Source organism: Chanos chanos, chromosome 15 (genome assembly GCF_902362185.1).
Source record: "Chanos chanos chromosome 15, fChaCha1.1, whole genome shotgun sequence".
NCBI classification, from domain to species: Eukaryota; Metazoa; Chordata; class Actinopteri; order Gonorynchiformes; family Chanidae; genus Chanos; species Chanos chanos.
In genome coordinates this window covers 6,021,652-6,134,946 of record NC_044509.1, presented here as the reverse complement: position 1 = coordinate 6,134,946, position 113,295 = coordinate 6,021,652, and the positions used below count along the sequence as shown (strand labels likewise).

Below are 113,295 nucleotides of genomic sequence, written 5' to 3'. Positions count from 1 at the left end.
TTTACTCAGACTGATAGTTTTAGCCACTGAACTGACTCAGTGCTGGGATTTCTACTGTTGGTATACAACAGACTTGAGGAACTTGGCCAAATTTTGAATGTCAAACATCAAATTGAAATTTGTGAAAGTCATAAGGGATCATTTGAGGTTGGTTTTGAGTAGAGTCCTATATTCAAGTTGTATAGAAGTAAACCATTTGTTTTTCCTCTTGTTTTTTTATTTTTTGAGATGTCTGTTATTTTCCAATATCTAGTTGTTGTTTTTTTTTCTTCTGTTCAGTCAGATATACTCTGAGTCTGACTCTTATTTCCATTGGCTATGTGTGTGTGTGAGTGTGATGCATATATGTATACAAATACATATATATATATATATATATCATACACACAAAGTGAAGAACTATCGAGTTTGCTATCTGCCTTTGCTGTGGTAGGGTACTTCCATGCCTCTGATGTCTGTGCACCCCCTGTTGGCTGCTCTGCACTACGCGCTCTCTGCCCGACGGAGGTGGAATGGCCACTGGCCCACGCACACACCCAATTAGCCTTCATTTGCACAGCCATGGCATGCGTGTCAGGCCAGCTCCTCTAATTTGTACTGCTCACTTTCACAGATAATGGCTTTTTGTTCACGCAGTCTCCTGACACCTTTATTTAAATAGAGCCCGTTCCTTCTCTCTCCTTTTAAACTTAGATCTAAAGAAGCTCTGTGCCTCTGGTTTCTGGATCTTTTCTTTTGACTGTCACAGAAAGTCATGACTCTTTTTGGTTATGAGCTCTCTCTGTCTCCTTCTCTCATATCCTTCCTCCCTCTCTCTCTCTCTCTCTCTCTCTCTCTCTCTCTCCCTCTTTAACTTTTAAAAGACCTTGCATATGAGACACAATAAAGCTAATGTAGCCTTTGACGCGCTGTTGTTTATTTGTTTGTTTGTTTTTCAGTTGTGAATCTGTCTCTCTCGGCTTGTAACCTAAGGCTGCTTTCAGTTCATGGCCCCTCAGATGAATGATATTAAAATCAAAACCTTTCCTCTCGGAGCTCTCAACCCTAAACAACAGGTATCCTACAATTTACAAGACTTTCAGTTGAAGAGAACAGCGCGTTAGCATGTTGCTGTTAGCCGCTTCGTCCCCTTAAGGCAGGGGAAATGGGTTTTTTTGTTCTGCCAACATGATTTATAAGATTGCTCAGCATTGCTTTCTCATTAATCACCTCGTAATGGGCACGCTCGTATGCGGACGTGTGCTCTCCCCGGTCACTCATTTGTTTTCTCACCGAGTTTCATTTTTTTCCCGCCTCACTAGCGTTAGCCCCGGCTGTTTTTCATTCGCGTGTCCCTTGTTTCCGATGTGCTATCCATAACGAGTCCTTGCTAGCCGGGCATATATCAGGGCAGTGTCTTGTTTAAAAAAAAAAAAAACAAACAAAAAAACAACTTTTAATTCAGCTCAGAGTAGCGTTGTTTTTCTTTTTTGGTATTATTGTCTTTTGTGACGCGTTTCTCCTCTAAAATCAACAGTCTGGCTTCAGTTAGATACACAATTTTCTTTGGATGTTGCACCCTCAAAGGTGAGAAATGAGACATAACAAGTAAATATAATTTATTCTTATTCTTTTTCCAGATCTCATTATATTACAACCCTGGCAGATTTTGGGGAGAGGTATCAGTGAAATTACCATCTCTGCCTTCTCCAGCAAAGCCGTTATATTCACACATATCTCTGATAAAGGAGAAAGTTTGGCCAGAGATTTCTTTATATCTCCTTATGAGTCGCCATCAGACTTTTCTTTCCTTCTCCTTTTTTTTCCATTCGACTGTAATACGTTCACGGCTTCCGTGCAGTTCCGTTCCTCCTGCATATTTGTGTGTTTATTTGTTTTTCCCTACGTATCCTCTCTGCGTGTCACTGTATAATCATTCAGACCTGCGCCGGAGAACAGGCCCGAGAAGAAGGGAGGGAGAGACTAACGGGAGAGGCACTTTCTGTAACGACACTCGGTGCTCTGCTGATTTCCCTGATAGCTGGAGGCAAAATTACAGCCACGGGTCTGAGTAAAATAACACTCTCGCTCTCTTTACGCCTTCATTCTCATACCCTGAGCTTTTCTTCCCCCCCCCCCCCCTTCTCCTCTCCCTCCCTCACTTCATTTATTTAATCCACCTTGACATTTCAAAAAGTTTGTCTCTTTTCACTTTTTTTTTTCTTTTGGCACCCCCCCCCCCCCCTTCACTCCCTCCAGCTTTGCTTATGCGATGCTAGTTCATCACGCTCGGCTCTATTGAGAGCCGCTGTTTTTTCTGCGCTTCCTCTATTGGCGCGCAGTAAAACGCGTTGCGTTGTCGACAGCGTCTTTAAGCGTGATGAATGAGCTGGGAGACTTGTGCTGAATGGGATGCGTTTTTTTCTCTCCCTCTCACGGTCAAACGCCACAGATCTTCCTCTTTATTTTTCTTTTTTTTTTTTGTGAAATGACTACAGAGCGCAGATGAATCTATTTCATTTCATATTTAGACTGGCCGAGTGGGTGTTTCAGTTTAGAACACGTTTTTGAATTCACTAACTTTGTGTGTGTGTGTGTGTGTGTGTGTACTCGCGTGTGCGCGCACATTTTGTCCCTTTCATTGCAACATTTAGTCCCAAAAGAAAGAATCAAAGGCAGAATAAGTTTCAGTCTTTTTTTTTTTAATCCCTCAGACATGCTGCCTGAGTACAGCTCGATCTCCATGCTGTTTTTTTTTTTTTTTCTCTCTCTCTTTCTCTTTTTCCTCGCTCAGCTAAGCGCTAAGCTACCTATATGTCTTCTGTACCCTCCTACGTTCTCTCATATCGTTCTCTGGTACATGTCTGGTCCCCCCACGTAAATTACGAGTCGTAGACACGACCAACGTGGTGTCATGTTCTGTAGAACACATGAAGTTCTCTCCGTGCCCCCCCCCACCAACCCACCAACCCCCACCCCCATCTCTCCACTGTCATTAGTATTTCAGTAGCAGTAAATGAACTGAAACTATCTTTACAAGTGTTAATTCTGCTCCCCCCCCCCCCCCCCCCCCGCATTTAATTACACTTAATTATTCAACGACCACTCAGGAAATCAGTGACATCAATAAAATCAAATGAGGGATCTTTATGCAAAGCCTACTTACAAAGAAGATTCTCCTCCTGACCAGTTTTCCCCCTCTCAGCTTGAGATTGCAACGTGTGATCTACTTTTAAATGCTAGTGTCTCTGTTTATGAACATTTATGAGTGGTTTTCGACCATAAAAACAGCCCAAACGCGATACGCTTGGGGTATTAAAGTACAGAACTAAAGAGCAGAAGTCTCCATATTATTAACATGATGCTTTATAGGTTTGTCTTTAATCTACAGGTTTGTCTTTAATCCACAGTGCATATAAAAATCTCACCCAGTATATTCTAGTCACCATCCTAAGCACAAGAGCCTTTGTCTTTTTTATAGTAAGACGGCCGAGACCCCGCGTACTGCGTTTATGAATATTGAGCAGTAGTCGTGGTAACTTCAGCACCGCGGTCAGATTCGGAGCAGCCCAGCGCGGCACACTGTGACTCGCGGCCGCAGACTCAGTTTGCTTAAACTGGACGGAAATTAAGAAGCGGCATCCAGTGTGGTCCACGCAGTGTCGTCAGGATCCGATAGTGACTCTGATCCGTCTGCAGGTACCGCGGTCAGCGCACGAAGAGACCGCACCCTGACCGGAATACAGAAGCGTCACAGAAAGCTAGAGGGAGAGAAGCCCTGTGTGTGTTTTGATGAGTTTACAGCTGCTGCTCTCTAATAAGGAGCCTGGCAGGAAAAGGGAGGAGTGTGTGTGTATGTTTGTGTGTGTGTGTGTGTGTGTGGAGGGGGGAAGGGGGTGGGGTTGTCATTTTGCAGCCATAATTAATAACACTTCAGTCTCATCTGATTAGCTGTAGACAAGGATTGCATACGGGATTAACGGAAGCTCTGGCATTTCCGGGGACCACTTCCCTCTCGCTGGGAAACTCACTGATAAACACATGAGCCCCGATGGATCTGTAAACAGGCTAAACTTAAGTTTAGCTCAATAATAATATGTGTAGCTTATATATATTAGCACGGCATGTAATGAGGCCCAGGTAGAGAAGCCAGGGATAAGTTTGTTGGGGCTCCAGTGCTGATTTAAAAAGAGATTAGCCAGGTTGTTTGATTATCTTGTAGGAGGTGTCCATGCGACGTGTCTTTTTTAGCCTATCCCAAGTGCGTCACTGTTAGTCACAGTTTGTACCTCTTTTCTTCATTACATGTCTTTGAAATAAGTCATTGCTGTACTCGAACACCTGAACGTTATGAAACGACTGATATTTGTTTTCATGCTCAGCAATGACCTTGTCCTTTTCTTCTTCTTTTCTTTTTTTTTTCGTCACCAGGACACACATATAAGGGAAATATTCTGAAGTTCATTCATTGCCGGCTGATTTAAACTCAAAGCTAGCTTCAGATTCACTGTATTTAACCGAGTGTGGTAAACAGCATTTACCTCCTGATGTAACACAGGGGAAATGCGATTGATTCAGCTCTGTTCTCCTAACGGGGGATGCATGACTATGGGAGAGAACGGTAAATAATTTGGTGTGTAGTCATGACGCCAAGCCTCCTTAACGATCAGGGTGGATTAAAACGCTAACGAGAAACCGTGTTCTTAACCCTTGACCCTCAGTTTTTCATGTATCACTCTCCAGTGATGTGCGCACAGATGAAGGAGCCTTTAACACAAACACACACACACACAGAGAGAGAGAGCTTATTATACAGCAGAGAGAGCTGAAGCTTTGTAGTCCTGTCATTTAAAAGCATTGGTATGCAAAGTGAGAGAGGAGAGGGACGATCCCATTCGTTTATTCATCTCTCTCTTTTTACGAGACGATAGGTTTATTTTCATTCGGTGTCAGCTCTCTTTGTTCAAATCCGTGTGAAATGGCAAGCCCAATCAGTGAGAAATTAAGAGAGGAGTGTCTCACCAGCACCCCCCCCCCCCCCCATCCCACCCCCCCCTTTTTTTATTTTATTTTTGGGAGAAAGGCTGCTAAACAGCATAAAGTACCACTACTGCTAAATCATCAAACCAGAAAATGTTACAATGACAGCTTCAGAACGGAGCCCTTTTTAAATCATGTAAATGACTGATCTCAGAGGGAGCGAAACGGAAGAAGGTTGATGAAGCTTTGACTGACACTAGCAAAAAAAAAAAGAGTTTTTTTTCCTTCGGTTTGCGTTCCGCGGAGACCTCTTTACCGCTATAAATCAATGCCATTCAACTTTTCACATACATTCCCCTTCCCTGTCCAGTTTTGCAATGTTTAATTTACTTCAGGGGCAGAGGTCAGTACAGGTACGCGTCACTTAACGACGGAGATGCGTTCTGAGAGACGCGTCGCTAGACGATTTTGTCGTTGCACGAACATCATAGAGTGTGCTTACACAAACCTAGATGGTAAACTTTTTTCTTTCACGAGTAGAAAGAGTAGACTCTAAAATAACGATAAAATGTACAGTATAGTAAATACGGAAACCAGTAACATAGTTCTTTTTTTATGTACATTTTCAGCTCCATTGTAACCTTGTGGGACCACCATCGCATATGCGGTCCGTCATTGACCGAAACGCCGCTATGCAACGCGCACCTGTACTACCATCGTGCATGAACAGCTCAATCGGTATTTCAATAATTTAGGCGTAAAATTTTTTAAAAAAAGAGCAGAAATTCTGAATGAGCAATTACACTTTGGAAAAAAAAGCTACTTTTTCTCGGTACTCTTTGAACTAAAACACCATTTTAATGAAAAGAACAAAAGAAAAAAAAAACACTGAAAATAGTATTGTTATGATTTTGGATACATCGTTGGCATGTATTTGTTTCATATTGACATCAATCGTTGTGTTAGTCTGTGCGCTGCTTCCGTAATTTGTTTTCGTTATGGCGGGAGATCCTGAATCTCACTCGTTTGAGGACGCGTTTCTTCGTTTACCACACAGGCCTTGTCTCAAACCCTCCGCTTTCTGCTGTGAGGCTTGTGAATCTTTTAGGATCGGATCAATCTGGTTCATGTGTAGTTTTGTTCTGTAGACTGTGAGTTCTCTTTCAGTTACGATGCCGCTCTGAGGGGGGAAAAAATATCTACATCGTCTGCAGGAGCGTTTGAATTCATCTGCACTGCACGTACAGGAAAAGGATGTGTTTGTATCTGACAGAATAGCAGGACTTTTGTGTGTTTCTTTTTCTTTCTTTTCTTCCTTTCTTTCTTTCTTCTTTATTTTTTTTTTTTAATTTTTGAAAAGCTTCTTCCAAAGTTGCTTCACCAGTCTAATGGCAATGCTTTCCTGTGTCAAAAATTGTCCTTGTTTTCTCAAATCATTAATGATCCTACAGCAGCAGGGGGAACTTTGCTCTCTGTCTACCAAAGTTATCAAGACATTTTCTCCGTTTCTAGAACAATCTTACTGTCTGTTTCTGTTATAAAGACGCAGGGACATGATCCAACATGACAATAGTGACAATGCATTTCTCTACTCCCCATGCAAATTCAATCTGTTTTCCCTTTCTTCATAAAATATTTTCATAAAAATTTCCTTTCATGAAAAACTATCGCATAAAATTTTTATCATCACTGAATACAAAGCCATATTTGACAGATCATGTGGCGTTGCTTTTATTGAGGATTGTTCAGATTACTCAGCGAATAAGACATTTTCACTATTTACATTTCTGCAGCGACTCCTCTGTTGCCGTCTTTGGGGCCTTCGGTCCTGTGTTTTTTTTTCCTCTTTTTTGTCAAACACCATTTTATTGACGTTGTGCGAGTCTACGTTTTTTTTCGGTTCTGCCGGGGGGTTTTTTCGGGGCAGTTGAGGTGACCGTCGATGATGCGGCGGAGGGACCTGGGGTCGATTTTGGTCGTGGCTGTGTTCAGATGTGGTATGTTTGACAGAGGTAGTGACTAAACACTCCCTAGTGTGACCGATGAGTTGGGGCTGTCGGCTGGTTGGTATATTGACATATTAAAGGAACCCGTCGTACTGGACCGTGACAAGGGTGATGAATGCTCCATATGGAGCTCCCATCACCAGAACTGTCCAAAGTCAAGACGTATCGGATTGACATTTGTGTGTGTGTGTGTGTGTGTGTGTGTGTGTGTGTGTGCGTGTGTCATAGATGATGGAACTTTCCCCTTCTGAGGTTCCATTAATGGGATATCACCGTTCTGTTTGATGTCAGTTTTGTGGTCACTTTTGAGGGGAAACAGCGATTGCTGATAGGTAGAGAGTCACTGATGCTTAAGTGACCCATCACTGTGTGCTGTGCATTAAAGAAACACACTGTTCATATTATCTGGAACTTACCTATTGAACCTTAACAACAAAACACTGATGTGGCTTCACATTCAATCCGTTTCTTTTATTCATGAAGTAACTTCACTGCAAAGGCATTCTCTTCTCCTGTTTTTCACGGTTTCAGTTATTTGACTCTGGCCTCCACTAAACGACAGAATGATAACCTATTAGAGTGGAGCACCAGGCCTCGTGTATGAGTAACAAGAGGGAACAGTGCTTTCTCGTGCTAATAGCTCTCTGCATCTCATAATTGATGACTGCCTGGGCAAACCTGGCTCCTTTCAAATGAAGACATCTCGGAGCAAATCTAATACAGTCAGAGACAGATCCCTGTTCACTGCTCATGTTGACCTGGGCGTTTCCATTAATAGTTTTTCAATTTGGAAGGAGGATGTTGCATTTGCTCAGATAAAGTGTTTCATTTGCAGCTCTCGCATAGTTCTGTCTCCTCCGCTGCCTCCTGCCTCATTCTTGGTCTGGGAGTCATTATGTTTTGACAGTGAAAAGCTAGGCATGGCCTTGAGTAATGTTCTTTGAGATGACTTCTGATCATGTTTGGTAAGGCTTTGAGCTGTTTGGAGGGGGTAGGGTCTGGTTGCCTGGAGACCTACAATGAAGGTTTACCTCAGAGTGTGTGTGTGTGTGTGTGTGTGTGTATTTGTGTGTGTGTCTGTCTGTCTGTCTGCGTGTGTGCGTTATGGCCCAAACAACAGTGTTAATCTCATTATTTGTATTTCTTTATTTATTTAATCCATCCTGCTAAGCCAGAGACTGAAATTGTATTATATCATTTATGACCTCATGAGAAAAAACAGACTGTCAAATGACTGTAGAGACAAGTCTACAGCACACACTGTGATTGGATATGAACATAAGCGCAATGAATCTGAAGAAACAACTCAGATTATTATGAATGAGGTAAAGCAAACAAACAAACAAACCAAAAAAATGAATGTCAAAATAAATATGACAAAATGGGACGAGGAAAATGTTGAAATAATGTTAAACATTTTTTTAAAGCAATATTTTATGCTCTGTAGACTGTATTATTGAAATTGTGACTGAAATTGAAAGGGAAATATGCAGTTTGTGAAGCAATCTTCATGGCGTATTAGTGAGATTCTCTGATGTTAGCAGCTCAAAGGTTCCCTCGTGTCTTAAAAACGATGGCGGTAGAATGTGTCGTTTAGTGTCCTTATTCCTCATGAAGGATTTAGTGACAAAGCACAGAATCTGTTTACTTACATCTGTTTTCTTTTAGAGAGGTTTGTTACATCAGATCTGAGTCCGATTTTAGCCGGTCCTATTCAGTGTTTTTCCATGAAAATTCCCTTGTATTTTTGGGTAGACGAGTCACAATAACCAACATAAAACAGCATTATCTCAACATGAAATTCTATAAATTATCACAATCGTTTGCATAACAATAACACATCTGAGATCAGACCACTGACATCAAAATTTCTGATAAGAATTTGAAAATAAAAAGAAAACATTGCACCAACAGATTAAATAATGACACATAAAATTCGTTATACAAATGACACATTTTCAGTCTACCCCTTTCCTTAGCACGCCTCTTAGTTTCCCGTTTACTCATAAACCATCCATCCAACCCCCCCACCCCCCTCCCCCACCCTACCCCACCTCTCGCCACCCTCCTCCTGAGAATGAGGTCCAGAACACGATGGTTATTGGTGTTCTATCTGATGAGTCACTCTCTAATTATGTGCTGTGGAGAGGGCGGCTGGTCCTGGAGTGTGTGTGTGTGTGTGTGTGTGTGTGTGTGTGTGTGTGTGTGTGTGTGTGTGTGTGTGCGCACATGTGTTTGTGTGTGTGTGTTCGTATTTCTGTCTGTCTGTGTGTGTGTGTGTGTGTGTGTGTGTATGTGTGTGTTCGTATTTCTGTCTGTCTGTGTGTGTGTGTGTGTGTGTGTGTGCACAAGTGTGTGTGTACGTATGTGTCTATGAGTGTGTGTCTGTGTGTGTCTCTGTATATGTCTGTGTCTGTGTGTGTGTCTGTGTGCGTGCACCTCTCTGATCCCCGTGGTGTGAGCCTGTAGCTAGCCTCCTGCGTTACTCTGATTAGATGTGAAGACTACCGGCAGACCCGTGGCCCCCCCACCCCCCGCCGCTGACTCACCCAGCAGAACCCTCCCCCCGCCCAGCCGAGCTGCCGTGACCTCTGGCTCCAGCAGGGACGGCCGCGCACGGGGCCGCGCAAGCCGGGTTCGGGCCACCGCTAAGATCCACAAGTCTAGCCCCGAAGAAACCAGAATCCCGGCGTGAGGGAGATGAGCGGAGGTCAGATATTTTATGGATTAGTTCAGCGTGGTACATCGCATGCCGCATGCCGCATTCATGACTTATTCCATATCGCCCGCCCCATCCCGACATTGTTCATTCAGGTATTCATCCGTCTCTCCGCAGTCCGTTCCTACAAAATGAAAAGCCCTAACAGAGAAATGCAGCAGAGGCCTCACAAAAGGGACGCCCGTTCGCAAGAAAAGGAAAAAGGAACACGTTGCGTAACCCTGTGGAACAGGATATTGAATTTGTTTGGACCTGAAGAATACATTTTCTGTTGCTCTTAGCGCTTCAGCACTCTGATTTCCATCTGCTGAGTTTCCTTTCAAACAGGGTTATGTATTACGTTCTGTCTTTTTGGTTCTTCATTTAACAGTGTGGCTACATTTATACTTGCAAAACCAGTGGTGTTGTCAAGAGACGTGCCGCGGATGGTTAGCTTTAAAAATGGCTGTGTCTTCAGATATCCAATGAGGTCTGAGATGCTCGTGATCAGTCGATTCCAGTGAAAGGTGCTTTAGTGCCCCCCTCCACCCCCCACCCCCCACCCCTCACCCCCAGGCAGCACAGGTCAGCATCAAACAATATCTCGGGACTGCTACAGGGGGTTCCCAGGAGACAGGAAACCTTTAGTAGAGATTAAAGCCTTCTGCTTGTCACTGAAGCCTCAAGAAAACTTGCAGATTACACCACCTGTTGTTTGATGAGTCCATCTGTTTGTCTCCTCTTTCATCCGGGCAGAGAAGGAATCCACACACACTCAACCTTTTGCTATTCTTCAGTCTTCATCCCCCACTTTCCCTCATTTAACTCTTTCTTTCTTTCTTTCTTTCTTTCTTTCTTTCTTTCTTTCTTTCTTTCTTTCTTTCAGCAAAGCACTGCTGTTAAGCATGTTTATCCCCAATACTTCTGTTACAGTGTGTTAGCTTTAGGGTCTGTGTTTTTGAACCTGTTATTGATGCATATTTGGAAAGAAAGTGTCTCTTTGTATTGGAGGATTCTGCTCAATATCAAGAACAAGAGCTTCATTCTAGAAGCTTCTACAGTCTCCATTAACTTACCCTACGGTCTTGTCACTGTGGTACTGTCTTGGAAAAAAAAAAACAGTTATGAAACAAGAGATCATTAATCAAATGGTTTGAAAGAGCACCCCTTTGAAAAGAAATTAAACCAGGTTAAGTTGTCTTTCATTAACACCACAGTGGTACTTTCATTCTCGTGCATTTCATGAGACAAAACCTCCTCTTGTCAGGCTCCAGGTTGTTGTTTTGAAAATGGAGTAAAAAAGTGCAGATATGTGTAATGCTCTGGTTCCCTAAAGCTCCATTCTGCTGAGGTGCATTTGCTACACAGATACACAGATACAGTAGATACACAGATATATGTGTACATACGAGTGTGTGTGTGTGTCTGTCTGTCTGTCTGTCTGTGACAGTGTGTGTGTGTGTGTGTGTGTGTCCATGCACATAAATATTTCCGTTTGTTTTATTTTATTCAGTATGAGGTGAACACAGTCCAGTGACGTGGACAGACTGAAGATACTCTTTTTCTTTGCCTATTTTTAAATTTTTAATCGTTGTTCTCTGTTCCTTTAACTTTGACAATGCTCAGCAGGAATTTTTGACTTCACTGCCCCACTCTGTCTGTCACTATGTAGCGGAAATAAACACAGCAATTTCCATTGATGGAGTATTTTAAGCATCAATAGTCCTTATTGCAGAAACGCTGGACATTTATTCTTTCCCCGCTTCCACTGAAATGTTTCTGAGTGACATGATGAATGCGGGGATGGTTAACTCTCTGAGAATTACATCAAATGAAAGATTGTTACTAAAAATGAAATGTAAATATCTGTTTTAAGATCATTTTGAGGCAAAGTGTCTGTGGTAATATTTTCAACCAATCATTTGGGATATGGGTGTGTCCTGGTTGTGTTCTGTAATAGAAAGCGTGATCTGCCTGAGAGGTAGTTTGCGAAATCAGATTTTAAAGAGAGGTTTTGTGTGACGACGGATAAATAAACATTTGTGCGTTTTTTCGCCCACGTCGAGTGCAATTACTTCAAGTTTAATTACTTTTAAGACAGTCTCTTACAAAGACAGGAGCCACACAGAGGAGGTCAAAAGAAGCAGAAGTTCCAGTTCATTAAAGTATAAACAAAAGTGGGACATACAAGACTTGGCCAATTAATGACTACTGGCTGATCTGAGGTAATTAATTTTTTTTTTTTTTCATTCAAGTAAATAGTGACCTTCTGCCTACTCATATACATGAATAAAGTGCATTTGATTAGTCAAATAACTTGGGGACAAAAAAAAAACAAAAACATGTATTTCCATAACTGGTCAGCAAATAGAAAGTGAATGTTGTCAGTATGGGGGAGAATTTCATTTTGGCCTTGAGTCACTGCTGTGAGGTGATTGGTTGTTTATGTGAAAGCCACGCGGTTATAATGCGTTTCATCTCTACGGTATGAGAAATATGACTCTTGAACTGGTAGTCTCTCTGTGCTTCAGGGGATTGTCATTTAAAATCTCTGTTGACCAAAACATATACGTGTACATGGCCGTTAATGCGTCGTCACTTTCCCAGAAGTCTAATGTTAATCTGTATGGTGGAGATGCACGGCCTCTGTGTTGTTTTTCTCATCTATTCAGACACACTGGTAAGAGATGAACATTCTGATTGGAGGAGACAGGGGTCAGAGCGGCTGCCATCCTCAGCAGTCTGCTGAAGGTACTATGTTAATGCGCGCGAGCACACACACACACACACACACACACACACACGAGGGAAAAAATAGACAATGAAGTAGATAATGGCCCATTTTTGATTTCATTAAAAGACAAGTACTTTTCCAGAGCCCTTTTTGCGCTGTCAGTCTTCCAGTTTTATAAAACTGGCCCTGTGTCGAAAAACCTCGAAGGTCTGTTTAGATGATCACCGCGCTTCAAATGTGTGCCGTCACTACGGTAACGAGCCTCTTCAGTTTGCTGGCCTTGACACCGTGTGGCCTCCGTCACCCAATCAGGTTGAAAAGGCTGTTCAGGGTAAGGGTGTGTGTCTCACTGATTGGCCTTTGTGTGTGTGTGTGTGTGTGTGTGTGTGTGTGTGTGTGTGTGTGAACAATCAGGTCAGCCATGCTTTCCCCTGAGTGGCCCACTTAAGACTGGCCAACAGCCCTGACCCCAAAACGCAATTTGAATCAAAACATTGACTCAGCAGTGACAAGTCACAAAATGAACCCTGTTTACGTGTTTAGCGCTGGACATTTTCCAATTTTATGTATTTATTTACTTATCATATTGAAGATGGTTGAAAAGACACCTGGCACCATGTGTTGTTTCTTTTGATTTATTCCTTTTCTTTAAATAACAGTTTTTTAACTTGCATTGTTTACTTTTCCTTTATTTATTTATTTTCAAAATAGCTGCATCAAAAGGGTCATAGTTGGATTGTTATTTAAACCCCTCATTGTGCTGAAAATATGCTCATTAGTCAAATTCTTACTGAATTTCCTTGAAGAGCTATGAAACAAGATGTCAACTGATACTCAATCAGCACTGTTTTCCTGCCAGCAGAAGACACCGCCCCCGAAAACGGCCCAACTGTCATTGTCGTTTGACGGTTTTAAGTTTCCGTTGGATATTTCAAATGTTCAGTTAAATTTCCCCCTTGACCTTAGAGCGCTTCTGATGCGACAACTTCCATAACACTTTGTATGCCTAAGGGGGACTAACTTTCATCTGATTCGATTTTTTATTTTTTTTCCCCTCTGGAGTTCAGCTCCGTGACCCTGTTATCTGTAAGGAAACTAACGCTGATCATATGCGTATCTGCGTAACGGAGAATCAGTCATAGCCAGAACTGCCTACGGTGTTTATTGAATAGACAGTCACATTCCCACACCACAAGAGTTCGTCTCAAAATCAAAGACCAGACACCACGGATTGCTGTTGTATTCATTGGCAAAATTGAAGTTTTCTCATGAAATCCCTCTTCACTTTGAGCTTTGAGTTTAACTTTTCACATGCTACAGTTTTCAAGGCTGTCAGTGTGGCATTGTGAAATAATGAAGTGGTGTACCCTATTGTAGTGTGTGAATAAGGTGTTTTTTTTTTTTTTCCAGCGAGCTTTTGAAAAAAAAAAAAAAGAAAAAACAGCCGCAGTAGAGAGAGAGAGAGAGAGAGAGAGAGAGAGAGAGCGCCAATCAAGTGATGAATGTAAGAAATCAGCATCTTTTGACAAGAGTTCAAGCATTTCTTCCAGCATTCAATCAATTAAAATTGGATTGTTGTGAACGTTTGCAGAGAGAGAAAAAAAGAGCGAGCGAGAGAGAAAACAGAGCAAAAGAGAGAGAGAGAGAGAGAGATGTAAGCTCTGTGTGGGTTGTGGAGGGGGGGGGGTGTAAGGTTTTATGTACAGTTGTATAGTTAGAAGTGCTGTTAGACAAAAGTTGAGGAGCTATTTAGCTTGGCCTTGTCCCCCAATGGCAATAATAAGGACCACAGACGGCAATGCACACAAACCTCCGCCTACATGTTAGAGGTTTTTTTTTTTTTTTTCTTTTCCCCACAGAACTGACGTCCTGTTCTACTTTCTCATGCACAGAGCCTTTTGAAACAGCAAGGTCGTAAGTAACACAGTCAGCTTCTTCCCGCCGTATAGAAAGCGCTGCTTTTCAATGACACCAATTATTTTTTTTAACTAATAAAGAAAAAGGGGGAGGAGAGAGAGAGAGAGAGAGCGGCTTTAACAACTTTGAGTTTCATGTGACGTCTCACTGAAGACTGTTCTGGAAACTCAAAGATAGAAAAAGTTCCAGGATTCAAGGACTGCAGCAAAAAAAAAAAAAAAAAATGGAATGTCTTTCTCTCTCTCTCTCTCTCTCTCTCTCTCGCTCTCTTTTTTTTTTTTTTAAATGTAAATCAGAGTCAGAGCCTTCCAAATCAAAGTAAGACTGGCGATGTCACATAGGCGAAAAGCATGGAAGCCAGTTTGGATTATTTACCAGGTAAAAAAACAAAACAAACAGTAGCTGTGTAAAGGGGATTTTGGACATGTTTGGCAGTGCCAGGAGTCACACGGCGCTCAGACCCACCCTTAGTGCATCCAGGACAGCTTTACATCAAACCACAGCACCCGACGCACCCTTGATCCCTGCCCAACCAACTGGCCAAACACCAGCGGCCAGCAAGTAGTCGTAGAACATTTAAGGAGGTCCTGGAGGCTTAGATATGTGAGCAAATTCAGTCATCAGCAGCTACCGAATGGCTTTGGATGACTCATCCGCTTAGCTTCAGATTGCTTCGTCTCTTGAGTGTGAATCTCTTAACTTACGACGTTAGTAGACAACCAAGCATGAGACGCCCCATAAGGACTGCATGGTGTTTCTTCGGTGGATGCCTCTAAGGACTATGATTATGTTTATCTGAATCACATATAAGTATGAATACACAAATACACACACACACACACACACACACACACACACAGATATCTGAGTCACTGTTAAGCAGCCAGGTTAAGTGAAAGAAGAGCATTTATGATACAGAACATTTATGTAAGCTTGCGGCTTATGTCGGCCTGTTCCCCCAAACGAAAAGAGCTTCGCTCGTCATATCTATATCTGGATTCCTCTTTGTCTTTCCTGTCATGCTTCACGTTGCTTTAGCTTCAGGAAATGTACCATGGCACAAATACCAGCCATGGATTATGGCTCACTTAGGAATACATTTATTTTCCCGTAACGCATAAAACACTCAACGGCAGGAGGTGGTCTGATTGTGATGCTGCTTTCGGCCTTTTTTTTGGTGTTCCTAGCGCCTTTCGGAGTTTTGTTTCTGGGGCCTTTTTTTTTTTTTTTAAACTTCAGTTACTTTTAATTGCGGTTTTTATTTACGCCTTTTCCCTTAAAGAATGAACCTTTTCGCATTTTTATCTGAAAAAAATATGTGAAAGTGTGCTTAAAGGAACTGCGCTAATGCTTTCACACCCCTACAAGTTTGGGGATATGGCCTGAGTTCATGGCTAAATGAAGTTTAGAGAAAGGGCTGTGCTCAGTTTTCTTCTCGGGAGTGTAATAGCACTCCATCTCTGAGAGTTCCATTTGGGGCACACCACATCTTTTTCACCTCAGTTTGTTAGGCAAGAGCTCCCAGCTCTCCTTTAAAAGCACGGGAACAGGTTTTTATAAATGTGAGACTCACCGTGCTACAACGCTCCAGAGTTACCACGGCCTTAATTAGTCTCTCGCCTTCTCTCTCTCTCTCTTTCTCTCTCTCTCTCTCTCTCTCTGTCTCTCTCTCTCTCTGTCTCTCTCTCTCTCTCTCTCTCTCTCGCAACTATGAAACTTTTTCTCTCCATTGAGAACAAGAAGTATCAGGCAACCAATGATTTGTAGCGCATGTATTTTGTAAAGTCAGAAGCTTTCAGACCAGACCTTGAACACATGTACCAAGATTTATATCAACTTGACTTTTTTTTTTTTGGGTTCCACTCCCTCTATATCTATTTCATCAACAACGGAGGAGCCAAATTGGAATTTTCTTTTCGCCAGCAGACACTGTGACGGGGTTTTTTTGCGCAGCCTTTGATGTACAGCTGTGGACGCTCCTGATTAGATTAAACGCGTTTGATGGAGGTTCTGATAAAAGTAATCCTTTCATTTGTTTCCCTGTGAAAGGTCTGGTGGTGGATGTGGAGGCCGGCGTGGTGATCGTTGTCATGGTAATGAGCGAGCAAGCGGCATGCTTGTGTGTTCTGCAGGAATCTTCGCTTCAGTAAAGCTGCGTTAATTTCTTTCTGCAAACCAAGTACAATTTTAAACGCGTTTTTTTCCACCAACCGGTCATAATCACGTTCGCGCGTGGAGCGCCTCCAGTTTGTTGGGGGTTTTTTTTTCCATTTATTTGACATTTCATCGTTTAAATGAAGCCGCTTCCTGTCATAGCAAGCGTTTATCACATATTTCTATGTTTCACACATTGTGTGGTTTCTGTGTGATGATCTAAGGTACAGTTTATATACTGTATGCGGTATACACAGAACTTCTGTTATTAGTCTTTCTACCCTACTGTTTTTCCTCAACATAGCTGCCAAAAGCATTGCGTTTATAGTCTGGTCAAAAACTAGTCCAGTCAAAAACTATTCCTCCTCGGTGATAAATTTGTTCCTAAAATTCTTCTCTTTTTTTTTTTATCATTTGACCAAGCTTTTGACTAAGTAGTGGCCATCAACATATTGTGTTTTCTGTAGTCCATAGCTATGTCTAATTTCTAGCTTGGGGTCAAACATTTCAAGTCAAGCAGAAGAACACGGTGTACTGGACTCACCATAGAAATCACTGGAGGCAGCCGTTTCCACCTGATTAAACTACATAACCCCAAAACCTTTTGTTACCAGCTCGTCGTAACGGTATATAACCAAACATTGACTCCTATCTCCCCTCTGAGCCAGGAAATCACTTCTCCTCTGTCTATACCTCAGTCACTCCATATAACACAACACACAGCACTCCTTTGACCAGTCTCCACTGACAGCTATGGACAGGTTTGTTTGTTTGTTTGTTTGGCTGTCAGTACGGTATGATTTACAATGAGCTGACGTGGCATTGTTTCTTACTTCTGTTTCTAATTACGTCCGGTCCGTGGCGGTCTCCCCTGCTTCACAGCTTCATTTTTTTTACCTGGTCAGTTGCTTTCTTATGGTTTTTTCGGGTTAGGTGGGGCTTCTCTCCTTACACAGAAACATCCATTTTGAGTTGTATCTTGCTGTTTTAGCTTTAAACAGCGAAACTTTTCCATTTGTGGAATAGTGCTTGGCAGCGGTCCCTAGTCTTGCCTTCAAGGTCTTGGAGGCGTTAAATGGAGAGCGTGTTTGAGATGAGAAAAGGAGGCAATGAATACATCAAATTGACACATTCCTGCTTAATTATTTGTGTTTTATGGAATTACATAATGAATTTTTGGCTAGTGATTAATACCTCAGGATGTGAAAGCTGTATCTGTGTTTATGAGAACCACAGAGGGGAGAGAGAGAAATGCAATGAAAGCATGTGTGTGTTTGTGTGTCTGTGTGTGAGTGTATTTGTGTGTGCGTGTGCGTGTGCGTGTGTGTGCGCGTGCGTGCGTATGTTTAGAGCAGAAATCGCAATGAAGAATTATACCATTAAGCATTATTATCTTTTCACCGCTAGATTTTTTTTTTTGTTTTGTTTAACAACCATTGTGATTAACTAACATAGCTGACACTTCCTACTCTATGCCTGCGTGTTATGAGAGTGTCATCGTCCCACTCTGTTGACCAATCAGCCGTCGTGCATGGCACTGCTTTTAACTGTGCGTGTAAAAAAAAAAAAATATATATATATATATATATATATATATATATATATATATATATATATGTATATATATGTATATATATACATATATAGGCACTGAAATGTTTCTACTCTTACAGCTCTAGAAGTCTTTCTGAAAGAGAACTGGGTCCCTCAGGTAATGGTCTGGACACGCGGCAGCGGGGAGCATCCGCGACCCTGTCAGTGCCTGTGTAAGCAAATGAGATTAACTGCTACTGTGTTGTTTTCCTCCTCTCTTGGCTCAGGGACTGTCTGTGTGTGTGTAGGGAGGGGGGGGGGGGGGTTCGAAGTAAGTGAAACGTCTAGCGGAGTATGATTAATGGTTTCATAGCGATGGTCTGAAGATGCGACACGAACAGGGGGGAATTTGGGCGAAAACCGCTATGTGCAAATGAGTTGTAGAGAAAGGGTCCAAATGATCAAGCTGACCTTTTCAGAGCTCCTCTGGTGTAATGGGGCCACACAGTACTCACCATACAGAGAAATGCCTCTCTCTCTCTCTTTTACTCTCTCTCTCTCTTTTACTCTCTCTTCCCTTTACCTCTGTCCCTTTACCTCTCTCTCTGTGCCCCCCTTCTCTCTGTATCCCTTTCTCTCTCTCCCTCTCTCTCTGTGCCGTTCCTCTGTCTCTCTCTCTCTCTCTCTCTCTCTCCCTCTCTCCCTTTCTTTTTCACACTCTCTCTCTCTCTCTCTGTGCCGTCCTCTCTCTGTGTCCCTTTCTCTCTCTCTCTCTCTCTGTCTCTCTCTCTCTCTGTGTCCCTCTCTCTCTCTCTCTCTCTCTCTCTCTCTCTCTCTCTCTCTGTGTCTCTCCCTCTCTCTCCCTCTCTCTCTGTTCTGAGCACAGACAGAGGGTGAGAGAGTTACTGTATTCAGAAAAATGCTTCCCTTTACACTCTCTCTCTCTCTCTCTCTCTCTCTTTCTGGCCCAGGGGTTTTATGGCGGATTTGGAGTGACTCACACCCCTCCTGCCAAGCAGAGTCCTGTTTGGAGAAAAGTGATTAGAGAAGTTAGCACTGGCAATAAAAGGCGTCAAGACCTACGGCCCCTTGCTTTCAATCCTTATCTCACATTGGGAGCCATTAAAATTTAATCCAGCCTCCAGAAAGATGCAGAGCTCAGGGCCCGTTTTCAGAGCGCTGCCGTCCCTGCCAAACAAGTGTCCGGGAATCAATGCGCGAGCACTGAGGTTGTGTCGAATTCAGATTCATGAAGATGATTTGTGCTCTATTTTTCTGACTCCACTTTAATTTGGACCCAGAAAACACTTTTTCTTTTTTCTCCTCGCAAAAATGCAAAACGGGCAGTGACACGATGGAACGAAATGAAATTAATGTATTTATGTAGTAAACGAATGGCTTAGCAATATAAGCACATTTAGTGAAATACACATTGTCCATTCAGTTATCAGAAGCAGGTTGTTGCTGCTGCCGCCGCTGCTCCTGTTGTTGTTCGGCTGATTCAGAACTGTCCCCATGAAATTTCCGTCGCCAAAGAATCAAACTGCAGGAATTGTGTAGGATTTCTTCTGAACGAGTTGCCCCGACAAAAGCGAAGTAATGTTGGAAGGGCCAGTTCAAACTGAATGCGTAAATCAGCAACAAAAAATAAAAAAAATTATAATAAGTACGCCTGGGATGAAAAATGACTCCAGTTTGTACACTGAGGGTAAAATTAAAAGTCTGGAAACAAATCACCAGTATGAGAATGACAAAGCAGTGCAACAACACGGCTGTAATTTCGCTCTTTGCAGTCTGTTTCTTTTTTTTTCCTCTGCACTAATACTCTGGCTCTCACACAGTCAGACTGATCTAGAGTACTCATATTTAGTACTGCAGCACCCAGGCCCTCTGGGCAGGGCGTCTCAAGACCTGATCCCAGATCAGTCTTCGCAGTCAGGCGCGGTCAATGCTTCAGACAGGTGCGCGCGCGTGTGTGTGTGTGTGTGTGTGTATATATGTGTGTGTGTTTCAGTTAGGGCTCAGCCCTACTGATGTCTAAGCTGCCGTCTTGTGTAATCCCATATCAGATTCCAACAGCACAGAAGAGAGGGTACATCGCGTTTCTTCTCCACGCTTTTCAGACGCGCGCCGTCGGACCGATAGTCGATCATCTCAGCCTGTGTTTTCTGTAATGTAACGTCGTTTTGTTTTTGTAAAAACAGGGGTTGAACTGAATCATATCATGCTGATTTTGTGTTCCTTCCGGTTTTTAGCTGAGAGAGGTGGAACCTTTTCAGGTATGAGGGAAATTAGCTACACATACAGTGCTATGCATCTAATTAGGAATAATCCCACTGAAATGAATTTGACTGCTGGTCTCAGGGATTTTTCCACCCCCTCTTATTTTTCTACCGTTATTAGAATGTCATCCATTCACTTACGAGAGGATTTTTCTTCTTTTTTTTTAATTAATGAGGTTTTTTTTTTTTTTTCATTTATGAGTTTCGCTGCATTCAGGTCATTTGAATTATCAGCTACTTTTTCTTCTCAGCTCGTTCGAGTTTGAGACATTTTCCATCTCAGATTTGAAACCTGAAAATGACTCAACCATTAAATGTTTTTTTTTTTCTTTCTTTCTTTAGTCGATCAGTCTTTTCTGTTCCAAGAACCTCACTTTTTTTTTCCTTTTTTTCTTTTTGCCAAGAACTCTATATTGATTCGCTAACATGCGGACTGACATGCGGTATGTGTGATGTTATAAAACCCCAAAGAGTAGTTAGGTAATATGGACTCTCTCTCTCTCTCTCTCTCTCTCCCTGCTCAGCATCCACGGGCCATCTTTGAGTCAGTTATAATTATAGACTAGGTCTAAGAACAACCACAGTGAATATGAAAAGTCAGTGATGGTGTCCTCTGCTCTGTGCTCATAACTCTGTAATGGCATAGGCACTCTATAACTCTGCAGCTCCTCCCTTGACGAGGACTCTTCAGCGCTGTCTGAACAGAAGTGTAGCTATACCGGCTTTGTTAGTTTTATAGTAGAACCGTTGCTTTTCCTGCTCCTGCACTAACCGTGCAATACCTACTCACACTGCCAGAACACCAGCAGAGACCCAAAAAAACCCCCATGTGCAGCACTCACATTTCCAAGAAAAAGAGTCTAATATAACCTCTGGATAACAATTTGCTTGTCAGTAAGTATTGATAGATGGTGTGCTGTTCCGTACAGAATGGGAAAGACTTTAAAAAGAAAAAAAGAAAGTTGTGAGAAAAGGTGGGGAAAAAAAACAAACTTTACAGTCGCTTTTCAGAGCTCGGCAAACTGAGCAACGCATTTAGATTACGTTTTCTCTAAACACAATTACTTTTAGCCGAATAATTTCATATCATTATAATCCAATTATTTTAATAGATCGGTTTGCTTTGTCGTGTTAACAGACATTTAGAGCTGTTTAATTCTCTTAAAACGGAAGAGCTTCTCTAGCTTGGCAAGCTCAAGTGCCCATTTTCCAGTGCAGAAGTCATTAACGTTTGGTCTGTGAATTTTTTTTTTTTTTCCACTTATCACTTTTTACAGTGTTGTGCAATCTTCACCTGCCTGCCCTCTGTGGACCTCAAAGTAATTTAGATGCTCTTGCGTGATCATGTGCTCCAAGGTCATAAAACGGAGACCACATCATCATCCCGGGCACTTTGCGACACAGAGCGTGTTTCAGGGGTTGGGGGTCAAAGCAGGACCCATCACGCTGTCCAAACATATATTGGTTGGGTGTAGTTGAGTGACAGCTATTGATCACTCTATCCAGATATACTAGCTCCCTCCCATCTCAACTCTTTCATTAGATATCTAACAAAACAGGGAACCAGTCCGTGGTTGGCTCTGTAACAAACACATTAACTTGGCAGTGAAAGTGAGCTAAATACTCTACAAAGCATGAGACATCTATTAATGGGTACTAAGTGTTTTGACAAGTAAACTTTTTTTGTTCGTTTGTTTGTTTGTTTGTTTCTGTTTTTAATCTTTCACTGTTTTAATTATGTTCCTGATAAGTTTTTGCTTAGCCTTAGGTTAAATATGTTTAATCTTTTTTTCTCTCTCTTTCTCAAAGCATTGATTATCTTCTAGAATGTTCCTTGTCTTGTTTTCTTGATTCTTGTTTTCTTTTCTTGACTGTGTGTTTTATTCTGTTTGTGCTGGAGAGAGGTCATGTGGTCACCATGGTCATGTGTGGAGAGATAAAAAAAAAAAAAAAAAAAAAAAAAACGGAAGGGTTTAATCTTCATCTGTGCTGACTGGTGTCTATCACAGGTCAGAAAAGGCTCCCTGTCAAACAGAGACACAAAGAGAGAGCGTACCTTCACTATCATCACAAAACTGCCCTGAATGCGTCATTTTATACACGAATGGCCCGTTCTGACTGAAGGAAAAGCTGTGAAGACCAGACAATAGTGACAGCATATGCAAGAGAGGTCCACTGTCATCACTGCTATGGTTATTTATTTGATTTCATTTCGCAAGATCAGATTTCATGTCTAACTTGTGTGCGGTAACTGCTGCGTATCATAAAACTGTCTCCGTGATTTGGGCATCTGAGAATGATAAGCCTGTCATTTGGTTGACAAAGGGAGACGTGCATCTATCTGTTCCTTTTGTCCACTAAATGACAGGTTTTAAAACCCTGCGCTTTAGATCTTGGTGTTCAGTTGAGAGCGGCCTTCCTCTTATTGGGACCAGGTAATAAAGGACAACAAACCTGTCTAAGGAAACCTGTTCTGGTTTGACTTGACGCGTACCGTCCGATCCGGCCGCCAGCGTTCTGTGCTGTGTTGCATGATCATCGTCGTCGTTTAAGCCTCACTCGCAGAAGTAAATTCGGTGAACTACACATTTGAACCTGAACCTGATTATTCCAGAATATTCCAGAATATTCCAGACGTGGCCTTGGCCTTCTGCTCTTTTGTCCAGTCCGAGTGTTAGTCCTCAGATCCGTGGGCGTTTGATGGTTTAGGAAAGGTGTGAGACAGAAAGAAAGATAAACAGAGATTTGGGGAGGTTGAACACAGCATCACATCGCTGAGGACCCCCCCGCCGTTCAGAGGTCCCAGTGTTACCCGACAGTCTGACCTGTCGAAATGACCCCCGACCGCTCGCAGATATCTCGCTGCCTGACCCGCTGTTCCAGTTCGCACCTCAACAGTTAGCCGACTGCCGGGCGGAGAGAGAGTCGAGAGCGCCTGAGTTCAGGGAAAGATAATTGCGTTCGAGTTGGCCGCTCTGTGGGCTCGTACAGGTACTCCGTGTCCGTCGAGTCGCTCTCTCTCTCTCTTTCGGACTGACAAGTACGAGCGCCTCTGAGTTTGTTAGCAGAGAAACAGCCTGGCTCTCCTGGCACAACTCTTTTTGTGAGCAGTGTGACGAGCCGTCGTCACACTCACCTGAAAAGCGTTGGTGTAGTTTCGGAGCGGGCACAGTGCCAGGTGCCAGGTTTGGCCAGGCTATATCCTCACATCCTTATTATCTCGCTGCCACAGAATTTAAGTTCAGCTTCTGTCCTGTAATTTTGAAAAAAAAAAACGCACTGAACCTGCTAGCAAGCAAGCATGATTTTTTTTTGGTTTTTTTACTGTTATTATTTTGGATTGTGATCCTTTGGAAGGAAACATCCTTCCAAATCTATCATTGTAGCTAATCCAAATCTGTTCCCTTTGATCTGTTTCTCTTGTGTAAAGGCTTGGAGAAGCATATTAGACTCTACCAAAATGAAACCCACTGATGAATCAGAAAGTTCAGAGAGCTTACACATTTGACTGAAACGTTGTCTGTAGTGTCAGAGGCACTGAGATAATTAGTTTGAATGTCTTCATAAATTCACATGATACAAGTTTTAAGCTTCACTCTGGGCGAAAGTTTTAGGCTTCTCTCGTTTTTAGATTTTGTAAAAGAGAAGCTAATCTTTTCCCATTATCTCAGTTCTCCTGCTCTGTTTTCTTTCATTCTGTCTCTCTCTCCCTCTCCCTCTCTCTCTCTCTCTCTCTCTCTCTCAAAAGTAAATATAATCACTTAGTATTACATAAATGGAGAGAGTGTCCCAGTGCACTAGTATCAAAGGTTCAACAATGAATTCAGTCCCATACAGTTGCGTCAGTTTCTGTGGAAGATATTCAGTCAGGAACCAAGGCTGTTCTAATTGATATCCTCCTTTTGACCAGTTTCATGAATAATTTGTCTTCCTACCATATGTTCTGTCAGAGATGTTGATCGTTATGGGGTGTGTTGAGGGGGGGGGGGTTTCTCTGCATAGCACTGAATGCAGACTACATTGAATCCAAATGAATTCTGCGTCTCTATGGTGCTGAACTCTTAATTTCAGGTGAAATGAGGCCATGAAGAACATTCCAGCATATATACGTGTCTGTCCTTCCCGAATAACGGTTTAGGACATTCCCGGACAACAGCCAAAGGAGTGCGCAGTTATTGAATAATAAACTCAGAGTTAGCTCGCAGTTACAACGGTCAAGCAAGGACAACTGACTTAACCCTCTTGTAAGCTAGTGAAGTTACCCAGTTGTTACCCACTGACGTACTCATGTGCTTCTTCACCAGTGTGCTTTTCCTGAGACTACAGTTGTCCTCTCCTTCGCTTTTTAGTCTGTCTCACCACTTAATCTACATACGTCAGTTTTGACAGCTCTGTGAAAGGAGTGTAGAATGATACCTGTGGAACTTGAAAAGCAACAGTTTTTTGTTTTTTTTTTCTTCATAGTATGTTTCAACTCAAGGATAATAAATGCTTCCTATTCACTCCCCCCACCCACTATTTCTATGGTGATTACAGCTTGTGATTTTTATGAATTAGTCAGAGTACATAATGAGCCTCATTTGCATACCCTCCCTTTGCTGTTTGCCAATTGCAAAAATGAATGCGCATGTGGGACTTACATATGCATGAGTGACTGAGGTACAGCAGACCAAGGCATCCCCAAGGCAATAGTTTTATGGTTTTGGTGTTGTTGCTTTTTTTTTTTGTTTTTGTTTTTGTTTTTTTGTTTTGTTTTTTTTAAACACAGGAACATCTGCCCACACAAGAATAAGAATGGACCAGAGGTGTTTACTTTAAACGAAATGTATTTGATGCTGTGTGCGAGCGTGTCACCACCGTTTCTATTGGTGTGAAGGACAATCTGATCTACCGCTGAAATGAGACCAGGGAAACTCCCTGTCCTTTAGACTCACACAGACACACAGAAGCTTATTGACAAATCAAGATATGAGAGATATCATCCCTGCCAGCATTACATAATCCCAAATCTGGCTGGAGCTCAAAATGGTTTAGTCTTTAAGGATTATCAGCCAATCACATATAGTTACACCAAATGACATAACCGTACAATTATAATGTAACCTTGTACCACAAACGAGCGGTATTTTATCAGTGTCAACAGAGACTGTCTTTACTAATGTAGATACATTTATTATGATTTCTTAGTATGTTCTTTTTCACTGTTTATGTGGCTGTAAATTCATTTTATACAAACATGAGACAGTGGCCATCGGTGACTCCCACAGAGATGAACCATAACACTGCCAGACAGACAATAAACATCAGTTTGACCAGTGTCATGCAAATGGCAGGCATTAGCCAGTCTGTTTCCGAATGACTGAAGGTGATTTGTTTTTGTGAGGGGGAAACGGTATGCAACCCCTTTGCGAACTTAGAGGTGAAATCATGGGCAGCTGTCTTACATTGAGATGCCAGAAGCTATCGTCAGGGGCAACCAAGAGGCGCATTTCAGATCAGTGCATCCAAAGAAGATGTGCGAATACCACAGGTCACTGGTCAACACATACACCCCCCCGCCCCCCCCACCCCCCCCAAAAAAGCCACCCATGGTTGCCACGGCAACAGCCGCGTCCACTGGCAAAAGTGTAGTCAGGTTGTGCAGAGAAGCCTGCTCTCTGTTTGTCAGCTGGAAACAAACTCACCCAAGGCTAACGTACTATTAGCAGGTTTCATGTAGGGAGCAAAATCAGGCAGAGGTAATAACCTTCACAAACAGGCTCTGCGGATTTCTGTGAGCAAAATAATTGCTTTTTTGTTGATACAAGTGACTGGTACACTGAACATGCGAGTAACTTTTTTTTTTTCTTGAGAAATGTGCTTATCATGTGAAGAGATGGTTGTTTCTTTGCTTTTGTCCATGAATAACTCTCAGCTTGTAAGACAGATGTACCAAACAGATTCATGTGGGCCGCATGAGGCTCATCTAGTTCATTTAATCTCTCGGCGGTCATTTCATTCACCAGTTTCATTTGACCACTCAGCTTGATTTATGCCTCACAGTTTCTGACAAAGAATTTTAACATAAAAATGATGCATAGATAGAGACTTGCAAGTAAAAAAAAAAAACAAAACTGCCAACACTGTTCACAAGAAGACAGTTAATTGCATTTTATTTGTTTATTTTCCAATGAGCATGAATTTCGGGCCAAGTTATAAGCATTATCCATAAAACAAGGTCTCTTAATCTTAATTCAATTCTGCTTGTTCAACTAGTATTGAAATAGTATTTGGTTTGATTAACGAAAGGGCTTAACTTGAATGAGCAAATCATTGATTTAAGAGAGAAGCTGTGAGTGCAGAATTCACTGGCCAAATTAGTCTCAATGATCAATCAAATACAGAAATTGAGGTGCCAGCCCCAGAGCTGTAAGTTCTCCCTGCTTTGACAGATTGTGTAATTTCCTCTGCTGGGTCGAATCAGCGACTTCTCAGGCCTTAGGCACTGAACTTCTGGGCCTGTATTGCCCCATATCTCATTTCCAGTGATACACTATTCTCTCCCTCTTAGACACACTGTGAACTTTTTTTTTTGTTTTTTTTTGGGGTGGGGGGGGGGGGGGGGTTGTTTAAAATCTTACAGGGCAAAAGTTTGGCTTCTACAACCAAGAGAGCTGTCATGTGAGAAGGTGACGCTCTGATGTTGTTTTTTAGTGACGCGGCGTAAGCCACGAAGCTAACGCTAACCCACACCCTCTTAATGCCAAAAGCTTTCTCTCTTGATTTCATTTTCTGTCTGTGTTGCCCAAAGATCAGTCATGCTTGCCAAGTGTGCGTGTGATACAAAACAGTGCAACTGCATACAATTGAATTAAGACTGAAGGAAATGTCCCTCGAGCAGCCTTTGTATGGACAGTTGTTGAATCTTGCTTCGTAAACAGTTGCTCATGAGCTGTAAGTGATCTATTCGTGCGAAGGCTGGAGCTCATCACACCCCCATCCCATTTGTCTTTCTTACATTTGGAAAATATCCTCAACAGGATCAGTTCATGCAGGACCAGGGGGTCTAGGGCAAGGATCAGAACTCTCTAAAATCTCTCCGTATTTAATTCGCGTCAAGATCAGTTACGTATGTGTAGACAGCTTCGCACAGCTGCGAATTAACCTCCTCCGGTGAGCAGGGAAGACCTGACTCTGAGCTGCAGTAGACTCCAGTGAAGGATTGCAGATAAAAGACTACAGAAATAACACAAACATTCGTTTGGAACAGTGAATCGTGCGACCCATCCAATCAGAAGCGGAAAAGCGGTACGCGTGCTTTCACAAAGAGGCGCTCGTACCTCGGCAGAAACAGTCAACGGTTGAAGAAAAGAGACGATTTTTATGTTCTGGCTTTGTCTCACACACACACACACACACACACACAAACGCACACATACCAGAGGTATATTTGTAGGTGAATTAAGTGAGTGAAAAATTGAGTGTGTTTCAGTTTTCGCGTCTATGTAAAAGCCTTCCCTACAGAGTTCTCGTCATTATAGCTAGTGCATTCCCCAGCAGGGTGTTAGAACACACGTCACTCCTTCAGTGCCCTCAAATAACGTGTCTGCCTGGGCACTACCGCCTGCCCAAGGCATGCCTTACAACAGCGAGGGTTATGAAGTCACGACACTGTTCACAGTAACCGAGGTAATCTCAGCCCATTTGGTGATCAAGTCTCTGGTTAACAGATTGTGATGGAGACCAGACTGTAGGATGCCCTAGACTGTAATAATATACATGCTCAGCTTTCATAGTGGAGCTTTGTTAAATTACAGATACAGCACTAAAGGAGAGGTGAGAAGGATTTCAGAATTAAACCAGTTGACTGCTTCTTAGTAACTGAAGAAGTCATTCTGGGGGGAAAAATTAATTGTTAGATTTTTTTTATTTTTTTATATAACCTTCTTTTCAATGTGGCTATTGTTGAAGAGCTTGGCTCAAAGATGATTAGAACCCCCCAAAAAAAGGTGAAATGAGAATTACGAGTGGGCAGACGCCAACAGGAGACGGAAAATCCAACTGAATATGTGCCACGTTTCTTTGCACTGGCGTCAGAAATATTCATAAGTTATATATTATGTCCCCCGACCGAAAATACACCCATAGGAATAGCGCGTAATTGTGAGTAGGCCTTTTTGGATCGAAACTACAAGCAACTGCAATGTTGCTATCCAAAAGGTTCTGAAGGATATCTTTTTGCTACTTAGGAATGAAAAACTCTGTGTGTGTGTGTGTGTGTGTGTGTGTGTGTATGTATGTGTGTGTGTCTATTCATATGAATATATATACATTCATATATTTAGATGTATTCACAGATGTTCAGTTACTGATATTCATGTGGTATTTTGCTTCCATTTAACAGTGAGGTTGGGGGAAGCAGATAATGGAGATTGTGGAAAATGGATCCTAATGAAGGCTGATTTATTCTCATCTCTCTCTCCCTCTCTCTCTCTCTCTCTCTCTCTCATCTCTGCCCAGTAAACCATTTCATTTGCCAGTGCTGCCGGATTATGACACAGCTGGTCATAATGTGAAGTCTTCATTTTCACCTTTATTTTCTGCTAAATATTCTCCATTTTCTGACTCAATTTCTAAACCTCTTCATGTTTTTCTTTTTTCTTTTTTTTTTTTTTTTTGGTTGCTCTCTCTCTGCTCGATGCTCGTCTCGGAATTCACAAAGGTTCATTTGTTCTGTGACGACACGTATAGCAAACACAAATTTACCAAAGTCAGTTTGGTGTGACCGTATCGCTTGACGGCCGGTTTGGCCGCTCTAGATGATCCAGATGGTGTGAAGTAGTTTGTATTTAACACTCACATGAGCCAAGCGGAGGAAAAGTGAAATGAAGTCGAGATAAGAGGCGAGGCCCCGGTGACGTGACCTGTGTCTGTAGGTGAACGTGCTGCGGTGTGTCATGGAGTGGATCGTGACTAATGACTGCCCCCCCCCCCACCCCACCCCTCCCAACCAGTGACCTCAGTCTTTTAATGAGCGGTGCAGCATGGCCATGAGGTGTTTGAGAGGTGTGTGTGTGTGTGCGTGCGCCTGTATATGTGCGTGTGTGTTGTTGCTTAGGGTAAATGTCAAGAACCACAGTTTCCCAGGGGTGTGCTTCAGCCTCCTATTTACCAAGCACGCAGTCAGAGAAGCAGCAACCCCAATGACCCTGTAAGTTTACATTTAAACTGTAAAAACTCTAATATCAAAAACTGTTTTTTTTTTTTCTCCCCCACTTATCTGTTGCTTTGACACTTTGGGAGCTTACTGGTACTCAAATTAGAGTCCGGGCGTCATGGTTACCGTCAGGGAAAAGCATTCGGGTCGCGCACCCCTCACCTTTTGCCCTCAGATCTGTAAAACTGCAGATCAGAGAACCATAATACTGTGTTTTTTCTGCTGGTCTGTAGACTCACTGTTTGATTTTTTTTTTTTTTTTTTCCTCAGAGGTAACTTAAAAATAGGCAGTGTAATTATTTGAGTGTTCCCTGCTGAGTTTAGAGCTAAGGACCACTTACTGTTTATATGTTAGAACGCTTAAGTCATAAAAAAAAAAACAAAAAAGAAAATCTGTAACCTTTAACTAAGACAGTTAGGCTAACACATTTTTTTAAAATGCAATTAGCCATAATAGTTCTTTTAACTACGTAATTTTGAATTCAATTGACTTGAATATTTTGAGGTGTAAAGAAAACACGGAAAGAAAGTTGAGCCAATACACAGGCTGTCGTTGTTTTTACTTTATTTGTTTGGGTAAATTTCAATTATGTTAACTAATCCATTTTGCCTTTGAGCGCAAACTTAAATCAAATCTAAAAGGTCTGCGCAAACTGTCGCCTTTAGTTTTCCGAAGCAATTTCCACCCTTCCGTCTTTTACAGTGTATCACGGGTCTCAATTTCTGATTGTGTCTGTGCTTCATTAAAGTCAAATTGTTTGTTTGACTGCACCCTGAGTGTTCCAGGTAATTCAGTCCACTTAAAGTTAATTTTCAGAACGGCGACACACAGCCGTTTGTTTAATAAAACAATTCCACAGGTATTAAAGACAAACAGGTTTCTCTGTGCTGGATGAAAATTGTAATGTCCAAAGATTGTTTCTCTGAGTGTTCATATTGCAGAGAGAGAGAGAGAGAGAGAGGGAGAGAGAAAGAGAAAGAGAGAGAGAGGGAGAGTGAGTGTGAGTGAGGGAGAGAGAGAAAGAAAGAGTGAGTGAGAGAGAGAGAGAGAGAGAGAGTGTGAGTGAGTGAAAGAGAGAGAGAGAGAGAGAGAGTGAGTGAGTCAGAGAGAGAGAGAGTGTGTGAGTGAGCGAGTGAGTGAGGGAGGGAGGGAGAGAGTGAAAGAGTGATGGAGTGAGTGAGTGGGGGATGGAGGAGGGAAGGAGGAAGAGACATTACAATACAATTGAGAAAGGAAAGGATGTGTATGAGAAGAGCATAACAGAAAGAGAAAAGAATCACAGGCACAAAAAGAGAACAAAAAAAAAAGCCTTGATGGAGATGGAGGACTCTTCCATTCATTTGTATGACTGTTAGTAATCATAATCATTCCTAATGAACTGTTGATGAGAGTCCTGGAGATGTTAATGCTTTCCTAACGGTTCGTCCCCTTTATTAATTCACTGTTAAACAAAGCGCACCAAACTATGCACTTTATAGAACGCGAATATGCGTGCAGGCTATAGGCATACGAATCTGCGTCGCTTTATATGGTCATTTTATACGATAGCTTTTTCTTTCTTTCTTTTTTTCCCCCCTTTTCTCTGTGACTCATAGCAAAGCATCTGTTGCTATTACTGTATATGGCGTTTTCCGTGCCTCATCTCACACTGATCTGTTTCGGTCGTGTGGTGAGAAGGATAACATTTGTTAGTTGGTGATGTGTGATTTTTAAATCCGCTTTCTCTCTCTCTCTCTTATCTGCAAGCCCCCCACCCCCCACCCCCCACCCCCCACCCCCCACCCTTTTTTGGCATCCAGTCGATGTAAAATGAAACTCAACCTGAATAAATTTAGCGCGTATGACTGGTTGGTGGAGCCAGAAGCTAAAGCGTTTATCAGAATAGTATATGAAGGTGTTGTGTCTTCCCCCCCCCCCCTAAGTATTCTTCCACCCTTTTATGAAAAAAAATGTGACCAAAAGTGTTGCTTTAACAGGAGTTTTATGTAATGTAAAGATTATTTTAAATGCACTGTCTGAATGTGCATGTACACTAATAGCCGCACAGAGGAAGAATTAGCAAGCAATACAGTCCCCCTTTGGGATTACGGGACATATAATCGTTATAGTATCAAACGCATCCGCAGCATCACTCTACATCATTCTGGAGTGATATGCAAATCCTGGTGGGTTTAACGCCGTGTTACTCTGGTGCCTTAGTCCGAAAGCTTGAATATTGAGTAACTAGAATCAGTTTATCGCTTCACGAGTTGACCGCACCACTTAAGAGCTGCACCAGATCATCGCATCTTTGTTGGAGAAGGAAATGTGTAAAATGTTCAGAGTTATATTAAAAGATAATGCGGTTACTGTCATCGCGGCAGGAAGGCCGTCTATTGTTATATTTAATGTTTTTGCCTCCCACGCTTTTGCCTGTGATTTACCGGGTCAAAAGCTCGGTCTTCTGCCTCTCCTATTCATTTTATCTCTTGATCTGATTTTCAACCCCGCGCAAGGCTGAAGTTTCGCGCCGGAGAGAGAAATTCGCCGGGTGGCTTCAGAGTGCAAAGACGTATTGTCAGGGGGGGGGAAACCCATGGGGAAAACTAGCCCTTTCGTGAACTCTACCGTCATGCTTTCTTCAGCGGAAGTTGAAATGATGTATGCTTTTGCTTGTGTTTTAAAGAGCTACTGACTGCTGGAACTCTTCCCACACGTTTCGATCTCCGTTGTGTGCGTCTCCAAATCGGTAGCGTTTTAGGTTGGGTTGAGGAGGAGTTTAATATCCTTTGGGGAAAAGAGCTTGTGATGCTAATAGATGCAAACTGCTATACACACCAGCGGTGTTAAGTAATGGTCTCCCTGAGTCACAAATTGTCTATACACCCATTCAGTGACTCTCACATAATCTTTTTTTTTTCTTTTTTTCCCCCAATTTTTTCTTTTTTTCTCAAGGGTGCTGTCGAGTGCCTGGCCAAATGTGTTCTATTTAAAGAACGTCCACTCACATAATAGATCTTAATTTATTCGTTCTTTTCATTCTGTGTGGGTGAACTAGGTGGCAATGTCTCTCACTCAAACTGCACTTTTTTTTTTTTGTTTCTGTTTTGTTTTTAATGCCCCAGACAGATCTATGACGAGCCAAACTGCGAAGATGTCTACAGCAACTCTGCCGTTAGCGATAAACATGTTTGTTAAAACTTGATGCTTCATTAGCCTAAACATACTGTCATCACCTCTCGGCATTTACCAGAAATGAGCAATGCAGCGGTCTCAGGTTTCTCCAAAACACGAGATTAAAAACACACACACAAAAACCGATAAAAACACCTATCGTATCTGTCATTCAGCCAGTCCACTTTTGACATCTTCATCATATTCACCTTAACATAAAATGACTAGAGACAGTTGGGTTTTTTTTTTTGGTGGGGGAGGGGGGGGGGGGGTGCATTGATTTGATTTCTTCCGCAGTCTTTCGTGGTGGGGGCGTATGATTGAATCCACTCCAAAAGGTGAAACTGTAGGAACCAGAACCCTAAAAGACACGAGGCTGGCATCACGCTCTTTCCTCCCTCAGCTTCAGCAGCTGAGTATGGAGGAAATCCATTTCGTTCTCCCATTAGGCCCCAGAGATCTGATTAAGAATGATGCTCCTTAAGGGTCATAATGTAGACTTGAGCTGGCGCGCGGTTTGCCCGCGGACCCTTCATCTTGTCTCTGTTCGGTAAGGTTTGGATGGAAAGGCAGCAGGAGGACAAGCGAGAGGAACCTAAAGAAGCGAGTTACCTTTTTCGTAGGCCACCGAAGACAGCCGAATGTAGTTTGCAAGACTTTTCCGAGTATTTGTCTTCAATTAGACCGTGATTTTTTTTTTGGTTGTTGTTGTCGGGTGTTAGTAGCTGCATTCTCCAGGGGGAGCAGTTGGGGCTTTTTTCCATGGACTTTTTTTTTTTTTTTTTAATGAACTAGAACCATTTCAAAAGCCTCAACAGATGAATGTGAATCTGCACTGTGTTAAATTGAGATATTCTATCACCAGAAGCTTGAGTAATGATTTACGGCAACGGAGAAATGGGTTCGCGTCCTTCCGTCTGCCTACTTTTGGCATTCTCAAATATCCCCCCCCCCCCCCATTCTCTCGTTTCCCTCAATCTTATTCTCCGTATCTCATTTCTCGAGCATGACTTTGTTATCTGAACAACAGTTTATTTTGTTGTTGTTGTTGTCGTTGTTGTTGTTTTTGTTATTGTTGCTTTTAATTTATGTCTTCAAATGGGTTCTCGTTAGTGTCCTATTTTCAGGTGCCGCTCAGAATGACTTGCAATATTCTCTCATGCGTTACCTGGACATTTCCCCTTGCCCGCATATTGATTCAATTAAATGAAAATCATTTTTGCTCTCCAAGAAAAAAAAAAAACCACTATCCGTCTACAAACGCAGTTCTGCTCCCGTCTCTAATAGCAACTTGGACATCCCCTCTGTGAGAGTAGGCGCATTGGTATTGTGCTATTCTCAGTTAAAAAAAAAAAAAAAAAAAGAACTTCTATTTTATAACGAAATAAGAATGACTCTCCTAAATACACAGAGGAAGAACCTTCTGGAAGGGATTTTAAAAATAGACAGAAAATTAATGAGGTTTATTCTCGTTGAGTGTTTTCCACCAAAGAATTATGGCAGGCACCGTGGTGACTCCTTAATTACTCAAGTCAATTAATTGCACTGAATCACCTAATTTCCATTCAGAGGGGTTGTGATTAATATATTTATTTACACATTTTTTTTGTTTCCTTTCTCTCTCTCTTTCTCTCTCTCTCTCCACTAATGACACAGCCCCTTGGCTTTGAGTCACAAACTGAAAGAGAAGCATGGTGTCATTTGCCGAATAGCATTCATGCTCTCACCATGTCTCACCCTTTTTATCTTCTCTCTCTTTTTTCTTCTTCTCTCTCTTTTTTTTTTTTTTTACCAAATTTCACCACAACTGGAACAACCGCCGGGGGATTTTACCTCATTAGCCTCCATTAATTAATCACCAGCAGTGCTTTTTAACCAACATCCCACATACACGAGACATTCACTTGTAATTGATTAGTCTATAATAGCACCACATACTACCCGGTATTCCCAACAAGAGTTGATCTTTGTATACTGAGATTGTATTTTTGGACTTTTAACCCAATGTCAATATTATGTCCTCTTTTGTCCTGTAGAACAGTATAATGTGAGCAGTAATGGGCTTTTGCCACAAGAATCTTTTTTTTTTTTTTTTTTTTTAGCAGAAAATACGAAAACAGAACTCTTGTAGTTAATGAAGTACAATTCATGTCCCTAATTAACACAACCCTTTAGCTCCAAGCACAAACCAAACAGCTACAAGACCGCTGAACGTAGTGTTTAATTTACTGAAGTCTGTCTTTTTAAATATGGCTAACAGCACTTTGTCACGGGCGTAGTGGAACAATTATTTCTGTTCTCCTTTCAAAAGAAAAAAAGAAAAAAGGTAGATAGAAATAAAAAAAAAAAAGGTACCTCGTACCTCGCTATTGTTCTGTCAGAGTAACAGCGCTCGGCAAACAAACACTGAAGCAAAAACGGGGATTCGTTTGCCTCAGCTGTTTAGCACCTGTTGCCTCCGAACGGGCGAACAGTGCTCACAGAGTGACTGCGCAGTTCTGTGCTGATGGAGGAGTCTCACAGTCTGGCTGCTTCACACTCAAGTAGTCTGGAGGAGAGGATAGGAGAGCACCCCCCCGCCCCATTTCTGCCTGTCTCCCCTTACACCACCTTTCTCTCTGTCTCTCTGTCTCTCTCTCTCTGCCTCTCTCTCTCTCTGTCAAATGAAGCTGAGCTTCCTTAGAAACGCACCATAGATCCCTCCCTCCAACAGATGGAAGGTACTAATAGCATAACTAAGTACCCATACCGGCAAGTCCCGTTTACTGTGTGGTTGCTAAGCAGTGACATCAGCCAATCCCTCCTCCTTCCCTCTCTAATCCTGTCCCTCCCTCTCTCTCTCTCTCTCTCTCTCTCTCTCTCTCTCTCTCTGTCTTTCTCCCGTGCACTCACCCCGGCGGCAGACTCTGTGCGTTGTAGTGCTCTGAGGCAGAAGGCATGGTTGCAGCGTGCGGGAGCAGCCAGCAGTCTCTCTCCATGTAGCCCACTGCAACGATTACACACACGCGCGCACACACACTCACTCACTCACTCACTCACACACACACGCACATACATACACACTCACACTCATAGGATCCACTCTCAAGGGGGTGGGCTTGCTTGCTTGCTTGCCATTCTTTGGGGACAGAGAAACTGAGAAGAAAAAGAAGACCAAAAAAAAAGAGTCCGGTTAAAAGAGGAGCGAAATCTTTTTTTTTTTTTTTTTTTTTTTACTTTTTTTTTTTTTTCTCTCTTTGGTTTTAGTTTTGTTGACTTTTGTTGTTTCTCCCCGTCGCCCCCCTCCGTTGGGTCAGGGTGGACTGTCTCCTAAAGGGCTGCATGCATGACACAACGCAAAGGCGAGAAGACGACCATAAGCATACAGGAACACATGGCTATTGATGTGTGTCCTGGACCAATTCAACCCATTAAACAGATCTCTGACTATTTTCCCCGCTACCCGCGGGGTCTCCCCCCGACAGCGCCGCCGGCTCTCAGCCGGACCGGATCCCTGCGCTCCTCCACCGCCAGCCAGCAGTCCGAAGGCACCGCCTCCGCCGCGGATCCCGCCCGGGACGATGACGACCTGGACCGGGCCTTCGGAGCGGCCGCGGCCCCCCCGCCCGGCAAGAAAGAAGAGGAGCCAGACATGGAGGGCTACGACTCAGACGACTCCAGTGAGTACATCTCTCCCTTTTCCTCTCTCTGTCTGTCTTTGTCAGCGCGCTGTCTCCTGCCTGCCGCACACGCCTTAACTCTGTAAAGCCAACTGTTGCTGTGTTCCTCTCAGTTGTCCTCCTCTCTCTATCTCTCTCCGTCTCCCTCTCTCTCTTTCTCTCTCTCTCTCTCTCTCTCTCTCTCTCTGCTTGCTGCCAGATGAGACTCTAGTTGATTCTGAGATCTAGCTAGATTGGCCCTAATTGCGCCGAACTACGTCTCTGACCGAAACAATTACACGTAACAATAGACGTGAGTAATGCTGTGTTGTTTATGACCAGCTTCAGTGAATCATATCTTTGAACGGCTGTGACTGAGATGGCAGGATGTTTTTCGTTGGTAGGAGCGATTTGTTGCTTGTGCCATCCACACGGCACCCAGACACACAAGACAAGACAGGCAGGGTGTCAATCCACACATTTGTTTTGGCGTCGTGGTTTTCAGTTCTTGCCACTCTTCCGAAAACCGTAAACAGTAGCCATCTAAACAACACATCTTCAATACTCGTCGCTCAGACAATTTAGAATAATCTTCTTTTTAATTACAAGTGGCGTCAAGTGATCTGTTTGCGTCCGCTGTAGAATAGCTGATCTGTGTCCTCTAATGCATAGGAATGAAAGACTGTGTGTGCGTGAGTGTGTGTGTGTGTGTGTGTGTGTGTGTGTTTGCACCTCTTGACAACCCTTTAACTGTCTTTTTAATCAGTGGAGTTTTGTTGTTTTTGATCAGTGTAGATTTGGTAATGGCTGGCGACATGGGTTACTGTGACATTCTTCTGCTCTGACCTGGACTGGGTTAATCCACACGGTGCAGGGCTTACAGTGGAATGCTAACAGAGGCTCAAGTGGCTTAAGGCTACAGCGCAGTTTATGTCTTAATCCCACAACCCATTGCTATAGAGTGAGGGATCGGACGGGACAGGACAGATGTTGACCTTTGACACCCTGCGAGGCTCGGGACGAACGGCGAAAGAAAACAGAAAACGTCGTATTAAACTCGGGGGAGGGCAGAAATCTCCAGAGCCTTCCGGAGCCCGCTTGGGAGAGAAAAGAACGAATGTTGTTTGAACTCGCGTGAAACTGCATCCCATGCTGTGTGTTGTAGATTGCTATAATCAATATGAATTGCACTTACACGGTGATATCTGTGTCACGAGATTATCAAATTAGCAGGCAGATGCTACCTCTCATCTCTTTTTAATGAGAAAGTGCATGTTGTGTGTTTGTGTGTGTGTGTGTGTGTGTGTGTGTGTGTGTGTGTGCGTGTGTGTGTGTGTGTGTGTTTGTTTGTGTGCGTGCATGTTTGTGTGGAGCTTGCATGCACGCATCTGCGAGAGTGTGCATGTTTATGTGTTTTTGTGAGTAGCTTTGCGTGTGTGTGTGTGTGTGTGTGTGTGTGTAGCTACTCACGTATGTAAGTGCGTGAGACTGTGTGTGTGGTCTGTGTGTATGTGTGCGTGTGCATGTGCAGTGCATGATTAGTGACGGAGAATGCACTGGTATGTATCATGTGTGACTGTCTCTTATGAAGATAGATTACACAGAGTGCCCCTCTGATCCACCAGGTCCACGATACATGTGCTCCTATAATCACAGTCCACAATACTGCCCTCAGCTGTCAGACTGCTGCTGAAGTCCAGCCTAACTCAGATACCTGTGCTGATGGCCAAATTACGGAATCATTCGCTTTCTTGTAGTATGACACATGTAAAATACATCTCTGCTAATTGTTCTCTCTCGCCTGGAATGACTAATTACCCCAAAAGCCCAATGGAATCAGTCAGAGAGACTTTGATAAGCAGGATGTTGTAGAGCGCAACAGGTAGCTTAGAAACAACTGGTAATAACCAACTGTTAAAATCTCCATAAACAATTTATAATGCCAAATTCCGGTCTCTGACAGAAAGAGAAATCTATTTCTAAGCATAATTTTAGCATTTATTGAAAATTATATTTTATTAGAGGGTACTGATTTGATAATGTACAAATTAAAGCAGTTTGTCTTTCTGTTACCCAATTAGTACAACACTCTTATCAGTAGAAAAGAAAAATAAAGTTGAATAACTTATTAACGCCGATTTACTCAAAAGGAGATAAATGCAAAATGTAGCTAGCTAAGTATGGATCCCAAAAGCAAATCATCAGATTGTCAGGAGTGCATTTATTAATTTATTTATGTAATTATTTGTTTATCTCTGCACAAGTACCTCCTCTGACCCATTCATTTGAATCCACCAAACAGGGATGCTTTGGAAAAACATGCCACTTTAGACTGATGCAACCCACAAATTGCCCGTGAGCACTCAACATACCCATCGCCTGGGGATGGCGTCTTCAGAGGCCACAGCCTCGTCGCATTCTCAGTGGATTACCCCCAACACTGTAGATTGCTGGATGCACACTGAGGATATTGGGTTTTAGACTCCACCTAAATGAATGAAAACTGTGGATGCAAGCGTTCAAGGCTTTCTCCCTCAAGTGTTAGCGCGAACGGATGTGTAGGGCCCCCTCATCTTGTCATTTTCAAGTTTCAAAAACATCTCTGCCCTGTGCAACGATTTCTGATTCTGATGCTCCGTGAAGTTGCTAAGAGCTAGTGGCCATACAACAAATGCCCCACTGGAATTCTCTTACTTAAACATTAAAATGTTTTATTCACTACTGTTCACTACACTACTGTTTTTCATCATATCAGTATTAATGTTCAAATTATGGCAGCAAAAAAATGATTTGGGGGGGGGGGGGTATTGTTGTTGTTGTTGTTGTTGTTGTTGTTGTTGTTGTTGTTGTTGTGGTTGGTTGGTTGGTTGGTTTATTTCTTTGTTTTTTTAATCCACTGATGGGCGTGGCATGACTTACCACCTCATTGGGCTATGGTTTGTCCAGAAATAGACTGCAATTCGGTTTGCAGTGTAGCATCAGAACAGCGTGTGCTAACAGAGAAGGCAGTGCATCAGTCAGAGTAGACCAGACATTCAAAGGAGATTTGAAAAGTAGATTTTGTGGCTTCATCATAAATCACAGCTGTTGAACATATTACATAAACGGAATCAAAGTCAGCACTTTTTTTGAGCCAAATCCAGAGGCAGCAGAGTTTTAAAGGATTATTTGACCTGGAACAAAATGACAGCACAGAAGTCCCTGAGCCACCAATGAAATCATGTAATACTTCTAGATATGGGAAGAAAAAAAAACAGACACTATTATGACTGTAGTTGGCATGACTTTGACAATGTTGCTTTCTCTTTGAGAGTCACATTCTGACAGAAACCTCATCATTCCTGTGGGTGACATAACTAGTATGAAAACTGATTAGATGTTCATCCACAAAAGATAATAATTCAGTGGTTCGTGCCATATTTGAGAACATAGAACAAACTGAGATCAAACTGAGATGAACAGCGAAGCAGACCAAGATAATACTTTGCCCTCTGGAAAGAAAACATCAACATATATACACTGGTCAAGCTTGCATAAGGTTGATGACTCATACTGTATGGTAATTGACCTTTATTTTTTTGTACTCTTTTGCACTTAGCGGAGGTTGTTAGCCTGAAGAGTTCTGGACTCTTGTGTCAGTGAGGGTCTTTCTCTTTGCCCAGTGTTTCGGGGCGTTTCACACTGATTTTAAGCATATTTCAAGCTGAATAGCCTCTCAGAGACCGGACCCATATCGTGATTAGCGTGTCACCGGGCCCCCCCCCCCCCCCCCACCCCACCTCCCCGTTTGGCCAGCGGTCCCTCTTTGTACAATCTCCTGCTGAGAGATCTGCACTTTGGCATTACCAGATTGGCAAATTTGCATGTGGAGGAGCAGCCAGCCAAAAGCAACGTTTCTCCTGATCTGTTTTTTTTTTTTTTTTGTCAACCTGGATTTTAATTGAAACGGAAAAGTGCACTACCCACTGAGCACCCCCTGCTCGGGCCAATCAGATCACATCTGATCAGGAGTTCATTAATTAGTCCGTTCTCCAGAGACCTCCAGAGCGGGGAGATCAGGTCTTCTGACTAAACGGAGCTCTTCTCCTCCACTTCTCCATGTTTCCACAGCGGCACGCGTTCATTAGAGGGTAACTTTTCGATACAAGCACGGAGAAAAACCGCAAGCAGATGAGCGGGGCGTAAGATCTGATTTCCCCGTTCGACTGCTTCTGTAATCGCGCCTCCGTGACAAAAAAAAAAAAAACCCACAATCACAGATAATATTTTGTCTCAATTCATTTGGTTTCAGGCATGCAGCCTTTTTTTTTTTTTTTCTTTTTAGGGACCGAATCAAATCACTAAAGCTATTATTTGAAATTGATAAATAATTGAACTGTTCCCATTCCCTCTAATTTGTGGTACAATATTATTTCTACAGTAGGTGCATTCGAAACTTGGCCTGCTCAAAGAAACGGCGTAACTCAAACGATATATTCTCACGCACAACTTAAGCTGGGCGGGGGGTGGGGCGGGGGGGGGGGGGGTATTATTGTCATTATATTATAAGAGTACGTATCGGTGGTGTTTTTCTCAGCTGTGGGCACCAAAGGCACACTCAGGTATAAGGAGGATTTCCAGAAGCTTCTTCATAGCCTCCTGTAGAATCCTATTAAGAATCTATCTGCAAGCTGTCGTCAGATAATAGGAGAGAATGGACTGTATCCACTGGCCCGGGGCTCAGTGGTCCAGACAGATCCTGATAAAAGTATAACCCTGCTTATTTTCTTCATCTCTGGCCCTGCTGGCTGTAATTACTTTTGTGTAGGGGGTAAACTATGTTTTTTTTATTTCTTTTTTTTTTTTTCCTCCCCTCGGAAAAAAAAAAAAGATACACAAACATTCTTTATCTCGCTCACTGTCTCTCTCTCTCTCTCTCTTTATTTTTGTTTTCTCTCTTCACATGGTCACAATGGCTGTCACGGCAACTCGGAGGGCTCATCAGCCATCTGTGATTGTCAATGATGTTTTTTCCTTTCTTTTTTTTTTGTTTTTGTGCCTTGTGTTCTTTGTCTCTGCTTTGGCACCTCTTCATAGTTTGTTCCGGAACTTTCTGACATACAGGCACATGAGACTAATCGCAGGCCAGGACATGGATTAATGATGATGACGATGAGGAGAAGGAGGAGGAGGAGGCATTCTAAGCAACCCAACTGAGGCTGGCCTGTGACAAAAAAAACCCCAAAGAACCCAATTTATTTATATTAAAACATGGCATTTAGAATAGCAATCCTATTGTATGTGCTGAAGATAATAGATCATTTATAATTGATGAAATCAGCACTGGGTTTTGGCCATGTATTTCTGCACCACATCAGCCCCCACAATACTTTCACCCTAAGGTCACACAGCTTTACTAACAGTGTACATTTCCTGGAAGTGACTTTCTACCACTGGTAGTTTACAATTCTTTTTCGAGCTTGTGTGGCTTTCACTGGTTGAGAACTAAGAGAAGAAGACTGTACAAACAGGCTTTTTGTAAGCATACACGTAGCATTCTGCTTTGACAACTGTGATGACAGCGTAGTGACAGACAAAATGACATGTCATGTTCTCTCTCTCTCTCTCTCTCTCTCCGGAATATTCCGAAGTTTCTCTCCGGCTTAATTAAAATTAGAATGAATGAACGATGCCATTCCAGATTAGTTTTTTTTGAGCGGTCTAATGACTTTGAAGAGACATCTAATAAATTGAACATCCCTGCCTGATGATGATGATGTTTCAATCCGCTGTTAAGATCATTATATTCTCTCCTCGGTTATAGAGCAAAAAGCTAAGCTTAGCTTCTTCTTCTTTTTTTTTTTTTAACCTCTCATTTCTGTAAACTAAATATTTGGTGCTAAGGTGATAATAAGGAAAATAAACACAGCACACTGTAGGAGAGCCGATGAAAAGAACATGAAGACGTGTGAGAGATTACGAATGAAGTGTACACTCATGGCATCGCTTACCCGACGCGCTTATGTTTGTTACATCCAAATCGTCCCCTGAACGATGACTCACTTTGTTTACCTTTCTCCGAGACTGTCTCCACATCGTTCGGAGAGAGAGCCCCCCGTTCACCTGAAAACCCATTTGCGAATCAATTACACTCGGCGTCAATTTATTTCTCTACCAGTGCATTAATGGTTTAAAGGCAATGCCATCTGGCATTTATGATTATGCTGAATGCCAGCTTTACATTCTCCGATGGGTTATTACACCATTCTGTGTGTCTCTCGGGGTGAAATGTGAGTCATTACTCACCAAACAAGTCTGCGCATTATCATTGAGAAACACTCTCAATACAGTATTAGTGGAACAGTCTCTTAAGATAAAATGAGATAGCTGTTCTTGATTAATATCAGCTTGGACAAGGGCCTAGAACACTTCTTATTTAACAAAGACGTATATGCCACACTATTCAGAATGAATTGGGCATTTAATAAGTGTTTAATGTACTTAGTCAGTATTTGAGAACAAATTGCCTCTCAGGAGTGTGGTGTGTGATAAGTTTTAAGATAAACAATAGGTTGTGCGGGTAAAATATCTTGTCGGTTTTTCAGAAGTGTTTGTGGAAATCTTATTCACTCCATCGCCTGCAGCCTTGCCCGTGTCTCTAGATGGGCCATTAGAGCTCTGAGTACTTACCAAAGCTCTGCTCACTCATTTCTTCATCTTTAGCCACTCCCACTGAAACCTGTACTGCTCATGGTAGTTCACAGCAGGCCTCAGTACACACACACACACACACATAAACACACACACAGAGAAATGCATACAAGCCCACACAGAGAGAGAGAGAGAGAGAGGGAGAAATACATATGAACACATACACACTCACACACACACACACACACACATTTTGCACCTAGTCTCTCACCTTTCAGGCCCTGATCTCATCGTAATGCTAATCCCTCTGTAATACCTGTGATCTCATATTGGAGAAACTGGGAAGTGAGCATTGTTGAAGCTGAAGTGTGACATTACAATGGTGTTTGTCTGTGTGTGTGTGTGTGTGTGTGTGTGTGTGTGTGACAACCCTGAATCTCCCAGTGTAACTGTGCGGCGACCAGCTCTGTCACACAGTGGAAGCAAACCTGAACAGAAATCCCAATGGGCACATTTTGACAGTTTTTACTCGCCTGACTTTCTCAGATATATAGACTCTAATCAATCAACACATCAGTCACCTGCTGAAGGTAATTTGTCTTGATTGAACACAGAATTGCTCATCAGAGTGACAGGCACCGGATCCTTTTGACATATACGTAAATGAACATTTTCTCACTATATAACAGTGAGGGTTTGTTTTTTTTTGTAATTGATTAAGGGGCAGAAAATGGTGGCGCGGCCCCTTTAAGATGGGAGGTGTGGATCTGTTTATCTGCAGTGCGCTCGTGGAGACCCATATCGATATCACCATTGCCTCCATCACTCTGCCCAAAGAACCTTGACTTTTAGTCCAGAAAAGCACCAGCTCAGACCCCAAACACAGAGTACAGTAGAGCAGAACAGTGAAGAGTGAAGTCAAATAGAGTAAATCAGAGTAGAACAGTGAAGAGTGAAGTCAAATAGAGTAAATCAGAGTAGAACAGTGAAGAGTGAAGTCAAATAGAGTAAATCAGAGTAGAACAGTGAAGAGGGAAGTCAAATAGAGTAAATCAGAGTAGAACAGCGAAGAGTGAAGTCAAAAAGAGTAAATCAGTGTAGAACAGTGAAGAGTGAAGTCAAATAGAGTAAATCAGAGTAGAACAGTGAAGAGTGAAGTCAAATAGAGTAAATCAGAGTAGAACAGTGAAGAGTGAAGTCAAATAGAGTAAATCAGAGTAGAACAGTGAAGAGTGAAGAAGAGTACAGTAGGGTCAAGTAGACTTGTATGCATGCTTTACATAATTATGTACATTATGTAGTAGTCGTGAAGACTAGTTTAAAAACAGAAAAATATTGCGGGAAGAAGGAGAGGTCTTAAAACAATTTATTTTATAAACTTGCGTCGGAGGTCAGCCACCGGGGGGGAATCTGTCCTACTTCAAAACAATACAGTTGGTTATGAAAGTTTATTAACATTAGCAACATATGTGACTCATTCACAGTCTTAAAAGCCCTCAGAGGAGCACCCAGCAGCTGGACTGGCATGTCTAATGAGTTATTTTAACATAACATAAAACCTTTTTCATGTTCCTACTTCAGTAGACAGAACTGAGTACAGAACAAAATACTTGCCAGAGCAGTTTAATAAAACACACCTAACTTTTTTTTTTTTCTTTGTTATTTTAGACCAACATTAAAAGAGCAAAGTTTGCCTACAAGCCGGAGTCCCTCATGAACTTTTTTTTGTTTTTTTTAAAGAAATGGATCAATGTCTGTACACTGCCTAAGTTTATTGTCAGTACGAAACCCCAGCAATGTACAGGATTTCACATTTCTCCAGTCAGAGAGGAAAGAGGTACAGTAGATCACCTTTTACACCTTAAATCAGTACCCTGTGCATTTGTTTCTTAATTTAACTGTAAGCAGTATCTCTCTTTACACCGCTGCACGAAGTCGTTCAACATTTCACCGAACATATGTTTATCTCTGTTCGTAAGATGCACAGAAACGGATGGGTTATTTGAAAACTTGTGTAGGTGGCGGTTATTTTGATAAGAAGTGAAGGCTCTAGTGTTTCCTGAGCTATGCTACGCTGAAATCAGCAGTGCATTATGCAGTCCAAACATTGCTTGAACACCAACTTGATTTACTTGCCAAGTGACTAACAGGAAACCTTTTATTTTGGCTCTGCGTACGGAGCGACTATGCATAGTCTGCTTCTCGGCTCAAGTTCATTCAGAGACGCAGTTAAATTACACTTAAATTCATCACAGAAGACCACCAGTCCTCACATTTGTGCGGCGTGCAACTCGCTGTCTCTGCCTGACTTTAGTTTATCAGCATCTGTTCTGTTCGCTCCCAGGGTTCTTAGCAAGCGGTTCTGATGTTAGGCCGCGTCACACCGCGATTGGTTAATCTTCTCTCTCACTCTCTCTCATGCAGATCCACATCACACAGGCCAGCGATTGTGACCGCGATCCGTTATAGAGGCGAGTCGAGCTCACGGCACAGACTGTCAGTCGGCTCATTAAACAGGGGCTTTACTCTTCGATTGCATTACAAAAGATCGCACGGCAATCTAAAAACCAGCAAACGGGGGACCAACAGACTTTCATTTAGGTGTTGGGGTGGGGGGGGTCTATCACAGGTGAAACACTACAGTTTTCTGTTTTCTGTTTTCGCTAGCACGCCGCTTCTTGGCATTTCATTTACAAGTCTGATGCTTTCGCTGGCTTTTTGACATTTGTTGCATCTCTATGCGTCACGTTGTGAAGAAACAACCTGTTTCCTCTCTTTCCCTTCTCCCACGGAGAACCCAATCTCAAAGCTTACATTTTCGACATTTACCATTTACATAATGGGATTTTTTTTTCTCGTGCGAGAGGCGTTAGATAGAGAGGTCTGTTACTGAAAGGGCGTTTGGCTGCTTTGCCAAGGCCAGACAAGGACAGATATGTCCCGTCTTAATCTTATGGATGCCACAGACCTTTTGCATGAAGCTCTGCATGGTCGCAGACTGAACCCGCCGGGTCAGAAACAGGGCTGACGAACAGCTTCTCCATACATACGCTCGACGCGAGCAGGTCTGTTCCTTTTACGTTACCACTGCGCCGTCTCTTCCGCTTTCCTCCCATCTCCTTAACAGCGCTTTCGATCTCCCTATGTCCAACCTGACCGACAGCCTCTCCACACACTCCACACACACTCTCTTACGTAAGTTCCTCGACTCTGTGTAGGATTAGAGAATTGTATAATGTGTCATATGTTAGCTTCTCTCCCTCTCTCTCTCTCTCTCTCTCTCTCTCTCTCCCTTTCTCTGTATCTGTCTGTTTGTAATAAACAGCCGTGGTGTCACTGTTGGTTTTTTTTGGAAAGCCTGTTTCATTTCTGCGAAGCAGCTTTCTTTGAAGAGCTAATGTTTTATTTGCTGAAACTCCTTTGTGTATAAGTAGCTTTCTCCCTCTGTGTTTGTAATTTCTGCTGCGTTTAGCGTTTTTTGTTTGTTTGTTTGTTTGTTTTTCTTTACAAACGCTGAGAATGAAGAACGTTTCAAGCCTCTGCCAAATACTTGAAGGAGAAGTCGAGACACAGGCTCATTTTGACAATTGCCTCCTTGTACATAACACGTCACAATTGCCCTCATACCGAGTTGTGGAAGAATAATATTTACCAATATTTCTGTTGAAATTTTAGAATACAGGAAGTATATCAGTATACAGGGTTTAGCTCTACATGCTGTTCTGGGGGCCAGTGTTGAAGATGCTGCATGTCCAGTTTCCTGTAGGGACGAATAAGAGAAGTATTGACATGATTCACATCATTCAGAAAAACCCTGAACCGGCGAGAAATCGATCGTTGGGCTCTTTTTTTCCCACCATTTAACATTTAGAAATTATTTATCTGGAAATTTACCCGACAACACGGCCAAGATCGCGAACATCATGGTGGATATGTATAGTTTTGAGGTTATTGAAATTTAGCGTTTTCATGAAACATTAAATACATATATAACATAATAAAATGAAAGAGTTTAATCAAACAAACCTTCTACCAGCGAATGCCAAGGTATAGGTTATGATGGACTCAAGTGTTAAAACAAATGAATGTCCTCTATAAAAGCCTAATCTGGATATTGGCAGCCCTTACTGTCTAACGTAAGATCCTCTGAATGTCACAGTCTCATTGGGCTGAACCAACAGAGCGTCTGCTTTCTGTTCCATCCCGACTTACACGTGAAGGACGTCTCATAAAGACCAGCGAAAATTAATATGGAGTCAAAACATATCTAGCAGCCATAACCTTAGCTCCCAGGGAATGTAGGGGGAAAGACTATTCAGTTTTAAGTAACATTTGCTCTGATATGTTATGAGTAGCATTGTATTTCCTGGCAAGCCCTTATCCACATGTGAATTTCTCTAAGAAAGGTTTAGCCATTGAGATGTTTTTGGGTTTGTTTTATGAATTCTAAAAGGGTACAGACTGCTTGGCTGAAGTGGTCGAATCCATTGACACAAGCGTGATCATGAAATAAACATGTTGCAACATCTTGCGTTGTCTTTTCTAAGTCACGGTTGTGAGTCTTACATGGTCATTAAATGCAGTGGTCTTTTCTGTAGAATAGTTCTTCCTTACCCTCCCAAACACACCGTGTAGTAGATATGGTAGATGTTTTTTTTTTTTGGTTTTTTTTTAATGTATCTTCCGTTTCAAAACGTTGCGAATGTTTGAAGAAGTGTGAATCCTAATTATAACTGTGAACATTCACATTAGCATTTAAATGGAGCCTGTGGCGTTCTGAAAAAACTCTTTTTTTTGTCCAAGATTGCTTTTAAAACCACACATAGTACACTGGGACTCAACAGTCAGGGCGTGATTAAAAACAAGGACAATGTGGTCTTGCAGATATGACTAACGGAGCTTCTATTGTTTTCTGGGGGCTGCGGATTTTCCCTTTGTCACCTACTTGTGTTTTATATATGTGCAGTTAAAAAATTCTACCGTCACGTTTTCCGTTGTATGTAATGACCAGGTCCAGTATGGTAGAGGATGTATTTATTTCACTTTAACTCAGTGTATTAGGTTAATAAACAAAGACAGTCGGTCATTCACAATCCAGTCATGAATAGAACAGAGGAGACAGAAGACAGCAGGAATGGGTTATGGTGGGGTTTTTTTTTTTTGACAGTCTCTATGCCCAGTCTGAGGGTCACAGCTCTGAGACTGTCTGTATAAGCCTAAATCTCGTAATCTGCCCAGTAAGCCACCAGTGCCAAATGCTGGACCCAAACCAAAAGTTCTGTTCACTGTCTGTTTTTTGTCCTCTCCATTCAGCGATCAGAGAGGCTTTGGGTCCCAGAGGGTCCTCAAACATTCAAACTTTGGTCACATTCAGAAAAACAAGTGTGGCGAGTCTAGATTCAAAATGTTTCAGAAATACCGCAAGGTTGACGTAGCGGTTTTATCGCATTTTTATCGATCCAGATGATCCCTCATAGCAAAGATGTGAATAAAGGTATGATGTCTGTCTTGTTCGTTTGAGGTTTACTTCTGTGAAACCAACTGACATTTTTTTTCTCCCTTTGATCTGATGTCCCGGCTTCAGCCGAGAGAGGACAGGAGAACGTTCGATTTTCAGGGGACTAAAACGGCACGACTAGATTCATAGGCCAAGCCCTCGGTGCACCTCGCAGAGCCTGAGTGTAATACTGATGGTGTTATTAGAAAGACACAGTCTTCGATCAGATATGACAATGAAAAAAAAAAAGAAAAAAAAAGACTCTTTTCATGGTGTACGCTCTGACTCTTCACCTGTAAGACGCGTTCTGTGAGAGGGTCGGACCTTCGGCGTACGTATTGCTCCGTCGCTCACCCCGTCGCCGTCACAGAAAACAAGGTTTTAAGTCCATCACTCTACCCACTCAATCTAGCTTCATAAAAATTCATTTGTCATAGACAGGGTGGCAGCTCTCTATGCAAGCCGTACATTTATGTAATGTTGCCTCATTCCTAGGTGAGCATATCCACCGTACTTATTGTTGGTTTAATATTAATCTATACTAATTCTGGTATTTCAAAGCACCCTTTTAAGGTCTTGAACAGCGGTGTTCTTCTGTTCACATGAATTATTTTGATCATTCGTTCTGCGCTCTCTCTCTCTCTCTCACTCTCACATATTAAGTTTTCATTTCTATCTCATTCCAATGGCTCACAGCTCCTGTGCTGAGAGGAAAGACCACCCGTAGGTTTTTTTTATTAAACAGTCAGAGACTCTTGGTCTTCCTGAGTCACGCTCTCAGGTTTGACACAGCGGTGCCGGGCAGGCACTCACAGGTGCTAATGCTGTGACTATACATACTGTAATTCAAAATGCAAAAATGCTAAGCAGTTACAGCAGTTACAGACTTGACTTGGCTGTACATTCATACTTGTCAAATGTGATCATAAATATTACACTGTGAATCCTAGCTACACAAAATTAGTATCTGACACATTAGTTGTTGTTTTTTTTTTATAGTGCATTATCAGAAGAATATGTTGGCCGGTTTTATTGGTGTTGTGTGGATTTTTTTTTGGGGGGGGGGGGGTATTTTTATATATATTTTTTTTTTGGACAACACACACTTGTCTGATGACCAAGTTAGCTGCTTGGATTGTTTGTGTAAATGAGTCACAAGGATCAATGAAGATTTCTGATGGAGAAGAGTGCCCCTCTCTCTCTCTCTCTCTCTCTTTCTCTTTCTTGCAAACTCCTGCACATACTCAAAGCTTGTCATCTCCTCATCTTCCAGGTCTCTCATGTCCACTTTACTGATGTAACTGTTCAACTGATCCAGCTGCAAAGTGACGTCTCCTCCTTCCAGTCAGGCAACATGACAGTGTCATTGTATGACTTCAAAATCATGTCATTTCGACAGAGGCCACAAGGAGGACCATTACAAAATCAACACCCAAAGCATGTCTATAGACAATAATGAATTACAGCCTAAGACCAAAACACCGCAACCTACTCGACCGGGGGGGGGGTGACCATAGGAGTGCAAGTCGCTTATACAAGGCTGATTGGTTTCTTCGTCTAACAGGGTAGAAGTAATCACGGCCTAACTGAAAAGTGCATCCTCACCGGCCCCTAATGTGAGTGTTGTAATTAGTACTAATGATACGAGAGCCCTTATTTGGGAAGGCAGCGTGTAAGAGTATGGGGGCTGTGTATTGATTGGGTTTACTGCACTGTGCTTTGCTGCTCTGTGCTGGGTGTTTTGGGTTTTGTTTTTTTTTTTTTCGCTGAAGGGCTGTCAGCATGATGGCTGTGTTTGACAGCGCGTGCTGTAGTCTCTTTCCCTGCGAGGGGGAGATAAAGGAAACGCGTGGCTTCGCCGAGGTTCTGCTGTTAGCGTCTTCTGCCGAACTGACACGCCGCTATCGGGCCCCACCTCTCCCCCGCAGGGGGTAAGCAGTCAGGAGTGGACGCGCCGTAGGTACTGTTCTATCGGCCAACAGCCGTCTGTCGTCTGTTTGTTCTTTTTCTTTTTTTCTTTTTTTTTCTTGCAGGGAGGTTGGGAAGATAACTGGGTGCAGGTTCTGGAAACTTCTACGTGGATCTTTTGGAGAAATTGTGAATGCTTGCTTTGGCATAGGCTTCTGCACATTTTTTTGAAAAAAAAAAAATTGCAGTTTTGGAAAAAAAAAAACGTTAAGTTTTTGAGTGAGTAAACTTATGATGGAGGATTTTTTTTTTTAATAAGATAAACATTGCCTCCTAAGGTAAATATTGTGTCTCTAAAGGTCAAAGCACTCTCCAGAAGTGCCGAAGTGCATCCTACATCATAAGGCTGACAACTCAAATACCAGCTACACCCCACCTACGGTTTTTGGTGGACAGTCAGGGGGTAATCACCTTCCTGTCCATGAGTCATTAATATCATGTGCCTATGTGACTACAGGTGGAGCAGATTAAAAAGTACTCTCCACCAAACATATTAGGTCATTTGGTGACACTATGTGACTTGCAGTGTAGACAAATGCAGTGATTTGGCTCAATATTAGTCAGTGACCCTAACCGTACTCATCTTCACAAGGCTGGCTATTGTGTGAGTAGTAGACTTGCTAAATCGCTGGTAATTGGACATTCCATATTAGGATAAAGGTGGGGCAGGGAGTTGGGTGCCTCTGTGTTATTGGTTGGACTGTGTTGTTGTTGTTGTTGTTGTTGTTATTGTTTTGGGTTATGATGTGCTGGTCTCATATGGTTTCAAAGCAATGTATCTTGAACACTAAATATAGCGAAAGCATCACACAGGGAATAAAGCCTTCACGCTACACACTCTCAGTGCCTTTCCTCTTCTTACCCCTCATGTCATAAAACAACTGGGTGTCTGTATCTATCCATACAAATATATCTACTGAAAATCCCAGGCCCTCTTCAAACCACAATTCGATGGCTGAAAATATCCCCGCTCTATCCGGGAGCAATTTGACAGAGTGCCTCCTTTTTGTGTGTGTGTGTGTGTGTGTGTGTGTGTGTGTGTGTGTGTGTGTGTGTGTGCGCATGTGTGTGATTTCAGGCTATTTTGACATAAGCATTGTTCAGAGACATGTTCTACTAACAGACGGAGGTAGCTTAAAGAAGAGGTCACTCACTCTGTAGATGCTAGCGCTTCCCATACACAGCACAGCAGTTCATCAATGCTTTCTCTCCCGTAGTCTCTTTCGCTATCCTTTCTTCAAGGCCCACCAGAACCTGCTCGTTCTGCTGGGTCCTGCACAACCGTGGAACCGTTCATTCAACTCTGAATCGATTAATTATCATTAGTCTCTCAACCAGTTGAGTCAGAGCATCGGAACAGAAACGTATTGAGCTTGAAGATGCTAAGGAAGGAACGGATGCTTGCAGGTTGTCTGCGAGAGAAAAAAAAGACACTAGTTGGTTTGTGTTGTAATGAAGTCAATGGGAGATTTCAAATTGCTTTAAACTATGCATAACCTAAAGTGTGCATGAGTAAGCTTTTGGCTCTGCACACTTCATTGGAAGATCGGATAAGCTCGCTTTCCCATGTGAGTTTTCCCGTGAGCTCTATAAATTACCCAGAGATGTTCTGAAGAACTCTGCATACAGAAATGCGGTGCTTCAAAGCACAGATTGAGTTTGAGACATTAAACGAATTGACACTGTGTTTGAGCGGCGGGGAACGAGGAAAAGCGTGTTTGTGTAACGACCCTCGTGTAAATATGTGGAATTGGGAGGGGAGAGACGTGGTGTTGTAATGTTGTACAAGCTGTTCGACAGGTACAAATCTATAAATGGAGAATCCATCCACGGCACATCTGATCCCATTGCCAAAGCAAAGCTTAAATGCCGGACCACTTAATGAAGGTGTGGTATAGGGACCTGAGCCTCTTAAAATACTGGGAACAGCCGGTATATGTCCTCAAATAATTCTGTGGCAGAACCAGTTCATTTTGGACCCACCAGGGGTGTTCTGGTTTGTTCCTCATTAACGAAAGTAATTTGTACCACGTAGTCATTGTCCGTCAGTGTAAAAAGTTGATTCTTGAACCTGCACAATGCACTGTTAGGAAGAATGAATTTTCTGTTGATTTTAGGGCTTTAAAATGTCCAGTGCTCAATCAGGCCGTATACTGGAGGGAAGGAGCTAGCAGTTCGTGTCAAATTACCAGGGAGGTCCCGCTGGGAGTTTCAAAACACAATTAAATTCTTCATCGAAAATTAGCGGGTGGTTTGTTTAGATTTGGGGAAGTGAGTGAAAGGCCCTTGTCCCAGTTACGACGGTGTACTCTGGTGACAGTAGCTGACTTATGATAGGAAAGTTCAAATATAATGTCAAATGTCGGATGTAAGGTTTATAGGTTTTCGAATTTTTGGCATGTTAAGACACAGACAGGAGAACAGCTGAAAAAGACAAATTGTAATTAAACGGTAAAACGATTTTATCAGGTTTAGTCACACGTTTGACCATGCGGCCACCCGTCTACTAGCATCATAGTGAGTCGAGCAATGTTCAGATGAAACAGAATTGTTAATGGCCAATTATTTAGCCTTCTCTAATGCTAACATTAGTTTCTCAAGGGGTTAGCATCTTTAAACAGGTAAACACATCCTTCAAAAAAAAAAAAAACTGCTTCACCCCCTGTTCAGTTCTGTTCTGTCCGAGGGATGCCTAAACAATCCAGCCCAGCTCACCTAGGGTCAGCTGGTCCTCAATCACAAAGTCCTTACCGGGTCCACGTCGGTGAAACTCGCCTGCTTGCCACCTGGACCTTTTGACGGTATTTTTGTGGTGTTCTTCACTCGGTCAACTTTGCTGGGTACCATACCCTTCGTTTGACTTCCCGAGGTCGTATCAAAATATGCCTCACTTGCTTTAAGACTGCCGTTCATATTACCACAGGCTCGACACAGCCCTGAATATGCAAATTAGATATCTAGTCCTCGTTGTTATTCATTAGGCTGCTGCTGCCTTCTGGAGACTGACTCCTTTCTCTTGAATGTACTGACACCTGACAGAACAGCCAGACCCAGACTCAGAGTCTGTTGCTGGGTTGCAAATGATTTTCTTTTTTCTTTTTTTTTTTTTTTATCAAAACAGTGTTGGTTTCTTAAGGTTCGGAACATCCTGTAGCAATTTTGGCGAGGAATTCCATTGGCCGTTGACCATCCGCTGTTTGTTCTTTTACTCTGAGTCTACACAAACTGTATCTTTTCGTCTACCTTGGCTTCCTCTGATTCTTCAATCCCGTCTCAACTTCAGTTATGAGCATTTGATTTTTGAGTGTGGTGAACACGTCTGATTGTTCATGGACACCTGTCCTTTCATGAGTCAGGTTTGAGTGGCCTCGCTCCAGTTATTATCGCGGTTCATCCTGACCCTGATGTAATCATTAGGTCTGTAAACTGCATTCTACCATGTTATCGATTTTGAACAGTGGTACGGAGAAGCTATCACCTGGGAGAATATCTGAATTCACGGTTACGATTTATCCAACTACCATTTCATTCCTGTGCCTTCCAGACATCATTGGAATGGAATAAATCTTAAGTTTTTCACCAAAAAAGGATAAGCTCTAGATGCAAAAAGATTTGTGAATTCATAATCATGTCTAAGGTTAAAAGTGACACATCAGGATGAACAAATTAAACTGAAGTACCAGTTCTGAATAAGAACCGGGGTTGAGATATCTTTACACGGTGAGGTCTGGAACGAGAACCCTCCTGAAAAATCTTTGATGTGTCTTCAGTAAGGACATTCATCTCCTTATATCATGTATTTCCTCCAGGTCTTTTCTATCTCCTGTGGCTTACAGTTGGACACCCTTAAATAAATGGCAATTTGACCGTTTTAGTGGTGGCACGGGGCAGGAAAAGCAGTGTGACATGTCAGACAGGTGTTTATTGATTCAGGTCCTTTTCCACCTGGCCTGTCAACTCAAATGAGCCTGTGTGACTCTCTAGTGCTTCTCAAGAGCTATCTGTCCTCTGCATGGAAGTCTTAAATCAAGGGTCGTAACTGAATTGATTGTAGCTTCTGATTGGTAGGACGGTTGCCTTAAGAGACTGGAGACTGATCTTAAATGGTCGTTAAGCATCTACGACGTCTGGCCGCAAGATCTAAAACTGCCAGCCGACAGCAAACAGTTTCTTGTAAACAGCTGACTGCATTGTTCCTCAAGCACACCTCTATGTGGGCTGTCTAGTGTTTGCAACCTGCTGATAGGTTGTGTGGACCATGAGGCTTCTACAGAGAGACGTGTACCCCCCCAGACATCCTCCAGACGCCAGATGAAAGGGGTTGGCATATGTCTGCGGGGAGGTAATGTGTCTGACTTTCACCTAAAAAAAGAAGTATTCACTTTGTAAAAAAAAAAAAAAAAAAGGAAATAAAACTTTTGGATGTCTCCTGAGGCCAGAACATTCTTGGGTGAGTTTATAGGCAATTTCACTCGCTCTCTCCCTCTCTTACGTTCACTCGCTCGCACTCTCTCTCTCTCTCTCTCTCTTTCTCTTTATCTCTCTCGCTCTCTCTCGTACGCTGTCTCTCTCTCTCTTACTCTGTCTCTCTCTCCCTCTCTTACGTTCGCTCGCTCACACTCTCTCTCTCTCTCTCTTTCTCTTTATCACTCTCGCTCTCTCTCTCGTATGCTGTCTCTCTCTCTCTTACTCTGTCTCTCTCTCCCTCTCTTACGTTCGCTCGCTCGCACTCTCTCTCTCTCTCTCTCTCTCTCTCTCTCTTTCTCTTTATCACTCTCGCTCTCTCTCTCGTATGCTGTCTCTCTCTCTCTTACTCTGTCTCTCTCTCGCTCTCTCGTGCTCTGTCTTTCTCTCTCTCTCTCTTTCTCTTTCTCTTTATCTCTCTCTCTCTCTCTCTTACTCTGTCTCTCTCTCATTCTCTCGTGCTCTGTCTTTCTCTCTCTCTCTCTCTTTCTCTTTATCTCTCTCTCTCTCTCTCGTACGCTGTCTCTCTCTCTTACTCTGTCTCTCTCTCACTCTCTCGTGCTCTGTCCTTTTCTCTCCCTCTCTCTCTCTCTTTCTCTTTATCTCTCTCTCTCTTTCTCTCGTACACTGTCTCTCTCTCTCTTACTCTGTCTCTCTCTCGCTCTCTCATGCTCTGTCTTTCTCTCTCCCTCTCTGTGTTGCAGTATCGAGTGACAGTTCAAACGGCAGTACATTTTCCTGATTTGCCTTTTTTGCGTTGAAAAGTCAATAACGAAAACACGGTTCATCACCATCTCCATCTCAGTCAAGACTATAGAGAATGAGAGAGGCATTGATATGTTACCACAGTGAGCAAAAGCCTTCCTCTGAACACCCTCCCCCCACTCCACCCTACCCCAGGCTACACACACACACACACACACGCGCGCAGACACACACACACTCAATTCTTCATGGGTAAGGGGAAGACAGAGTACCCTGCCTGAGCGCCTGCAGGCTTCTGTACCTGCACTGTTTTGCCCCTTCAGCATGTCATCCATGAATGAGACACCAACAATAAAAACGACAGACCCCCGGGTGCTCTTTTCAATGATTTCACGCAATATTTCAGCGCACGCCGCTGTTTTTGCCACAGGCTTTTCAGTTGTTTTTAAATGACAGAATAGTCTTTTCTTCCCTTTTTTTTTTTTTTGGTTTGTTTGTTGTGTTTCTTTTATCTGTTCAGGGGGAAATTTACATTGATATACTGGTTTTGTTGTGTGCGTGAACCATGCTTTTGTGACGCCGTGTGGACAAAATGTCCCCGTGATATAAAAAAGTGATGGTTTAAGGGGGACATTTGCAGGTCTCCACAAGTTTTAAAGCTTTTTATTTCTACAAGATATTGTTACTGGTAAAACAAAAAAAACATGCCAAAACATATCTTTGGTTAAGGTTCGGGTCAGGGTCACGGTTAAGGTTAAGGTAAGGTCATTATTCTTTACTTACAGCAAAGTGGGAATCGGTGAAGATTCAGAAGATATGAAGAAGATGTGAATACAAACACGTATGCATGCGTGCCTGCGTTTGTGCCTGGATGTGTGTCCTTGTCTGTGTGTGTTTGTGTGTGTGTGTGTGTGTGTGTGTGTGTGTGTGTGTTTGTGCTTGTCTGTCTATCTGTGTAGGTGTGTGTGTGTATCTTTTTGTGTGTGTCCCTGTGTGCAACATTGATCATTCTGTGTACCGTGAGGCTGACACCTGTTTTTACAGTCATCCTAAATGATAGGAAGTCATGTGTGAGGACAGGGTGTTTTTTTTCCCCCGCGTGACAGCGATTTGTGCTTTATTCCCTTACGTTCTCGCCGCATGCCGTAACTGCCAGTGATACCCCAGGAATCCGGCAGGATTATGTCCTCCCTCTCTGAGTGTTTGTGGCGCGAGGCCAGAATACAGAAAGCTTTTTACTGCTCACTCTTTGCTCCCACACCCCCCACCCCCCATCCAAACTACACCCCCCCCCCCCCCCCACACACACACACACACACTCACACACAGACACACACACACTGCCCCCCCACCCCCACCCTTTCATTCCTCACTGACGGTGACAGGCAGGGTTAGCTTTACAGCACTGCGGTTCGGCTTCCCCTCCCCGACCGTCAGCCCTGCTGTGACACAGGTGCTACTCTGGAGGAACAGGAGTGATTAGACCCATACAAAACAGCACCGTGTCCGTCCCTGCTCTCTGATTGGTCGATCACCTGCGTGGAGAGCAGAGCTCACGCCATGTCGTGTTTACAGTCATCGGCATGAGGGAGAGGGGGAGTCTATGTAGGGGTGTGTGGTTGAATGTTGGGGGGGGGGGGGGTGTTTGTGTTTGGGTGTGTGTGTGTGCGTATGTGTGTGTGGGTATGTATGTGTATGTGTGCGAGCACATGTGTGTTATGTATGTGTGTATGTATGTGTGCGTGTGTGTGTGTGTGTTTATGTGGTGATACATGAGTATATAGAGAGAAGACAGTGTGCGTTGGTGTGGCTCATTCTTTGCTCTGTGATTCAGCTAACTGCTATTAATCCAGACTAACCCCTCATCCATCAATAAGAAAATCATTACGGCCGCGGAGTTTGCCAGGACCTGAAAGACTGTTGAATAGAGAAAGAGACTAATGGCTGCACATGTGATCTCTACAGGGATTTAAAATACAACAAATGGAAAACTCTTTCTCTCTCTCTCTTGCTCTCCCCCCCCCTCTCTCTCTCTCGCTCTCTCTCTCTCTCTCATACACACACACACACACACACACACACACAGAGGCATTTATTTGCAGTCTATTCAACATAGTAGTTTTACTTTTAAGATCAAATTTTGGCTAGGCTCTTTCACCTCAAAGAAAACAACCTCTCCACACAGAGGCAAATGACAGGGTTGAATTACAGGATGAACATACTGCAGCGTCTTATAGACCCGGATTAAAATACACGGCAAAAGAGCATCTCAGAAGAGCAGCTTGTAGTCACTGCATTTTGACCATGTTTCAGTATGCAACATGTTTCCATAACTTCACACCCAGAATCCATTTGCTGTTGCTGTTGCTCTTGCTTCTAAGCAACCGTCGTAGGACAGGTCAGAGCTAGAGCAGAGCTGTGTTTTTAAGATAAACTCAACTTAAAGCTTTTCTCTGACAGTATTTACATGCTGTGCCACGTTTAAGCTTTTTTTTTTTCTTCTTCTTTTTTGGATCAACTCCTTAATGTAATATTGATATGTATGTCTTGACAATTCTTCACTATTCTGAAATTGATGGATTGTACATGTCTGAGTATTTTCAAACAGATGGATGGTTTTCCAGAGTTTTCAGTCTTCAACCTAACGATGCAGAGAATCTTAAAGGATTCAGAGTTTTTAAATAAGAGTTTGGTGAACGTGCTATCATCATCCATATGCTATCACCCTAAAATCTTAAAGGATTCAGAGTTTTTAAATAAGAGTTTAGTGAATGTGCTATCACCATCCATATGCTATCACCCTAAAATCTTAAAGGATTCAGAGTTTTTAAATAAGAGTTTAGTGAACGTGCTATCATCATCCGTATGCTATCACCCTAACATACAAAATCTATGTAGTATCCATCTCATATTCACGTTTTTGTTTTTTGGGGGGTTTTTTGTTTGTTTGTTTGTTTGTTTTGTTTTTTCGTTGTTGTTGTTGTTTTCGGTAAGACGTTATTAGAATGACAGTTTTCCCAGTAACAGTTATGGTTGCAAGCCCTTTACTCTTGGAACACAAGATTCCTCTACTGGATAAGGGAGAATACAGTTGTCATACCAACATTGGGTACTGTTGTTCCTTTCTTTCTTTCTTTCTTTCTTTCCAATTTTTGGGTCTGTAATGCGTCTCGCAGTCTCCAACCTAACCACTGATCACAATTTATTGCCTTGGGCTTATTTCTCCTCAGTTATTGGTATTTGCCCAAGCTTATATGCACCTATTCTGTCTCATTAACTGATTATCAGGACTTTGATTAATTCAACCAGGTGTGCTGCTGTTGGACTATAATAATGAGGGCTTTAGGAACAAATTAGGAAACACTGCTGTCTCTAAGTTAGTCAAAAGCCAGGCTGTAACCTCACACAAGTTTTGCCTTACTCAAACCTCACCCCATGAAGGGGGGAAAGGGGGGGGGGTCACACTGACAAGTTTGTCATCTTCCCAGAACATCCAACCTCTTTTGTTACCCTTCCCTGTGCCACTGCAGAAGTCGATGACACTCCGAAGCACTTCTTGTTGTCTCCCGAGGCAGGCTCTACCTTTTTATCATTTTCTCTTTTCAAAGTCACAGGGCTTTTCCCTCTGTCGCTGTACAGACTAGGGGTTCTGTCGTGGGTTCCTCCACTTCCGGATCAGTAGGTGTGCTTCTAATGAAAGCTATGCATGTCCTCCAGGGACTGACTGACACTCACAGTCTGAAGGTCAGGGGTCCATATCCTTCTGAGACCCCCAATTAGCAGGTAGGATCTGCAGGGTCACAGCAGTGGCTTTTCCCAGAGGTGCTAATAGCTATACGTTTACTGGTCAAATTAACCAGCTTGTCTTTGATCTTGTGGAAGATCAGTGAAGACTGAAAAGGAAGATTTTTTATTTTATTTTTAGCTAAATGGTCATGTCTTTGTGGATGCATTACTTGCGCTATATATTTTTTTTTTTTACCTTTTTGACATTTTGAAGACATTTTCAGTTGAAGTCCCTTTTAGCTAATTGCCGCAAACTTTTTCTCAAAGGTTTTTGAGAATCTTATAACTTCTGTAATGACAAAATTGGTTTGACTTTGAATATAACGTCCCAATGTGAATGGAAAACGAATTGAGACCTTTTCAGAAGTGGAGTGGTTCAACCATAGATCTCAGTATTCTTTTAAGTGGAGAGAGACTATTAACAAGCAAAGCAAACTCTTCTCTTTTTCATCTCGTGGTTCCACTTAAAGAAAAGGAGCCAGCCATCTGTTCACAAGACGAGAATTATTGGTTTCGGGGGAGAATTTGCATGACGCATAAAAATTCTGGAGAATTGCTCAAAGCTTGCAAAAAATGATTAGAAAGTGACCGACTCTTGAACCACCCTTGTGTTGCATTTTTGTATTCTGTCATGAATTCAGTGAGAAAAAAAATTGCATCTTTACTCTCTACTTGAACCAGGGGTGTCAAACTCCGGTCTTGGAGGGCCGGGGTCCTGCTGTTTTTCTTGTAGACCAACTAAATAGAATCTCTGATTGGCTGAAGAGTGTCCACACCTGTTTTCAAGGTGAAAATCAACAGGTAACTAAGAGGTGAAAACAAAAATCAGCAGGACCCCGGCCCTCCAGGGCCGGAGTTTGACACCCCTGACTTAAAAAGATTCTCAGGTCCACTTGAATAGTTTGTTTAATCATTGAGATAAGCACATTGGTGGATGAACAAGCACTGTGGTCTCTTCTCCTCCATGTGATATTGTTGTCCACATTGCTCTCCATGTGAACCCTGAGTTTTGTCAGAGTATACTTCCATCTGACTGAAAGACTTAATACTTTTTGCCCATACATTTCACAAAATTGTTTAGACAGGAAGTTCAGTGGAGAATAGCTTCTGATTTACATTTGGATGATGACTGCTCTTTCAGAAATGACAGATTTTTCATTCCCAGATGATTGATCTGGAATACAGATGGAAAAATTTACATCAATGACCTGTATTGCTGATGACTGATAGATTTTAATCCATAAAAATAAAACTTTCCGTTTCACTCATCAAGGCATTCTAGAAAAAAAAATTGTGAATGACACGGTTGAGAGAGACTGTGCTTGCTACATTTGATAATAAAAAAAAAACATAGAGATTTTTTTTAACGCCATTAATGAGCATCCAATGGCGAGCAACAGGTGGTTTAATTTATACCAGATTAACTGGTGGAGATTCAGTGCTGTCATAGAGATTTACTGAGATACATAGAACATAGCTGTTTGAGGATCTTTCCAACACCACCAACAATTTTCCTGGTTCTGACCCTTTCAGCCTCTCACAACTGTTTCCTCAACATCTGGAAATCTCTACAGTACAAGCCTCTATACAAGTTACTATACAAGCTTCCCAGAGAGAAAATACATTTGAATATCTCTTCAATTTAGGACTGCTCATGGCAGACTTGCCCATCATTCCTATCATCTAAATTTTCCCAATTGCCATTCTCTGACATCAGTCATTCATAATTATACTACTACTGTAGCTCGCAATTCATGTTATTGTAATTATAGAAAAAATTATAATTCACCCAACATTTTCCATTTATCTTCTTCTTCTTCTTCATTCAACCAGTGAATTGAGCTCTGGATAAACTTTTTAACAAAAGAAACTGTAGAACAATCCCAGGCCTCTTCATGCTTAATAGAATTTCCCACTTCAAAGCATGTGCATGTTCCCAGCTGGTACGAACCCGCTCCCAACTAGTTAATAGGCTCCGCGCTCAGGGTCATGAATCCAGGAGGAGTAAATTTATGTTAAATAGTAAGGAGGGTAAGTTGTTCGCTCATCCCCAGTCGACAGTGGAAGACTGCATGCTGCTAAATCGAACGTTTTAAAGGGAGAGAGAGCGAGAGAAAGAAAGAACAAAAAACTGCTACCAGACGGCTCTTTGGCTGAAAACGAAAATATTTGCTCTTATTGTCGTCCCACGTGTAATTTTCAAGTTTTAGAGTTTATTTATAAGCTAAACGATACAGTTAATGGAGGTTTTGAGGTGAGACCTTAGTGATATTCTATAAAACAGGATTTTTCTGTTCGCTGGAAAACTGGCGATAAAATTTGTCCAGCAGGTTTGTTCCTTAGCTGTTCTCTTGCTGAAGAGTTTGGAATTTTTTCTGAAGTTGTGTGGATACCTGAAAAATCTTGCTAACTGGATTAGGAGTAAAATCTTCCCCAAAGGACTTATTACTTTGTGCTACTAACATTTTGCTCTCTTGGGCGTCATTATTTTCCTAACCTGAACAAAGCATAAGGGGAAACTAGGAGTCCTTGGTGTTGTGGATTGTTTGTGTGATCCATCCATTTCAATTAAAATACAAGACGCCTACAACCACAAATGAAATATATTGACCGAAAACATCTTAATTAGAGTTACATTTCACCACATTCTTGATGTCATTCATCTTGATCAATCACAGTAAAGCCTGCAGTTGTTTGAGGTTCTTAAATACAACTTTGTGCTCTATGCTTTAGTATATTTTTATCTGACGGGGTCATTCGTGTCGTGCCATCACGTGTTTCTTCCATAATGTGGCAGCCTACAAAAGCTTCCCTTGCTTTTTTCTTTCTTTTTTTTTTTTTTTTCCAATAATGCTTTCTGCTGTGGATAATGCCCCCCTACCTGGAAGCGCAGACCAAAAGACCCCGAGGGGTCAGATATTATCCTGCACCTGTGCTTGCTGCTAAGCCTAAAAAAAACAAAAAAAAACAAACTTGTTCCTGATATCTGTTGGCTTTGACATTTCACATTTGTTGTACGATAAAGCCTGGCTCTGCGGCATGCCCATCAGGAAGGCGAGTCACACGGCAAATACCAGTCCTCAACCTCTGCTGTTTTCACTAAGACTGTTTTTTGTTTTTTGTTTTTTTTTTTTCATCGTCGCTCTCTATTTACCGTACAGTTACGCGTGGGTATGCGTGTGTATATTTATTTAGCGTATAAGATCTCCCCGGGGAGTGAGGCGTGGAAAAAAGGGGGGCCGTCAAAACTCTAACCGGCGTTAATTAAGTTTTTATGTTTATAATTGGACAGCTTCAGCGCCAAGCCTCCGGTGTTGAGTGCTTTCCAAAATGCGGCTTTTTTTTTTGTCGAGAGCACTACGAAGCGGCTTTTGTCTCGCTGCTGATTCGCGGAGATAAGAGGCATCTTCACTTATGCAGCGGAGCACGGGCGACGTTGTCCTCTTCAAGAACGCGCGCAAAACCCTTTTTGAAATTCGTCCCTCTGTTCAGATGCATCGCGAACGCACAAGTAGCGGATTTAATGTCGGTAATGACGGGTTCAGGAAACTTTTAATGAAACGTGTGAGATTCACCAAACCGGAATAACTCCAGTACATTCACCCAGCCGGCCGCAGGTTCCTCCCGTCACCCGCAAAACCAGTTTATATTCAAGGACCTTCAGGGGGAAAAAAAAGAAGAACCAGTCCCCATGAATAAATGAATGTATCAAAGTTGTTCCATTTCAGAAAGAACTGCAGAAGCAGCTGAAATTAAGTCTTGCAATATGGATTTCTGGCGTATGCATGAGAAGAGAATTGGAGTTTAGATTTGCAGGAGAAAGTGTTGTGGGAGATGTTAGGACCCATTGTTAAGTGTATGCCAAAGCCTTGACACTTACAATTGCGGCAACCTCTTCATGTCTCAAGTCTGTTACCGAATGGGCTTCAGCTTGCATTATTCTTTTAATTACCTTCTGTCTTCCTAGTGAAGATTTTAATTGCCGCTGCAGTACCACTAAATGAGTTTTGCCTGCTCTGTAACAAAGAAAAAACCTCAAAACCTTTCCCTCTCCTTGACGGAAAAAAAAGATTAAAATTAAACCCTTTTCATTTATATGCTGACTTCAAAACAAACAAACAAAAAGCTCTCATCTATCTCAGACCCAGCCAGTATATTACAAAGACGACACGGTTAAGTTCATCAGTTAACTGCTAGATACAGTAAGATACTTAGGTTGTCTGTAAAAAAGGAAAAAAAAACATATGATAGGTAATAAAAATATGAAAGAGCAGCTATAGATTTACCACAAAGAGATCCCTCATGAACTTGACACAGGTACCTCTTATGGCTTCTTAATTTCTGCCTTTTTTTGTATCAGCTCATCATAGTCATTATGTGAGAAAAATGAATGTCATAGTAAAATGATTTTTGAGGAAGAAATCAGGAAAAACAAGAGAGTTAGTGTGTGTGGGGCTGTGTAATTTAGCAATGAGGGGGGGGGGGTCTATATGTATGTGTATATGTACAAATGTGCATGCATGTTCATCGTGTGTGTGTGCGTGCATGCGAGTGTGAATGTGCACGTGTTTTACCTCCTCAGATGCTCCAACAGTGTGACAAGAGTGAAAAGATTGTGTGTGTGTGTGTGTGTGTGTGTGTGTTTGTGTGTTTGTGTGTGCGTGCTCCCACATGTGAAGATTAGCCACTGAACTGAACGTACATTTGTGTTTCCCGTGTGGAATTGACTGAATTGACAGAGGCTTGCGGTAGAGTGTGTTGTTGATAATGGCTATACCACCACCTCCCTTTCAGCACACACACACACACACACACATTCACACACACTCACACACACACACACACACACACACACACACACCCCTCCCCCACCCTTCCCCATCATTCTCTCTCTCCGAGAGTGAGAGTTGTTTAAAGCATAAAAATTATAAGGCAACATGGCGTAATTGATTTGACTCAATGCCCGTTTCTCCAAACAACAAAAGGTGCGGACGAAAGAAAAACATTTTTTTTTTTTGCCAAGGCAATTCCCTGGGAAAAGAACCAGGAAGCCATCGCTGACCGCTATGGCGGACGTCTCATAAACGCATTAAAGATTGAAGTCACGGTTGGTGTGCCAATCCGGGTAATCAAAAACAAACCAGGTTTAATCCCTCAGGTATCCTCTGATAACGTTGTGCTGACAACCTACTGGCCAAACCCCCACCCCGCCTCATCTCAATCCTCTCTCTATGGATCAGTCCGGAACATTCCAGTAAATTCTGGAATTAAAACATCCCCCAATTGTCCACAGCAGGAAGAACACGTCAGATAACAGAGTCCAGACGTACATGCAGCAAGGCCAATGACCACAGAAGTATATGGTCAAATTGAGCTTTCTATTGTATTTTTGTTTTTGTTTTGATTTTTGTTTTGTAAGGGGGGGGGTTGGGGTGGGAGGGGGTCTCTTTTCTTTTTGAGATTAGGAGAAAGATGCTAAACCTTTTGCCACTGACATGGCAAGCACCCCAAATTAAAATAAAGGGGGAAAAAAAACCTTAAACAAGCAACAGGCTCTAATTGTTTCAATGGAGGGATTAGCTGATGAGATTATAGCCAAGTGTTTTTAATGAAGTGTTTAAATTCCAGATGGCCCCTGTGTGGTTGAGCTGAAGACCTCCTGCTTGGATGCAGTCTGAGCTTTGACTCAAGTTTGACACGTGCTCTCATGCAATTTGTGAATTACCAGCAGGGCAGTTCACAGTCATCGTCTGAGTCTGCAGGAGGAGGACAAAGACAGGGCTGAAACTCTTTCTCTGAGGACTTTTGTCGATAGTACATGCATTAGGGTTAGGCTTAAGGATTTTAGGTATTTTTCAGAAAAAAAGAGAAACAGTTGTCCTCTGTTGTCCTCTCGTCTCAATATTCGATCTTTGTTTATTAACGGTCACGTTCATAAGGTAAAAAAACCCCCAAAAAACAGGATGTCAGCATTTTTATATTCAAAAGACTAATGAGGGCTGTTTGAGCATGGGAACCTCCAGGTAACTGATTACATGTGTCAGACAAACCCATAAAGTGATCTGTCAACTCTGAGAGCACCTCTTTAGTGTACCTCAATACAAAAACCAATCACCAGAAACAACAGCAATTCCCCTGAACCCGCGCTCAGGCAGCTCACGGCTCATTCCACAAGTGGAACCATATGGCACTGAAATGGATATTTGAAGGGGCGTGCGGGGGTAGTCATTGCATATAGCTTAATCTGAGTGTATTTAGCTGATGAGTTGCTACGCTAACTCAGACCGGCACCCGTTGATACTGAGATGTGTGGGAAGTGTTGAGATGTTAGCCTTGTTGTTAATGGTCTCCTCTTTCTTTTCACAGCCACTCTGGGAACCCTGGACTTCAGCCTTCTCTACGACCAGGAGAACAATGCCCTGCACTGTACCATCAACAAGGCCAAGGTAAGAGGACGCCTTCTCACCTTCTCTCTCTGCTCTCTGTCTGCTGTCTGTCTGCCCCCCCCCACCCTCTCTCTCTCTCTTTCTCTCTCCCTCCTCCCCTTCCCGCTCCCTCTCTCTCTCTTATATTTATATGTATGTTTGTGGTTTGTGTGTGTGTCATAACACACAGTGGAATACGAGTTTATTTATTCATTCTTGTTTATTTGAATTATATACCTGTGTGTGTGTGTAATAGAGAGTGAGACAGACAGACAGACAGACAGACAGAGAGAGAGGAAGAGAATGCACAAGTGTTTTGTTTTACAGGCAGAGACAAAAACCATCTTAACTGTGAAATGTACGCAAATTAATGTGCATGTGAGAGCATCTTTCTCTCAGGTGCACCACCTCAAAAAAAAAAAAAAAAAAAAGAAAGATGCAGACACAGATTTTACTAGTTTAACTGAATCAGAATTCATAGCCTCTCCCCATACTCAGGCTAATCCTTCAGCGCACCTAACTACTTCTAAGCCTAAAGAAAGAAAGAGAGAAAATTCGGCCAGGGTACCTGAGAAGAGGTGGAATAGCAGCGGTATGTAATGTACCCAAATCAGGTGTGTGAGACAGGACTGCTGTGCACAGGGGAATTCCATCAGCTTGTTTTGGCTGGACTGTTTCCTTTGCCTTTGTGTTGCTCTGTGAAGGGTATTTCCCCTGACACAAGACTGCTGGGAACATCTGCTGCTGTCCATTCCTCTCAGCGTCCAGCCCAGCCCTGCTTTATGGTCACAGCAACGCAGCTTTAGTACACACACACACACACACACACACACACACACACACAACAAACAATTACACTCTCTCTCTTTGTTTCAACCCCCTCCCCACCCTCCACCCTCTGCCACCGCGCTAACACACACACTCACACTCTCTGTTCCTCTCTCTCTCTCTCTCTCTCTCTCTCTCTTTCTCTCTGTCTTTCTTTCACTCTCGTTCCCTTTCCGTCCTTGCCATTCAGCATCTGCTGAGTCCTTTTCGCTGAATCGCCGCCACGCCTCGGCTCGGTCGAGAAGATTTTGTAATCTTTTTGACAGCTGTATGAAGATACAAAAACTTACAGGTCCTTCTCACATAATCTGTCCCCACAGGTTGGCCTTCAGGTGCAGCCTTTGTTCTGCTCCATGGCACTAACCATATTTCACTCAATCACACAGATACCTGTGTGATTATCTATGTCCTCCCTGCCTTCGCTCTGTGTAGACACTTTCGCTGGGTCGACAGAGTCCTCAGGAAACGCCATAAAGCTGTCTGAGGGACCAAGTCCAGTTTGATTAGATCACGGCAGCAAATTGAATGAAGGCGTACTGAAGAGAGATTTGTTTGTCTGCTTGGTTCTGGAGGGAATAATTAGTTCATGAGTGGATTGCAGTCAAACAGCCCATTGTCCAAACATTAATTCCCGTGCAGTTCAGCCCCCTTTGATAGAGGGTTAGATAATCATAAGGTTGCTCCGCCGTTTGTTTTTTTTGTTTTGTTCCTCTGTTTGTCGTTCCTGGCACCCCCTCATTTGTCGACGACGCGGCCCGACGTCGGCGTAAACAAACGTCTGAAGAGGCTTCCTCCGGAGGAAGACGAGCGGATCTCCCTTATTAATGTTCCTCCAATTAGTCAAGTTATTTCTACCCGAACACCGCGCCGCGATGCGCTTCCTCAAACGTTAAAAAAAAAGAAGAAAAAACCCTAGATGTCTACAGCATATCTATTTTTATTAATAAGCAAATCTTCACTGTATACAATCCACGTGAGGTCTGTTTTTTCATTATCGTATAATCCCATATATCATGCACTCAGCTCAAGTGCCAGATGTAGTCAGAATAACGCGACAAGTGTTCAATAAAATTCTTTTTTACATGGCAGTCACTAAATGCAAAAACTTGTTTATCAAACGGTTCCACCTCACTAGCGGCTGCCCCTTCATGTCATCGGCTCAGCGCCGTTAGCTTTACTTGTTTGTAGTGAAGTGACATTTATGAAGGGTAAGCCCTGGAGGGAGAGATGTGGATTGCTTCGGAAGACGCGGCTCTGCGTCGTCCGTATTTCATACCTGCCACCTTATTGCCTGTGCCCTGTGCCGTTTGGGCGTTTTTTTTTTTTTTGTTTGTTTTTTTATGGTGGCATAAATACTACTTTCGTGTGTCGAGTGCCCTGAAGTAATGCTGAAGGAAACAGCGTACGTTCTTAATAACAGGTGTATGAAATCAACAAGGTAAGATTTAAACCAAATGATTTATCGATCCGACCAGGTCTCCCCGTGAAGACTCCTTTTCCCGTCAAGAAGGGCCCTGTTGCCGTAGAGATTCCCACCACCAGACAAGCATCGGGAACCTTTGGTTTTGGTTCGTTGAGCTCAATTGAGTTTGATTTACTTTAGTTTAGCTTGTAGTTAAAAGCCATAGAAGTTGAAAGTTTGGTGCGTATTCTGTTCAGTTTATGATCTCTGTTTGGCTTTTAGTCTGATGCAGCAAAGAAATAAGGAAGTCACTTGAGTCGGATTTTATAGTATTGAATGAGTATTTTGTGTGGTGTGTGTGTGTGTGTTGGGCTGGCATGTGTGCTTTGAGAAAAGGCCTGGCTCTATAAGGCCTAAGCTGTCACAGATATAACAAGTACTCCTAAACGCCCAATAAATATCATGAAATCTAATATGCTAAGAAATAGTAGTGTTTTTTTTTTTTTTACCCAAATTTCTCAAGCAAAGAGGAAAACCTGAGGCAAATAAGCCTACTTTGTATTCTCTATGGATTAAATTCCTTTGTCGCTGAATCGACTGTTCCCGTCGGTAAGCTCCTATTCCCAATGCTATAGCCTCTGCCTAGTTTTCAAATGGTCGTGAAACTTGATATAAAACCATCAAACGTTGATCAGTTTGGAGGGGAGAGTAACAAGGTGGAGTATGAGTTTTCCGCATGCGTTTACCTAACGAAGCCATGCAGGTAGGAACATCTGTCCATCTGTCCTTCTGTTCCGGACTGATTTTTTTCTTTTCCTCGAGGTGGGAATACCGTCGCCAGGTGGAAGACCTTGTTGTTAGGAAAAAAAAAATTTCGGATCAAAGACAGTTTTCTGTAGCTTCTCAGCACAGCCCTTAAAATGACCCCCAGAACTTTCACCTCTTCATCAGACCACTCACCTGAGCGTAACACTGTCAGCCAGCCCCCCTTCCCCCCTTCCACCTCTCCAAACGACCTTGCCTTTTTTTTTCCCCCTCTCTCTCTCTTGGTCTACCGGTGAATCCCGTTGAATAGGCACAGAGACAGGGTTATGCTTCGGCTAAATGCTGTTAATGTTTCATTAAGATGTATTATGATGCTTCGTGACCCGTTGTCAATGCGGATTATGTCAAATGGGTTTATGAGGCATCTGATAATTATTTTAAAACGATAAGCCGAACAGACGCAGCCGGTTCTCCGCTAGGCATGTCTCCGAGACCTTACCTGGAATTAGCATTTAGCGCACGAGCGACGGTGCCGTTTGACTTTCTCTGAAATGTTGTCCTCTGTTATCTGATTGTGTTAAATTATTAAACGACTAATCACAGAGGGCTACCTAACCCCCAACCACCCCACCCCACCCCCCAAACACACACACACACACACACACAACCAAATAACAGTTCTCTGTTGCCTGGAGCTCTGAGTCATTCAGTAGTATTCTCCAAAGTGACAAACACAGCAGCAGCCTTCTCATGAAGCAGTCATACAACAAAGCACAAGATTAACATGCATGTGTTTTTTGTTTGTTTCGTCTTTTCAACTCACAACCCAGGGGTCCGTAAATGCTTTTAACAGAGACCTTCTGCTTTCCCTGCAACAAACGCCAGCTAATGGAGTTTACGGCTACACAGACACATCTCGATCGTCACGCTGTGAGACCTCTTCCGCGCGGGGTGGGGGTGGGGGGGGGGGGGGTGTCGAAGTCAATCCACGCACCTCTTCATCCAACGTTTCACAGCCCCACGTCTCATCGCTAAGCACAAAATAAAGTAATGGAGTTGAACGGAAGGGCGATGGTACAGTAGCTCACCAGTGAATCGATCGGCACTGACGGGAGTCCAGCGTTTCCATGTGGTGCTGCGTTTTCAGCGGGCAAAGACTTTGCCTGGATTAAAACGCCCACCGTTCACATCGTTCAGGTCGTGAATCAGTCGAGACTCGATCACAACAACGGACGTTTTTGCTGTGTAAGTAGGTAGATTGAAGAGTGTAACCTGCACAATGCTGATTATAAGTACTAGAGCGACGATAAACCAGCCTTTTGACCGCTAACGTATAGAGCACTTAGCCCATCTTCCCATGATCCTTCCTGGCCCACTTATTTAATTAAAGCGCAGCTCCGGTGACTAAAATTAGTCAATTTCAGCCTTCAGATTCGCCGCAAATTGATTTAACGTCAGGCCACACGTGGGGGCAGCCCAGGGGGTTGCCACTGGGGAGGTCTGGGATGGAAATAGGCGCCGAGATGGTCCGCTCCTCCGAAGGAGCGCCAAAGGTAACGTAACGAGACCCCCTGCGGAAGGCGCATTCGTAGATGTTGAACCGTGCGATGCTCATGCTCTAGAATATTCTGGAAGACAGAAAGAAACATCTTTGGATTTATTATGCCAGAAAGAAACATCTGTGGATTACATCGCTTTGTCAGATCTCTGACGCCCACATCCAGCCAGAGAAACCATTTCGTTTACATTTGTGCAGTCCATTTGACCTGTACACTGGTCAGCTGCCCCTGCGCAGACGTCACGAAAAGTCACATCTGGACTGCAACCCCACACAGCACCGCAAAAAAAACCAGAAAATACATTTTTCAGCACAGAGAGATGGACATTAATATTGGTCACATTATCCGTGAGGTGGATATTCGTGTTTATCTGGAATAGCCATGGAAGGAGATCATGGGTACATTTATTATTATGGCACGATCAGTAGAGGACTGAATGCCCCTGTGGTCAGAGGGGGAAACACAAGGATTATGGGGAATTACGTACACATACACGCTGCAGATAATGACATGTTTATGATCCCCACAGTTGCATTATGAATTATGTTAATACTCTTTTGGCGTATTAAAACGTTTCGTGCTAACAGTTCCCTGAAGACAATCCATCTTTGATTTAAGTCATGGCATGCGCGTGATGCGTCTGTCGTCACGGTAACGGTGCAGCGCACGTACAGTAGCTGAGATGGGCCGCGCTTACGGACGTGTGAGAGATTTGAGACACGTGAATGGACTTCCTTGTAAACTTGTCTCTTTATGAATGCATGCGTTGTGTGGTCTGGGAGTCATTAGAGCATATCTCACCTCTGATGAGCAAGGCCTGCACATAGATCCAGTGGGCAGCTGACAGGATCTCTCAGAGTTAAGTCAGCGCTGGCCTGACACTCATGGAAAATAGCAGGGGGGAGAGCGTGAGAGAGAGAGAGAGAGAGAGAGATATTTCACATTAACTCGGTACCGACTGCAGTGAATGAGATCAAATTGTAACATTTTATGTTGTTGAAAGTGGTTGTCTTTAAAAATGATTTATGGACACACACACACATACCCCAACACATTCACATTAACACACACACACTATACTCACACCAGCGCGCACACACTCATACACACACACGCACACACACACACACATGAAAATGATAAGCTATAGCTGTCAGATGATATCTGAAATTAGCTTTATTCCTCCTGAGTGCCTAACCTTAGCAACATATGGAAATGTGACGTTTACCCGTGACCGGTCACGCGGAGAGTCATTTGTTGATGAGATGTCTCCATTTTCACAAAGGTCAAGGAAATAAGTCTGTTTGAAGTACTCCATCAGTGAATTCATTCAGATGTGACAGTGAAGAGCAATGTCATTTTCAATGTATCTCACGTCATCCACGCGTCCCCTCTTCCCACCCCCCCCCCCCCCCCCCAAAGATAGGCACCATAGCCAATGTCACACCACTGTGTGTGTGTAGACTCACTGCTTCAACCTTCATAGCTACCATCATCTGTTATCACAGAATGGCTGACAAACTCCATTACAGAAAAACCCCACTCTGATTGGCGACCCCAGTTCAGCTCCGCGGGTCGTCTCACACCCCTCAACCCCCATCTCCTCTGTCCTCCTCAGCCTCTCCTCGTTCTCCATCAACTCAATTAAAGGTACCTGTCTGGACTTCTCTCCCTGTCTGTGGAGGTGACAGCTCGGAAAGGGGCACACTTATTAACTCCCAGTGTGGGGAGGTCAGGACTCGCGGGGAAGGTGAACTCGGTCATGTTAGGTGGGGGACCGCGTCTCCTAAAGAAACCGAGACAAGGACAACGACGAAACAGTCGACTCGGTGAAGGGACCGCACGCCGCTTTGGCCTGTATGGATTTTTCCTCAGGGAACTCTCAGCGTTCCCACTCTCAGCGTTCCCAGTGTAATGGCGTTGCATTGGATTTGTATCGGCTTACCTGTTGCAACTGTTTTCTCTTCCCAGTTTGGAATTTTTTGTGGAGTAGCTTCAATTTCTTATCATTTCCATTTTTGCTGTTAGGAGATAGTGGGTCACTGGGAGTCCATTAAGGTATTTACCCATAATTATCCACTGTTGTTCCCATTAATCAGAATAAGCTTGACTCTTCAACTGAGCTTGTTTTCTCACTGAGTGACTGCACACTCTGAAGGAAAGAGTTCTATCTGGAGCAATATTGCTTAAGTAGCTCATTAATGAAGCATTAAACTTGGCTAAACGGATGCTTAATTGAACCTCTAGGCAGCTTATTAATTTGGTAGTTTTTTTTTTTTTTAATGGAATGATATTCGTTCTCTTTATTTGTTTTGCCTTTGGTGTCAATTTGTGACGTTTTAGTTTGCTTAAAAAGAAAAGAAGAGAAAGAAAGAAAAGAAAACTGTGTCAGGGTAAGTTTTGTCTGACGAACTGATCCTGTCTCGAAACTTCGGGGAGATATTTTTAAATGTTCTTTAGAATCCGTTGGGGTTTTGCTCTATGCATCACCTATCAATTATGTATGCACACACCAGCGCTTTTATACAGAACAAAGACAATTGTGACATCACCGCACAATTTTACCAAGGTGAAAGAAATTGATGGGATCGCCCTGCGTCATTTAAATTTTTCAAAAAGAGAAGTGTGTAATTATCCCGACACACCTGCTAACCAGTTCCCTCTCGGGAACTTTTTTCAGTAACATTCTCCAGGCTTGTAACATGTTTGTTATTTCTCACCGGTCCTTGCACGTTAGCTAAATTCACCTCTGCATGCAGATGTTGCATCGTGGCACTGTACTCCTGTTGTGTTTTTATGTATCAATTCATTTTTGCTAATCAACGTATTTATTTTCTAGGTTAATCATCATTCTGTTTGTTTGTTTGTTTGTTTGTTTTCTCATGTTTGTGTTATGCTTTGGCTCATTGCTTTTTTTTCTTTCTGTTTTTTTTTTCCTTCTTTTTGCACTTTTGCACTGTTTTTCTTGCATGCACGGGCTGTCTCCCTCTCTCCCTCTCTGCATGGCTGTTTGTGCACTGCATGGCGGAGAGCAGCTCCCTATTCCCAGGTATCGAAAGGTAAGCCTCTCTACTATTTATCTGTTGCTTCTCCTCCTCCTCCTCCTCCTCCTCCTCTTCTTCGTCCACCTCCTCCTGTTGCCATGGCAAACCCTCAATGATTTCTCTCTTTTTTTTGAAGGCCTTTTTTCTTTTCTCCTGATCCCCCCCCCCCCCGCCCCAACCACCCCACCCCACCCCACCGACATGTTCAACAGCCACACGTAGGATCATCTCGCACAGAGCTCAATGTCAAAATGAGTTCTGCTCCACTACCTATATCTCTCCTCTTTAAAAAAAAAAAAAAGCCAGACACGACAGAAGCCTTTGTTCGCACCAAGGTCTCCTGGAGTCCCTCGCTGAATGCCTATCGATTCATCTCGAGCTCCGCAAAGGTTTCTCCCCGATCTGGGAACAGCGAACCGACGATATGCAGAGTGGCCAAAATTGTTTAAATAAGATCTACCAATAAATAAATAAATAAATAAATGAAAATACAGCAAACTCTCGCTCGATTTTTTGTGCCCTTTAAGGTCCCCCTTTAAAATCGATAGCCTCTTAATCCTCTTGTGATGTCGTTCTCTTTGCATCGCAATCTCTGATTGGCCATCTCTCCTTGAACTTCCTCTCCAACCTTATGTAGGGGATCCCGGTTGAATGAGCATCAGAATGTATATGGACAGCTCACTGAAGACCCATGTGTGAAGCTTTTTCTGATGAGGTGTGTGTGCGTGTGTGTGTCTGTGTGTACGCTGTCCGCACAGAACGAAAACTTCTGTTCACATCATTGATCAGCGTACTGTTTACAATCCATCGGGACCCGAACAGGCCCAGATGCCTCTGTTCCTTTGCTTTTTAGATCGATGAGCGGATGAATTGGCTTGACTCGGGACAGGATTGAGTTCCCTAACTTTATAACGCCACATCAAACGATCAATTAGGTTTACACGTTTCTCGAGACGCAGCTGCGCCTTCGTTCAGCCGAGCCTGAATTTGCGCGCTTGCTTTTGATTAGCGGACAGAAGTTCATTGTCAAATATGAAAGGGTTTTTTTTTTTTTTTTTTTCCAATCCTTTTAGCTGACACCTCCATTTCAGGTTGATATCAGATTTCTTGATTTCCCTCACTGTAGTCATCACCATCACAAAATGCAGTCTGAATACGAATCACTGTGGATTTGACAAATTTATCATATAACAATGAAAAATGTATCTTAAAAAACACACACACACACACACACACACACATTTATTCTGAACAAATGACCCCCTCCCCCCTTGAGTTCATTAGAAAGAACTCATCTTTTTGTCTTTTTTTTTTTGTATCTAGCTGTTCTCCTTGCTCACACAGATTATTGAAAGAGTGCACCCAGCTCTTTGATAAGTAATTGCTCACAGTGTTTTTCCTCTGTGAACTAATAACACTACATGCAGTGGGGGGATTGAGACCGCGTCAGCCCGAGATGTCCTGCTCACTCATGCTGTGGGCGGCCTGGGCGCCGTGTTTCGAACAGACAGTGTGGGAACATCTCTCTCCGACGCGTACGTTCACTGGCGAAAGAATGAAAAACCCTCCCGACATGGCACCCACGTTTATTCACTTATCATTCCGTCTCTCGTGGTGACGGTATCGGGGCGTCTGAACACGAGCGGCCTCATCAGTCTTCAAACTATTTCTCTTTCCGTATCTCCTCTCCCATCTCTGCATCTCTCTCAGCTTCTCTAGAAAGTTTTCCCTGTCTATTTCGTCACTACTGCTTCCTGAGATTGAATTTACACACCCTTCCTTTGGACCACTCACTAGGTCAGTCAGTGATTTCTTTCTTTCACTCATCATATTAACCTGGACAGTGATCAGCCAATGATCTATAGTTAACAGCCTCTGGATTAGACAATGATCAGCCATGGACTGTGATCAGCCAATGAGCTACAGTTAACAGTCTCTGGATTAGACAATGATCAGCCATGGACTGTGATCAGCCAGTGATCTGCAGCTAACAGTCTCTAGGCTGTTTTGAATGAACTGGAGAGTTTTGGAAGTTCAAACTTTCGATTTACTCTCTCAAACCACGTCTCACCGCTCTGACTTCTCGACCACTACCCCCTGTATCTCAAATGAAATCACTGACTGACTCCCACTGGTGTTTTGTTAGACCATCCGGTGGTTTAGTAATAGAAATCCATTTATGTTGTCCATGTCGCACTCTCACCACCTATTGGTCTCTGCCAATCCTCTCTTCATCGGATTCCAACTAAGCCCTACATTGGATTCATTTCTCTTCATTCACTATGGATATTGAAAATGCTTTGTAGGGCTGCTTGTTTCCCTTCCCCCTTGTTATTCTTACCACCTCAGTGCAAAAGCACGTATACAAGATGAAGGAGCGAAAAAAAAAAAAAGTCATTTTGGAGATGTAAAAAAAAAAAAAAAAAAACCTCAGTTGAAAGCGGCACATTTGTTGGGGTGGTTGCCAGTGCAGACGTTGCTCCAGAGAGGGAACAGGCAAAAGGCGGGAAAAAAAAACAAAAACGGACGGCTGTGATTAAATTGGTATGAATGAGTCGGAGAAGGACGCTGGCACAGGGGGAAGACACTGATGCATGGAGCCCAGCTGCCTTTCACACTGGTCATTTCTCCATTTCCCTCTATAATTATGATCAACTGCCTATTCACGTACAACGCTGCAATCACCGTCTCCATAAGACAGCCCAGTGCTTTCCACTCAATCCCAGAACACAGCCCTCCCCTAAAATTAAAGCTGACCTCTTCGCAGGAAGGTCGCGCGGAACGCCAGTGAGATAAGTTACGGTCTCGTCCAATCAACCGTCAGGAGAGCTCAACTTTCAAAGAGATTGTGTTTCTGAATGTGAAAGGAAAAACATTTTGCTTGTTTGTGTGTGTGTGTGTGCGTGTGTGTGTGTGTGTGTGTGTGTGCGTGCGTGTGAGATACACGATGAGGAATGATATTCAGAGACTGAAGATGACAATGAAAATGACATGGTATAAATGCCTGTCAAGGATAGCTCTGAATAGGATGAATTCATTTTTGATATGAATAACGTACATTACAAGATACATGTGGTTTGAACTTCCACAGGCCTTTTGAATGATATTTCACCTCAGACAATATCAGAATGTTCCGGCAATGGGAGAGCTGCTCAGAGAAGAGGACAGCTACAGAGATTGAGAAAGAGAAAGCGAGAGAGAGAAAAAAAGAGAGAGACAGAGAGAGACAAAGAGAAAAAGAGAGAGGTAAAAGAGAGAGGAAAAGAAAGAAAGAGAGAGAGAGAAGAAGAGGGAGAAAGTGAGAGAGAGAAAGAACGAGAGATAGAGAGAGATTAATATGGCCGCGGTTTCTGCGTTTTTAATACATCCACCTGTATGGCACATGAGCACAGAGCCTTTATCTTAGAACCTCCGAGCGTTCGGCTGTTATATGATCTATCGATTTGTGGGTCCAGACGGGCAGCAGCGAGAGACCGCCAGGGACCCACAAGTCACAGCCCACGACCCAAACGTGGAAAGGGATAAAGCTCTGTTTGCACTGGCCTAGATAAATCACAACCCTCCTCTTATTGTTGCTTCATGAGTCTCTGTGTGTTCAGCTACCTGCAGTGAGGTTTTGTGCTCATATGCTGGAACCAGGTTGGAAGTTGGCAATGAAGCGGGATATGTTAGATAGGGTGTGTAACACCCCCCCCCCCCCCCCCCCCCCCCCCCACACACACACACACACACGCGCGCACACACACCCGTGTAAATTTCGCAAACAGTGAAGCACACAGCTCTCTGTGTGTTATTCTATGGCCACTTGCCAAATAAATGCATAGTTCTGCCTAAAAGAGTGTTTAAATGATTTTTTATTACAAATTGTTGAATATTTCGAGCTTCCACCACAAAATATAAATCTAGTTTCAAGTAACTTAGCAACCAAATTGATAATTAACCACCTACTGACCGTAAGTACCACTGAGTGACATGAGGAAGTGGCTTGTAATTAGCATTTCTCATGCTGAAATTGTGATTTTTCATTGACCAATCAGAACTGAGCGTTCAGTGACGGTGTGGGGGATAAAAAAAATATACATGACATGAAAGACACAGGCTTTCTCTTGTAGTTTGCAGTCTTTTTCATGACCGGTTTTGTCAATCCACTTCTATACTGGAGAGGACCACAGAGCCTATTGAAAGGATATATCCATCTGCTCTTTGTACACAGGCACACACACACACAGAGCGGGGGAGAGAGAGAGAGAGAGAGAGAGAGAGGTAAATGTGCCTCCACATGTCTTTATACTTATCCACCCAGTGTACTTCACACAGAGAGGTACACTCTCTCTTTTTTTCTCTCTTTCTCTCCCTACTCTCTCTCTTACACACACACACACACAGACACACAGACACACAGCTGCTCAAACCTGTGGATCTTTTTGAAAGCTGCTTTGTAACCTAGATGTGTGTAGTGTGTGGGTGTGTGGGAGTGTGTGCGCACTTTTAGAAAGGTAGTCAGAGCAAAGCCGCCTGTTTTCATCCTGTTACGGAGCACTAGGCAGAGAAAATCACAGTGAAATGTATGGAAAACAAGCGGGCACTCTTTCCAACAGTCAGAAAAGAAAGAGAGAGAGAAAGAGAGAGAGAAAGAGGGAGAGAAAGAGAGAGAGAGTGTCTTCACTTCTCTTCATCCCGTTCATTTGTTTTTATCTATCTTAAGAGTCATTGTGACCAGCCTCAGTCATTCCCATTAATACCACTCTGGTTATGTGTTTCTTCTCCTCTGTTCACTTACCCACACCGAATGGAAGAAGACACTGGTACAGGGCTTGAGAAAACCTCAGAGGCCGGCATGCAACCGCGAGGTTTAGAGGAGTAGAAAATTGTTAATTACGATTGTCATTCTGTCGTTCTAGCCGTACTTCGGGTTAGGAGACATGTCTCTTCTCCTGGCATCGTGGCATGTGTTCATCCTACACAAGAGTGAACACGGAGAACCAGAGAGAATGCATGCTTTCGTATCATTACAGAAACATATCACAAAAGGAGGGAGATTATACTGTGTGTAAGGAGATTTGCGTCTTCACTCGACTGAGATGGAGCTAAAAAAAAGGCTAATTTATCTGGTTTAATCTGTATGCAGGTTTGATAAACACCACCATTCTTTCACAGGTTTTACTCAATTGCTGAAACGAGGCTTGCACAAACAAGCCATTTCTGTCAGGCATGTTTGCATCCACATCTTGTTTTAATAATTAATTCAGTGACCGTTAGATTGATTTTTTCGAGAGGTATGACCAACGTTTCTGTCAGATTGATTCGAGAGGGTTATTTACCAAAAATCTAACCTGCATCTCACCAGATTCACATTAAATGAGATGAACTGAACTGTTGACATGCTTTAGATTTTGTACAATGAAACACAAGCATCTAAAAACCTACAGGCAGAAATTCTAGAGTTCTGCTCCTGAATCGTCTTTAAAAATATGTTGGTTTTTTTTTTTTTACTGGTAAAAGTGCAACACAGTGGGAATGTCTCTGACAGTGTGCTTTCACCCTGATTTAAAGTCCTACCTGGAGGAGACAGAAGAATGAGGCTGTGAGAAAGAGATCTGATTTGCACTGAAAATCCCTTGTCTACTCCTGAGCCCTCTGAAGCGTATCTCTCATCCAAATCAAAAATGTGTCTCCCGTGTCAAGACGACTAAGACGCAGTAGAGGTGTCGTCCATCGAATGTAATGCTTTACTGTATCCAAAAAAAAGGAGAGGTATTGATGTTAAATTCAGTGTTGACAGTTTTGATACTAACCTAAGTGGTACAGACTGTTATCCGTGTGTGTGTGTGTGTGTGTGTATGTGTGTATGTGTGTGTATATATATATATATATATCAATACACACCAATGGACAGAGCTCAGGAGAGAGTCACCCATGGACAGAGCTCAGGATAGAGTTACCAGTGAGCATTGAACAGTTGAACAGAGTGTAGGACAGAGTTACCAGTGAACGGAGCACAGGGCAGAATTACCAGTGTATTTAGCTCTGTTGAAAAGCCCTGAGGAAACCTGCGTTCATATTCAGTTCATCCTGTCATACGGTGTTACGTCTGAGAAAAGAGGTTGTCAGGTTGACAGTTACCTCATGCTTTACCGGAATCCATTTTTCACTGTGGCTGTGACATTAATCAAAGGGGTGTTCACACTGAGTGATGTATTTAAACAGTCAAAACATAAGCATGGTCACGATAACAGGGTAGACATTCTGGTGCCAGCCACAGGGTTGACTTCCACCTCTGTTACGCAATCAACTACTGAGTGAAAAATACTACTTTTTATTCATAGTGTTTCTTTTTCTACTTGTATTTTTGACCTTATCAATTTAATGCCTGACCTCCAGACGTGGTGTGTTCCATTTCGCAGTGCAGCACAAATGTTTCCATTGTGAAAGTTTACAACAGTCAGTGTCGCATTGTTTAACATGGCATGAGGCCTCTGCACATATGCTTTGTTCATACGTTTCTCACAGAAGACAAATGAGTAGGGTTTGTTTCTTTTTCTTCTTCTTCTTCCTCTTCTTCTTCTTCTTCTTCTTCTTCTTCTTCGTCTTCTTCTTCTTCTTCGTCTTTTTGCAGTGAGATGAATTTCCCTACGACCAAAAAACAGGAAGAAAGCACGTGCCGTCTCTCTAAGAACTGCCTCACCTCTGCTGGGTTTAATTAGTTAGCTGGGCAAGTTCTGAGAAAGGGCGGCTTTCAGAAATAAAAGCACAGAATTTGATTCAAGTTGGATTTCACAAAAAAACTTTAGACTACTGTCAGCGGCAATGACTAACAGGTTTTTTTTGGGGTTTTTTTGATGAACGCGTTATTATCCAAATAGAGTCACGATCTATCTCAAGGACATTATCAAGAAAACACAGGCTCTTGCTGACACAGAAGAAACACAGAAACACAGAAGTCACTCTGTAATTTTTAGAAAATAAGAAAAATGAATCTCCTTTCTCTTTTTTTGCAGGGCCTCAAACCAATGGATCACAATGGGCTCTCAGACCCCTATGTCAAACTGCACCTATTGCCTGGGGCCAGCAAGGTGAGCAATTACACTCTCCCCTTTGTTTTCCTGCAAACTCATCCCGTTTATTCCGTATGTATTCCATATGGGTAATATAAGACTACGTTTTCCAAAACATTCCTTCAGACCACTCTGCCCGGAGTGTTTTAATTCTAGAATGCCAGATCCAGCCCCTCATTTGGTGTTCCAAGTGCTTAATAGGTTTAGTCAAGTTCGTCAGTGCTGGACTCTGGATCAAATATGCTTGAGGTCGTGGAGGTTTGTGGGAATGCGTCTCATGCTCCAGTATATTAATGTCTAAGACTTTGTTTACACAGTTCAAAGCAAATACTTGCCTCCAGATATTGTAGACGCACCACGGCTAAGTTTGCTTTAAATAACGATCGGTCTACAATCACAAAAGCTGAATTAGCCACTTAATGTTCAACGGCATTTGTCCTGTGATATTGAACAGATTAGTGTATTCACATTAATAAACCAAATGCATTTCCAAAAAGCGTCCTTATACAATGCTAAAAATGTAGACAGTACCAACACTATGCTGCCTCACATTCATTTGTTCAAAACTTCATGAAAGTAAATTTGATAGGTCCATAAATCAGCCATACGACGAGTCTTTTTTTGTGCGTGTGTTCTCTTAAAAATCTTTCCTTTGGCCGTTGGTTTTTTTTTGTTGTTGTTTTTTCTGCCAGCATTTTATTCCTCAGTCACTGTATCCTTGAACCGTGAAGTCCCATCTCTCACACTTGTAAAAAAAATCCAGTTTCACTTAATGTTCTGTGCCATTGTCGAGACCCTTATTTCATTAAGGATCTCAAAGCAGTCTTTCACGCTGACTCTTTTTGTCGTTTCAAGGGTTTCGAATCCTTTAATCAAACCCACAAAGAGCTACGTTAAGATCAAGATGGTACTTTTACTCGTCACAGACCATACTACAGCCTACAAATTATTGTCGTGTCCCCCCGATTATAATTCATCCATGTTCTTCAGCTCTCTGATGAGTTTCTTCTCTTGGTCTTGCCAACAATCCACTTAACAGCAGTACAACATGAGACTGCTAATTCAGCTTGTTCCACGCTATAGGAATCACATGAGCACGAGTGTGAATGGACTGTCCTTCAAATTGTTATTAGGTAATTGATTGGTTGCTGGGTGTTGGCTTTTTGGAGGAGTTTCAAAGGGAGAACGTAGAAATGGCAGTTGTGACAGGCTCCAGATGGCCCTTATTGTTGGTTTAATTACCACATGGATATGTGTGTGTGTGTGTGTCCGTGTGTGTGTGTGTAGTTCACCGAGAGTTTACTGCATCCCCTAAAGATCAGGCAACTGCTTTATGAAAAAGAGTCCGCTCTGAAAAACACAGTGATGCAATTCTCGCTCACCCCTGTTACAGAAACATAATTGGCCACATTCCCCTCAAGTGGGCGTGGCATGAAAGCCTTCACTTCCTCTGCGCATTAGATGGCAGCTGTAGTCAATCAGGTATCTGTGTGGTTATCAGCCAAATAAAGTGAAGGACTCAAGCTACTAGATAACTCAATGCTGCTCTTTATGTAAAACGATTAAGTATATTGAAAACATCTGTTAGCGTTCATCCTACTAAGGCTGTCATACAAGAAAGCAAATAAACCCCCAGGTGATCAGCCAATCCAAAGTAAGAAGAAAATGCAGGGAAGATAGAGTGAGACTTCTGTTATATGTTATGGCTGTTAACTTACAGTATTGTTTACATCTGCTGTGTCACTTCAGTTGCTAAGTGTAAAGGTAATACTAGATGTCCCAGCCCATTCCTGGCTGCTTGTGTTTGAATTTGTTATGTTTCAAAACAGTGGATAACACCTCATTATCGATTTTTGCGCATGCCATGTCCCATCTCGCTGGGCTGCGTGCATATAACGTGTCTTCGCGTCCGAGTTCTCAAATTACCGCAATATATGGCCGTTTGCCAAACCCGTGTTCATCGAGTGCTCCTCGAGTGTGTTACTTTGTCCTTGGCGAACGCTGTTACTGTGCGGAACACAAAGGAGGAGTTCTAGAATGCATCCCAGAGTCAAAAACGATATCTGTCAACTTAATGAACTTCTCTGCACTGCAGCCTTGTAGCCTTGTAATTCACCAAGATCCTTTCATCATATCCTGCTGATGTGCCCCCCCCCCCTCCTCCATCCCCCCAAATTTACATATCGTTGCAAGACCTCGTTTGGCGTCACGAAAGGAGCTGAATTCCCTTGGCTTTGTTTAAAACTGTCATAATTTTGACTGGACTTGTAATTATAGAATGCGTTTTTTTTCCCCCTGAGATATGTGGTGTTGCTTTTTTGCTTTTAGAAGCTGGAGCTTTGACCCTGCATGAGCTCCTCAAGCAGTGCATTTAGCGTAAGTGTCATGCGCAAGGGCAGTTATATAGCTGTTGCATTAACAATTTTTTACAATTTGACGATAGTTGTGTTTTTAATGAGAGTCTTGTATATTCAAATAATTACGGTTAAGCGTTACAGCCATTCAAAGTATCTGTTTCAGGATTAACTCACCACTCTTCTCAGTAATATCCTCTCATCTTAGCTGACACAGAGAGTGAAACCAGCGGTAGATGCTGATAAGTTTCACACAGTACTCTGTGCACGCGGTGCTTCTGAGAACACTGAGATAAACCACTTCCAAAAACTATGACCAGCTCAAAGACACGGTTACTGTTTACAGTTACACGGAGGTTATAACCATTAGACTTGAATTCATACTAATATAAACATTGCACTCACCATCCACTTTATTAGAAACACATACCTTAGACCTACAGACAGTGACCAGTTTATGAGGTGTGTCTACATTATAAGTAAACTATGTACGTGTACAATAACAAGCATGTAACCCATCCCTTTCCATGCACAATTTGTCAGCCACCCTCTAACCCATTCATCAATGGTCACTTTCTGACCGCAGTTTCTGATCCGCGGGTTGGCCGGGTATTATTTGGGTGGCAGACCACTCTTAACACAGAAATGACACAGACAGGACAGTGGCATGGTAGCTGGTGGAGGGTGTCACTCTGGTACAAGTGTATTAGGAACTGCAGCGTTGCTACTGTTTTATACATCAGTATCACTGCTGGGTTTTAGAGTGGTCTGCCACCTAAAAATATCCAGCCAATAGTGGTCCTGTGATCAGAAACGGACCGTTAATGCAGGGCTAGAGGATGGATAACACACACTGAGCATAGCAACAGATGGGCCTAACTGTACACCAGGAGCGTCCATACAAGGTGGGTGTTTCAAATAAATTTGCAGGTGAGTGTTTATTGAACGTTACCTAAAGCATAATTACAGTCTTATGTGAGTCAAGCTTCAAAGATAATTACTGTCTGTGCTTTTTTTTTTTTTTTCAGAGCGATGTGGGGGGGGGGGGGGGGGGAATTACGGGTTTTTTTTTTTTTATTTTAATTTTTTTTATATATTTATTGTGGGCTGAGTCAGGAATATGATCATCCACATGAGGGTGCTAACTCTATAACCTTTGGCACTTGATCAGCGTCGCTTTTCCGTGTCTAATGATGCTAGTCAACAGCTTCATAAATCACTGTCCCGGAGTGATGAGGTTATGAAATTCAAAACGTGGGCACACTCAAATATGCAATCACTGACCGAACCAGACGTTTGCCCGGAATAAATCCAATGACATTATAACTGAAATAAAAATTTAACTACAGAGAACAGACGGCCGCTGAAATTCTATGCGCCTGAAAATAAAGGTAGAGATGGAATGAAGCAAGATTTGTGCCCTGAATACGCTCACCTCTCTCTCTCTCTCTCTCTCTCTCTCTCTCTCTCTCTCTCTCAGGCCAACAAGCTTCGAACCAAGACGTTGCGAAACACCCTTAACCCTGTCTGGAGCGAAACCCTGACCTACTATGGCATCACTGATGAAGATATGGTTCGCAAAACACTCAGGTACTGCATCTGTACCATAAAATTTGAGATTGTCTGCCTGCTGTCCACGTTCAGTAAACTATAGTTTTCTCACCGCTGACTTGAACATAGTTAATTATGACATATTTTAATTGTTCCATTGATGCATTTTTATCGTTATACATTTTTTCTGTCTATTTTAACAGAACCATAATCTCAATGCACATTCATAATCGTCGTAACTTTTAAAGTATATCAAAACACTCTTTATATACAGTAATACCTACCAGCATTCTGTTCCGTTTTAATCTATTGGCTGAAACGAGTTCCTGTGAAAGAGATCTAAAGTTGTACTTCCGATTATCTTATCAAGGTAACTATTTACAGATGCTGACTGATAGCGTAAATGTATAGCGCAGGTCAGCAACCTCTTTAACGGACAAAAATAACTCACGGTTTAGGTCTGCTGTCTGTTCAGGCATCCCGTTAAATCTGCTTTTACGGGATTTAGGGGACACTGCGTGTGTAAAGCGACCGTTAGCTAGTGACACAGGTCACGCGAGGCTAAACGCATTTCCGCTATGCAACCGTTACTGTCAGTTGTTAGCGTGTTTCTTTTCTTTTAAATCCCGGCGTTGTGCATTATTAGTGCCATTTGACCCCCCCCGAGCTGGTCTCCGTGCCTTGATTCTTGCTTTTTTTTTTCTTTTTTCTTGTAAGTGCCCTTTTGAGTGTTTTTTAACTTCGTTGTATTCGAAGGCTCTCTAGCGCTTGCCTGTGCACTAGACCTAATTACAAATCCCAGGTCCCCCGCACAGAGCAACCTAACGGTCGATTCCTGTTCTTATGGTATAATAATGAGCCTTATTAATTCTGAATTGTGGAATTTGGGCTTGAGCCTTGTGTTGTTGGACAGAGACCAAGCACTGTTTTAGAATGGTGGTCAGAATGGTGCCAGTGTTCACCTTAGAGTCTGTCATTTGGAGCCAACGTTGGATTGTTGACCAATTCATTAAGTAGATATTGGTTTTCTTTGGGAGAGTAGCAGTTTTTGTCAAATCAATAAGATGTACTATTTTACGCTGCATTCCCTGTGTGTGTGGTTTTTTTCCCTCCCTGTCTAACACATACATATTTAGGAGAATCTAGCTTTCGCAGGGATAGGAGTATTGATCTTGAATTGCTTTCCTCTGCCAAGATTCACCTTAATACAGAATCTATGGCGTAATACCAGTCTCTATCATCGAAAAGGCTAAGCCTGATTTACTGATTTAATAATCCTGTTCCAGGAGTAGACATCCATGTTCAAGTCAAATGAATTTCCCAGGCATCATAACATACCTACAACATCCCCTCCCCTCAAAATACACTGGTCGCTGGAACCAGTCGGTTAAACACAGTTGGTGGGTGGTATCTGATGTTTTCACATGACTAATCAAGACAGAAATGTCAGGTTTTTATTGAAGGCCTCCACGCCTAATTACGCTTTTTAAGTTTTGATATTTACCTTGCTGATGACGATGACCTCATGGATAACAGAGAAAGCCCTGACGGACGGATCAGGTGTCCAGTGTAGGTTTATGAAGGAGTCACTTCTTTAAGTCTGGATACTACAGGCTCGCTCAAGTCTATTATTGACTTGAATGAAAATCATTTGGTTTGTAAAAGAGGCTTAATACAGCAGAGAGAGAGAGAGCGAGAGAGAGAGAGAGAGAGCTGCTCTTTTCACGATGAGACTCGTTGGCTCCAGGCCCGGTACTGTTTCCTTAGAGATGGTGAGAGAGAGAGAGAAAGAGAAAAAGAGAGAGAGAGAGAGAGAGAGAGAGAGAGGACGAACCACAGGTCCTCCTAATGGCTTCCCAGCTGCTGTCTGTTTTCTCCCTGTTGGCATCTCCTCACACGCTCAGACGGGAGCGGGCGGTGGCAACGAGCAGCAGTGTTAAATACAGCTGCCATCAGTCTGGCTACCAACTGACGACCCAGCTCCTCTGTCTCAGGTGTGTGCGTGTGTGTGTGTGTGTGTGTGTGTGTGTAAGAGAGACCGCCCCAACCCAAAAAAAAAAAAAAAAAAAACACTGCTCAGCCAGCAGGCCAGAGTCTGGGAACGTCCCAACTCTGTCTGGGTTTCTGTGAATTTAATGAATCGAACAGTCTCCGTTTCAAAGGTCATATTCTGACGCTTAAGACATTCAGGAGAAGTCTGCTCTTATTCAACATGGCACCCTTAAGGGTTGTGTGTACTGAATGTGTGAGACTTTGGTCAGCTTAAGTAATTGTGGTCATTTGAAGGACTCTACAGGGGTGATACTGATGCATTATGGGAGAATTAGATGATTCCCCCCCCCCCCCGGGTCCCTGTTGAAGAAACGTTCTTATTTTATGGAATTAATAAAACCCTCAAACCAGAGGTGTCATTTTAATAAGGGGGATAATAAGCGGACTTCATTCTCTGGGAGTGTCTTGGCCATTTTTTAGCTTAGGGAGGGATCTTAAGTAGCAATAGCCAAGACTAGAAAAAAAACAGAATGTGTGTGTGTGTGTGTGTATGTGTGTGTGTGGACACATTTATGTCTGTGTTTTTGATTTACTCGGTGTATGTGTGTGTGTGTTTCTGTGTTTGTGACTTTGGGTGTGTGTGTGTGTGCGCATTTGTGATTTAGGGTGCATGTTTGTGTGTGTGTGTGTGTGTGTGTGTGTCTGCATTTGTGATTTGGGGTGTGTGTGTGTGTGTCTGCATTTGTGATTTGGTGTGTGTGTATGTGTGTGTGTGTGTCTGCATTTGTGATTTGGGGTGTGTGTGTGTGTGTGTGTGTGTCTGCTTTTGTGATTTGGAGTGTGTGTGTGTGTGCATGTGTGTGTGTGGTGTGTGTGTGTGTGTGTTGATTAGGAAAGACCCACCTGATGATTCACCAGAGCCTTTCCTCAGACTGTCTGGGCCAGTTTCCATGGAAACAAAAGTCTCCCTTATAGGCCTTGCCTATGGGGACCACTCTTGTCCTTCATGTAAATAAATACATAACACTGAGAAACCAGCCAGAGAACATCTTTGTCACTTGAAAACTACATTTTCAAGGCGACATTAATAAATCTTAGAGCGTCCTTACCTCTCTCAGCAATCCATTTCCACGAAACAGAGTTTTCTCTCTCTCCAGACAGCGTCGATTTTTGAGTGATAAAATTACTTTGGTGCGTCTGGGTCTTCAGTGGCAATTGCCCCATTCACTCCACGGCACCCAGACTGAAAGGGATCACAAATTAAAAGAGAGAGACACACAAAAGACAGACAGATTGTCGCTGCTAGACGGTTCTCCTTACCCCCCCAGTCGTTCCTCTAATAGACGAGAACGGATTCGATTGACATTAAATGATTTGGCTCTAGCGTTCACCTCAATCAAATCAAGCTCAGCCTACATCAAAGGTCAAAGATCAAAGATACAGTCTCAAGTGGGTTTTTTGATTGATTTCATGTATAGATTCACTGACCCCTCAAAAGGTGTACAGTATCTTGAAAAATGAGCATTCGGTGTCCGAAGACACAGCAGAAGCAGAGGTCCAGTTTTCTCTGAGCCGTTGGGATTTGTATTGGCCAACTGAGGGAGCCCTAGTCTAACCCAGGGTGTCGGCGCGTTGTGTTCTCTAAACCCTCTTCACGGTCTGGGCTCTGGACCTCTGAACTGCACACACAACAATATCTTAGCACACTGGAGACTCTCAATAAACAATAGTGAAAACAGCGAACCTGTTTTTTGTCTCTGGCTCTCTGTGTTACGCGAATGTACATAAGTAACAGAGGCAAGTTGGGATGTCATTTGATTCTTTATTCTTAACTAGAGCCTATTTCAACCTATTACTATTCTGGCAGGAATGACCCAGACTGGACAAGTTGGCCAAATATCTAATTGGCCAAATTGTCAATATGGTAATTGTCATCTTTGTTTCTGTGGAAATGCATGAGACCAGTTCATAAAGATGAAAAGAAATGCACCGGCGCATATGTAAAATCCTCAGACATCTCTGAGAAATGGTTAACCAGCGACAGCCGCCTTCAAACTGAACGTTAGTTGTTTTTTTTTCCGGTTCTCGTTCCCATAATGCATTGTGTCTTGTGGAGTCTCACAAAGACAGTGGCACAATGACATTGAGATTATGTACTGCAGGTGGTGTTGGAGGCAAAGTATGTCATGTGTCAGATTTATCCTATCCATCAACAGCAATGAACGCACGAGGTGCCTTGCATAATGATATGGGCTCAGGTAGATTAGCGGATTACGGGCCTTTTGTTGTTTGGATTCTCTTTGTGTATCTGCAGAGATTCGGATAGAGAGGCACCAGTGATGGTGCTGCTGCTCATTTGTTCACCCTGTTGTTTTTTTCTTTTCCTTTTTCTCTTTGGGTTTTTTTTGTTTGTTTGTTTTGTTTTGTTTTTGTTTTTTTTGTTTTTTTTCCTTTTGCTTGTATCACAACATGTCCTCCTTGTATGTCCCAGCATGCCTTTCTCGCATCGCTCGATAACGTCTGCATTTCTAAGCGCTCAAAAAAGCCTTCAGGCACAACGTGATACGAGAATATGAAATGGATGGATGGCTTAACAAGTCCAGAGAGAGAAAAAGAGAAAGAGAGAGAGAAAGAGAAAGAGAGAGAGAGAGAAAAACCTGCCCCGTGTGCTCACACAGACAGAACGGCAGAGTGTCAGCGCGAGGCAGGAATGTGTGCTAGTAATGATGTGTATTGGCAGCAGATTAAATGTATGTGAGGAGATACTTCAGTCATTCATCTCACCATTGCCATGCATTAGCCCGTCTCTCTGAGGGCGTTCTTCAGCGTTTCTCCCGGTCTCCTCTTATTCCCCGTCTCTTTGTCCATTTCTCCCTCTCTTCTCCTCCACGGAGAGGTAACGGAAGTAAGGTGCTTTGATGGTAGACTGTGCTTGACTCTACCTCGAGCACCCAATAAAACAGAGTTTTATCTGAAAGAAAAATCCACTAAGGGCCAATCACAGTCGCCGTGTGCCCAGTCAGGAACCTTTATTCTCCGACCCTCTTCGCGGTGGTAATTTGTTCGGCCGTGTTGGCGCGAAAGCAGAATAACTCCGGTAATGAATGAACACAGGCCTCTCGTAACTTCAAATTGTAAATTAATCTCTTCCTCAAACGTGCAGATTTCTTTCTCTTTTTCTTTTTCTTTTTTTTTTTTTTTTTCTTGTTGAGTTCAAGCACGCCGAGGATTAATTGAGATGTGGTCAGTGCAGCTTTGCATTCCTCTACAGCGTCGTGGCCTGGAATTACTCAAATTCTCTTTACGCTGATTGCGTTTAAATAAAAAAAATTAAAAAAAAAAAAGAAAAGAAAAACCCTACTCGTTTTAGCCTCTCAGCGACATTTCAACTCAGCTGTCCTGAAGTGGCCTCGTATACCGGATACGTGAGGTATGTCTCTGCACAAATGTTGGGTTTTTTTTTGCTTATCTGTTGACTCGGACCTGAGCGGATGTAACCAGAGCAGGTTTGTTTACAGCTAACTCTGTTTGGTTTTCAGATGTGACTCAGACGTGCGCTGGATGCTAATTGCTTGTGAAGGGCTTGTTTGCGGGGACAGGAAAAATGGTGTCAGACGTTGCTCAGACGAATGCACAAATGCACGATTAGTTATGAGAACAGAGACTCTTCCAACCTGCTGAGCGTGCACTTAACAGCAAAAAAGAATCACAATTCAGCGTTTAGCTCACCACAACGAAATAAATAAATAAAGACATACATATGGAAACTGTAGAGACCCGAATGCGTACATGCAGCCACTGACATGAGTCTCGTTCACATAAAGAAATAAAAAAAGAAAAAAAAGATGGAATGGATGGAGCGACAAGATGGGGTGTAGGGAATAAATAAATAAATAAATAAGTAAATATAGGGGCTTCGTCGCTGTATGTCCTCTTCCCTCATTGGTCGCTATCAAGGTAGCATCTCCACGGCGGCCTTGGTTTTATGTAAGTCTCTCTGCGTCGGCTTGTAAGACAGAGCGGCAGAGGGGAATTGGGAGGTTGTCTCTGCCGGTGTGATACATTGCTAAAGGACCAGGCGGGTTGGACCGCGGGGTGGGCCGAGCTCTCAGTCACAGAGAGTAACAGGTTATCATGAATAGCAATGAGAGAGAGAGAGAGAGAGAGAGAGAGAGAGAGCAAACGCATTACTGGCCTTGAGATGACGATAACACATACATATATAGATTCCTGTTCCCTCTGACACACACAAAAGGGACAGAGGGCCTAAGTTATAATCTCATTTTGGCAGGAGGGTAGTGTGAGTGTGTGTGTGTGTGTGTGTTTGTGTGTGTGTGTGTGTGTGTGTGTTTGTGTGTGTGTGAGTGTGCATGTGTGTGTGTGTGTGTTAAGGGATTGTAATACCCTGAGATGGAGAGAGAAAAAAGGTTTACAGAGAGACACAGCTGAGGCGCTCGCTCTGTTTCAGCCCCAATCTCCCATCACAACATAATGGAGAAGAATGAAAAGGGCGTGGCACGGAAGGCAGGAGACGGAGAGGAGCAAAGGAAGGGGAGACAGGGAATTCTCCTCTGCCTCTCCTCATTATTGACGTTCCTCCCATCCCTCACAATGAGAGAGGGCGAAAAAAAGGGAGCTGACAGATGATAAGTGAATTAGCCTAGCGGCAAAGGCTGCGCATGCATCTGCATGTCTCTCTGTTCTCTCCCCCGACTGCGCTGCTCACGGCAGACACGGGAGAAATGACTAGAACGCCGCCGATGAGTTTGTGCGCCGGAAGTCGGGCAGACCTACAACTAAAAAAAAAAAAAACTTGTCCTGGTTTTGCTTTTTGCCAGGTCGAACAGGTATGATCATTATGTAGCGGTGTGTTTGGCACAGATTTGGAAGAGATGAACCAATACTCACTCGGGGGCGGGGGGTTCCTCTCCGGACAGTTTTTTTGAGATTGTCTCTGAATATCTAGTTTCAAGTTTCAAGTTGATTTAGAGCCCAATATCACTATTTAAAGTCTCAAAGGGCTTCACATGCCAACAACAAACAAAACTGGACATTGAGTTGGCCAAACAAAAACTAGACGTAACTCTCGTGTGGTGAGATAAATGTCGTGAGAACGTCTAGTAAGTAGATTGTTACTTATTTTTTATAAGTCTTAATGAGCGCACGTGGTTCCTATCAACCAGTCCCACCTCACATAAGGTCACAAAAAGTTTTGCTTACAGTTTTTAAGTTATTTGTGGATTAAAAGATAATCACTTGCCCAGTTTTTTGTTTTTTTTTTCGATTTCTGTAGTTTGGTTGCTGTGACTAGTCAAAAAGCCATCTACAGTAGGAATCCCTGCTCCCATACACTCAGAATTTTGTTTACCCCGGAAAGACCGAATAACCAAATTAGCCGATGTTTATTTTCCATAAACGTGTGCGTTGTTTATGTTTACAACTGATCTGTTCTTGCAATATTTTTATGATGTTTTTATGATGTTTGTGTTGGATTTCTATAATGATTCTATCAAATCCGCTGTTGACGCTTCTGGCCGACTACCTCGGGGTTCTTTGTTTGTTTTTGTTTTTGTTTTTGGGTAGGATAAAATGAACTGAAAAGAAGAAATGTGTTTTTGTTTTGTTACCTGGCTCAGTGATCAGTCAGTCAGATCTGAACGTGGGGTCGACTCATCTTCTCGTTTCATTTTCATTTTGCCTTTCTCTCCAATAACTATCTGCAACTGTCATGAATACGGTCATATTTTCCTCCAGCAACAGCTGATCCATTTTATCCTACAACAAATCCGATTTTTTTATGAATTTAGTCCGAGATCATTCACAAGATCATTCAGGGATTGTATGTGTTCCGCGCCAACGACATTCCCCCGTCTCGAATCGAATCTAATTATCAGGGCGCAAAAGGAGACCCAGGTTCCGGACATAGTTCTCCAGCGCATATCTTCTCTGCTTGGTTTTGGTGGGGTCAAAAAATTGCTTAGAAAACTCATTTCACAGTGAGTGGGTCTGACACAAACGAACACTCGCAACATAAGAGATAACAGGGGCTCCCTCAGGTTGCTTGCATGCTTAATTTTGGTTAGGTTTCTTTCTTCGTTTTTTTTTTTTCAGCTCATATATTGGATGCAGTACAATTCAAACAATTTTATGTTGTTGGTTTTTTTTTTTGTTTGTTTGTTTTGTCTGAAACTCTGTGGGAGGCTGAAAGAAAAGTAAGAAATACACACAACACACACAAGGTCAAAGCAGGTGATTGAGTCCAGTGAGAAGAGAACGTAATATGTAGTTATATTGTCTCTTACACGTGTTCCCTGGTCACCACGGAGAGGCTTTAGAATGTTCTAGACAGTTATGAGACTGAGCACCGAAAGAATGTTCGGAGTGATATATTTCAATTATGAGGACAAATCATATAATATTTACTTTCAATATCCAATTTCCTTTGTGTTCCCCTCACTGGGAACTCTAATTTATTTTTGGATTTATTTTCTAAATAATTAATTTTTTGAAGTTCTTTTCCCACGTCGCAGGACCTCGTATAACTCTAACTCTCACTCTCTCTCTCTCTCTCTCACACTCTCTCACTCTCTCTCTCTCTCTCTCTCTCTCTCTCTCTCACTCTCTCTCTCCCCCGTGGTCACTCTGTCGTTATTGCAGGATTTCAGTATGTGACGAGGACAAATTCCGCCACAACGAGTTCATCGGGGAAACCCGCATTCCCTTGAAGAAACTCAAACCCAACCAGACCAAGAATTTCTACAACTGTCTGGAGAAACAGTTGCCGGTGAGTGTACCCCTGCACCAGGTGTGGGATTTTGGGAAGGGGTATGGTCAACAGCATTAGACGCATTCCCAGCTATTCGTTTATGTCAGTAAATTTAAACTGTCAGACAGATGAAGGGTGAGAAAATGCACCCTCAATGCCTATTTTAAAAAAGAAATGCCAAAATAAAGATGGTGCAATAGTTGCCCCAGTTTGCCCACTTCAGTTTTACTTTAATGTTTGGGTTTTTTTGACAGATTTCACGGTTTTCTCTTTTAAGTCCCATCAAATCTTTAAGAGAGGAAATTCATTTCGAATTCTCCCAGTGAGAGGAGGCAACTTTTTTGTTGTTGTTTTTGGGGAGGGGGAGGGATTGTTTGTTTGTTTGTTTGCTTGTTTGTTTGTTTTGAGAGGGAGAAATGAGTCTCTTCAGAGTTATTGAACAATGAAATAGAAATGTGCTGATACTGGCATGAATTATAAATGCCACAAGGTGTTGGCCTGGTTAAATAGAGATTGATCTTAAATTTGAATTACCTGAGGTCAAAACACTTTCATATTGATCTCTAGGCCAACTCCTACTGCACAGTCCAACACATTACGATTGATTTTTTTCAGAAAATACTATTTTTCTTAACAATCTCGTTAACTCATGACACCGATGAGAACTTTAGATCCGATTTTTTTTTAAGACCTTTACCCAGGGGTGGCATCTATAAAATCTTGTCATTTTTATTTGGCTTCGCAGCACCTCTGAGAATATGTGGAGCTCCTAAAATGGTGTAACACCAGAGACAACACAAACTTAACGGAGGCACTGAGTAACTCAGCCCTGCCCTGCTGTCTATACTGCAGCTAACTCTTATCACTATGACAACAACACGGTTATACATATAGACATACCCCCAAAAATAAGGCTTCGTTTTCAGCGTTGAATGGAATCGTATGTCTGTCGAGGACTTTTTTTTTTTTTTTCTTGACATCTTCAGTCTATGTGGAGCGAAGTCAGGCTGTCTGCCAAAACTTGTCTTCATGTAATGAATTTGTTTGTGTTTACATCCACAGTTTAGTTAAAGGGTGTAGAGCAGGGCTGTTTGCTCAGTTATCTGTCATATCAAACTCCCTTAATCACGCTTTTAAAACAGTTTTTTGGTTACGTTAATCCAAAGTCAGGAGTCTGTATGTGTTTAAAGGCTCATCCCTGAAATATTTCATTTTTGGCTTTTGGGAAAACAGTACAGAAGTTTACTGTTACTGTTCATTTTTGTGAAGAACACAAAAATGTCTCTAAATGTCTGGCCCCGTTTCTTCAGTAATTTGTACAACAAGTGATGAAACCAACACATTTTTTTTTATACAATGGTCTTAGGTGTTGAGAATAACTGAATCATTAAAATTGATGTCGCTGTAACAAACAGCCTCTAGGAACAATAATACTACATAGAGATACCATCAGCATAGACAGAGCTGTGCGCTAACTATACACGGCCATTGTACTAAATAGCATTGCTGATACAGTTTGGTGCAGCATTGCGTGAGAAGAATTTGTGTTGGCTCCGTCTATATCCTAAATGAAGCTGGCCCTCATAAACAGCAAATATTTTCGAATTTGATTGTAGGACAATGCCTGTTGCTAATGTTTAAAACACTGCGACAGAGCAATAAATAAATAAATAAATAAATAAATGGGAGATAAAAGGAGGGGGTAAAAAAAAGGAAAAAAAAAAAACAGCTGATGAGAATAACAGGTCGATACACTCTGTGACTTTAGGGGGCGATTTGTTTAATGCTGTGTAACAGACAGGGGTTTGAATGGGAGGAGGGTCAAAGGTTAAGTCCGATCAGAGGCCCATTGTGCCAAACAGGGAGAATGGGACAGCGCCCGTCAGATTTCAGCAATCAAAGTTTAAATTTGATGTCACACGGCTCAGTATTGATCAGACATCTCATAACCTCAGCCAAGTAACCCTTTGAGAAGAATGGAAGGTTGGAATTTTTAAAAGACATGTTCAGACTTTATACAGCTACATCCAGTAAGAAAACTTTCTGCAGCTGGCTGGGACTTGCTCCCTTGTGGTGTGGACTTTTTTTTTTTTTTATATATATATATATATATATATATATCTTCAGTCTATGTGGAGCAAAGTCAGGCTCTCTGCCAAAACTTGCCTTGTTTCGAAGCTGTTTGATGCTGTTGATGTTTAGAAGCTGTTTGATGGATGCATTTGTTTTTCTTTTTGTTGTCTTTTCGTTTTGTTTTGACGGGGTCAAAGATTTTTTATGGGACACCAAAAGGGCATCAATTTGGCTACAAAGGTCGTTGATTTCCTAAAATAGATGAGGGATTTAGTCGAAATTCGAAGATTCTGATTGGTTAACAGTTAAAACATGCAAATGAGATATGTTTGCTTATGAGCCGTGAGATGGTCGCCATTCACTTCAAGTTTAGAGAGTTCCCACTTCTTGATAAATACCCACCGCCAGTGACTTACGCGTCTTCATAAGTTTTCCACATAATTTGCTCTACTCATCTAAATTCCTGTTGGCCGCGTTTTGCTGTCGAACATTCATCACACTCTGTAGTTTACAGTCCATTTATTCATCCCCCATCCACTGGCAAACGCGTCAAGCCCGGACGACAGGGAGATGTTACATCGATAAACATACGGGCCGGCACGGAACCAGCCAGCACATCTGAGGCGCCTTTAGAAACAGCAGTCGGACCCGGTTTGCTCTGCTGGCCCGTCATCAACGTGCTGTTTGTTGTGCGAGCGCTGCCAAGGCTCCCAAAAGACGTTGGTGTGACACTCCAGAGGGGACGGGAAGGAGATGAGGCTGCTGAGAGTGGGATCGTTAGGGACGGTTCTTCCACAGCTAATTAATTTCATGCTTCATAGACTAGAGACAAGTCTTTACCAACTTCAGAGAAAAATAAATAAATAAATAAACCTCTCCAACTCTTGGGTTCGTGCAAAACGCAACTTCTGAAATGTATCCAGTTTCTGGGTTGTTCGGTTGTTTTTGGGGGGTTTTCTTTGTCTTCTTCTTCTTCTTCTTCTTCTTCTTTTGTTTGTTATGAAAGCTTCTCTTGCCAAAAGACGAGTTTCTGGGAATCGATTACGGATTAACCCAGTGGTCTCGATCAGCGAGCCTAATCACTGATCGAAGATAAGAGGCACGAGGTTCTCACATCCCAGGATTTCGGATCCTTCTGCTTTTTTTTTTGTCTCGAAAACCATCACTGATAAGAGTCTGCCCAGAAACACGGTCTGTCTTTCTCTGATTACAGCCTGAGCGTCTTTTTCTTTTCTTTCTTCTTCTTCAACCGGCACCTTTGAACTGGGGAGATCACCCCCCCCGGTCTCTTTTCACTCTCAGATTCTTATATAAATCACACATTTTATGATTCTGTGACACAAAAAATTAATCGAGGAATGTTCCAGAAGTTCTTACCGGTGACATTTTTGGGACTTTGATTTCACCGCCAAACGCCTCAGTCAAGAGTTCTGAAAGCCGCCTTATTTGGTAACATTGTAAATATCTGGTGTTCACCAGAGGCATTTTGGGAAATTAGTAACTGAGGGCAACATTGCACTAACTCTCTTCCTGAGTAAATGTCAGCAGTAGCTATGTGGGTACACTACCGGCAATTTATTTCCACTCGTCCGTTACTGTCAAGATATTCTGAGCAGTTTCTCACTGACTCGCCGGTGGGGGGGTGGGGGGTGCTTGGGCTGTGTCATTTCCACAGATTGACAAGACGGATGACAAGTCCCTGGAGGAACGAGGCCGGATCATGATCTCTCTCAAGTACAGCTCTCAGAAATCCGGCCTGGTGGTGGGCATCATCCGCTGTGCCCACCTCGCTGCCATGGATGCCAACGGCTTCTCTGATCCCTACGTCAAAACGTGAGTCATCTCTCTCTCTCTGTCTCTCTTTCTTTCTCCCTCTCCCTGTCTCTCTCTCTCTCTCTTCCTCCCCTTCCCTCTCCCTCTCCCTCTCTCTCTCTCCCTTTCCTTCTGCCCTCAACATCGCAAGGGACAGCTGGAGTTGTCAGTCAAGTTTACTAACTTTATACTCCCTACGGATGGATGGATGGATGGATGGATAGATAGATAGAGAGATAGAGAGATAGATAGAGAGATGGACAGTTAGAGAGATGGACAGATAGAGAGATGGACAGATAGATAGAGATAGAGATAGAGATAGAGATAGACAGACAGACATATATGGATCGACCGGTACAGATAAGCTGGTTTTGTAGTGCAGAAGAGTAACTAACATCCTGTGCTGTTGTGTATCTACTTTTCTGTGGTGTCAGCATATCTGGCCTTTGTATATGAAACAGTCCAGATTTCTCACTGTAACTTCCAGGTTTATTTGTTCGAGCGGGTCCTTAGGGGGCGGTATGCATTGAAATTTTCTAAGCGGGCTCAATGTATGTAGCGAACGAATCAATATCGCAGTGTGCAGCTAATCCATTAGGTGTAATATACTTTTGAAACACAACTGCTGGCTGACCCAAGACTTCAGCGTACGGACTGCTGACTCTGTTGCATTTTGAGATTAATTCAGGATGATGTAGTCTTAACTACGAAGAACGCTCTCCTCGACAGTTTCAGATTACGCTTGGGGGTCCGTGCATTGCAGGAAAGAAATCTTTCATTTTCTGCTCCACGGGAAGGCGTGACGCATTGACACATTTCACTGGGAGACTCACTGACAGTTAGACATAATGAGTCCGACCAGCAAGAAACTTAAAACACGTTATGAATTTACCTCAGGCCGCAAGAATGCTTAATAACACCAATTAATAATACTACTTACTTAATAATAGCAATCATAATAATAGCTGAACAGAAGGCATTTGCCTCCTGTCCACCTCTGTCTCACACACTTCTACACTGTATGTGTGTGTGTGTGTGTGTGCGCGCGCGCGCATGCATGCGTGTTAATGAATAGAGAAGAAGGAGTGTCGGTATGGTTTATCCCTCCATCGTTCTTATGCTTAAATGTGTAGTTCTATTCCCGTCTGATACACGAATAGACCAGTCAATGACTCTATCAGCACAATGCAAACGCTGTGTTATCAGTCCATTAGTAAAGCGCTATGGTACAGACAAACAGATGCACATCTCAGAGTTTATCATTTACCTCATAATACAGGTCGTCATGGCAACAGGTTTACAGTGTTTACAGGCCTAACATTTGGATGAGCAGTTTATGTTTGGGGAATAAAACTCTTGTGGAGTGGAGCAGCATTCAATATTTTGCATTAATCTCCAAAAGTCTCTCCATTAAACAAGTGAGACAGGCTGACTGACATTTATAAAGAAATGTTTTGTCTGTTTGTTTTTTGAAATGTCTGATATTGGTAATTTGATTATTGCTGTTGTGTGTGGGGTTTTTTTTTAATATATCTCCAACAAAAAGAAACATTTGTTGACGTCATTTGATATTTTTTTTCTTTTTTCTCTGTTTTCTGTTTTGCCTTCATACTGGTTTCAGCCGGATGGTTTTGTCCATTTTTTTAATTGAGCCTTCAGTTTGAGACTCAAAAATGATATCCCCAATTGTTTTAAGTAAAGGACACAGGCATATAGATTAGAAGTTAGATAAATTGATAGAAGAACTCCATTTCAAATTGCAGTGAAATTCATTTAGTCACCAGGATGCAGAATAATTGGAATATTCAGAACAGCAATTACAGGAGAAAATGAAAGTCCTCAGATTTAGTGGTACTTGTGTGTGTGTGTGTGTGTGTGTGTGTGTGTGTGTGTGTGTGTGTGTGTGTGTTTGATAGAGAGGAAGAAAGATAGAGAGATTGAGAGCAGCAGTCCTGCTGGCCTTGTGCACTTGCAACAATGAATATTAGATAACAGAGGTTTCGGTAGGGGCTGCATTTCTCTACATGGTAAGGTTCAGAGAAACCTCTTAAGGCTGGGAGAACAGACCTGTAATTCACCTTTCCTCTGCTGTTTCTATTTTAAAAAAAACTCATGTTCTCAAGCAAGTAATAATAATACAGGAAAAGACATAATAATAATCTTCTTTTCATGTCGGTTATGACCTAACCAGTGTATGAGCTCATACAAACACTGAAAGCTTTTGCTATTGCTGCATTTTCATTGTTTATTGTTGACTCTCATTAATTGCATATAGGGAACGTTGAGACGTTTATTGCAGAAGTTTTGATCCATTTCATCTCTCTGGATATTACAATCACCCCAGCGACGCAAATAAAAATCGAGTTGTGACTGGCGTAGGGTCTGAGATGTTGGGAGTTCATGGTTTGAGGCTTTCCTTGCCGTGTCTCTGAGTCTCTGAGGCTCTGACTCTGTGTCTGCTGACCTTTGTAGCGGGGCGTATGATTCTCATTAAAGCTCAGTAATGGATTTAGGAGCGGAGCGCATGAGGAAATGGGACCAGTCGCTGGTTGTGACCGTACGATGTGTTTGTTTGTTTGCTAGCTCGTATCTGCTTTTGTTGCTCCCGTGTTGATTTATTGGATTTAGCCATGTTATTTTGTTGTCCTAAAGGTCACGGATCATGTGGATCGCAAATAATGTTCTAGAAAGCTCAGCTGACTGACAAATCCTAATCTACATGTTGCTTGTTCATGCTGCATAGCTTTGTAGCCGCTGTTGATTTTAGATGCTGTGTTCTTTGAGATTTTAATGCCGCAGTGCCCTCTAGTGGACATTTGAAACATTACTGATGATTCATGTGGCTGGCCTACGAGTGATGTGCTTACATTGTTTTCCTTATATCTATGTGGTCTCTGAATTGGCATTTTCATTTGTTTAATTGTATGGTTTTGTTGTACAATAAAACTAATCCCTGCTGCCATAGCGTTTCATACACAGGCAGTGAATAAATTTTAAATTTGTTTTAGATATTCCTTGTTAAAAGAAGTAGAGATCCGTCAAGATGAAAGGGATGTGGAAGGTGCTGGCATTAGCTGAAACACAGTTTAATGTCAGTGTGTGTCCAACGCATTACAGGTACCTGAAACCAGACGAGAACAAAAAATCAAAGCACAAAACTGCTGTCAAGAAGAAAACCCTTAACCCAGAATTCAATGAGGTAAAATTCACATATGTCCAATGTTTGTTATGACCTTGTTTTTTTGTTGGGTGTTTTTTTTAAGCTGATTCTGGTGGATGTACACTGTTCTTCACTGTCTAATGCTCAATGTTGCATGTATGTCTCTCCTCCTCATGTTCTTATTAGCATCCACAGCTGAAGTAAAAAAAAAAAAAAAAAAAAAAAAAAAAAACAGAAAGAAAAAAAAAGTGTTCGTGGAGATTGCTGCTCAAATCATATTCATATTTGTCTGTTTTTCTAGGAGTTTTTCTATGAAATCAAGTATGCAGATCTGACTAAGAAGACCCTGGAGGTAACAGTGTGGGATTACGACATTGGAAAGTCCAATGATTTTATAGGTGAGAAACTTTATAGGTGATGAAAGTCCAATGATTTTATAGGTGATCAGTCTTTCTCTCTCTCTGTCCGCCTCCTACTTCAGTCCTAAAGAGTGCAGTAGCTGCTCAGCTGATAGACCCATTTATGTTAATTCAGCGAACTGAAACTTTTTACAATTTATCATTTGATTAAAACATCAATGTTTAACCCCTTCTAACCTCCTAGATATATCTAGAGTTGTTTTAGCTAAACTTATTTTAGCACAAATTTAAAGTTTTGTTTATTAGTCTTTGTTGCTTTAAGTACGTTGACGTGGAAATTGGAAATTCGTGTGACTGGGCCTTGGTCTGCGGATGTGCGCGCTCATAGGAACACGAATTGCATCTTAAAAAGCTAAAATAAATTAAAAAAAAAAAAAAAACATCATTATGACTCTTTGTCACCTTAGGGCCTAATTTGGAGGAGTCTGACTTGCTTCATTGACAATGCTTATGCTGTTGAATGAGAACGCGCGTAAACATTATGTCTTCGACAGCAACAAAAAAACGAACAAACAAACAAAAAAAAAAAAACAGGCCGCATGAGGGGCAGCTTTTGGCCTCTGTTTTAATGGTTTTGGGTTCCCCTGGGCAACGTTTCTGTTATATGGTTTACTCCTCTGCCTCACCCCCCCACCCCTCCCCCCCTTTCCAGGCGGCGTTTCTTTAGGTATCAACGCTAACGGAGAGCGGCTGAAGCACTGGTTCGACTGCCTCAAGAACAAGGACAAGAAAATCGAGCGTTGGCACACGCTTACCAATGAACTGCCCGGCTCAGCGTACAACGACTGATTCCGACAAAGTCTTCTCTCTCTCTCTCTCTGTCTGCGGCCGAGGAGAACTAACAAACGTCCCCCCCCCCCCCCCCCCCCCCCCCCCCACCCACCCCCTGGTTCCAACATGATGTCAACCCGTGCCCCTGTCTTTCACAGACAAATCCACACTCTGAGCGTTTACCTGGTTTAGAGACGAGTGCAAAAATCAATCCCTTCTCTGAAACCACTGCATCTGGGTTTTTTTTTATTTTTGTTGTTTTTGGTTTGGTTTCTGTAACAACACCCCCCCCCCCCCACCCCGTACTGTTCCCAGTGTTATGCTTGCGGTTTGATCCTGTAAAATGTGGCTTTTGGGCTTATATAAAGGGTTTATGAGCAGCACGCTTCCTTTCTAAGGTTTGTTTCACCTCGCTGAAACCAGAGAAGCTTTATTCTCAAAAGGGGGGGGGGGGGGGGGGGTCAGCTTTTGGATGGCCTTGCTTTGTCCAAAATAAATATATTGCTCTTTCTAATATTACAGCATGGACTGAGGATGTTAGATTTGTATCTCAGAATGCCTTGGCACTATATATCTATATATAAGTAAATATTCACAAGTTACCTATCAATATTTGTGATTTATTCAGCTGGTATACAAGCGACGCTGTAAGAAAAAAAAAAGAAAAAAAAAAAAGGCGGTCTTTAAGCGTTTTTGAGAAGCTTTACGGCTGTCAATACCAATATCCGTTGTTTACACACATCTACAGTGCGGCTCAACTTTTTTCTGTGGCCTAAGCCGAAGACAAACATTTTGGGGGAGAGGAGAAGCGTTCCAAACCACTGGTCGTCAGGGTGATTCAGTTCCTTCGGTCGTCAAACGAAACGTAGCTGAGGCTCTATTAAGTTTCATTTTGTTTTAATGGCTTAGCATCTCATCGTTTTCAGTGTTTTGGTTGGTTCACATCATGTATTATGTAAAAGTCCCTTTTAGGAGGTCAATGTTTTTTTTTTGTTGTTTTTTATTGGTCAGCCCCTTTTACGCAGCCTTCTTAGAAAGTGTCCACCCAGGTGCTGTGTGTGAGAGAGAAGAGCACACAGGCATGTCGAGCAAATAAACCATTTCATTGGACAGGAGACAGAGATGAACTATCCACTGCCCTGTGTGTGTACGTAACACACACATGGTTAAGTAAAGAGAAGTGCAGATTACTGACAGGTAGTTATACATATTTAATGGTTGAGAGGTGAACAGGGCCCTTGGGCCTGTTGCTATGGTTACTATTTATCAAGCTCATTACAGATTTCAGTCTCATACAAGTTCAGATGCTGAGCAATGCAAAATTTTTTTAAAAAAACCAAAAAAACGTATTGTTAATTTTGATGTTCGAGATGGTCTTTTGTGCTAAGAAATGGCATTTGTGTCCATGGGTATTAAATCAGAAGTAGGAAGATGAAAGATGAAGGAGTGATTTACAATCCTGACTGACAAGTTTAATGTCCTCTTATATGATTGGTTATACTATTTTATGACACTAGCATTTAAATACACACGCTATTGTGCCGTTTCTTGCTTAACAGACCACATATCAAAGCTTTTTTTTTTCCCTTAAATATATCTCATTAAATTATATGATTTAGTGGTTTTCATCATTTGAATATATTACTGTTTTTAGTCTTGTTCGTTTTACCATATATGTACGTATAAACTCTCTCTGTATAAATTACTATATTGTGGTTATCTTTATTTATTTTTATTTGTGTATTTTGCATTTAGACTGATGGTGTCTTTAGCTTGTTCTGTTAAGTAGTCAATTTATGAGTTATTCTTTCTGAAGTTTCTTTGCATTTATAGACAGCTGTTAAACCGTGGAGTCCCTTCTCATGAGAACTATAGCATACCCTCAGAAGCACAACATTTATGCTACAAATCAAGACAAAGTCCCGGTGGTTTTGAGTATGTCATCGTGTTATCATTGCTAGTGACAAAACCAACGTTTTGCCTGTCTCCCGCAGATAATTGTGCTCATGACTGTTCGTACAGTGCTTATGAAGGTTTTATAGAGCTCTTTTATTAACTGTTCGGTACTCATGTCTATCAGTATATCAGCATCTCTGTCAGAAGCGACGACAGAGGTTTCGCAGACAGCCAGAGTCCAGCCCGAACTTGAAGTGTGTGTCCGTAATGCCAGCTCTGTCCGGCAAATCCTCCTCTCTCTCCCTCTCTCTCTCTCTCTCTCACTGTCTCACTTTCTTTCTCTCTCTCTCTCCCTCTCTCACTGTCTCACTCTCTCTGTCTCTCTCTCTCTCTGTCTCTCTCTAGCATTCAGCACGCACACACTCGTGAAATATTTTGTAAACTGTTTGCCTTTGTACTCAACCTCTATGGCATAAAAAAAAAAAAGAAATTGCATGAAATGTTCTTGATTTGTCATTAATTAAATGACTTTGCTTAATGTTTGATACTGCTGTTTTTTTCTCATGTAATACAAAAAAAACAAAACAAAACAAAAAAAAAAACACTTACTCTGGATGCTAAAAGAATGTCGATCTCTCTCTTCTTGAACTGAGTTATTTTGTACCTTTGAATGCTATCACATTACCCTTCAGGCTGTTCTGGTGACAGGAGATGTGAGTGCATGTTATAAAAAAAAACAAACAAACAAAAAAGAAACTTTAAAAAAAAAACACAAAAAAGGGGGTCTGTCTTGTTTTGTTTCCTTTTTGTAACACTCAGGCAATTGTTTGCATATTCTCTGTGGTTCTCTGAGAAAAACTATACTCTTATTCCTGTATTCACCTTACTCTTGCACCAAATGGCTGGATTTTATCGTGCCTTTTCTTTTCTAACTCCGTGTGTGTGTGTGTGTGTGTGTGTGTGTGTGTCTGTGTGTGTTTTTTGTCGGATGGATTTTTTTTTATATGTTTGGTTTTTGTTTTGTTTTGTTCGTTTTTGGGGCACCGCTCACTTTACAGAGATTCTTCGGTCGATATTAGCTTTTACTATGGAAACGATACATTTTGGCACATTTATATTCCGAGTCTGTGATGATGTCGTCAGAATGCTCTTTCTCTCTTCTGAATAGGCCAGTCGGTAACAGGTCATAGGCATGTCCGTTCTACTGTGTGTGTGATTGTGCTGTTGTTGACAGTGGGTGCAAGGTTGAGGTGGAGAATTTCCTACAGTACCTCAGATCCTGCTTTCTGATAGTATCTCACAGGATTAGACAGATCTCTACAGAGAAAAACACAAAGTGCATCCTCTAACACAGTGTCACTACATAAAGTATTAGTTAGAAGTTCATATGTATCTTAGGTATCTAGATTTTCTCTACATGCTTTCATGCTTGTCCTTATGAAGTGAGGTGGGGCAGTTCCTCTAAACGTAAATAACCAGATGGGTTTTGTTTTTGTTTGTTTGTTTTTTAAGGTTATGGTGATTTTTTTTTTTTTTTTTTAGGTGATGGTGTTATGGTTTATCAGGTTATGGTGTGCTTATACTAATTCTAGCAACACCCCTTTGAATGTTTCCAACACTCAGTTGGTGACTGATGTGACAGTCACACACACACACACACACACACACAGAGCACTAGAAGAAATGAATCAGTTGACCCATGTCAAAAGTAATGATTTGCTGAAGAGGTACTATCAGAAACTAGAAACTGACTTCTCTCTTTATTTTTGTCCTATTTTGAAAATGTTCAAAAGTATTATATCTAAAGTGTGTTTTTTACTCTGGCGAATGATGTGGTATTTATATGTTTCAAAACTGGAAACCCATGTCCAATAAAGTAGAGAACCAACCTAAAAACCTGCTTTTCTCATTTGTTGTAATTCACTGACAGTATATCTATATCTAGAAAAAGTCATTTTAGAAGAGTTACATTTTAGCCATAAATGTGTTTGTTTTAAAAGGACAATTCACCATTTATAAGCTTTTTTTACAGTACATTTTACTTAATAATCATTCAAAACATTTTGTTTATGAAAACCTGAACACGACCTTATTTTTTCCAGATACTGTCACATCAATACTGAATGCTTATAAATGTTCAGCTCTGTATTATTGCAGAAAGCAATAGTTTGCCACTCTTAGAGACCGGCTTCACCTAACGCAAAAACAAAACTGTGATGTAAAAAAAAAAAATATATTTTAAGCACTAGAGTAAAAAAATAACAATAAGACCTAGGAAACGGTCTACGGGTGGAATGATGTAATTCATGTGGAGACTGAATAACGGAGGTTCGTGATTCAGACTGTGCTAATTAGAGCATACACTGCGGTTACTGGTAGTCATTAGCCCTGCAAACTTGGCCTTCGCTGGCTTTGCCATCTGCTTTGTTCTCTGGTGACTGATACTGCCGGTGGTTCGCCCTGTTCAGCAGGCTATCTTTTACCCCGGGGCGACTACAATCGTTCATAGGCCGGCTGTCAAACCTGTCTTTTTGTTGTCACACAGCGTAAGCCTTGATATTGCTTTTCAGACTGACCGTTGCGTACGTTATATTGGCAGAGAGTCTGAAGGCTAAATCCATTTCTGGTGTAATACAAACCCGCGTCTGTTTGATTTGCGCGTGCAGCCTGAAAGAGGTACCAATAAAGTGATGATTAGCCACATGACAATGTTTGAATCAGCTGCCATTTTGTACATTCGTAAACACTAACACAACATGTAGGGGAGTTTTTGCCTTTAGCAACAGCAAGATCAAACCTGACCCCATTTACTGCAATTTGATTGAGGTTTCCCGGGTATCAAAGTCGCAGAATACCAGGTTTACTGACATCAGTTTAAAAATTCTTATACTTAACAGCAACATATCATCAAAAACTCCCTTTTTTATTTCAACTAAAAAATATTAATTTGACACAACATCATTTGCAAATTTAAAAATCTGTGAACCACATAATTTAGTTCATTTCATTTACTGACAAGCAGTCACATACACGTATAATTAATAATTATAATAAATGTATTACCCATAACACGTTTCAGTCCCGAGGTCCCTGCTGGATGTCTCTGTTACAACCCTGTCATTTAATAGCTCTAACTCTACCTCCAAACTCCTATTGATATCAGACTTTATTATGTTACACAAACGAACTAATACTAAGCTCTAACATTCTAGACTGCATTCGGTCAGTGTTTTATTCATAATTCTAAGGAATAATGTGTTACTTAGAAAGAGGCCTGAGCCATCCTGCAGGACTCTGACACCAGCTCTGACAGGTGAGGTAAAAAAAAAAAAAAATTCTTTCATACTCACTTATATGTGATCCTAACATGTGATGTTCTGATTTTTCATGTAATTTTCATTCTCCTGGATTACAGATGATCACAAAACTCTGCTCACTGTGGACAGAAGAACTACCTGAGTGTTTTGGTATTCAGGAGTACAGTTCCATCTTGTGCAACACATACAGTCTTGGCAAGATGCCTCCTCCCATGGCTGTTGGCAGATGGGACACCACCTTCCTGTGACAGTCGGTTTTTCCATCACTTGTTTTGCTCTGAATCATATATTCATGAGTGACAAAGCAATGTATTAGAATTCACCACCACAAAGATGTCCTTCATCACCTGTCACCCATGTCCCACTGCGTCTCGTTTTAATATGCAAAAGGATAAGAGAGGGCTGTCACACTTTAATCTCCAGACAGGGCCACAAGAAAATTTACAAGGTTAATCTCATGTTGTTCACATTCATGAGATGTTTCGTGGCTAACTTCAGTTGAGCTCTGCGAATTAATTTGAATGACTGATCGACTTGCCAGTGCTTATTTTACGCAAGTTAGACCTAACTGTAACAAGACCATTTAACTTCCATCGGTTAGCTATTACAACACTGTTTTGATCATTTCAGTGACTTCAGCTTAAAGTCTTCAAGATCATAGATATGTTTTCCCTTCTCTCTCTCTCTCTAATTTAAATATTTTTTTATGCCGAATTCCATCACATTTCCTTATCACGTATTATAACTGCAGATAAGTACAGAAATTCAGCAAAGTAATTTCTGAACCACGAAAAGGTCTGAACACAGAAATTATGACATTTCATGAACACACATTTCCATACACTCTAGCCATCCGTCCACACTTTCTTTTAATAACGTCAAAAATATATTGAACGACGACGATTGGATGGAGGACAGGTGCCGTAAACTGTTGCTGCTGCAAACCCACGTGATGCCGTATAAATGCAGACGGAAACCTCTTTTCGTCCCTCACTCATTTGTTCAAGCCTCGGTACATCGAGAAAGATTGTTCTGCTACGATTGAACGATCTGTAGAAGTAGCGAAAAGGTAACTAACTTCATGATCCCCAACAGTATGTTTAAACTGCTCATTTTGAGTGTTATCCAAATGTATGGTTACAGTCTTTGCGACATGCTAAGAGTAAATACTGAGTAAATTTCGCTTTGCCACGTGGTGAGACTAGCATGCTGCGCATTTTGCAAAGTTAACATTAACTGTTATTTAAAAGAATGCAGTTAATTTTCGTAGCTAACATTCGCAACGTTTATGTCAGTTTCTGTAACTGAACCAAGTTTATATGCATCGGAGTTACAGTCTGAGGTATACGTTTTTTGAAACAAATGTTGTTGCTTGCTACTTAGCAAACATGTCTCTGTGGACAGCTGCATGTGGTAGCGACTAGTGTGTGACAGCTTTTAATATGTAATCTTAGTTTAGAAGATCTGTCCAATCGCAAATTAAAGCCATGGACTGCTCTTTAATTTCTAGAATTTACCCGTTGCTATGGGTAAATTCCGCGTGTCACATGGCTATAAAATATCCCGGTTTGCTTTCATCCTGCATCCACGTTGCAGCGATGACAATGAGGCCTGGTACAGTACCTGGAACAAGCGGTCACAATACCGAACGTTAGTTTTGCAGAATAAGTACATGAACCTTTACTGACACGTTGATTTGTTCGGAGAAGTAGAATAGTTGAGTTTAGTCAAGAATAGACAGCAGCTAGTGAAACCGTGAGTAGTGTGTTTAGTCTCGTGCGTTGCTAATGCTACCACTTTTCAGTCCTTAGGAGGATGGAGAGGTCTACAAACTGGTTTGCGTGGGTCAGCCGAGGAAACGCAGGGTTTCTCTGCTTCAAGAACCTTAAAGCCTGGTGAGTGTGTGTGATTCTGAATTTTTTTTTTTTTTTAAGCTTTAAGTTCAGCACAGCACTCGTCACGGCCCAGTGACAGTGGGCTCAGGAACAAGTGCAGTGCAAATATTAATCCTTTCTCTTGCAACTCACCGCTGTGGCTTCACAATAGCGGTGCTACTAGCGAGAATGGACATTTTCTTAACACTGCACGTGACGACTCTTAGAAGCACGCATTTCTTGACCGACGTGTCCCTGTCTTGCAGGACTTAGCTGGAAGGCCTGACTGTTTTGGGTAGTAAAGTGATTTCAGGTACGTCACTGTTCTTGTAAGGGAAGAATGTTACGTCTGTGTGATGATGATTGGCTTAATGTTCAACTGCTCTTATAACCATGAAAGACAACTGCCCGTCTGAACAAGCATGTAATGAATTCAGCAGCACTGAAATGTTGCCTTTTCAGCGTGTCCATTACTGTGTGCTAACTCTCTCTTGTTTCCCCTCATTTTTCAGTTAACGTACCATGACGAATGTCTTCCAATGTGTATTGTCTCCTCTCCAGTGAGACCGCACAAAAGGTAGTCTTGTTATCCAGGCCTAGTGTTTTTTCTGGGTTCCTTCACTCTGCTTTAACCTTTTAGTTGTGTACTTCTGGACTCCGAGACTGAGGTCTATCCCGACTGGCTCCTCTCGGTAGAGCTGTGTCGTTGGAAACGCCTCAAAAAACATACCTGTGGTATCGCTTTACCCATTCGGCTACTGCCATTAGCTTTGTGGGGTCAAAAAAACTACAGAACAAAATATGCAGATGAGTCACTGTAGACGGTTGTCTTGAGTTCATTTTCCTGAAGTCCCTTCTCTTCTTCTCCAAGGTGTAACCCAGAAAGTGACCAGCAGGGGGAGCTTTGACATTTCTGCATCCGGTAAGCATTGACATTCTGGAAAGCTAAATGCTGACACACTTTTTTTTTTTTTTTTTTTGGCTACAAAATTGTGTGGATATTAGAATTGGAAACCTCATTCTGGATAAGTGGAGGGTTTTTCTTTCATCAGTGTTTTCCATTTGAGCGATGAACTCCGAATCGAAGGCTTTGGAGCCTGTACAGGTAGTTCTCTGCCTCGAGATCTGAGCCCCTGTAAGATTTTGTTCAGCCCTAATCTAATACACCTGCTTTGTGTTACCGAGGCATCTCGTGACCTCGATTAGCCCCTTAATACGTGTCTGCGTAGAGTTGGAGCGAAAAAGCTCGCATACATTGCAGCCCTTGAAGAGGATTGCCTATTTGTGCCTTTTGAAGAAATTAAAATTTTAATCTCATTCTAGGGATATAAAACGCAATCAGGTGTGTTTATGTACCCCACAGTGCCAAGCTGTTCACTAAAAAAATTGTTTCTCTTGGTTGTTGTCCATTGTTAATGAGTCTTGACCAAATTATGTAGGTCTCGCCTTAATTTGGCGGAGACAGAATGTTAACTGTCTAATCAGCCAGCACTGTGGTATCTGCATCCAGTTGTATATCCAACTGGATTGTTCAAATAGCAGTGCAAGAACATCTCGACATTTGCTACCAGTGGTCTCCATGTTGTCTGGTACATGGGGTCCTGGTTAGTGCCGAGACAAACCTTTGTCTGACACAGCAAGTAATGGGGTGTAACGGTACACAGAAGTCACGGTTCAGTTCACGCCACGGTCTGGACATCACGGCTCAGTACGGGGGGGGGGGGGGGGGGGGGGGGCATGGCCATAGAATGGAAATCATGATTTTTTCCTTGCCCTTTTTGAATTCACTGAGATGAATGTCCTATGGAAACATGGTCAAAGTATGAAAACATGTTCTCTTCCTACAACCGTGCAATCCATATGAAGAAAATAAACGTTTGTACAGCCCGCTCTGAATTCCATGTGTTTGTTACGTCACGACTGCACATGGCCACCTCCAGCGGCGTGTAGCCATTCGTCGGCTATGGACAGCCAGCGTTGCCATCTATTATTCAGCCATACTATTACTTACTACAATGCACCAGTAAACAAGAACGTAGGGTCCTTAAACTTATGTTGTAATATGTTTACACCACAATCAGTTCCCAAATCTGAGAGAGAAGAGAACAGACTATGAGATGGTGAGATGAGACTCGTGTGTGTTCTCTGCACGACTGTGCGCGCTGAACCGTAATGTCCTTACCGCAACGGTTCGGGACGAATACACGTACCGTTACACCCCTAGCGTGTAATCACCTGCGTTTGGGCTGTAGGGTCTCTGACTGTTTTCGCTCTGTATTTTAGGAATGGCAGGAGGTCCTCGTTTCGTACCAACGGGCTTGTGTTCGGTAAGTATCTATGGATGTAACTCACCTTCGTGCAGGCCTCTATCAGTTCTTATAGATTTCCACTCCATCTTCACTGTTTTTCTTTGCCGGCACCGGTAAAGAGTTCAGAGACGGCTTGACAGCATGTGAATCTGATACGCCATAGCTTGCATAGAGCGAGGGTGTGAAATATCCTAGTACTTGAAGCTGTGGGGAAATTGAGTGCTCGCCCAAGTAAGTGTTAAATTAACAGTTAATGATGTATATGAGGAACTATGTCAAGGCGGGGGGGGGGCTGTTATTCACCTCGCTGCGGTAAGTATGGGAACAGCTGTTCCTGGCATGTGTGGTGGGTGTGCGGCCCTTGGTGTGGTGTTGAGCCGTGGCATTTCTGCTGAGATGGGATATTTGTCCGCGACATCCTCTTTCACTAGCAGGCCTTGCTGGTGGGCTGGGCACACTGGTATGTTTGGCATGCAAAGCTGCCAGTGGTGTGTCATATTAGGACTCCGCAGTGCGCTGTGTGTGTGTTTCGTCCTCCTGCTTGTATGTAGCTGTACACTGGTATGAGGAGTACCATAGCAGTATACTGCTACTTGCTGCTTTTAGACTCCTTAGGACCTCCATGTTACATTTTTGCCCCTTTTCTGGTGGCTCCAAACATCTAGTTGGCTTGGACACCAACCCATAAAGTCAGAGGTGTAGTTTTGGTAGATGGATTTTTAGTTGTTTTAATGCCTGGTTGTCATTCTGATTATTTGACTATTGAGAGTTCACATCACTGCAGATGGTTCTGACTGTCTTTAGACTTCAGATAGATGAGTTAGAGTTTTAAGTTGAGTTGAGATGTCTTCCAGTCTTTTGTTGATGGATTCGTAATACTTTCCACTGGTCATTTACCAAGGCTGTGAGGAGATCCAGTTCCTGATTGGCTATGGACATGACCGAGAGAAAAAAACCCATTCCAGTGGGCCGCTCCAGTTCATCACTGCTGTGGTTCACTGGGAACAATTCTTTAATATTTTTTTTTTTTTTTTTTAAATCTTAAAAGCTGCATCCTAATTCCTGGGATTTGGTCTTTTTTCCTTTCCTTTTTAGTGTTTTGCCAAAACTTAACTGACTTAATGTCTCTTTACAGGGCGGCAGTGTCGGTGTGGAATTCATCCCGCGGCCAGACGCCAGAAGGAGGTGAGAGCTCTTTCGCTCAAGCTGCTCCACGGATCACTTTCAAAGGGGGTCAGCCACGTCTTAAAAAAAACTGGCGGCCCTTAACGCACTGATCCCAGATCAGCGCCTCGCGAGATCCGACGCGGGTTTTCGTATTGACCGATTCCTGCAGTCTCAAGGGGCAACATCATCGCGCTGACTTTCTCACCAAAACATTCTCCCTTTGACACGACAGCCTTTTTGTACATTGTCCAATGGCTTTTAAGAACTGTTGGGAAAGAGTTTTAAAAGATGACTCCCCCCCTTTCTAATGTGACTTTTTTTTTTCTTTCTTTTTTATCAGCACATCTGAAGAAGCTCAAGTTGAGGGTGTTCCCGGTGAGGACTCATCTAAAAGACTTATCTGATGTTTGTGGACTGGCCCGTAGACATGCTTAATTTGTATAGATTGATGGATTCAGGGAACAAATCTCCCATTGAAGAACGTCAATTTGAGTTGGTGTGTTTGACAAAAGTGCATTGTGGGCGTTGGCCTTTGAGTCAACAGTCCTGCAGTTTTCATTGCATGGTGTAAAAGACTGTAACTGCTTTGACTTTTTTTCTCTGACATGGAGGTTTGTTTGGGGTTTTTTTTGTTTGTTTTTCTTTTAAGACAATGTTACAAAACACACTTCAAATAAAGAGGCCTTTGTTTTGAACCATTCTTGAGGGTATAGTTTTGGGTTTTTTTCCTCATTTAGTTTGCCAAAACCATGTCATGCCCTATATAGGAAAAATTTCCTGGCAGTCAGTCCTAGACTGTGACCATACAGAGAGACTTGTCAACAGCTGAGGTGGGAAAACAGCTCATGTCAAAGACTTAAATTCCACTAATTCGGTACATTTAGAGCTCCGTGTCTCACGGCCGACCGTTTAGAGAGCATCTTAATCGGAATCTTCAATAATTCGGTCTGGATGTTCCGTTCATGTCTGGCCAATTCACTTCAGACCTTTAAGTTTTGTGATGGGGAATTAGACCATGTTGTTCACGAGGCTGGTTTCCTGCCAGCAGCGGGCAAGTTCTCAGGGTTTCAACCTGGTCATGAGGAAGAGATTAAAAGGTTTCCCCTTCAGAGAACACGGTTTTCACAGCCTAAGTCTTTTTGTTGACATGCTCTTTTTCTAAGCCTCTATTTGTTAGCAGTTAAATGTAATTTGTGAGGTACCCTTGTCAGAGAAAATGTTCTCTGTAAAATGTGAAATGTTAGTGTCATGTAAGCGTTAAGGAAAGTTTTTTTCAGGGTAGAGGAGTGGCACATTCACTCTGCCAACAGTCCTCTGCAAATGATTTTTTTCTATTTCTTTCACAATCTGTTCATCTGATAACCTAGGATGGTTTTAAATATCTCTCTAATCAGTAAAGGCGCTCTCATAGCATACATTTTCTTTTTTTTTTTTT

The 113,295-nt window shown here is 42.4% G+C and overlaps 2 protein-coding genes, 2 long non-coding RNA genes and 1 other non-coding gene across 5 annotated transcripts in view; all 5 read left to right on the top strand.

The window, feature by feature from the left end:
- Positions 1–9,660, top strand: part of LOC115828869 (rab effector Noc2-like) — a 36,078-nt gene extending 26,418 nt beyond the window's left edge. The window contains exon 7 of the mRNA XM_030792966.1: positions 9,461–9,660. Within this exon, the coding sequence (XP_030648826.1) occupies positions 9,461–9,660 (200 nt within the window). The remainder of the gene's footprint in view (positions 1–9,460) is intronic.
- Positions 9,661–35,958: 26,298 nt separating this feature from the next.
- LOC115828661 (double C2-like domain-containing protein beta) lies at positions 35,959–101,315 on the top strand. Its single transcript, XM_030792721.1, has 9 exons — positions 35,959–36,292; positions 65,688–65,767; positions 80,343–80,417; positions 84,234–84,343; positions 92,954–93,080; positions 96,811–96,968; positions 100,065–100,146; positions 100,409–100,505; positions 101,179–101,315. The coding sequence occupies exons 1-9, from the start codon at positions 35,959–35,961 to the stop codon at positions 101,313–101,315; spliced, it is 1,200 nt and encodes a 399-aa protein (XP_030648581.1).
- Positions 101,316–107,492: 6,177 nt separating this feature from the next.
- On the top strand, positions 107,493–108,697 carry LOC115828739 (uncharacterized). The gene is made up of 3 exons (XR_004025965.1): positions 107,493–107,579; positions 108,315–108,405; positions 108,651–108,697. It is a non-coding gene; the product is annotated as an uncharacterized LOC115828739 (long non-coding RNA).
- Positions 108,698–109,046: 349 nt separating this feature from the next.
- On the top strand, positions 109,047–109,184 carry LOC115829066 (small nucleolar RNA SNORA18). Its single transcript, XR_004025990.1, has one exon. It is a non-coding gene; the product is annotated as a small nucleolar RNA SNORA18 (small nucleolar RNA).
- Positions 109,185–110,485: 1,301 nt separating this feature from the next.
- LOC115828738 (uncharacterized) lies at positions 110,486–112,560 on the top strand. The gene is made up of 3 exons (XR_004025964.1): positions 110,486–110,711; positions 111,829–111,878; positions 112,201–112,560. It is a non-coding gene; the product is annotated as an uncharacterized LOC115828738 (long non-coding RNA).
- Positions 112,561–113,295: the final 735 nt, after the last annotated feature.

Coding starts and splice junctions, on each gene's coding strand:
- LOC115828661 (XM_030792721.1), top strand. CDS start 35,959: ATGACACAACGCAAAGGCGAGAAGACGACCATAAGCATACAGGAACAC. Junction 36,293..65,687: donor CTACGACTCAGACGACTCCA/GTGAGTACATCT, acceptor TTCTTTTCACAG/CCACTCTGGGAACCCTGGAC. Junction 100,147..100,408: donor TTAACCCAGAATTCAATGAG/GTAAAATTCACA, acceptor CTGTTTTTCTAG/GAGTTTTTCTATGAAATCAA.